This window comes from Cornus florida, unplaced genomic scaffold, assembly GCF_030987335.1.
Source record: "Cornus florida cultivar Cherokee Brave unplaced genomic scaffold, ASM3098733v1 CherokeeBrave_3.0.0_Hap2_Chr04, whole genome shotgun sequence".
Classification (NCBI taxonomy): domain Eukaryota; kingdom Viridiplantae; phylum Streptophyta; class Magnoliopsida; order Cornales; family Cornaceae; genus Cornus; species Cornus florida.
This window is the reverse complement of record NW_026775574.1, coordinates 26,859,433-26,996,546: the sequence shown is the minus strand read 5'-3', so window position 1 is coordinate 26,996,546 and position 137,114 is coordinate 26,859,433. Positions and strand designations below refer to the sequence as shown.

At 36.4% G+C, this 137,114-nt stretch overlaps 1 protein-coding gene, 1 long non-coding RNA gene and 2 pseudogenes across 6 annotated transcripts; all 4 read left to right on the top strand.

Moving 5' to 3' along the window:
• Positions 1 to 48,044: 48,044 nt before the first annotated feature.
• LOC132304861 (uncharacterized) lies at positions 48,045 to 50,404 on the top strand (annotated as a pseudogene).
• Positions 50,405 to 52,290: 1,886 nt separating this feature from the next.
• Positions 52,291 to 92,501, top strand: LOC132303037 (uncharacterized). 5 transcript variants are annotated; one of them, XM_059800065.1, is made up of 13 exons: positions 52,291 to 52,782; positions 53,917 to 53,994; positions 58,379 to 58,536; positions 71,877 to 71,952; positions 73,760 to 73,827; positions 74,060 to 74,315; positions 74,548 to 74,676; positions 74,790 to 74,896; positions 74,977 to 75,030; positions 75,115 to 75,216; positions 78,332 to 78,495; positions 90,761 to 90,907; positions 92,174 to 92,501. In XM_059800065.1, exons 1-12 carry the CDS (start codon positions 52,491 to 52,493, stop codon positions 90,903 to 90,905), a joined length of 1,629 nt encoding a protein of 542 aa, XP_059656048.1. In that variant the 5' UTR covers positions 52,291 to 52,490; the 3' UTR covers positions 90,906 to 90,907; positions 92,174 to 92,501. The 5 variants fall into 5 exon arrangements, with proteins under 5 accessions (XP_059656048.1, XP_059656052.1, XP_059656051.1 ...); XM_059800064.1 differs by having other exon boundaries at positions 52,292 to 52,782; positions 92,171 to 92,501; XM_059800067.1 differs by having other exon boundaries at positions 52,293 to 52,782; positions 75,133 to 75,216; positions 92,171 to 92,501.
• Positions 92,502 to 95,668: 3,167 nt separating this feature from the next.
• Positions 95,669 to 98,624, top strand: LOC132303036 (uncharacterized). The gene is made up of 3 exons (XR_009481053.1): positions 95,669 to 95,884; positions 96,088 to 96,165; positions 96,938 to 98,624. It is a non-coding gene; the product is annotated as an uncharacterized LOC132303036 (long non-coding RNA).
• A 29,831-nt stretch (positions 98,625 to 128,455) lies between these two features.
• On the top strand, positions 128,456 to 128,554 carry LOC132305785 (small nucleolar RNA R71; annotated as a pseudogene).
• The last annotated feature ends 8,560 nt before the right edge of the window (positions 128,555 to 137,114 follow it).

Sequence of the window (137,114 nt, the reverse complement as noted above, 5' to 3'; positions counted from 1 at the left end):
AAATTACCTAATTATTTATTTATTATGAGTTTTTTAATAAAAGAAATCTAATTAGACAAGGATACATTTAAAGAAAATAAAATAATTTTTATAAAACTCTACCACAATTAAATTACCTAGTTCTATAAACTCTACCACAAATTACCTATTTCTATAAAACTCTACCATAAATTAACTATTTTATTTTCTATAAAACTCTATCACATATAACTTGTATTTATCTCTTTATTATTAGTTTTTTTAAAGAAGGAAATCTAATTAGATAAGGATATATTTAAATAAAATATATATCTATATCTATACTATATTATTAAAACGTAAAGAGTTTCAGTATTTTGGTATTTTAATATTTCAGTATTTATTTATTAATATAAAAAAATATTTATTAATTGACATAAGAAGAGTTTTTAAAATAATTTTATATAGTTTTAGTATTTCAATTTTTCAGTATTTATTTATTAATATAAAAAAATATTTATTAATTGATATAAAAAGAGTTTTTAAAATAGTTTCTATAAAAGTCTAACACAAATTACCTAACTATCATTTATTATGAGTCTATACTATTTTTAAAAGTGTAAAGAGTCTCAGTATTTCAATATTTCAGTATTGCAGTATTTATTTATTAATATAAAAAATATTTATTAATTGATATAAAAAGATTTTTTTAAATAGTTGATATAAAACTCTAACACAAATTACCTAATTATCATTTATTATTAGTTTTTTAATTAAAATAAAATATAATTAGACAAGGTTATGTTTAAAGAAAATGAAATAATTTCTACAAAACTCTACCAAATATTACCTATTTCTATAAAATTTTACCACAAATTACTTCTTTTATTTTCTATAAAACTCTATCACATATAATCTGTATTTATCTATTTATTATGAGTTTTTAAAAAATCTATTAACACTTCGCACCCAAAGTCAAGAAAGTAGTTAGAACTATTTAAAAGTATATAGGTTTTGGATATCAAAAAGAATGTTATAAAAGATTAAAGAAAGTAAAATTTAAAATATATGGGTTTTGGATTACATGGTAGAGTATTGAAAAGAGTGTTAAAAAAGTATGTGAAAGACAATTCTTCTCTGATAATAAAATTTTATTATATAAATAATTAAATAATATTTTTGTAGGGTATAAAAATGGTGTGGGTATAAAAATAGTATTAAAAATATTAAAGAAAGTACGTGAAATTGAATAGAATTATGTTATATAGATAATTGTTTTCTAGAGTGAATCAATATAAATGGTAACCAAAAGGCTATATACGTGTTTAAAAATTAAAATATATTAGGTAGAATTATGTTTTTTATTTTTTTGGAATTTGTTACATGTAAGTCATTTTCATTAGAAAAATCGCAAAGAGAAACTTTAAAAGAGATAATACAATTATATGAGGGTAGAGTAGTCATTAAAAAGTTATTTTTTAAATCTAACCACTTACGTGTTCTACGATAAGCAATAAGTAATCTTTACCACACTTAAAATTTTGGCCTCTTTTAAACGGTACTTATCATGTTAAGCAGTGTCCTAAAATTTTATCAAACAAACTTATTTTTAAGAATTACTTACCGTGTTTCCTTAGTTACTTAATAAGTTTTACTTTTACTATTTTATGTTGTTGACCTGATTTGCAATTATGATTAATGATTTAAAATTATGAATTTTAATATTTATCTAAAATTAGTATTTATATCATAATTAATAATTATTTAAATAAAATTTTGCAACTCCTTAAATTTTAATTTTTACTCTTAGAATACTATTTATTCATGATTCATGAATATGCAAAAAATTAATAATACATTTAATTTCATTAATATTTAAAATTATAATTACTCAAATAAATTACTAATTAATTATTTAAAAAATAAAATTTATTTTAATAATTTTTAATTAAAATTAAAAGATAAATTTTGATTTATTCACGTGGTTTTTACTAATATATATATATATATAGAGAGAGAGGGAGAGAGAAAGAATAGATTTGAGGCCAGTTGTTGCGTTTGATTTCGGCACCTGCAGCTTGCTCCAATCACGTGGCGATGCTTTTATATGCATCAAATGCATCATCATACCAATTGCAAAAGTGCACATCAGAAGACCAATCACAATAATTCTCCTTACTTGATGGGTGGTGGACCCCATATTGTGCACCAAGTGTGTTTATTTTATTTTGCAATGAACTCTTTTTGTTTTTTCCCTAAATAGATTGTACATCTGGGCTTCTTAGAGCAAGTGGTGGTGTGGAGATACAAGGTTATCTATTTATTTTTTTAAAAAATAGAGTGTCACAAAAGTTAAAAAGTGATTATGTGGTACTTTATTTTTTTTTTTCTGTATGTTTCATTGTGTGGAACCCAATTATATCATTCTCTATTTATTATTTTATTAATTTAATTGTAGGATCCACAGAAAAAAGCGCACTGTACTTGCTACTGCATACCAACCCCCTCTCTCTCTCTACACTGACACAAAGCCACTCTAAAGTGGGTTGCGCCGCGGATGCTCTTAGGAGTGGGTTAGATCTATTGAGTGTGGGATGGATGTGTGACTATTGGGCTAGTCCTACTTGGGTGGGTAAGGGGCCCAAAATAATAAGCTCCCATCCTCCTCTACCCCCTTTCTATTTATCAGGTTTGCCAACCAGATATACAATACAGTAATCGCGCAAAAGAAAAGGGATGAAGAGAAGAAGCGAAGTCGGAGACTCGGAGGGTTTTATTTCGTGACTTGTAGTGGTACGACACATTCTTCTATACATATATGTATTGATTTTTATTGAACTTTCTACATTACTGTGGATAATTTGAAGCCTATTCTTTTGTACCGTGCTAGGGTTTTCAGAAGAATTGGTTATCAAAGTTTGTTACGTTTTCATTTATCCCCTTGTCTAATTTTGTTTCATTTATGCATGTCTTGCAAAGAGAAGACATGCATACAATGCAGTAAGAATGATTTCATTTGTATAAATAAATTTTTTTTTTTTTTTTTCAGATGTCGGGCATCGTCAAGATGTATGTAAAGGTTTCTAAATTGCTGTTGGCTGCTAAAATGAGTAATTCTCTTTCCACCATAACATATCTTCCCTGTTTTATTTAATTTTGTTTCAATTTTCATTAATAATGTTTTAATACTTTTGTTTTTCTACCTCAGTTTTCTATCCGACGGCTTTTTTTACTACTGCTTTTGGCGGCATTCTAATTGGTCATTCTGCGAATTGGCTCGTAGAAAGGTTTGTCTTCTTCCCTTGAAACTTGAATAATTTTTCCCCTTTCCTCTTCATTACAATTCTACTTTCCTACTCAACATAATGGACATATGTTCATGAGATATATGGTCCCCTTAAACTTGGACGTTTGCTCTTCATCATGCATACTCATTCACGCATCTTTGTGTTTGTTCGATTTGTTGCATTGTGAGGGAGCTTATCGAATTTTTCCCATGCCCTAATTTTGTTTTTTTTAGGTCTTCCCTTCACTTAAACTTCTAGGGTTTTGTTGTTTAGTGAGACTCGGGATACCTTGAGGTCTCCCTTCTTGGTCCTCTTAAACTTTAATGCGTGCTCTTCATAATGTGTTATACATCCCAATACTATAGCTTGCATTACATTGTTTGTTTATTTTTAAATGTGTGGTGCATTAATTCAATATAAGGTTTGGTAGTATGGTCTCTGGTATGTAAGTAGGTTTCTTTGAAGGATCTTCACCATCCCCACACTCATGCTTCAATTGTGGAAAAAAGGATCAAAATTTAACTTCACAATGCCGAAAGCTGGAGTAGTTCCACACCAACAACAATAGGTTCGTCAATGGTGGGAAGATTAGCCATCTGATCTTGCCTCCTAATCTATTTAAACTCAGAATAATCAGCCATCCGATCTTGTTTCTTCCACCCTTCAAGTCTCCTCTCAAAATTATCAATGACTAGATCCTTATAGCAATACTCCTTGATGAATTGCCTCACAGAAGACCTAAGTATGTCAAAGGTAAGACTCCAACTTCACATCCCAGAATGTTAGCAATTGTGTCAACCTCCCCCACATCTCTAGGGCTGTAATCAAGCCGAGCTGAGTATTGGAGTCTTCGGGCTCGGCTTAGCAAAACAATAGATATGCTCAATCTCGGATCAAGCTTGATCTAGCCTAGCCTAACTTGACCGGGCTCGGCTCAAGTGTAATTCAGTGGGTTTGAGCCCAGCTCGATAACATGGGGGTTTGCTGGTCACCGGTTCCGGTGCCTCTCGTTCAACGCAAATTTCAAAAACAGAGAGATAGGAGTAGGTGTGAGAAAATGGAGAGAGATGAGAGTGGGTGAGAAAGAAATGAGAGATAAGACTTGCCCATGTAGTTCCAGACAGTTGCGATTCATAGCTTTGAAATCGTCGGCTTGATTTGCCATAAAATGATGCTAGTGCGTCTCGCTTGCCAGTCCTTGGTTTAGGGCTAGAGTTTCTCATCTTGCATTTACGGCTAGGTTAGTGTGAGAATGGGATGATGGTAGATGTATGTATATATACAAGATGGGCTTGAGTTATGCATTTAATTAGGTTTTGTTTTTTTTGTAAAAAGAACTAAATTATATGTGTTGGGTTGGACTCATAAGAGTTTAATATATATATATTTTCACAATATGTGGGCTGAATATAGGATACAAATTATTTGTGTTGGGCTTGGTATAAGTGTATGAGATTAATATTATAATAATAATAATAATAATAATAATAATAATAATAATAATAAGGATGATGATGATGATGATGATGTGTGGGCTGTATATATATTTTCATTATATATGTAATACAGTTTCACGAGCCTAAAGCGAGCCCTTAAAGGAGCTTTGTTCATGAACGCTTTCACAAACAAATGAGCCGAGCAAGGAGGTCTTTGAGTTTGGCTTGTTTATTAATCGAGCTTGAAAATTATGTTTGAGCTCCATTTATTAAACAAACGAACACGAATCGAGCTCTTAGCAAGCCGAGCTAGAGCTATTTTTCGAAACCTTGGTTCATCGAACAATCACTTTAAGCCTGACATGACTTGAAAAAAACTAGAACACACTGTCAATATTTCACCTGAGGCTTATCCGCCTTGCAGTAAACAACTATATCATCAGTGAAAAGAAGATGGGAAATCCCGTTTTACTTGAGGGATGCATACCCACTCTAAATCCCCTAATATATTTGAATTCCACTTTTAGCCTCATTAGTCTGCCAAAAGTCCTCGTCATAGTTATAAATAATTAGGTAGACATTGGATCTCCTTGCCTCAAATCCCTTGAGTTGCTAGATAATACGGATGGTACCCCGTTGAGCAGGACAGAAAATCTTAAGAAAGATAAGCAAAAATGGATCCACCTACTCCATATCTCATGAAAAGCAATCCTTATAGTGGGACGTCCTAATTCACATGGTCGTTAGTTGACTTGATGTTAGACTTATAGACCACACTCCACTACTTAGTCTAGAATCCACATAGTCACAGGCAGTCAAAACTAAATACAAGATTTGGTTCCCTTTGGTGGAAGAGTTTTTGGCTTCTGAGATAACTTCTTCAATCACTTCCTTCTATCTTACCACTAGAACTTCAACTATTAATTTGTATGTGTCCCTCACCAAGCTTATTGGGTTCCTAATTGATAACGAACCCTAGGAAAGACTGAAAGTGAAAGTGGCATTTAGAAACTAAATGAAACTACCATGCATATAAAATACTTGCATCCTTTACCATTTGACTGACCAACTTCTAAATTTTGTTAGAAGGAAGCCATAGAGATGCCAAACGGTCTTGAAGCCTTATCCCCGTCACAACTCTTCAATGCAAACTACAAAGAACACTATCTCTTTAGTGATTTTTTATTTTTATTTTTATGATAAGTAAAATTGTATTTGAAAGCGTTTAAAAGGGAAATGTGGCCTAAAGAACTACACAAAAACCATAAAGGACACCAAAGGCCCAATCTGCCAACAAGATATATTTTAAGTTCCAAACAGAAGTATCCTCAATGTGAAAAGATCTTCTATTACGCTCACTCCAAATGCACCCCTAGAGGAACAAATTAGCGCCCTCTAAAAAACGTGGGTGCCAGAACCCACATAACACCGTCTCCAAACATCCATCAAGCCTCTCGTAGAACAAGGCATAACTCACTAAATGCCAAATAAACCAAGAAGAAGACTCCAATGGTCACAAGGGACATAACAATGCAAGAGGAGATGATCAGCTGACTCTCATTTCTCTCACATGCAACTCTCGTTTCTCTTGCACATGCAACAACAATTAACAATGTTTTGTCTTCTCCGCCTCAAGTTTTCAAGCGTCAGAATCTGTTCCCAAACCACTGTGCAATTCAAGAAGGCCACCTTGAGAGGGGCCTTAGATTGCCAAACTGTCTTCCAAGGAGAACCATGCCTCGAAAAATTCTAGAAGCATCTAAACAAAGAAGACACATCCCCGAGAAAAGGCAACCAAAAAGTGAGTTCCGGCCCTCCACCATCAACCTCCCGTTGATAAAGAAGTTCTAACAACCTAAGCACATCCTCCAACTCCCAATCCTAAGTGTCTTGAGAATCACACATCTCAAGAAAACCTTCTGCTATCAAATCGACATCCGTCAACTAAAGCATGCCTATCCACTATAATCTTGAAGAGCCTATGGAAAGAAAGACCTAAATGACGATCTCCACACCCCAAAAACGGGTACTTCTGTCATTTTGCACCTTGAATCTTGTACGTTGGGAAAATTCGTTCTAAGCTTTCGAAAACAAATTTTCAGACACCAACATCTCCTCCATAGTTGTTAAAGGCTTAAGGGGCACAAAAGCGCAAAGGCCTCTTGGAGCCTGAGGGGCGCGCCCGACTGAAGCAAGGCGCATGTTGAAAAAAAAAACCAAAAAAAAAAAAAAAAACTCACCCAATAAAGATTCAATAGTATATATAAAGATGCAAAAGTTAACTAAATCAATTACTTAAGTTCAATGTTCAACATAAAGATTCCAAAGCCAAGTAAATCAAGTACTTGAGTTCAACAGTGAATAATCAAACATATTAATATAAAGATGCAAAAGTCAACTAAGGAGAATTATGAGATAAAACTAAAACAAAAGCAGGATTAATAATCCCTCTAATAGGCTAATGAAGTAGTTCAAATTAGTTAGAGGATTAAGTTTAAAACTAATTTTTTGTTTTTTAAACTTTTACTTGGAATCTTATTTGACCAATCAATTAAATTGGGAAAATGAAATGTTGAATAAAAAAAATTGAGATTGAATATTACTCTCACTTTTGATTTTAAACATTGTTTTAAAGTAAAATTAAGTAGTCTACTACTCTACTGTGAAACTTCCTAAACTTTCAAATACACACATTGGATGTGGGACATCCAATGGTTTATGTATAATACCATTCATGTTGGAGGTCATAGAGAGGCAGTATAAAAATGAGATTGATTCTAATAAATTAATAATTAAGCAACCAGTTTCAGAGAAGACAATTTTTTTTTTCCCCCTAAATTAAGAGAAGACAATTTTGGAAAATAAAAAAGTAATTGAAGCCAGTTATTTTTAATTAACATAAAAATAGTGTTTTTAATAAGAAAATCAAGCAAAAGAAAAGGAGGAGTAAAAGAAAAGACCAGTTATAAAAGGGTCTCTAGAATTTTGCTTCTGAAGAGACGTGGCAGTAAAAGAAAAGGCTAAGGGAAATTATGTAACTTATGTCTCTACATGGCAGCAAAAGAAAAGGAGGAGGAAAAGGTTGAAGTTGAAAAAAGAGAGAGAAAAGAAGATTATTTTGCCGAGAGAAGAGAGAGAAGAAGAAGAGAGAGAGAAGAAGAAGAAGAAGAGAGAAAAAAAGAGAGAGGAGAAGATCTGAAGAAGAGAGAAGGAGAGAAGAAGAAGGAGAAGGACTTACCTGGAAATCGCAAGCTTCCTCTGTCAGCAGAATCGCATACGTGCAGAATTTTGCTTCAAAGTTTCTCAGCCCTAGTCCCCCTCCTCTTCGATTCACTTTTACACTTTCCTTTTTGCTTTTGCACTTTCCTTTTTGCTTTTACATTTTCCTTTTTGCTTTTGCTTTTATTTTATTCTTTTTCTTTTTGTAAAGTTACTAAAACAGTAATAATAACTAAATAATAAGTAATAAACAAATAGCAAATAGTAACAAATAAAAGGAGGCGCGCCTTTTCTACGCCTAGGGCCTCGCGCCTCTTATGTAAAGGCGCACACCTGTTCAAAGATCATCGCCTGGGGCCTATACAGGCTCAAGTTATGCGCTTGTAGGCACCTTTTGCCTCAGGCGCTTTTGACAACTATGACCTCCTCGGATCCTGATCGTAATGGAGCACCAACCTCTTACCTCCTCCTCGAACTAACAAGAAACGACCCTCCTCGAAAGCCTTTGGCGCTCAACACCGAATCTCCAAAGCCGCTTCTCCTGGAGAGCCGTGTTGAAAGGCTCCAACCTTCTAATCCCCAATCCACCCTACTAAATCGGTCTACACACCTTTTCCCAGCAAATAAGATGATATTTGAATTCCTCCCCTAGGTCGCCCCAAAGAAAGTACCTCTGAAGTCTTTCAATCCTTCTAGTAACTGAGCAAGGAATCTGAATAAGGGATAGAAAATATGCGAGGAGACTTGATAGAGTAGTAATAAAATGGTCTTTCCGCCCTCCGAAAGATATTATTTTTTTAACTAGTCTGTTTTTTCTCGAAACGCTCAACCACCAGATCCCAAACTCTCACTCTCCTCGATGAAGACACTTTTGGCAAACCTAAATTAGAGACGGTAAAAGGACTAACCCCACGCCCAAGAACAACAAAGCACTCTTCCCAACATTCACTTTCAATCTAGAAACTACTGGAAAGTAAATAAACTCACATCACAAGTATCTCAAACATCAATATCACAAAGCACCAGAGTATCATCTGCCAAGAGCAGATTAGATATCTCAAACTGATGAGTGGGTAGAAATGCCACTCCAAAATGCTTGCTAAAATCCAACTCCATAGCCCTCCCTACCAGTCCACTTTGGCCTCCATGACGATTGTAAAAAGGAAAGGTGAAAGTGGATTACCCTGACAAAGACCCCGTGAACTACTGAAGAAACTGGTTCATAAGAATCGACAATCTCGTAATAGAAATACAAAGACTCAATCCACGTCCTCTCTCTCTCCCCAAAACCCATCCTCTCTAACAAGTAAAGAAGAAAGCTCCAACTAACATGATCATAAGCTTTCTCCATATCAAGCGTACATAGAACCCATGGAACTCCATTGCATAGCCTAGCATATAAGCGCTCATTGGCAATAAGAACTGAATTAAGGATTTTTCATCCACCAATAAAGGTATTCTAGGATTTTAAAATTACTTCATCCGAGACCTCCCTTAATCTCGCGGCTAAGACTTTAGCTATTAGTTTGTAGATACAACCCACCAAACTAATAGGTCTAAAATCCTTAACATCTGAGGCTCCACCCTTCTTGGAAATGAGGGCAATAAAAGATGTCTTCAAGGATTTGTCGAAATGCTCCTAGGAGTGAAAAGCTTGAAAGGTACCCATCACCTCGTACCAGACGATGTTTGAATTCTCCAGTAAAAACCTCATAACTGTTGCACTATGATTTGAACCAGTGACGGTAACATAGTGAAGAACACTGTGAGAAAAAGCCTTACACCATTCTAAAGTAAACCAACTATCAAGATGAACCATGATATTATGACTTTCATTTCTCTTATTTGACCAGGTGAGAGAATCCTTCTTGAACGCCAGCGGGTACTAAGCTTTATTCTCAGATGTTGTAAATAACTCCACTTAGTTACTCCGACAATGTCTTAATTAATATATGTTAGGACAATATAAAAGCATGAATCATGGAAATCCAATGGAATTAAACGAAATAGTCACATGAACAAATCGTTGTCCAGATGAGCCGTGATATTATGACTTCCATTTCTCTTATTTGACCAGGTGAAAGAATCCCCGATGAATGCCAACGAGTACCAAGCTTCATTCTCATATATTGTAAATAACTCTACTGAGTTGCTCCGACAATGTCTTAGTTAATGTATGTTTGAACAACGGAAGTGCAGGATTCATGGAAATCCTTTGGAAGTAAAAAAACAGTCATACAAACAAATGATAAAATGTGGTTTGGCCAAAATTGGCGTGGATGAGAAAGAGATTCCACTATGATTTGTAGAGATATTACAATAGTAAAGTACCAACACTATGTACATGCCTTTTAGCATGTAACACTACACGGGCATGTTGCCTAGCAACTAGTGCCATTTGCCAAAACTTGCAACGTTCTTGTTGCGGCTCATACCCAATAACGACTCGGACACCTCCTCATGGGCACCTGGCATGACACGATCAAGGATTGGGCCCGCTTTGATACCACTAGTAATGCGTCTTGCGGTCTGACCAAAAAGCTTAAGCTAATAGGTGGTGTTAACACCCATCCTTATACGTCCAAGGCCCTCCCATTCGGTTCCAATGTTGGATAGGAATGCATGACATTAAGGGTAATAAGAATAATCTAACTCGAACTTCTAATAAACATGCATGTGCAATAAGTACAACACCAATATTAGTAATCTCCAAAAACATAATGTTGTTATTCCACTGTGATTCATGCTCCTGCTTTTGATCCAGCTCCCACTTCCACTATATGTGACTTGGTGCAGGAGTATGTTGTTGTTATGCGCCATTAGTTATTTGGCACTAGAGGTCGTTTATTTCCCTATTTTCTTACAGAAGTCACTACTCATTTATATTTAGGGCAAACTACAATGACCTCCCCTGAGGTTTGGCCTAATTGCAACTAAACCTGAGGTTTGCCATTTTTTTACACTGTGTCCCCCTGAGGTTTGTCCAATTTTGCAAAGACCTTCCTTCAGTACAAAAAATTGTACTTTTTGTCAAAAAATTTGGTTGAAATGACTAAAATGCCCATCAACTAACTTATAGTGTCATGAAATAACCAAAAAATGTGCAATTTCTATATAAAAGCAATTGTAGAGATGATCTTCTTCTAAAGATGGAAATTGTTACATGCAAAACACAGATTACAAAAAAAATTTAAAAATAGACTTGCATTCAGAAATTTTGCATAAAAATCGGTGAAAAAAATTGAAGGGCTTTTAGAGACCCACAAAGAGCAGCTAATTGGATTTTTTTTGGAAGACGAAGAAGAAGCACCACCACCAACCCCAAAGGACTGGTCTTTCTTTTTCGCTGTCAAAATTGGCATCGAAGACAGAGACGCCGATGACGACGTCAGTCTCTTGGCCACCACCACCGCTTGCTCCGGCGTCCCATACTTTCTGGGTTTCCCTCTCTTCCTCCGGCCGATCTCTAAAGGCGTCGACACTACCGAGGAAACGATGTGAGGGTACACCATGTGAGGGGCCCTGTCAATGTTGGTCAAAATTTCATTAGTGGGGGAAGTGGTGGCGACAGTAGTGGCGGTGAAGGCGGTGGCGGGAATCTGGGGGTGTTGTGTGGTAGCTGTGGAAGGTGGTGGTGTTGGTGGTAGTAAGAGCTCAATCCACTTTCATTCGGTTCCATGAGAGAGAAGTAGAGAGAGAATGTTGGATGGTTGATTTTTTTTTTTTTTTTCTGACTTTTTTTTGAATTGATTTGTTTTTGGATTAAGTTTAGTTTATTTTATTTTATTTTCTCATCCGTTTGATTGAAACGTGAAAATAAGTCTGGTGGAGAGAGATGGTGATGGTAGGAGGTTGAGTGGTGGTGACGATTGGGGTGGGGTAGTGGCTAAAGAGAGAAGAGAGAGGAAAGAGAAGGATGGGAGGACGAAAAAGGAAAAAAAAAAATTGTGGTTATAAGTATTAGGGTAAAATAGTCATTTGATATTTTTAGATATTTTTAATAATATAATAATGAGGGTAAATAAGTAAATTCACAGCAAATTCTGACATAGGGGGTCTTTGCAAAAAAATGGTAAACCTTAGGTTTAGTTGCAATTAGGCCAAACCTTAGGGGAGGTCATTGTAGTTTGCCCTTATATTTATTGGATGATTGAAATTTTATTTTATTTTATTTTTTTTCTTTTCGACTTTGTTTTGAATTGATTTGTTTTTGGATTAAGTTTAGTTTATTTTATTTTATTTTTGAGGTGGTGGTTTCTCATCCGTTTGATTGAAACGTGAAAATAGGTCTGGTGGAGAGAGATGGTGATGGTAGGAGGTTGAGTGGTGGTGGGGATTGGGGTGGGGTAGTGGCTAAAGAAAGAAGAGAGAGGAAAGTGAAGGATGGGAGGACGAAAAAGGAAAAAAAAAAAAAAAAATTGTGGTTATAAGTATAGGGGTAGAATAGTCATTTGATATTTTTAGATATTTTTAATAATATAATAATGAGGGTAAATAAGTAAATTCACAGCAAATTTTGACATAGGGGGTCTTTGCAAAAAAATGGCAAATATCAGGTTTAGTTGCAATTAGGCCAAACCTTAGGGGAGGTCATTGTAGTTTGCCTTATATTTATTGGTAGGATACTAACTTGTCTCCTTATGTTATCATTATTTCGGAAGTAAAATGGCTTTACTCACAATTATCGTACTATAATGATGCGTTTGGTGTGCAAGAATGAAATGAAATGGATGGGAATGGAATAAGAATGAGAATGGAATAGAATAGTCATTCTCATTCTATTGTTTAGTTGCAAATATGAAATGTGTTGGAATTGAATGATAACCATTCTAGTGTTTGGTTGACCAATTTAAAATTTAGAATGAAATGAATTTCAATTTAAAATTTCCAAATACCCCTCTTATTGACAAATAAATTAAATTAATAGAATAACATTCTTTTATAATTTTTTTAAATAGATATGGTGGTGGCGATAGTGGTGATGGTGGAAGGAAGCGGCAGTGGTGGTGGTGGTGGAAGGAGATAGTGGTGTAGGTGGTGGTAGTGGAGGAAGGCAATGGAGGTGACGGTGGTAGTGGTGGAAGGCAATGGAGGTGGAGGTGGAGGTGGTGAAAGTCAGTGTTGGTGGTAAAGGGTTGTGGCGGAAGGCGATGGTATTGGATGGTGGTGGTGGTGGTGGAAGGTGGTGAAACTAGGTGGCGGCGGTGGAAGGTGGGGTAGTGATGGTGGTGGTGGAAGGTAGTGAAGGTGGCGATGGTGGTGGTGGAAGGTAGTGAAGGTGGCGATGGCGGTGGCATGTGGAAGGCGATGACAGTGGTGGAAGGCAGTAATGGTGTAGGTGGTGGTGGCAGTGACAATGGAGGCGGTAATGGTGACAGGGGTGGTTGTAATAACGGTAGTAGTGGTGAAAGGCAGTAGAGGCGGCGATGGTGTGGCGATTGAAGGCGGTAACAATGGTGGTGGTGGCAGTGATGGTGATGGAAGGCAATGGAGGTAGCGGTGTGATAAGCGCCGAATATTATATATTCAAGCGCCCTAAATTGCATTAGTTAAGTCCATCTTTTGATTATTTATGTAGATTATCTACATTTCCATGTTTTTATGCATTTTCAGGTTCATTGGCCAAAAAGAAGCAAGGTTGAAGTTTTGTTGTAATTTTGGATAAGAAAGGCACAATGCTGAAGCTTGGCAACAGCGGAACCTGACTTTTGTCGCCATTTTCGACCTAGCAAACTCAAGAACTGGACTTCCACCATAACATGAAAGATTTATAGCTCTGAATCAGCTTTCCAAATCTTCAAGCGGTTCATCATTCGGAGTTCGGAGCAGTGAGTTATGATCTTCTTATTAGAGGTGCTCAGAACTGCCTGGCAGCAATGAGAGTCTGCCTTGTTCTTCAATTTCGACCAACCAGACTTGAGAATTGGATCTCCACCAAAACATAAAGTTTTTAGATCTCTGAATTAGCGTTCCAAATATTTAAATGGTTCATCATTTGGAGTTTGGAGCACAAAGTTATGGCCGTTTTACCAAAGTAGGTCCGGGCAAAGCAAACCAAGCATAGGGCATTCTGGCCAATTTTCGAGTGCTCGAGGCCTTATTTCGAGTGCTCAAAATTAGGGCAGATTGCTTCACGAGATCAGCCACTTGTGCTCAAAAATTTGCTAACTTTATATGCTCTCTTTATGAGTTGGTTGGGGATGTTTCTTGGAGGAAAGAGAGGGCTTTTTGGGTGGAGTAACATGTCTACAAAAGAGGGGAGCCACACATTACTTAGGATTATCCTTCATTTTGACAAGAGGGAGGAGAGAGAAGAGAGCAAAGGAAAGGTGTGTTCTTCAAGCTCCAAAGAGGGTGCACGAAAATGGAGATGAGGATGATGTTTCTTCCTTCTTCTAGCTCACCAATGGGCAACTAAATCTCATCTAGGGAGGTGATGAAACCCATCCCTTGTAAGCATGTGTTTGTATAGTTTATTTTTGGGGATTACAATGTATTTTTGATAGTCTTTCCATGATCAAGAGCCTCATTTTTGTTGTAATGAATGTTGAATGTTTATAAATGATTATTGTGAGTTATTCATCTTGTCTTGGATGGTTACTTTTCTTAATCATATTGCTTGCACTCCCTTGGTGACAATGGAAGTTAGATCATGGAATGGTTTTAATGGCATGGAGTTGGAGAACCTAGATAGTTCATGGCTTAGGGTTTCCCTTTGATGGTCTATACTTGATTCTTAGCTTTATGTGCATTCACCATTTAAATTAGGGCTTGATAATCCTTGACTTAGTAAGCATGTTCTAAGCTACATTTTAGTTTAGGTAGTTGATCATGTGAACCTTTGATAGTTTATTCTTGCCTCTATTTAAATGAACTTCTTGAGGATATTATAGCAACCTAGTATTGTTATGTATCATGACTATCATATATGTTGTTTTCCCCTTAAATTAATCTTAACCTAGCATGTGTATAAGGATGGAGGTGGATTCATTTCCCTAGCCTTCTTTACTTGTACTTCACTCCCTTGAATTCTTGCAATTTATTGTTTTATGCACTTTTAATTTCCTAGCTTAAGTGACATCCAACAAAACCTCTATAAACCCTTCATCATTCTAAGAATGATTCTAGACATTTAGGTTGTATTAGACTAGCGCAGTCCCAGTGGTTCGACTTACCCGACCAATAGCCCTATTTTACAATGATTCGTGCTATTGCGAAGGTTGATGTATAGTTGATCAACCGATCAATTTTTGGCGCCATTGCCGGGGACTGCAAACGGTTTAGCAACCAAAGTTTAGGGTTAAATTTAGTTTGATTGTGCATATTGTGTTTTGTGCATATTTTTCGTGTGGTTTAACCATTTTCGTGTTGTAAGATTCTAGGGACTCGACTCTCGCCGTGGGAACGCTAGCAAAGTGTAAGTCTAGAGGACCCTAGGTAAGCTTCTTGACCTTTTAGTTTCGCATTGTTATATATTGTGCATGTGTTAAGCTTAGAAGTAGTTAATTTATTTGCAAGCCCTTGTTGAGGCTATATCATTGTTTTAATTTCGTGTTCAAGCATCGGTCCTTGTCGTGGCCATTTATTTTCTGTCTTGATAATTGAGGAGAAAGGGAACATCGTATGTGGAGTTGTGGTTGATGAATTGCTTTGTTGAGTATATGCTTTGTTGTTGATGTTCGGTCGTAGGTCACTTTCCTTACCCACAATCGATTCTCCCATTGATATTAACTCTCTTGAAAGAACTCTTAGACGGAACCCATTGATAAGGGAGGAATCATCTCAAGTGGATGCCATTGCTCATAAATTCTACCAATTGATGGCACCACATCTTCCCCCTTCATTGTCTCAAAATTCGGCAAGTTCGATTTGTGCTTCATGTACTAGTCCATTCCATCTCTCGGAAGATTGCCTCACACTGGAGCAATTTCCCAATCTCAACCAAGAGCAAGCTAATGACATGTTCTCAAGGCCCGGGCATAACCCGTATTCCAATACATATAATCCAGGTTGGAGGGACCATCTGAATTTTTCGTGGAGGCAACAAGCCCCACAAAATTCCCAACTTCAAAATCACAGGCCTCAAAATCAGCCCTCTTCTCAATATCAAGGTAGGCCTTTCCAAGCCTCTTCAAGCTACCAACCTCCATACAATCCAAATGTCTCCACTAAACCTCCTGTGAATCCAATTGATGAGATAGTGGCTGCAAACAAGCAAATGATGGAATCATTAAATGTGCAAATGATGGAATCATTAAACAAGCAAATCTTGGATTCCAACAAGCATCTTTTGACATCCTTGCAACCTACTCTCCAAATGGTTCACTCCCATACTCAATCCATAGCTAGGCTCGAAAATCAAATGGGACAAATAGCTAACTAAGTGAACCAACTTATTCGAAAAGACAAGGGTAAGCTTCCCGCTCAACCATTTGAAAATCCTAGAGGGATACATGCAATTGATGAAACCCCTCTTCCGAGTGGGCCGAGTCTTGAGCATGTTCAAGCTATCACCACCCTTCGGAGTGGTAAAGTGGTTGACAACAAGGTCGATGGAGACAAAAGTGAACAAAATCCTCCTTTGAAAAATCCAAATTCAAGCTCTTCCAATCCAAATCCAAGTTCTTCTTGTCCAAATACCATTCACGGAAATCCCACGCATGTCACCCCAAATGTGGAAACTACTTATGAGCCAAAAGCTCCGTTCCCTCAACGTCTTCAAGAGTCGACACATTTTGGGAATAAGAATTGCAAAATTCAAGACATGTGGGAGGTCTTTAGGCAAGTAAAGATCAATCTTCCTCTCTTGGATGCTATCAAGCAAGTTCCTCTCTATGCAAAATTCCTTAAGGATTTGTGCACTCAAAAGCGCACTTCCAGAAGTCATTTACCAAAGAAAGTGAGGTTAACCAAAAATGTTAGTGCGATCATTCAGCACAGCACTCCTCCGAAGTATAAGGATCCGGGTGCCCCCACAATCTCTTGTGTCATTGGTGACAACAAAATCGAGAGGGCCCTCCTTGACTTAGGAGCTAGTGTGAATTTGATTCCATATTTGGTTTACCTACAACTTGGTTTGGGAGATCTTAAACCAACTCCGATAGTATTGCAACTTACTGATAGATCTATTAAGCAACCACGGGGAATCATTGAAGATGTTATCATAAAGGTGGATAGGTTCTACTTCCCGGTAGACTTCGTGGTTCTTGATACGAAACCAGTCCACGACCCAAGAAAACACATTCCCATAATTCTCGGACGTCCTTTTCTAGCTACAGCTAATGCTTCTATTAACTGTAGAACCGGATTGATAGATATCTCTTTTGGGAATATGAATGTTAAGCTCAATATTTTCAATGCTGTGCATCTTTCTCTGGATGAGAGTGAGTGTTTTGCAATCACTATTGCTGATGAACTCATTGAAAATCCAATTCCACCTCCTTCAACGGAGGATCCCCTACAAGCTTGCTTGGTCAACTCTGATTTTGAGGATTTTGATGAGGAAAAATCCATTCGAAAAGTCAACTCCTTACTTGATATTCCATCACCATTTTCCTCTCCTTTATGGGTAGCACCAAACCCATCTCTATCTTGGGAATGTCCATCTCCTTCCATTTCTTCACCGGAGTTACCTCAACATTTTGAGGGTGAACCACCGGACAAAGGTAAGGAGAATGTTGACAAGTTGCTGGAAATTCTTCCAATCATTCCGGCCCAATCTAGAATCATTGTCCATGATACTCAACCTGTGAACAAACCATTTGAGTACAATGAGGTATATGACTTGGAGATTGCAACTATGAAAGGTCATGATCCTCCCATTGTTAGTCAAGACAATGACATTCAACGAGCCTCCATAATCTCGAACAAGCAACACCTTTGCTTAAATCTGAAAATAAAAGAAGTGAGATTAAAAGCGATGCTCAAGTCCTCTAAAGCCAAACTTGTTTCTTTTTGGAAGGATCAATATCCCTCACCATTCATTGATCCAAGTTTGAGACCATATGAAGGAGGCAAGTTGCATACGGAGCGTTAAGGATCCATCTCTCCAATGGATCCCGATCCTGGTTCGTCTAGCTATCGACATTAAATTTAGCAAAGCAAGGGAAGAAATTCTTTCGATGTTCCAAGCTTCCTTACCTTCTCAAATTGCTCGTGCCTTGAAATTTTCTGGGAAATGATTTAGAAAAGCCAAAAATTTGATTTTTTTTGGAATGCTCTTCAGCTGTGTTCCACAATTTTAGACCGGCTTCTTAGACCTTCTCAGCTCTAATTTTCATTCCCGAAAATTTCCATCGCTTTCTAGCAATTTCATAGGATCTTTGGCATGCAACTCATGTGCACAACCTCTCCTTTTCAATGCATTGTTGGATCATGGTTCCCCAAAATTTTCCATGCATTGGAGATGAAATGCAAAGTTTGACAATTTTTCATCCAGGCCTTAGAAATGTTGAGCAATTTGACATTTTTTTCCAAAAATATTCCAACCATGCATTACATTGGAATGAATTTACAAAGTTTTAAAATTTTTCTCCAGAAATCTCATTCATCCATGCTATGTGTGATGTTGTGCAAGTTGGAAATTTTTCCATGCAATTAAAATTTATGCATGCATCATTAAAGAAAAAAAATTTCCATGAAAAATTTCAATTTTTCCATCCATGCAACATTTCAACTTTCAAGCCAATGCATCCAGGTAAATTGCAAATTGCATCATGTATACACAGTCTATTTATGCATAGGAATTTTGCATGCATACACAATGCATAGGAATAAAAATATTCATGCATGCATCCATTATGAAAAATTTTGCATTCAATGCATAAGAATGGATTCATGCATGCATAAGAATGAAATTTTTTTGGATGCATCCATGCATCCATGTCGGATGAAGAATTCAACTTCCATGATGCTCAAAACCCCTCACCTTTCTGTGCCCATTTCGAGCAATCCAAAGGCCCTTTGGAGTGCTCGCAGCTGCACACCAATATCAGCACATCATCCTGAGGCTACTGTCTCCATTTCGCGCACTCGAAGTCCATTTTCGAGTGCTCGAACACTTCATGCATCACAACCTGAGACACTGCCTTCAATTCGAGTGCTCGCAGGCTCAGTTCGATTACTCGAATCTGCAACCCTCTCCTCTCGACAAGCTCTCCATCCAATCCCTCCCTCACAAACCCAAATCATCCTCAACCATGCACCATGCCGAGTGCATCTCGGCATCTCTCATACCAACCAAACCAACTTCTCACCCCAAACTAACTCACCCCTAAACTCCCTCTCTCTCGGCAACATACACCACCACCCATCAAACCATCCTGCATGCCATCCCTCACATTCTCTCCCTCTCAACTCCAACACCCCAACCCTCCTTACCACCATCTCTCTCTCTTCAACTGAGCTCATCTCTCACCTCAAAACCAACCATCTCTCATCAACCCACAAACCACACCCAACCTAAACCACCACACCTCATCCTCACCCTTCCCTGCAAACCCACTTCCATGCAACCCAACTCACCAATCCCTTCACCCTCACCTCACCACCACCCCCCTACACTCTTGGCCACCACTCAACTTCAACATTACCAACCCAACACAAACCCAACGCCGAGCCCTCTGCCAAAGCTTCGCGCACTCACCGAGCCCATTCGAGTGCTCGAAGCTAACCCATCTCCTTCACCTTCCTCTAGAACCCAAAACCATCTCTGCAACACCCCATGCACGACCAACCTCTCTCTCTCATCAACCCACAACCTTCCAACCATTTCTCCTTCTCGGCACCAGCCAACTACCTTGCATGCCAACCATGCAACCATTCACCACAACCCAAACCAACCAACCCAACTCTCGGCTTCTCCTTCTCCTTCAACCAACATCCCACCTCAAACCAACCTCTCATGCATACTATTTACAAAAAAAAAAAAAAAAAAAAACATAATACTATCTATCTATATATATATATATATAAATAATAATAATAATAATATTCCTATATATATATATAGATATAATACTAATAATAATAATACTACATCAATAAATAAATACATAAATTTTGGGTTTTGTTTAGATTTTTATCTTGCCATATAATTCCTGTGATTGTTTTTATTTCTGTTTTGATTTTTCTTAAAAGCCTATGCTTTTACTTGTGTATAGTAGTTATGTTCTGACAGGTCTTCCTGTCCAAGTTTGGGGGACACCTTTGCGCATTCACATCGATGGATATTTTTGCATTCGTCACTCCACTTGGTAATATTGTTCTTTTACTTTCTTTGCTTTTATTTTGTTTCACTTGTCTTCACACATTGAGGACAATGTGACATTCAAGTTTGGGGGTGCAATAGGACATTTTTGGTTTCACATTTTTGCTAAGCAATGATAGTATGATTTGAACTTGTCGGGGATGAAGCATATGTTTAATACCTTGTGTATAGAAGTTATTGACATTTTTGAAAATAAAGAAAAATTTGAGTTGAAATGATTATGTGGATTCAAATTAGTCTGTATAAATGTCTCAATTAGATTCTCGCTGGATTTGACACTCTTTTAAGCTTCACAATGCACATATGCACATTGGAAACTAAACTGTGAGGCATGCAACTTGATCGACCTTGACCTTGGCCTAGTTAATTTGATTTGATGAACCAGATAAATGAATATCTTTGGCATGATTTAAGTTGTCTAAAAAAAAAACTGAGAAAGAAAGAAAATAATGACCAGTTGACGTTCGTAGCCTTTCCAACCCGAGCTATTAAGCCCTAGGAGTGTCTCTACACTTAGCACCCTAAAGCTGTTTGGTTTGGGAGTTGTTGGCCTAACGCTTGCTATAGGGGTTGGTTAGAAAGCTTAAAGGACTTAAACATTGCACGGTCATTCAAAAAAATTTGTAATAAACATGGTTCGTTGGAGTTCGTAGCCTTTCCAACTTGAGCTATTAAGCCCTTTGGAGTGTCTCTACACTTAACACCCTAAAGCCATCTGGTTTGGGAGTTGTTGGCCTAACGCTTGCTACATAGGTTGGTTAGAAAGCTTAAGGGACTTTAGCATTGCATAACCATCTTATGTTTCACTTCTGAGTTACAATAAATTGTCAACAAGCAACAAAAGTTGTCTTGTAAATAAAATCATGCCTTAGGGACTTCATTTAAAAGGGAATTCAGTGATTTGAAAACTCGTGTCTTGGAATTGGAAAAGAAAGTAAAAGCCGCATGTTGAGAATCCAATCCACTTTCACTGAAGTTAGAGTTGATTTCCATTTAAGAGATAATAATTGAGTTATTTATATAGACTATGATGTTGATACATGCATGTTGAAATGTGTTTAGTATCAATGCTTCATATATGCAAGGTAGTCTTCCCAATGACCCCATCTTCAGCTCTTTTTCTGTTTCAAGTTATTTTTGAGCTATGTATATATCTCATTTTACCATGGATGATATTGTTGTAGTAGCATGCTCATGGTTGTCTTTTCATTAAGTTTTTCATTGTAGTTTTGCTAAGAGACTAGCAAAATATAAGTTTGGGGGTGTGATAAGCGCCGAATATTATATATTCAAGCGCCCTAAATTGCATTAGTTAAGTCCATCTTTTGATTATTTATGTAGATTATCTCCATTTCCATGTTTTTATGCATTTTCAGGTTCATTGGCCAAAAAGAAGCAAGGTTGAAGTTTTGTTATAATTTTGGATAAGAAAGGCACAATGCTGAAGCTTGGCAGCAGTGGAACCTGACTTTTGTCACCATTTTTGACCTAGCAAACTCAAGAACTGGACTTCCATCATAACACGAAAGATTTAGAGCTCTGAATCAGATTTCCAAATCTTCAAGCGGTTCATCATTCGGAGTTCGGAGCAGAGAGTTATAATCTTCTTATTAGAGGTTCTCAGAACTGCCTGACAGCAATGAAAGTCTGCCTTGTTCTTCAATTTCGACCAACCAGACTTGAGAATTGGATCTCCACCAAAACATAAAGTTTTTAGAGCTCTGAATTACCTTTCCAAATCTTCAAACAGTTCATCATTTGGAGTTGGGAGCACAAAGTTATGGCCATTTTACCAAAGTAGGTCTGGGCGGAGCAAACCAAGCATAGGGCATTCTGGCCAATTTTCGAGTGCTCGAGGCCCTATTTCGAGTGCTCAAAATTAGGGCAGATTGCTTCACGAGATCAGCCACTTGTGCTCAGAAATTTGCTAACTTTGTATGCTCTCTTTATGAGTTGGTTGGGGATGTTTCTTGGAGGAAAGAGAGGGCTTTTTGGGTGGAGTAACATGTCTACAAAAGAGGGGAGCCACACATTACTTAGGATTATCCTTCATTTTGACAAGAGGGAGGAGAGAGAAGAGAGCAAAGGAAAGGTGTGTTCTTCAAGCTCCAAAGAGGGTGCACGAAAATGGAGATGAGGATGATGTTTCTTCCTTCTTCTAGCTCACCAATGGGCAACTAAACCTCATCTAGGGAGGTGATGAAACCCCTCCCTTGTAAGCATGTGTTAGTATAGTTTATTTTTGGGGATTACAATGTATTTTTGATAGTCTTTCCATGATCAAGAGCCTCATTTTTGTTGTAATGAATGTTGAATGTTTATAAATAATTATTGTGAGTTATTCATCTTGTCTTGGATGGTTACTTTTCTTAATCATATTGCTTGCTCTTCCATGGTGACAATGGAAGTTAGATCATGGAATGGTTTTAATGGCATGGAGTTGGAGAACCTAGATAGTTCATGGCTTAGGGTTTCTCTTTGATGGTCTATACTTGATTCTTAGCTTTATGTGCATTCACCATTTAAATTAGGGCTTGATAATCCTTGACTTAGTAAGCATGTTCTAAGCTACATTTTAGTTTAGGTAGTTGATCATGTGAACCTTTGATGGTTTATTCTTGCCTTTCTATTTAAATGAACTTCTTGAGGATATTATAGCAACCTAGTATTGTTATGTATCATGACTATCATATATATTGTTTTTCCCTTAAATTAATCTTAACCTAGCATGTGTATAGGGATGGAGGTGGATTCATTTCCCTAGCCTTCTTTACTTGTACTTCACTCCCTTGAATTCTTGCAATTTATTGTTTTATGCACTTTTAATTTCCTAGCTTAAGTGACATCCAACAAAACCTCTATAAACCCTTCATCATTCTAGGAATGATTCTAGACATTTAGGTTGTATTAGACTAGCGCAGTCCCAGTGGTTCGACTTACCCGACCAATAGCCCTATTTTACAATGATTCGTGCTATTGCGAAAATTGATGTATAGTTTATCAACCGATCACGGTGGTGAAATGCGGAGGTGGTTGTGGTGGCGGAAGGCAGCGGTGTTGGTGACGATGGTGGTGGTGGTTTTTGGACTTGGAACACGAGGGTTTTTTTGGGCTATACCATAGGTTTAGTTGTGGAATGGATTTTCATTCCAATTGAATGGCCATTCCCACTTTAAATTGCATACCAAAAAAATGAATGGTTGGAATGGGCATTCCATTCTTGCACACCAATCGCAACATAAGGGTATGAACATGTAGAATAACAATCTAAACAACCGATCTTGGACTTGTGCATCGCGATCTTGTATGCACAGGCTCAAGCATTTGGAGTTCAACTTGTTGGATAATAGGTTGTTGTTGGGGAACCTACATTTAGGGTCTGTTTAGTTGGATAGAAATGAAAGGATTAATGAAAGAAGATGATCTTTCCCAAATATAAGTTAAGATTAATACCATCTTTTTGTTTATTTTTCCTTATTAATCAATTAATCAATCAAACACGACAATGGGTTAACACTGGCCACTTATTTTGTTTTTATTCTTTTCTCTTATAACTATTTTTTTCTTTTCTTTTATCTCATAACTAGTTTTATTTTCTCTCTTAGTTTCCCTCTTACTATACCAAACATAGCCTTAGAGTGTTGGAATTGAAGTGTAGATGGCATTGCTATAGTCCCCAACGATATCACCATATCTACTACCTCCTCACCTCCAACAACGAGAACAACACCATATCAAAACAGAGGTAAAAGGGGGCATTGGGGGAGGGTTTGAAGGCACTGACACCCAATGTGCCAACATTATTGTGAGGAGGGGAAAGACCACAGACTTCAGTCTAAACTCCATGCTTAATAACATGTCTTATCTAATTAGATTTCCATGAAGGGAAAGGAAATAATGAGTAGGTCTTGAAGCTGACAACTCACTGGGGATAGTCTACTCAACTTTACCAAAGGAACCAAAAATGACAATGAATGCGTAGGGCCTGCTTGGTTTGTAACTCTAAGAACAGTTTTCTGTTTTTAGAAAACTGAAAACAGAAAATTGTATAAAAAAAACTCTACTTGGTTCAGTTTTCTGAAAATTCAGTTATAAAAATGCTGGTTTTCAGAGAACTGTCTTTTAATGTTCCATGAAAACTGTTTTTTGTTATTTGAATTCTTGAGTACTGTTTTCAGAGTTACAAACCAAGCAAGCCCGTATATTTTGCTCTCTCCTACCTCCTTTTTCATACTTATGAATATGTAGACCTCTTTTTGGCTTATTAGTAAGACACCTGCCTCCATGGCATTTGAGAGGACCAAGGATGAGGCAAGTCTTTGCTCTTTGAAGGAGCTTGAAATAAGTCCCAGGAAGTATTAGAAGAACAAAGATTCTCTCTCTCTCTCTCTCTCTCTTTACTTTTTCTTATTCTATTCTTTTTTGGTAGGTAAAGTTACACATCCAATACTTATAAAAAAAAAAAGTATGTTAAACATCGAATGTTCTTAGCTCTAAGCTTATTTATTATTTAATGACCATGCTACTCTTACATCTTTCAATTTTGTCCCCTTATATTAAATCATACAAGATTATTCCACTTATAATTTTTTATTGTTTTAAGTTTCCTTACTTAAAACAGAATTTTAAATCATACAAGCCTTTTTTTTTTTTTTCCCTAGTCTTAAATTTCCTTTATATTATTATTATTTAATTCACACATATTCTATTCTTTTGTTGCGCGTACCCTTTAAACAATACATTAAACACTAATAGATTTAAACAATACAACGCTCTTCTATATCTGTTTTTGTTTTATCTCAAATTTCCTTTTCTCTTATGTTGTAATTTTCTAAAAATCTTTTGTATAGGTTGTCTATATGTACAAATTGTATATAGGTACAATCAACCAAAAAGAAAAAAGAAAAAAAAAAAAAAAAAGGAAGATATATATTCAAGGGAGACAAGGCTTTTATTTGGGCACTTAAGTTCTTCATTCTTAGTTCCTTATTCTTTTGGGTTAATGGGTTTTATTGTAAATTTTTTATTGGCGTTTTTGTGGATAGCTTGAGGGTATAGAGTTTTCTTTTTGTGATTTTTGGCTTTTGATTATGAGATGTGCTTCCCACGTGAGTGTGCTCTTCCCGCATGGGTGCGGTTTGAATGAACTTTTCTTTTTTTAAAAAGAAAAAGAAAAAATTCATATTGTGATGACTGTCCATCAAAATTGGTTTGAGAGTTTTGATGAAAAGCAAGAGAGCATAGGGTATAAGTAGGGCTGCAAGTTAGGTTGGCCCAACCCAGCCCAGTCCCAACCCAACCTCAACCCGAATCGGGTTGGGTTGGGCCAACTCGAATTATATTCAACATGGATTATTTTTATAACCCAACCCAAATATTCTTAGACTGGCTGGGTCGGGTTGACGGGTTGAAAACTTTTTTTTTTTTTAATTTTTTTGTTTTTGGAAATATTATATATATATATATATATATATATATATATATATATTTTTATTTAGGGCAAATCATTTTAGCCTTCCCCAATCGCCTTTCTCTGAACTTGCCTCCCCTCTCTCTCTCTGTAACAACTGCAAACTACAAAAACTTCAAAGCTCATATATTTTAGTTTCATCTATCTGCAACAATCAAAAGTTCAAAACCCATATCGGCATATCATTTCGGATCGTTCAAAAAATCAAAAACCAGATCTTTCAGTTTCCATCGCCCGCTGTTCCAGATCGGGTTCGCCGTTCGCCGTCGGCAAAGCTTCAACCGCTATCTCTCAACACTCAACCATTTTAGATCGTTCAAAAAATCAAAACCCAGATCTTTCAGTTTTCATCGCTCGCTGTTCCAGTTCGCCGTTCGCCGTTCGCAAGTTTCAACCGCTGTCTCTCAACTCTCAAGCTTGCCCCCCTCTCTCTTTCTGCAACGGCTACCTTAAATGTATGGGAACCATACACAGAGAAAGAGAAAGAGAAAGAGAAAGAAGAGAGAGAGAGAGAGAGAAGAAGAAGAAGAGAGAGGAGAGAGAACGGAGGAAAAAAAAGAAAAAAAAATTTATTTTTTTTTTATTTTTGGGTTTTGGGTTGGGTTCGGGTTGAACTCGAGCCCAACCCGAATATGTCTAGGTTTTGACAAAACCCAACCCGAATATGAATCCGATTTGTAAACTTAAAGTCCAAATTTCAAATTTTCGGGTTGGGCTGGTTAGTCCGCCCAATTTGTAGCCCTAGGTATAAGTCTGCTAGGTGTATTCCATTATACTTTGAGTTGTGAAATTGACATTATACCTTGACTTAGCCATAAACTTTGATTAACTCATTTTTTCTCCTTGAAAAGCTTTATCCTCCTACCCTACTAAATTTAGATGAGAAATTGAATGTTTTCTAAACTTGACCATGGAGTAGCAACTTTTAGAATTCATCCATATGTGAGCTTTGGTGTGTTCTACTTATTTTGCCACAAGGTGCCACCCTTTAAGTAGGCCGATAGTGCTAGAGGAGATGCAACTAATACCACTTGGAAACATGGGTCGTGTAGTACATCAACATGTAATGTTATGTCAATGAAATTATGTTGTTGTCCATTTTGTAAGAGCTTGTGCACCTTCCGGATTTGGATATTACACCTATTTCATTTAATAGGAAGTCAGAGTTTCTTCTTGTCGTAAACTTTTCGTGCTTCCTTTCCAAACATGTTTCTCTTAGTCCGAATATCACTTAAGGATTTCATGGTTTCTAGGATAAAAGAAAGTACTTTTGGAATTGTTCTTGGGTGCTATAATTTCTTTCTTATATTTTTCTTTTTACCTTGACAAGAAAGTCACACACCCACTTTTGCCCCCAAGTGACCTTCAACCATCGACCTCCTCTTTTGAAAGGTTAGTAAGTACCACTTGGCTACACCCTCTTAGATTATTTGTTTGTTGCATTATCATTTTTAAAAAGATGCATCTCAAACAAAAAGATTTTCTTTGCAATTGTTTTTGTTTCTCTGATTTTACCATTTTTTTTATTGCATTATGTTTGCCTTCTTTAATAGAATTAACACAAAAAAGTATTGTGCTCGTGTTAATGATTTATCCTGTTTTTTGTGGCTGCTGTGTATGAGGTCACTACATATTCTGTTTATATTGCTATTATGGTCATTGGCAAATTGGTCTTAAATACATGGTAGTTAATATTCAATCCTGATGTGATTGGGCAGTAGTTGTTTTTGGACTGGTACTGAAAGCTATCTTTTGAACCAAAAAACATTATATAATATATATATATATCAGGCATCCTGAATTTTGCCGAAAGATATTAGTGCTTGAGGCCGCTCCTGCGAGAACAGAGGCTGCCCTGGCGGCAGCAGCAGCTCGTAAATAGTCTTTTTCTACGGGCATAATTATGAATGACAATGCTAGCAGCTGAAGGTTGACAGCTTATGGTGGACTAGTAGGATAACTTTCTTTATTTGCCACATTTATATATGATGCTAACTCTCATGAGAGAACTTTGGCAAGCATTATCAAGTTTTAAATGAACCAGGAGATCTTTATATTCTTGCCACCACACGATCAAGTTCTACAATATCTGGACCGGCTATGACCGACCATCCACTGTGACTGGTATTTGGAGTACAAATTTCTACGAGTGACTAAATTTAAGATGCTTGAAACTGCTCTAAAGACTTTTTAACCAAAGGGAATTCAGTGGGATTTCATAGAGTACAAGACGCAAAATCCTAGCTCCATGCATGAAGGATTTGGAATTGAAATAAATTTAGGTCAAATTTTCAACTAAACTTACTCAAGTCTCATTTTTAGTGGGTATATATATTATGTATATTTATATTAATTAATGGTTATTAATTCAATTCTGAATTAATAATTTATTTAAACAATAAAATTAAAATTGTAATTCAATTGCACTTTAATTCTGAAGCTTATCCAAACTATAGATTTGCAATTGGATTGATAGGATTTCAATATCATGAAATTAGAATCCTAATGCAATAACAATCTAAATTAGACCCAAAATTCAAGCTCCATGCATGTAGGATTTGGAATTTTAACTTGTTAAATTTTTTAACTAAATTTACTCCAATTTCAAATTTAAATGGCTTATTTGGTGCTCCCTTACTCCAATCTCAAATTTAAATGGCTTATTTGGTGCTCTCAAATATAACGTGAATGTTTTTCAATATTTGGGTAAAAGTATGTATCTCTTTGCCGATGCTCATTGCCTTTATACAAGCACTCACCTAGTGACTGCAACCTCGTCACTAAAGTAAGTGAGCAAATTATTGATGCTCTTAAACTTCTCATCTTTCCCTTTTTCTTTTTATCATTTTATTGGTATTATTCATCTAAAATAAATGTTAACTAAAAGTGCATAGTTCAATATTTTCAAACTAGACTTCTCTTCTTTTCTTGTTTTAATGGAAAAATCAAAAGTAAAAAATAACAGCGTAATCAATTTAGTTTAGATGACATATATTACTTGCTTTAGACTCAAGCCTGTACGATTTTGCTTTTGAGTTTTACTTCAAAATGCTCATGCTATTTATAGATAGAACCACCTAAAAATATAACATTTTTTTCTTTCACATCCAAACAATGTAGGATCGTACACCTGTAGCCTTATCAGCATTGTAGTATGCTAGTGCCTCGCACCTATGCACACCCACCCACAACCCACTTCAACTCTTTAACTCCAAGGTAATTGTTGAAAATGATATTAAGACTTAGTTGTTAGACCTACTTCTCCATTTAAAAATATTATGACCATTGATGGGGTCAACTCACCTAAATCTAAGGTGGGTGGAAGAGCAAGAAGATTAATACATTTCATTTATTGTACTTCTTGATTATCTGCAGTGGTGCAATGTTGACCTCCATTTTGTACTCCTGGTGTAGTTGCAATGTCCATTCATCAGCGAGAATAAAAAAAGTATAGTTTTCTGACTTGTGTTAAAGAAATGCTTATCAGGCTCTCCTAAGTTATAAAAGGGAGGTAAACATAGTATGAGTTGTACATAACATAACTATGTCAATTGCTTGTGGACTGTGTCGATCTCTAAATTATAAAAATTATTTTATCCTGCCATTAATTTATTTATTTATTTATTAAACAAAATTTGATTTATTAGCTAATCACTTTGAACTCTCGAATAGTTTATAAACTCTTAATACAAACTTAATTTGGCTGTGTGTGTTATAGTTGCCATACCATGATAAATTTATCAATTAAGCTGAGTAGTTATGAAAGTTAATTTACATGTAGTACCACAAGATATACCATAATTCAGAAGTGAACAGAACTTTAGTGATTTTCTTCTTCAAGGATTTGTACTTAGTTTGAGCATTAAGGGCCCATTTGGGAAGTCTTGTGTGGTGTAGTGTAATGCTCTAGCCTAGAACAGAACAAGTATTTTGTAATGTAGTGTTCTGAAATGAGAACAACACGTTTGGGATGAAAATTTGGAGTGAGAATTTTGGAATATAAATTATTATTATTATTTTTTTATGATTAAAATAAATTAATTATAGAGCTTGATTAGTTTGCAAAACAAGAATTACAGAGCTTGATTAGTTGATTTACGAAAAAAATTAAAACAAAACCCATACACACAGGTTAGCAGTTGCAGAGAGAGAGAAGGGGCAAGCTTGAGAGTTGAGAGAGCGGCTGAAGCTTGCGAACGGCGAACGGCGAACGGCTAAAGCTTGTAGATTTTATAGTTTGCAGTTGCAGAGAGAGAGAGACTAGGGCAATTGGGAGGCTGAAATGATTTGCCTTAAAAATGGATTTGTAGAGTTGAGAACGAGAATAATGATGGAGGCGTTTGGGAGGCTAAAATGATTTCCCCTAAAAAAAATTAAAACAAAACCCATACATTTGCATTTGCAGTTGCAGAGAGAGAGAACGAGAATAAAGATGGAGGCGTTTGGGAGGCTGAAATGATTTGCCCTAAAAAAAATTAAAACAAAACCTATACATTTGCAGTTGCAGAGAAAGAGAACGAGAATAGAGATGAAGGCGTTTGGGAGGTTGAGATGATTTGCCCTAAAAAAAATTAAAACAAAACCCATACATTTGCAGTTGCAGAAAAAGAGAGAGCAAGAATAGAGATGGAGGCGTTTGGGAGACTGAAATGATTTGCCCTAAGAAAAATTAAAACAAAACCCATACATTTGCAGTTGCAGAGAGAGAGAGCGAGAATAGGGATGGAGGCGCTTGGGAGGCTGAAATGATTTGCCCTAAAAAAAATTAAAACAAAACCCATACATTTGCAGTTGCAGAGAGAGAGAGAGCGAGAATAGCGATGGAGGCGTTTGGGAGACTGAAATGATTTGCCCTAAGAAAAATTAAAACAAAACCCATACATTTATAGTTGCAGAGAGAGAGCGAGAATAGAGATTGAAGCGTTTGGGAGGCTGAAATGATTTGCCCTAAAAAAAATTAAAACAAAACCCATACATTTGCAGTTACAGAGAGAGATCGAGAATAGAGATGGAGGCGTTTGGGAGGCTAAAATGATTTACCCTAAAAAAAATTAAAACAAAACCCATACATTTGCAGTTGCAGAGAGCGAGAGAGCGAGAATAGAGATCGAGGCGTTTGGGAGGCTGAAATGATTTGCCCTAAAAAAAATTAAAAGAAAACCCATACATTTGCAGTTGCAGAGACATAACAAGAATAGAGATGGAGGCGTTTGGGAGGTTGAAATGAACGATGGGATGGATGAACGAGAATAGGGCCTGTTTAGCTACAGTAAATATTGGGCTAGAACAACATAGAACACTAAAATCTTGTTCCAGCTTTTGGGCTAAATAGTGGATTGGTTTTGAAAGTGTTCCGTTACTGTTGAGAACGAAACAATGCGGGCCAAACATGTTTTGGGCTGAAATAGTGCTACTGTAGCACTTTTGGAACAACACAGAACACTACAGAACAAACACCAAATAGGCCCTAAACCAATCTTCTTGTAATAGTTGTTTAACATTATTATTCCAATTTTCGGTAGATAAATATGTACTCTAATCTAACATTTTGTTATTTATTATTTGCTCATTAGAACAGAGAAAGATTTATCTCCAACTCTTGATACTCATAATTGTCTGTCTTGCCCTTGGTATATAAATTGTGTCCTGAGGTGACGTGGATGTTCAACTTGATCAGAATCAATGCATGTTAGAGCTAATGTCAAAATCTGAAGAAAGAGAGACTAAGATGGTTGAAAAACATAATAAGATGGTTGATATTTGGGTAGACTTGAGGTATTTATTATATATATGTCAAGTTATGCTTAAATGGATGCATATAACATAAGCACAAAAATCAGAATATAAATTTGATTTTTTGTCCTTTAGAAAAGAGGAAATTTTGGCTGCTGTTACATTTTTATTTTACAACATTTGACCTTTTAAAAGCATATGATAAAAATGGGCCAACTGAATGTTTTAGGAAATCAAGGTATACGTTAAATTTACTTTCCATGCACTCTATGTTTGGGGCTAATATATATAATTGTTTTGAGAAAGACAAAAAAAGTTGGGCGGACAAAATGAAAATTGTTCTAAATTTAAAATCTGGGGAGTTCTACCTCTCTCCTAGCTATATAAGGCCCTCGTGTGGTTTAAAAACTTCTACTCTCAACTAAGAACTCAAAAGAACAGAAAGAGAAGTTTAGAAGAATGAAAGGAGATGGAAGAGAAAGGAAGAAAGGTCTTTTTTCTTCCTTTTTATTTCTTTGAGTGAAAGAGAGAAATGAATGACAAATTTATTATATCTCAGGATCTTCTTGCAGACTTCAGAATCCTTCACATCTTCACTAAAAGCTTTCATATTGTTGACAATTTCATTGATCCTGAATAGATACTCTGAGATACCTTCCCTTTCTTCCATCTTATAGCTTTCATATTGAACCTTCAGTAGCTGTATCTTGTCTTCCTTAATCACATTGTTTCCTTCATATGCTGCCTTGAGAGAGTCTCACATTTCCTTTGTTGTTTTATAATTCTTGATCCTTGTGAACTCTTGTTGCTCGAGAGCGCATAATAGATAATGCCTTGCTCTTCCATCATTTGCTAGAGCGGCTTTATCATCTACAGATGGGTTGATTGGATTGAGAATTGTTAGACCAAGAGGGGGAGGAGGTGAATTGGTCTAAGCAATTTTTTTTCACTTTTCTTGAGTATCTTTTGTTGGACCAAATTGGGGGGGGGGGTGAATTGGTCAATTTCAAATCCTTCTTCCTCACAGCAAGATCAATGTTGACAAACAAATACAATAAACAAGTATACATGGAAAACCCTCTCAATAGGGAAAAACCTTGATTTTTGGCCTCAGCCAATATAAGCTCCACTAGTTATATGCAAGTAGTTTTACACTCAGCTATCTTACACTCTGCATACACCCGACCTTATACAAGTTGAAACACTAACTTTCACAGCCTCTACACACATACTAGCTCAACACAATGCTCACAAGCATTCCCCCTATCCTAAGCACCCTTGCTTGAACCTGCAAGCCCTCACAGCTCACCAAATACATATAAAAGAATGAATATCAACAAGTTTCAACCATACACAAAAGATAAGATTGGTTGTGCAACTTAAAACAATAATCTATTGCCTTAGGAACACCTTTTGCTATAACTAGGGTTTTGAGGGGTAAAAATGGAAATTCTTGTCCCCAAAATTCTGAGGTCAATCTTGTCACGGCCCGAATTTCAAGAACCTGGAGCGTTAGCGAGTAACCCTAAACCCGACCTGCTATTGAGTCAGAAATGCGGAAACAAAAACAAAGAAGAGGTCACTAAAGGTAAATATCACCTCCAGGAAAACAAGAGAGGCTCATAATAAGTTTCAAGACAAAAGCAGAAACTAAGATCAAAAGGGACAAAATACGAAACTAGGGGTAAAATGGTCATTTTACCTAATAATGGAGAAATTTTACTAAAAAAAGGTTAAATGAAGTATACGTAATCCAATTTAATCAATTCGTAGCATCCCAAGAAGTTCTAAGACCTTTAGTCATGGTTTCCCAAAAGTACCCCCTCCCGGTCAAGTGATTTCCCCACATTGTCCCACTAAAATAAGTATAACTCATAGTAGGAATGAAATCTAAAAATGGAATTCGTACCATTGGAAATCTAACTCCAAATCCTTGAAATTAGACTCAAGAATAACCTAATTTGGATTTGGAATGAGGGAGTTATGACTGTTGCAAGATCGGATGAAAAATTTGTCCAACGCATGAACAATAGTTGCAGATTCTGCCCAAGAATTGAAATTAGGCTGCCGAAAAGGTTTCCCAAGGTCTAAATTGAATATGCGGTGTGCAAATACACCTAAATGAACTGGTCGGTTCGGTTGTGGAAAAAAAATTGATGAATAGTAACCTGACAAAAAAAAAAACCTCAATCTTTGGTCCATTGTTTCCCTTTACCCAAAATAATCCCTAAGGCCTATAAGGTGAATCCCAAGTGAAAGTAAAGCATAGAATGGACAAAAATACCCCTAAATGCATTAAATATCAAAATTAAACATTTAAATGAAAAAATGGAACTTTTAACATACATAGAAAGAAAAGTGGCCTTTGACCTCATTTACATTGTTTTAAAATACTATAAATATCAAGGTTAAAATACCGGCTTACAATTCCAAGAAAGTAAAATACATTATTGAGTGTATAACTCTAATTTATACTGATGCGACTTTGGTGTGTACCACAAAAATGTGTCATATGTAGATATGTTAAATAGGCATCAACTTTTACATTTATAAAAGCCATAAAACACTTATACGTGAGTATATAGTGAGAAGGGATCGTCCACAAAGAGGCTTGGAATCTAACTGAGCACAGTGAGCGTGAGATTGAAAGGATATTTGTTTGGTTGATTAAGCTAATGTTGAACTTGGTGAAATATGCAATTGAAATACAACTAAATTAAATGGGAGTTAAGTGATAGGAAGAGAGACTTAGGCCATGGAATAAACCACTAAGCTCAAGGACTAAACCAATTGCCTTCAATTAATGGGGAAAACTTATTGTAATGAAAATGTGGCTAGAAGCACACATCAATATCAAGATAATAATACAAATTGCAATGAATAAGCATGGACTATCAACTTTAAGCATGAATTGTCTACCTAACTACAATTAATCTAATGGTGTAGTAAAACCCATCAAGACTAAGCATAATCCATCAAACTAATTAGCAATTGTATCCAATAAGAACCATGCATGACCATCACTAATAACAATTATAAAAAGCATTTAGTGTAGAGATTAATCCTCAATTAATTACACATAAGACAATATGTAATCAACATAGAGAATCAATAAGAAGAATTATCAATATAAACCTTGGTACAACTAAGTTTGAGTTCATAAGACCATGTCACTAATTACAATACATAATCCCCAAAATTGAAAGACAAATGTTTAATTACACAAGCTTAGGGCTCATCTAAGCCATAAGTGGAGGACTACCCACTGATGGAGAAGGTGGATATCATCAAGGTGGTCTCATCATCCATCTCTAAGCTTGGGTTTATCTTCTTCTTCTTCCTCATTGGTTGAAACCTTAGAGAGAGAGAGCAGATCTATAATTTCCCTGTAGCTATTGAATTCTTAAATGTCCAACCCTTGTAAAAATGGTTCAATTATGTATTTATAGGTGACCCTTGGAGGTCAAAATCAGTCAGACCTGTACATTCAAGTGAGGTAATCACGCAGACCCTGGTTCTTCAAAATTAGAGCCCAAAATGAGCACTTAATTGGTTCTTCCTGATGCACGATCGATCGTAAATTCCATACGATCAATCGTATTTTTGACAGGATCGATCGTGATCCATGTCATTAATGACTGTGCGTGACATCTTCAAGATCAATCGTGGATTTGTAGGATCGATCGTAGATTCCAGGATCGATCGTGATCCATGTCATTAATGACTATGCATGACATCTTTAAGAGCGATCGTGATTTGCAGGAGAATGTTAAATTGACTTGCTCTTGATGATTTACAGAAAATTATTTCGTTGTGGGACAATCTCCTAGATGAGAAAGACTTGAGCAAAATGCACAAATTTCATGAGTTGAATTGGAATGAGGAGGAGGAGAAGGAAGATGAGATGCCATAAGTTGATAAACCTTATGAGCTATGGTATCTAATTGAGAGGATTCTTCCCTCATGCTTCGTGGTTGACATGGATTTGCACCCTTGCAAGCTTTATGAGAACCATATTGCGTAGAATTTTTGCTTATGTTTTCAAGTAAAGTCCAAGCTTCATCCTCATTTTTGGACATGAAAATGCCACCATAAGATGAGTTAACCAATTGTGTACGGGACTCGATTAAGCCATCATAAAAACCTTACACCAATTGTCATTTTGGAATTTGATGGTGCAGACATTTTCTTAGGAGTTCTTGCAATCTTTCCAATGTTTCGAAAAATTGTTCCCCGTCTATTTAGGAAAAGCTGAGAGTTGAGTGGCGTATTTGGTTAGTTTTTCCAATAGAGTAATATTTCTTTAGAAATTCATATTGCATTTGGTCCCAATAAGTAATAGAATTTGCCGCTAAGGAATTCAACTAATACTTTGCTCTTTCTTTCAGAGAAAATGGGAATAAACGCAAGTGCAAAGCATTTTGAGAAAAATACCGCATCTTGATAGTAAAGCAAATTTCTAAGAATTCATTAAGATGCTTGTAGGGATCTTCATTACAAAATCCGTGAAATGATGGTAACATTTGAATGATGCTAGATTTGATTTCATATTGGTGTGCACCAATGGTGGGCATTTGGATGCACGAAGGAGAAGTGCATGTGGTTGGCATATAATTATCCCTAAGGACCATTGGTATTTCATTCTTATCGGCAACCATGTTGTTGTTTTCAGCTTCTTGTTCTCCGAACAAATCAGAATCCCTAGGGTTCCATCTAAGTTGTCTAAGAGTTCTTTAAAATGAAACAATATCAAGGTTGTCGTCAAGTAAAGGAAGAGATAATGAACGACGACCCAACATACACACAAATTATCTGAGGTCCCAAAAATTTTCGATTGCTTTTTCCAAAATGATGACTTTCGTATCTACATAATGCACTTACAACAACAAAATGTCAAAACCAAATATATATAATTCCTAATCTAAGAACCAAACTAGATTTAATATTTAAACTTAACGACAAAACTATTAATGCAATCCTCAACAACGGTGCCAAAAATTGATGTGTTCTGAAACTTGATATTCTTTTCAATTAAAAACCACTCCCAATAGCATGAGTCCCTATAGAATACAGCTATGTAAAGGGTGTCGAACCACGAGGATTGCGAAGTTCATGGCCGTTGATTTTGCAAGATTAATTCCGGTTTAGTTCAAGAAAGGTTGAATGTTGATTGTTGAATATAACGCAATCCTCAGCAACGGTGCCAAAAATTGATGTGTTCTAAAACTTGATATTCTTTTCAATTAAAAACCACTCACAATAACATGAGTCCTTGTAGGATATGGCTACGTAAAGGGTGTCAAACCACAAAGATTGCAAAGTTTATGGCCACTAATTTTGCAAGATTAATTCCGGTGTAATTCGAGAATGGTTGAATGTTGATTGTTGAATAATCTAAATTACTTATAATTAAATACTAGACTTGAAATTAAATGATTAAGTTTGCAAATGGAGAGAAGGTTAGGAAATTGACTTCACCATCCCTGTTGTAACAATGTCAGATTATGTTTGTCTTAGGGAAAACAATATTAAGCATATCAATAAATTATATGGCTTACGCTCTCAATAAATTCTTCAAAACGATGGATGCACATACAATTTAAGAACTAAGCATAGTTCATCTTTGGTTGGTATAATTTGTCTACCTATCTAAATTAATCTAATGTGTAGCACAAATTGTACCAAAGTTCTTGCCTTGTATGCCATGTCAACATGTGTATAACTTGTTATTTCTATTGTCACTATGAAGATGATCATGGTGCAAACACAACAAAATTTTTCTAAGACAAGAAAAAGGTTTTATCATGAAAGAATATAAACATTGAACTCCATTACAAGATATATAATACTTACAATATCAAAGTTATACAGCAAAGCTATGCATTAACATCATTTTTCCCAAAATACAAACAAATCAAAACATATTTACTTGGAGATGGCTACATCAACTCCCTAGGAAGAGGTTTAGTTACTTATAGTCAATGTGGAGGCCTCCTTGGTGCAAGAAGACATCATCTCCAAGCTAGACTCCATAGATGAGCTTCAAGCTTAAAGAACCAAGCTTTCTCTCTCTAGAACTCTCAATTTCTATAATTGAATATAAGGTCTTCCATGCAAGACTAGCCCCTTATATCACTTGTGTGGTCTGCCAAGAGGTCAAGATTCGAGCTCCAAAAAACTGCCATCAGATCCAAAAAAAAGGAGAAAGTTAGCTACTTTTCAACCACTAAAGTTAACTGTACGACCGGTTGTAGCTTGTCAAGGTGAAGGCCGTGGCTTTTCTGCGCATGCGTGAGGAGCTGTTAAGATGTTGGGGGCCGGCATGCTATGACTGATCGTAGTTTTGCTTCACTGTTGGAAATGAATTGCAATTGGATTTGTAATTAAATTTAGCGATGGCGATCGGTCGTAAAGATCATGCTTTGGAGCTACGACCGGTTGTAGGCCAATGCTTCTTGTTGGGATTGTGTTTTGCTTGGGCCCAACACCTTCCATCTTCGATCAACCTAGAATGGGACATGGTCTTGGGCCAATACTCTTGAGATCTTTGTTGAATCTTAGCCCGAGTAAAAGTATCATTTCAAAGCCCGAATTTCCTGATTTTTATTATTTGAGGACAAAAACCTAAAAGATAAAGAAAATACAAAAACCACATAAATATAAACAATATAAATACATAAAGGACTAAAACATGCAAATAAGGTCGCTTGAATATGTAATATTAGGCACTTATCAGATATCGTGTTCTGTGATTCCAACTCCTCTTTAACTTCTGGATTTGAAAATCTCATAAAGACAATTTCGGACTAGCAGCAGGTAAGGGCGAACCATCGCCCAGCCCATGGGCGACCATCGCCCAGGTGAGGATTCCAGTAACAGGCCCGGGCGACCATCGCCCTGCCATTGGGCGACCATCGCCCGATGAAGACACAGCGGAGGCGCATAACAGCACCGAGCGAATGATTGCCCGGCTAGGCGACGACCATCACCCGGCCAAAGAAATTTCTGACTTCACGACTACGATCGCTCGATAATTTTTTCCGGCGAGAACTTCAAACCATCACCCGGCCAATTTTTCAAGCGGCAGCAACTTTAGTGCTAGGCGATGATTGCCCAGCATATATATATATGTATGTATGTATATATATATATATATGTATGTATGTATATATATATATATATATTTCAGCGATCCCCATAGCAGCATATATGTATATACATATATACATACATAATGGCGTTTCAAGTAGCTCGGAAGAAGAAGAAAGAAGAAAAAAAAAAATATGAAGGTAGTTTTACAGGTTGCGGGCAATATATTTTTCAAGGGGTAGTTTTGGCTTTGTTCAACACTTTCCCCAATTACCTTCTCTCACCCACTGCCCATCATCATCAATTACAGAATTTATTCTTCAATTCCATCATTCCTTGCACAATTCCATCATTCCATCTTATCAAATTCAATAAATTTTTTCTCCATTCATACTCCTTTTCTACACCAATCTATACATAACCCACCATTAATTTACCTCACTTCATTCAATCCTTACATTCCATATTACCACAATCCATCATCCTTATAAAATTTAAAACCAAAACATCAATCTTCATAAATGTAATACCCCTAATTTTAAAAGGATAGTCCTGGTATTTATTTAATTGTTTAATTGAATTTTAATTTATTTAATTGATTATTGGTTTGTTTGTTTGTTTGAATTAGTTGTGAGTTTATTTAATTGGATTTTGTTTTGCTTTAATTGATTAATTGATTTACTTGTACTTGAGAATTAATTGTGTTCAGTGTAGTTAATTATTTTATTGAATTTATTTAATTGAGTTTAGTTAATTATTTAATTGAATTAGATGTTTTCTTCTTAATGTGGTTGTATATAGGGTTGCACACGTATGATTATAAATTAGGTTTACAATTCTTATATGTAGCCGACGATTATATATCATAGGTTAGTTTATGGGCCGGGTAAGTCAGTTAGGGTTTAATGGAACCTAAGATTAGTGGCCTATAAATATACGGGTAAAATTCTATCTAGGGTTTTAGAACCCTATTCATGGCGGTGGAGGCAGATAGGGAAACCAGAGGAGCAAACAGATAGCCACCGGAGAATTGAGAACGACGTCGGAGTAAGGCAAGTTCTAATCCTAACTCTATTCCTAAGGCTTGTGTTCTTTGCATCTCTAACACAATTCTAGGAATCTGTAAAGATTAAAAGTGGATTTGTTTGCATGTCTCTATTGTTTTGTTTAAACTAAACGTAGCATGGGTTGCACTGCTTGTTTATAATCTTTTGTATGTAACTCTTAAATTAATTCACATAACTAGATGTTCAATTCATGTAAACTAATATATCAAGAGTGAAATTAGTTTTTAACACTCAAAGAAGCATTAACATTACACTGGTTCACATGGTTGAGTTTTTCAGAACAGTGTGTGTTCTTGAAGGGAAAATTGCTCGTTCTAACTTCTTGTTGCATAAATCTTGTTCCGATTTTTGCCAAGGAGTGACTAAGGCCTTAAACTATTTTTAGATCACACTGGGATATAATTGTAACCAATAGTAGCCTTAGAATTTAAGACGGATGCACCAAACGTTGCCGGAGAGGACACAATTGGAGAAGATGAGCAGATTGGGAGCAGAGGGTCAAAGAGACGGCTCCCCACAAGGGGGAACCGGCTCCATCAACGGTGGAGGTGGCTCCACATGGTGTGGAGCCGGCTCCACTCAAAGGGGAGGCGGCTCGCCTTGTGGGGAGACGTCTCCTTCTTCCTCTGTTGTGTTTTTGACCCTCTGTGTTGATTCCGGATTGATTTTTGATGCTACGGGTGTGTTTAGGAGCTATAACTAGGAGTTTTGGTTGGGATCTAGGATCAAATTAAGTAGTCAGAGGGCTTGATAATGCATGATAAATCAAGTATGTTTGCTGATAAAACAGTATATGATATTTAAGTAACTTAGTAGACTGTTTGTGGACTGAGGGTTTAAATTGCACAACCTTATGCATAGCAATTTGTCTGGGAATGGAGCTATGGGTTGTTTGTGTTTCTGTAGTAAATTGTAAGCATGTTAGATTACAAGATGATTGTATGCTTATAATGGATAAATAATGAAAACATACATCAGTTGTGTTATCAGTTCCTGAACAATTGTGTAGTAATATAAGGTGAGCATGTAAATCTGTATACTCTGTTATGCTTACTTGGATTTAATTAGAAGTTGCATATATGATGTGTATTTATCAATCATGGAACTGTGTGGAGCAGTGTTAAACATGCTTGCTAAATAACAAAGTGATAACATGCTTAATGTGAAGTAGTTGATGGTTATAATTAAATGATTGACTGTCGATTGTTGGATTTGTTATATAGTTGATAATTACACTTATAAATTGTTTTATCAACTGCTGGTTATTGGATTACATGCATCGGTATAGGACGGTGACATGTCTAGGTTTGGATTAGTTTCAAAATATTACATCCTGCCTACATGGAATAAGGGAATGGATTTCAAAATAAATCCTACTTATGCTTAAGTTAAAGAAGCTGCACAAGCTGAATGACTAACTGGATTACTTGTTATATATGTTAAGTCAAAAAAGCTGCACAAGCTGAATGACTAACTGGATTCTTGATGGATGGTTAGGATCAGACTTTAAATATATTTTTATGGTACCGCGATATGAGCTTGAGTCTCAGAGTTGTCGGTTAGGGAGCGTATATGCAGTAGGATGCGTAGCTGGATATGAGAGGTTAAGGTGTACCCTGTTAGGTCTAGGTACTCATGCCCACCTATGGGTGCGTTTTCGCATGTTGCTTTCTATTCAGGTTGAGACACTCTCTATAGTCCAGTGAGAGTCCTGTAGTGTGAATATACATATGTACGGACTATTAGCTATTGTTGAGTTGGTTAAAATGTATATGTGTATCGAGTCTCTGCTTGGATAGGAGTAGGATAGAACTTGTTTGTGGGCCTGACCCACTTCTATTTTTCAGGTGTTCGACCGTTCCAGTCGTAGGCTTGATCGTGCTGAGCAGAGACCATCACTCACTCTTCCGACGACGTAGGATTTCTCTCCATGGTTTACTATGGATGTTCTTTTAGTAGTTAATTTTCTTTTTAGTTTGGATTATTATTAGGGGTCCACTAAAGATAGATTCCCGAGTTGTATTCATGGAGGTTTCGGAAGCTGGATTTATTTAATTTTTATTAGTTGAGGATTTTATATTAGTATTCATTTCAGCTTTATTATTTTACCTTCTTAAATCTATTTTGTAATCTGTATTCATTTTAAAATATTAATTGTTAGATATTCCCTTGGGTTTGGGCCTGGGCTTGATCAACCCGTATCTCGGATCCGAGGGGTATCACAATAAATTTGTCTACACCACCTTTCCTACCCATATTAAAAATCCTTCACCATACCCACTTCCATTACTATTACTTGATTGCCCATATTGTTTGCATATATTTGGAAAAAAATCAGATATTCAAGGCACATTATCAAGAAATGGGTGAGATGTCCCAACTCAGAGCTAATATTCAAGAAATTCGTCAGGATCAAAGATCAAAGATGGCCACGATGCATGCGCTTATGATTCACTACAGGCTTAATCCCGATACTCCGCCGCCTCCATTTAAGCTATCCTGTCAGGTGCTTTCGTTTTGTGTTATTATTATTATTAGTATTATTATTTTCTTTTATTTATTTATTTATTATTATTTTTTAGTTGTTATTTACTTTTGATTTTTCCCAGTGAGGACACTGTCCAATTCAAGTTTGAGGGCATAGAGTCTACTTTAGTTGTTAAAAAAAAACAATTAAAAAAAATTTAATTCTTTTTCTTTGGCATATTGACTTTAATTTAAGTATTTGAGAATTGTTGGGGGGATTAACATACTTAAGTACTTTTTAAAATTCTTTTCTGAGATCGTCTTGAATCCATAACTTTCGTGTTTTATTTTATGTGGGTTCCACTATCTAGTATGATAGAAATATTAGTAATTATTGGTCCCTTATGGATTTCACATGCACACTAGAATTTTATCTATGGGTATATGTATTGTTGGTTGAATTCTGATGACTATGGATGGATATGAATTGGTGAACTTTAAAGGTTATTACTATGGCAGAAAAAAAAAATATATATATATATATATATATATATATTTTTCATAACCCTTTCATGGAGTAATCGGGGCTCATGTCTCATATGTATAGAGTGTTCGCATGAAGAAGTGGGGATAAGGATGAGAAAAAAAAACAAAACAAAACAAAAAATAAATAAATAATATTTTGCCATAGAAAATAATTTGAGAAGGGATTTGAGGAATTGAAGTTATAGAAGTTGGGTTCAATTGAAAAGACATTACCACATAGGTGATTTGCTAGTTTACAAATTTCACAACATTGGGAATTAATTTTTACTACAATTCTTGTTACACAAGTGTGTGGGAAACATTGGGATTAAATATGAAAATAGGGACTAAGGAGTATAGTCAGATGATAAATTTTAAAGTACTTTTGTGTAGTCTTCCACTTGATTATTGTGATGATATGAGAATAAGTTGATTACAAAATGATTGAATTGTGTTGTATATTTATGGGTATCATCTCTGGAAACCCTTACGAGACTTCACTCGTCTACTAGGGGTAACCTAGGGGTTTAAAAGGCTTGTTGCATACGCTAAATGCAATCGTGATTCCCACGAAAATGGCATATGTTTTCTTTAGTTTTATTGCTATGGGACTAGCAATATGTAAGTTTAGGGGTGTGTTAGGCGCTGAATGTTATACATTTTAGCCCCTCTATTTGCATGTTTTATTCTTCTAATAATAGTTTATTTGTGATTTTACATTGTTTCATTGTTTTTTCTTATTTCAGAGCTTTAATTGTAAAATCAGTCAACACCAGTAATTCTGAGCTTTAAAAGATGACGTTTCATGGGACCGAGTAATGTTAAGATCCAAGTCTAATTATACTTAGAAAATAGTCCAAAAAAAGTCACAAGTTGATGAGAATTGAAAGAAGAAGAAAAGGAAAAATCCTTCTCCAAAAAGGAAACTTTCGCCAAAGTTGGTAACTTGAACTCGTTTCGGTAATCTGGCCGTATCTCTCTCCTCGAGTGTCAAAATAGATAAATTTCCATAACAGCTGTTTACCTTGTCAAAATTGGCCTGAAAGTCTGCACGAATTTTGGAGTTCTTATTTGACAGAATTTCTATGTGTGTCTTCTATATGGAAAAGGGAACTTTAGGGCTGATCTTTTATTATTTAAAGGGAGTCACCAACAGCATTGAATCGTGATACAGAGGAGCTGAAGGCTGAGATCAGAGGAGAAGCATTCAGAAGAAAGAAGTGATCAATCCATGGCGGCGAAGATGTCTTCCTCAACTATGAAGAATTTCAATCCAGTCATGCTTAGCTAAATGCTTTGCTATGGTTGTGATGTAGCCTTAACTTAGCACAGTGGTTTGATTGTATTTAATTATTGGAGAACAATTTTTATCATGCATGATTGTATTTTCTATAGGGTTTTTAATTGAATTTTCAATAAGAATCGATTTTAGAGTTTTAATTCAATTACAAATATTTTTCTATCTTGTCTTAAATATTTTAATCTTGTAATTGAATACAACTCATTCACTTCTTGTGATTGTGAATGAAATGATTACACAATGGTATTTCTCTGAATATGATGTTAGAGATTTGATAGATTATGCCTAGAAAAGATAGACCATGCTACACTCTAGAGTAAAATAGATAGGTAGATGGTTTATGCCAATCGAAGATAGTCTATGCTTAGCTTTATATTATATTATTTTCTAGCTGAATTAATATGCGCTTGTAGCTATGATTAATTCTCTATGCATGTTATATGATATATCTCCAATAAATTGATGCAATTAACTGGTGGTGCAACGTTAGTGGTGAAGTCATACCCTTAGTTCTCTCTCTCTATTTTCTACATCCTTTTTAATTATTGTTCCTTAGTTTATTTTTTGACTTAGTTAATTTATAATTAATCATCACAATTCGATTATCCTACTTTCAAGTTAATTTATCATTTAAGAAATATGTTGACAAATTTATCTTATACAAGTCCCTTGGGTACGACACCCTTACAAGTAAACCTTATCTGCAAAGATTCGTACACTTGCGAGTGGTACATATAAATCTCACAACAACGAGGTTTGAAATGTACATGTTTGGTCTTCTCAGATACTTCCTAGGCCTTCAAATCCACCAATCCTCCACTGGCTTTTTTATTTCTCAAGAGAAGTATGCCACTGAGTTGCTCAATAAGTTCAAAATGGCTGAGAGCAAAGTTGTCTCTACACCCTTGTGCCTTAATACCAAGCTTACATTTGAATGTACTACAAAATCTGTTCCCTCAACCCTCTATAGGTCTATTATTGGAAGTCTGTTGTATCTCACGGCTTCAAGGCCTGACATTATGTATTTAGTTAGTTTAGTGGCTAGTTTTCAAAGCAATCCAAAGCTTCTCACCTTCAAGCAGCCAAAATGATCATTAGATATGTCAAAAGGACTCTCTTATATGGTCTTCACTATCTTTACTCACTCTCCTTGCCTATTACAGCTAATTCAGATGCTAATTGGGGTGGTTCTCTACTTGATGTTGGTTCCAGAGATTGTTTGCCTTTATCATGTCACAAAACATTATTGCAAAAATGCTTTCCACCATCACTAATGATTGCACGTGGTGTACCAAAATGTGAAAAGATATTATCTTTCAAAAACTTAACCACCACATTGTGATCATTAGTCTTACACAGAATGGTTTCAACCCATTTAGACACATAATCGATCGCGACGAGGATGTATAAATTACCAAAAGAGTTAGGAAATGGCCCCATGAAATCAATGCCCCACACATCAAACACCTCAATAATCAAAATTGGATTCAAAGGCATCATATTTCGACGAGAAATACTCACTAATTTTTTACAATATTCACAGGCTGAAGAATAAGAATGGCAATCTTGAAAGATGGAAGACCAATAGAATCTACACTGCAAAATCTTGGCAGCGATCCTTCTCGCACTAAAGTGACCTCACATGTATGATCATTACAAATAGAGATGACACTAGTTTGGTCACAATTAGGAACACATTTCCTAATAATTTGATCCGAACAATACTTGAACAAATATGGATTGTCCCAAAAGAAGTGGCGGACCTTGGCTAAAAATTTTGACTTATTTTGCCTTAACCAATGTGAAGGCATCTGTCTAGTGACAAGATAGTTAACAATGTTGGCGAACCAAGGAAAGTGCAAGACAGTAAAGAGTTGTTCATCAGGGAAAGACTTAATAAAGAATTATTCATCACGTAAAGGGTTTTTCCTGAGGTTTGAGCTTATTACACACAATGGTCAAGATAGGCCTTTATTACAATGACACCCATTATTGATGTTGGAGATTATTTTTCTAATGGAATTACATTGTTACCCTTTAATGTATTGACTCTTTTCCAATGGTAAAAACAATTCTATACTATGACCCCAATTTGTTTTACCCTACATTTTCTTCTTCTTCTTTTTTTGTTTCTTTTTTTATCGACGCTGCCAACCAGTGGCAGACGGAACTAATGCCCAGGGGGGGCACATGCCCCCCCTGACTTTTTTTTTTTTTTTTTTAAATAGTATATGTATATTTTTATAAAAATCCAAAAATGCCCCCCCTGAATTTTTTTTCTTTGCCCTCATATATTAGTAATACTTTAGTATATCAAGCCCATTTAAGTCATTCACCTATATACTACCAAATAAAGTCCTAACACAGTACCAAATATAGCCCAGACAAAACAAAAAGTTAAAAATACTTGTAACCAAATAAAGCCCAAAGACTGAAAGACCCAAACAAAAATTCACTTTCTTTGACTTTTTAGTTTTTTGGTTCAAAACTCAAAAGTGAGATACGAAAAGCTCAAAAGCATAAACTTGGACTCTCACGCCGGTGCCATGCTTATGTTCAGGTTTTAAATCTTCATCGTTTGCGACGGAATTGGAATTGGAAGGAAGGATCAAGGATACCCAATTTGTTTCGCAGTTGATTCACCTTGTTTGATTTGCAGGTAAACCCAAAACCCTAGTTTTTTTTTTTATACATGAATCAGATTCTTTTTCTATACTTTTATAGTTTTACTCAAATCCATGGGATGCAATCAATGATTCAATGTGCTTCTTCTCCTCCTACATAAGATTTTGATGGCAGACTAGCTTTGATTTTCTTTCTTGACTAAATTATAATTTTCTCTTTTTTTTTTTTTTTTTTTTTTTAAAAAAAGATCTCTGACTTTCCTTAGTTCCTTTCTGTAATTTTGTCACATCTTTGATTGGTAAAGTGTTTTGTATGTTTCCCAGTAATTCTCTTTTTTTTTTTTTTTGGAAAAGTGTTTTGTATGTTTCCCAATTCCCAGTAATTCTCTTTTTTATTAAGGTGCTTGTCAGTTGTCATGCTACTACTTTACCTATGATTTTATTTGTATGTTAGCTTCTTGATGGTTATTTTTCTAATTTATTTGAATTGTATTCATTGATATGTTGGAGGCCTATTTTGGCTCACTGATATCCATAGTCTTGTCAGTTTCTTGAGAACTTGGGTTGCTAAGTTGCTTGATCTAGTTTTCTGTTAATAGTGTTCTTTTTTTTTTCACAAAACATAAAAAAAGAAAATTGATTGGTTGATAGCTTTGTAAACTATTCAATGAAAGCTCGGTAAAAAAGAGGTTTTAATTTCATAAAAACAGTTCTTGTAGTTTTCTGAGAATTGTTTGTTATTATCCTGTATTACACAAAATTGTTTTCAGAGAACCGAACCGAATAGTCTTTAGAATGTTTTTCTTTTGTGCCTTATTTTTAATGTTCTAACATTATGGTATGCATTTGGATTATTAATAAGGTTGGACTTGGTAGTCTTGGTGTTTATGGAAATATTTTGGTTGTGTTATTAGCAGGTGTTTAGCCTTTTGGAATGACTAATGAGTAAAAATGTCACTATGCTTTTCAGAAATTTAGAGAACAGATGAAACTGTAGTAACAACATTTTTTTTGGCTGATGGTTTTGGGATAGCAGTGTGGAGTGCACCCCTTGAAATAGAGCAGAAATGTTGATGTTTTAGCGAATTTTATAAAAATAAAATAGAATGAGTGGATGGCTTCAAATTATTTATGGAGGAGATAATATATTGTTAAGTGTTCCAATAGTTGCTTGGTCAGTCGAAATTTTAATATAAATTTTTGTATTCTAATTGAGCTTTATTGCTGGTTATGGCTTAAAGGTATCAAGTTAATACTCAAGCTTTGTTGTTATTTGGTTTGAGTTACGTAATTTGTTAAATTTGCAGAAGATTGTTATAGTGGTTGGGAGTTTTTTATTTTTTATTTATTATGTTTTTTGGATTTTTTTAAATGTTCTAATTTTGATCATGATATTAAAGTTGGGTTAAATCATTGTCACTTAAATTAGGCATTTTTTTCTAAATTTTTATTGTGTAGTTACTAGTTAGCACTTACTTTCCAATCTTTCCTAATGCATTCTAAATGAAAAGATTGAGTAGTTTAAATAAAATTAATAAGATTGAAATGTTTGTCTTAATTATTATATGTAAATAAGCATTTTTTTTTTAATTTTAAACAGTTATGGAGAAATATTATAAAAGAAAATCAGGGTTGGCACCTCAGCCACCTCCAATAGAGAGAGATGATGATCGAACATTGAAGCAAAGTCATTCCGACATCAACTTGGAAAATCTTCCAGCGGATCTAGGATTATGAACTCGAATCTTGGATTACCATCCTAATATTCGAGATGACATTCGTAGAGCATATTATCTTAAGGGTCCTTGTCAACCCAAGACTCATCGTTTTCCCTATGCGAGTTTTAGGAAAGCAACACGCCGTTTTAATCCTGCTTGGTTTAGTGAATATTCTAATTGGCTAGAATATAGTATAACCAAAGATGCAGCGTTTTGCCTATGTTGTTATCTTTTTAAGCCAGATATTGGAGAACAAGCAGGAGGTGAATCTTTTGTGGGTGAGGGGTTTTCAAATTGGAAGAAGAAAGAAAAATTTCAAACTCATGTTGGAGGTCCCAATAGTGCCCACAACCAAGCTTGGAGATTATGTGAAGCTTTGGTGAACCAAAAACAACACATTCAAACAGTTTTATGCAAGCAGTCGCACCAATCTAGAAATGAATATTGGACTCGTTTGACTGCATCAATTGAATGTATCCGATATCTTTTACACCAAGGACTTGCCTTTCGTGGCCACGATGAATCTGAAGATTCAAGCAATCAAGGAAACTTCCTCACACTTTTGAAATTTCATGCTCGTCACAATGAGGATGTTAGAGCCGCTTGTATTGGAAAATGCTCTTGAAAATCTGAAGTTAACATCACCTGAGATTCAAAAAGAGATTGTAAATGCCATTGCAACAAAGGTTGTCAATTTTATTATTAGAGATATCGGAGATGGATTTTTTTCTATTTTAATTGATGAGTCTCGTGATGTATCGATAAAGGAGCAAATGGCTATTGTGTTACGTTATGTGAAGAATGGAAGTGTCATTGAACGTTTTATTGGTATGGTACATGTTACCGATATAACTGCTCTCTCACTCAAGATGGCAATTGATAATGTATTTTCTACACATGGATTGAGCATTTCTAGATTGCGTGGGCAAGGTTATGATGGGGCTAGCAATATGCAATGTGAGTTCAACGGTCTCAAAACACTAATTCTAAAAGAGAATGAATTTGCTTTTTATGTTCATTGTTTTGCTCACCAACTTCAGTTGGCTCTTGTTGCTGTGGCAAAGAATCATGGCCAGATTTCCACTTTTTTTGTATTTGTTGCTAATGTGGTGAATGTAGTTGGAGCTTTGTGTAAACGTCGTGATATGCTTCGCGAGAAACAAATTGCTGAAGTTATTGATGGACTTAACAAAGGCGAGCTCACAAGTGGGCAAGGCCTAAATCAGAGTACTTCTCTTGTACGTGCAGGAGACACTCGTTGGGGCCACATTATGGTACTTTAATTAGCTTGATTACATTGTTCTCATCTGTAATTGCTGTTCTTGAGTTTATCGAAAAGGATGGATTGAAATCTAATCAAAGAGGCGAAGCATCTATTCTACTTGGGTCAATACAATCCTTTAATTTTGTATTCAATCTCCATTTGATGAAGACATTGTTGGGCATGACAAATGAATTATCCAAAGCACTACAAAGAAAAGATTAAGATATCGTGAATGCCATGGACCTTGTCAAAGTATGTAAGCAACGACTACAAATGATGAGGGATGATGGATGGGATTCTTTGCTTGATGAAGTTTCTTCCTTTTGTGAGAGACATGAGATTGATGTTCCCAACATGGATGATATGTTCATTACTCAAGGACGACGACGACGAAATGTGCAAGAAATGACAAACTTGCATTACTATCGTGTTAAGTTGTTTATTCTGTCATAGATATGCAACTTCAAAAGCTAAATAATCGTTTCAATGAGGCCAATACTGAGTTACTTCTTTGTGTGGCATGTCTATGTCCAAATGAGGCATTCTCTGCTTTTGACAAGCAAAAGATCACTCGCTTTGCTGAATACTATCCAAAAGAATTTTCTGTATCTAAGCTCGTAGAACTTGGTAGTCAACTTGAAACTTATATTCTTGATGTGCGCTCTAATATCAAGTTTGAAGGATTGAAAGGGATTTCCGCTCTTGCAAAGAAAATGGTTGAAACAAAAAAAGACAAGGTGTATCCATTGGTGTATCTACTTGTGACATTGGCATTAATCTTACCAGTCGCGACTGTCACGGTGGAGAGGGCATTTTCTGCTATGAATATTGTAAAGAATGAATTGCGTAATCGGATGGGAGATCAATTTATGAATGATAGCTTGGTTGTGTATATTGAAAAAGAAATATTTAGGGGCATAGATAATGAGGCTATCATTCAACGCTTTCAAAAGATGAAAAGCCGTCGAGGGCAATTATAATTGTATTCAATGAAATATTATCAACTAATATTTTGGATCTTATATGTGTCAAGTATTATATTTTAGTTCTTTTTATTTAAATATCATATCAACTTGTTACCTGTTTAGTTCTTTAGATAAACAAATAAATTCTTTTATGGGTATTTTCAATTCACATTATTGAAGAACATTTAGTTTCCATCTTAGTTTAAGATAAAAATAATAAAATACAATCTTGTTTGCTTTGGTTATCAAGATTCACTATGCGTTTGGAGGCTCAGAGAGTGGGTATAATTGCTTTGGAATGGCTCCTGCAGTCCTGGTTCATCCAGTATTTCACCTTGCCAGATAATTCTTTTTTTTGTCTTTTGAAAATGGTGACTTTACTCTGTTTTTTTTAAATACTAAATTAGATACTAATTTTATATTTTCTTTTGAAAATAGTGACTTTGCTCTGTATTCTTCTTCTTCTTCTTCTTTTTCTTTTTCTTTTTCTTTTTTTTTTTTTTTTTTTTTGTCATGTTTACCTTTTGATGTGAAAATTCTATTTTTGTAGTTGATTTTTTTTTTCTCCTATCAAATATACTATGCCCCTGGAATGAAATCCTGGTTTCGCCCCTGCTGCCAACGCCACCCCCTTTTCTCTCTCCACCATCCACCTCCACGGTCGTTACCCTTTCTCTCACCTTCTCACTCTCTGTATCTGCCAGTACTGCCCCTCTCTTGCCGCTGGCGAAGTTCAAGCCAAATTTTCAAACTTTATTTCTTCATCATTTTTCTACAGAAATTGTATATAAATTTTGAGTCTTGATTTGTGAATTTAATTAAGAGCAAGCATGTGAGTCTGTGTGTATAATAATTTGTATGGGTTGCGGGATCGGGTGATGAAAGGGTACCGCAAACCACCACTTCGCCGCCATTAAAGTAGGAACCAACTCCTTCAAACTCCTTATTGTTTGAACCGACCCACCACCAGCGAATTCCTTGCCATTGGTCCCTCAAGGAGCCAGTCATTTTCGGCCACGACATCCCTACCTCTACCTTAATCTTTGCCACCTCCCAACTCTGAGCCATAAATGCCCTCTCCAAACTCTAACAAATCATTCGCTCCCACCTCATATCAACTCAAACTAGCCTCATCGCCACCTCCGTGAACGAAGCCACCTCCGTGAATTTAGAGAATTTGAAGCTATTCTCCTGTACCGTGCTGGGTTTTCAGAAGAATTGGTTGTCAAAGTTTATTAATTTTAGGAATCAGTGGTTGATGTAGAATCCCTTTTGATTTAATAAAATAACCCATACTTTTGTTTTAGCAAATAATTTGTTTTTTTTGTTTTTGTTTTTGTATTTTTTGTATTTTGATGATAAAAGTCTCTTATTATTTCATTTGTATAAATAAAATGTTTTTATCAGATGTACACAAGATTTGTAAACAGGTTCTGGATTATAAAATGAGTAGTTCGAATGCTTTTGAATCCTACCACAGCTATCTATCCGGCGGCACCTGTTGTTGCTACTACTGCTTGTTATCTGCCCAGTTGGGTATGTTTCACCCTCTTATTCAAATCTCAACAATTTAATACATTGAATTTAAATTTTACTTCAATAATGATATAATAAGTGATATATAGGGTTGTAAATATTTTTTAAAAAATATATATATTTTTATTTTTTTAATATTTAATCAGCATAAAATATTTATAAAGAAAAAAATATTAAAATTTAATAAAATTAATTAATTAATTAATTTTACATGCTTTATTTCATAAATTCGATCTCAATTTTGAGTAATATTTTGTGTAATTCTTTGTTAAATATGTAAAAATAAAAAAATATTTTACCTAAAAAAAAAAAATAATATTTTATTTCCAAACAAACCGAGCATAAATTCCTTTTTCTTTTAGTCGCTATCTTTCGTGAAGCTGTGAAAGCCGACTCCAGAAGATGAAATTTATACGATCCTCCCTTAACCATTGAACTCTTTCCAGTTGAAGAGGCTGACGAGTGACGAAGTTGTAGTGATCTCCACCAACCGATATGAGAAAATAGATTTCGCAAAATTCCAAGTCACAACAAAGCAAAAGAGAAAAGGGGAAGGTGAAAGTCAATGCCTCCTCGAGGATTTTCCTTCTTTGGAGGAGGAGGGGGTGGTGATTCGAAGAGAGAGAAAGTGAAGGGTCCTCCGTCATTGCTGAAATTACAGACGGATAAAGATGTGTATAGACCTGGTGATCCAGTCCTCATCACCATTGAGATTCAAAACCCACCCAAGGATGATAATGCTGTTTGTTCTTCGCTTTTGGTTGAAAGGCTTACCTTCGAAATCAAAGGAATCCAGAAGTTGGATACTCAATGGTTCACCACCCAGAAGCCATTATCCGATTCCAAACGCAGGAGAGGTTTGTATTTTCTATTTTTCAGATCATTCATTTTCCGATTAATTTGCCATTTTATTACTTGAGATCCGTACTGTTTTGAACATATAATGTATACATTATTATTATTATTTTTGTATCTTTTGTAGTTTAATCTTTGTACATGTATTAATTTGCTACTTTAATTACACGTAAATACATGCATCTATGTATGTATATCCATCTCTCTGTTTTTTTTCCCTTGACTAATGATTCGACTTGCTTGAGATCCATGCTTGCTGTTGTTTGCGTGTGTACACAACACCAAAACAATTAAAATGACTGTAAGTTATGTTTGGAATTTGAACTTAATTTTCTCCATTTCCAATTCTAAGGCACCAATTCCGGTGTTCCCAAACCCAACAATACTGTTTTCTGTCTTTTGTAATTGAATTTATACATGTATATTATATATCACGAGGGATCTCTTTTGGAAGTAGGGATCAAAATAGGGAGTCCACTGCAAAGGAACCATTTCCTATGTGATTTATTTATTTATATTTTGTTTTTCTTTTCGGAGGGTGCGAGTTTGTTTAATCACCCACTTTACATTTTCAGTTAAAGCTTACTGAAAAGCATTGTTAATTTGCAGTCACAGGAGGAATTGCCAATTTATTTATTGACTTATTATTTAATCTTTAGTAAGAAACACGTATATACCATATATGGAAAAATAAATTACCTGCTCAAGTGGTGGGAGGATGGATATTCCTTTTATTAAGAACAAGGGAATGAGAATAAGCAAAAACATTAAGGACTTCTGAGATGTTTTGATTGATAGTTTTCCCAAGTCTGTTGTCTACGCCTCACTTCATATAACTAAGACCTTAAAACTAAGAACTTCTTTAGATAAACTAAACCAAACAGTTCTGTAACAACTTGCTAAACAACCGCTACAAGCCCAGAACTCCTGTCCCTTAATGGTGGGGGTAGATATAACCCAACTGGGCATGGTGGAAGCTATGTGGCCTATGATAAAATGATTGACTATATTGATAGCATAAGGCTTTTATTTTGGCATTAGAAGTTGCTGCATGAATTCAATTTGAAAAATTATTATCTGATATCCTTATATATTTATTTATATAATTTATTTTGTGTAGTATAACCCTTTTTCAGGTGAATATGTTTTTATGGACTGCCCAACGACATCAATAGTTTCAAATCAGATTATTTCTATTGGGGACACTAAAACATGTAAGCTCACTCGTCATTTTTCACATGTTCTTAAATTACTTGAAGAACCTGGATGGTGTTTTTTTATCCAAATATCTTCATTTAATATGGTATATACTTGATTTCCACAGGAAATAAGCAAACTTCTGCTTCTATAGTTGATGTTATTGGTTCATGGTCCTTTTGAAGTATAACAATATAGCTTAACATTTATCTCCTCGAGTTTATAAATGTCATGCCTGCTTCTTGTCTATTGAATGGAATTTGATTGCTCCAGCCATAATGAGGGGTTCTTGTATGCTCCTTCTGATCTGCTCCTCTGAATATTTGTCATTCTTTTCTCACAATAAACTAGGAAAAAAAAAAAAGGAACCTCCATCTTATATCATCTTACTACATGACAAAACATATAACATAAATACTTTTTATTTTTTTGGTAAATAACATAAATACGTGTTCCATGTACACCGGATAAACATTTATATTTTCATCAAACATCTCATTAACAAAACTACTGACAAGAACAAAGAATTTTTTTTTTTCCGTTTCGCATTACCATCTTGTTAAAGTACAACACAAGACGTACATAAACACCAAAGTTCATGACTATGATATTAAACAAAGAAACAAATCATATGGTTGCCAAAATTCAACATTAATAAATTATATCATCAATAGCAACAAAATAAAATCATTAAGAAAAATAAGACATACATTAGATTAACCAAAACATAATTTGTCCTCCGAAATATGGTCAGTATAATCATCTCTTAATTGCAACCACAGTGGCACCAGATGGGGACATTGAACAAGTACCTACAAAGTATAAACAAACAAAAGAAATTATTTATGAGATAATTTTTATGTCACAAACTACTCAAGTAGTGTAAACTATTTGCCCCATTCTTACAAGCTGTTTTGAGTTTTGAATTACTAAGTGGTGCAAGTAGCATAATCTGTACTATCTAGTTTTGCCTTCTTGAAGTATTCCAAACAACTACAACGGATGTCAATTTTCCTTTCCTAGGTGGAACATGAGTTGGATTAATTGCAAATAATGTGTGTAATTCACTTAGCCTATTAATGAGACTAGCCACTCTTTATATACATGTAGATGGAGTACATGAAACCTTAAATTAGGGAGTACATCAAGCCTTAATTTAATGAGTAAAGCAAGCCTTAAATTAAGGAGGAAAGCAAGCCTTAATTTAAGGAGTAAAGAAAACGTTAAATTAAGGAGAAAAGTAAGATAAAATAAAGAAAAAAAATAAAGACTAAATTATTTCCAGCAACCCCCCTCAAGCTGGAGCAAATATGTTGACCAAGCCCTATGGAAGACTGAAGAAGAGAAGGCACAAAAATAGGACTAACAATACTTGACCGAACCTTTTCTCGAATGAAGTGAATGTCTAACACGGAGTCGGAAGCAAGCATAATGGCTGATTTATTGTCACAAAACAGCCTTAAGGAATCTTTCTCTACAAAACCCAACTCCCACAGAATTGATTGAAGCCAAAGGAGCTCACAAATACCTTGAGCCATAGGTCGGTACTCAGCTTTAGTAGAGGATCTGGAGACAACAACTTGCTTCTTACTCTTCCATGATATGAGATGATTACTATAGAAAGCACAGAAGCCAGAGGTAGACTGTCTATCTGTCTTACACCCAGCATAGTTTGCATCAATAAAGCATGAGAGTCCTGCCTAATTTCCAGAGGCATAGAATAGACCAAGGCTAGGGCATGAGTTAAGATACCTCAAAATATGATAGATTGCACCCACATGAGCTGAGCGCGGGGCATGCATGAATTAACTAACCATACTAACAGCAAAGGTCAAATCAGGCCTTATGTTAGTCAAGTAGATAAGACGACCTACTGGACGTTGATACACACTGACTTAACATGTAGTTTGAGATTGGGGTCCATATGAGTAGAAGCGGGTCGACATCCAAGCATGCCAGTATCTTGAAGAAGATCCAAAGGATACAAAAATAATAATAATAAATAATAATAATAATACATGTACAAAGATTAAACTACAAAAAGATACAAAAAAAATAAAAAATAATAATGTATACATTATATGTTCAAAATAGTACGGATCTCAAATAATAAAGCGGCAAATTAATTGGAAAATGAATGATCTGAAAAATAGAAAAAGCAAACCTCTCCCGCGTTTGGAATCAGATAATGGCTTCTGGGTGGTGAACCATTGAGTTTCCAACTTCTGGATTCCTTTGATTTCGAAGGTAAGCCTTTCAACCAAAAGCGAAGAACATACATTATTATCATCATCAGCAGCAGCAGCAGCATTGGGTGGGTTTTGAATCTCAATGGTGATGAGGACTGGATCACCAGGTCTATACACATCTTTATCTGTCTGTAATTTCAGCAATGACGGAGGACCCTTCACTTTTCTCTCTCTTCGAATCACCACCTCCACCAACGGACCAGTGGCCTAGTGGTATCAGCCTTTTACTTTCCAGAAAGGAGGTCAGGGGTTCAAGTCTCAGAAGAGACGTGTGTGTGAGTACCAACTAGGAAAAAAAAAAAAAAAATCACCACCTCCTCCTCCTCCAAAGAAGGAAAATCCTCGAGGAGGCATTGACTTTCACCTTCCCCTTTTCTCTTTTGCTTTGTTGTGACTTGGAATTTTGCGAGTTTGATTTAGAATTTTGGGTGTTTGATTGATGGATGATTGGACCCTAATAAGTCATCGTTGTTTGGTAAATCTATTTTCCGATATCGGTTGGTGGAGATCACTACAACTTTGTCACTCGTCAGCCTCTTCAACTGGAAAGAGTTCAATGTCCTAATAGAGCTCGGTTAGGGGATGATAGATCGTATAAATTTCATCTTTTGGAGTCGGCTTTCACAGCTTTACGAAAGATAGCGACTGAAAGAAAAAGGTATTTATATATATCACTTGTTAGGGCGTGAATCCTCTGAAATGAATTTTCCTGCTGTCCCCTGAAAGTAATAAGGATTGTGTATCAAGAGCTAGCTGAATTCGTACTTCATTTTGGTTATTCAATGAATCAATGCATTTAAAGAGCTTTGATAAGTGGTTGAGTAACTTATCAAAAAAAAAAAAAAAAATAGGTGGTTGAGTAATAACCGAGGTCAATTAAGCATAGAAATTTACCAACTAATCCAATTGCTTTAGCAGGGATGCTAATAGACAAGATCACGGGAGAATTTCTTATTAACCATCAGAATTTAATATGCAAATTCCTTGGATATCAGGAAACCAGATTATAACATTGGCTAGATAAGAAATAATATGTATGCATATATATGTATATATAAGTGCTGCTATACAGAACAGAATTGCATATAATGAGAGAGATATAATACATACCTTATAAGCAGGAGGCTGATGGAGTTATTTCTTTTAACCTTCAATTTTTTTTTTTTTTTTTACCATGTTTTGCGAAGCTGGCCAGTGGCCTATATACTTGTCCATTCATGTTATAACTGCAAGATATACTCTTACCCACATTCATAACCCTTCATTCTGTAAACCAACAATTTCTTTTATACAAATTTGAAAGAGAACTGTTATTTAGATTTTAGAGCACTATATGGATGGGACTCCTTTTGATCAACAAGAATTAGCAATATGACGTGCGTGAAAAGCAAGTAATCTGACAAATGGTTGGATGAAATGTGAACCATTGGTCATGTAAGAAGTTATTGATTAGTTTAGGAATATTAAAAGTTGATGTGGCAATACATGGTGCCATAGAAATTAGAAGGAATGCAGTTTTAGCCTTTTAGGACAAGTGTTTTTTTTCCCTCTTCTTAAGTGTGTTAGTTTTCCGGATTAAAATTTTTTCTTCTTTTCTTTTCCCTTTGTCAAAATTAAAAGGATTATTATTATGGCTTATTATGATAAAATAACGAGTTTTGGAGTGTTACCCATTTACTCCTTTGCGGGCTTAATATCAAAGTCATGAGAATGGGGTTTACCGTCTGCGGAGCTTATGAGATGACCTTTCATTCTTATCCCTTCTTTTTCTTAAATGAATTTCTCTGTTCTAAAATATCATCACAATCTGACATCTCAAAACTGATGGAGGGGCCTTAGAATAAGAGATGGCCAATTAAACCTGAGTGCATAATTTAAGAAAGATGCTGACTTTGCTGATGCAAAAGAATTTTTTGGTTTTCTGTAAGCTTGTTTCTTTTAGATTATTATTATAATAAATATTTGGTGCTCTCATCTTCGTATTATTTTGCACTTGGCATTTTGGTGTTAAATTTATTTAACTACTGCATATCTGTTTTTGTAGTGAGTCTTTACCCTTTGGTGAACAATATTATGTCACTCTTATCAGATTTCCTATTCTGCAAATGCTGACCAAGAAAATGTTTTCATCAAAGCATTCTTGTATCTGCAGATTTGGTGCGGATTTTTCTGCCAAGTGTTATACCACCATCATTCAGGGGTGTTACCATTCGTTATGTCTATTATGTTAGAAGTACATTAAATGGACATTATCTGATATTGGGGAATGGGCAAACTCACCAAGAGTCTATAAGAGATCTCGCTGAGCTGGTTCGTTTCCTTATATTGCTTAGTTGCTGTTATGATTTCTGAAATGATTTTTTTTTTTCTTTCCCCTGTAACTTTAATTATTGTCGCTGAGCTACACAGATGACTATTTGTAGATAGATTCTTTTATTTTTGATAAATAAAATGTATTAGAAAGCGTTCAAGAGGGGAAAACGCATCCCAAGATAAAAACACAAGACCAAATAAAAATACAAGCAAGTCAAATAAAGAGCCCTACGGACCCAGAGCACCCAAAAGGTCCACTATCTCATCTAGAGATATACAATTTCTTCCCATTACCCAACAAAAAAGGGAACTAATAATAGAAAATTTCAGCGTCCCAATAGGGGTTTCCTCCCCCTCAAAGGATCTTTTGTTGCGCTTTTTCCAAATGCTCCACCAAACACAAAGGGGAATCACCTTCCAACAATCCCGAGCATGAGCCCCAACCCTTTGGCCCCTCCAACTATCAATCAACTCCCTTGAAGACTGAGGCATAACCCAATGAATACCAAACAAACCAAAATAAGGCTCCAACCATCATAAGCCATAGGACAATGCAAAAGAAGGTGATCCATAGAATCTTGTGGAAGAGCTACCATCCTTAAAACTTTGATTTCTATTTTCCCATTTTATAAATTGTTCTCAGGAATGGATGTTTTCGGTGTTATTGCCTACTTTTTAAATTTTTTTTGAATGATCTGTAGGTGTGAGAAATAATGACTGTAGCTGCCATGTAAGACTCCTATTGAGCATTATTTGCCCAGTTATGAAGATTAATAGGCTTAAAGGGATGCATGTTAACCTAGAATTCTCAGTCAATCTTACTTATCGAGATAAAAAAAAAAAAGAAAAAAAATCTCAGTCGACTTATCGAGGGGAAAAAACAAATCTCAACCGATCTTTTGGAAGAAGTTATTAATGTATCTTTTGAAGTTATTGTTAGGAGAAGATTGATGGACGTTTTAATGAAAGTTTACTCATTTAATGGGAATATTGCATTTCATTTTTAATTTTGATAAAACCGTAAAAGCATTCCATAGGTTAGTATGCTCATTATTGTGCAGGATCGATACCCTAGGATTTCATACGCCTGCGTTCGCCTTAGATGAGAATTCAAACTTAACAGAACCCAAGATAAAAATCCTTGGGTAGCTCAAGTGAGGGGGAGCAGCAACTACAGCAGCCACAACAACAACAACAACAACTGTAACCATGGGCAGACTAAAGAACTAAAGGTTTATACAAGAAAGAACAAGGATAAGGAGGCGGGGACATTGCCTTGGCACTGCCCAATCCCTGAACCAGCTGCTGTCACTTCAGATTCCAATGAGATCTTGGAGAGGCCAGGTGAGTCCCCTAATGAGAGTTCTAATGATTCCCAATCTGATCTGGACATGCCTATTGCCCTTAGAAAAGGGAAAAGATCTTGTACTAAATATCCACTCTCCAACTATATTTCATACAAAAATCTTAACCCTTCCTTCAAAGCATTTTCTGCTAATGTTTGTCAAGAAAAGATTCCCAAGTCCATTCAGGAAGCAATGATGGATTCAAAGTGGAGAAAAGCTATGATGGAAGAAATGAGGGCACTCAACAAGAACAACACTTGGGACTAGCTGATTTGCCCTATGGAAAGAAGGCCGTGGGGTGTAAATGGGTGTTTACTGTCAAATTCAAGGCAGATGGCTCGGTTGATCGATACAAGGCGAGATTGGTCGCAAAAGGTTTCACACAAACCTATGGGTTAGACTACAAAGAAACCTTTGCACCCGTGGCAAAGATAAATACAGTTCGGGTTTTACTGTCCATAGCTGCAAACTGAGACTGGCCGACACACCAACAGGCCAGTGGCCTAGCGGTACCAAACCCCTACTTCTCAAAGAGAGGTCAGGGGTTCGAGCCTCAATGGAGGCATGTGTGTGTGAGTACCAACTAGGAAAAAAAGGAGATCACACGATGTGTTACAAACACAAAGGAGGAGAGAAGGTAATTGTACTAATTGTGTATGTCGATGACATCATTGTGACTGGTAATGATGACACCAAGGTGGATGACCTAAAGAAGTCTCTTGCAAAAGAATTTGAGACTAAGGAGATGGGAAATCTGAGGTATTTCTTGGGAATAGAAGTTGCAAGGTCAAAAAAAGGAATATTTCTGTCACAATGGAAATATATCCTCGATTTGCTTAAGGAAATCGGTCTATTGGGATGCAAACCAGAAGATGCTCCTATTGACTTCAAACACAAACTTGATGGTATAAGCACAAACCCAATGGTGGAAAAGGAGAGGTACCAACGATTAGTTGGAAAGCTCATTTACTTATCCCATGCTAAGCCTAATATTGCATATGCCATGGGAATTGTCAGCAGGTTCATGCACGCTCCTAATTAAGACCATTTGAACGCTGCATTAAGGATCCTAAGCTATCTCAAGGGCACTCCAGGAAAAAGGAATTTTATTCTCCAAAAATGGGAATATGGAGATTGAAGCCTACACCAATGCAGACTGGGGAGGATCACTCAGACGCTCTACTTCAGGGTATTGTACTTTGTAGGAGGTAATTTGGTGACATGGAGGAGTAAGAAGCAAACTGTTGTGGCTAGATCAAGTGCTGAAGCTGAGTTCTGTGCAATGGCTTTGAGAATTTGTGAGTTACTTTGGCAGAAGTTTATTTTAAAAGAACTGAAGTTGGAAAGCAGTAATCCTATGAAACTCTACTGTGACAACAAAACAACCATTAGTATAGCACACAATCCAGTACAACATGACAGAACAAAACATGTTGAAATCGACAGACTTTATCAAGGAGAAAATTGAAGGAGGCCTAGTTTGTATTCCCTACATCCGATCGAAAGAACAACTACCTTGACTAAAGGTTTGGCTAAAGGACAGTTTCTGGAGTTAATTGGCAAGCTGGGCATGACTGATATCTACACGCTGGCTTGAAGGGGAGTGTGGAAAAACAGATCACGAGAAAATATGGGATTCTAGGCGCGGTTGACCCCAGGATTCAGATCCAATTTATTCAGAATTATTCCTTGAATAAATTGGAATGATTCCTTCCCATTTTAGTCTCTGATTCCAGCAGTTTGAAAAAACACGTGTGGGACCAAAAAGAAGGCCACACGTGAGGGGTCGTGTTGAAGTATTTATATATTTAAGTTGCACCCTCTTTAACAGCTTAAGCTTTTGGTGTAGATGGTTGTTAACAAGTATGTATAATGTTAAAGGCTGTGCAAGATAAGTAGTCTTGTTTAAGCATATCGAAACCAAGAACTTGAACAGCCATGGAGGCAAGAATATGAACAACTCGGCTAAGTGCATCAATTGCCTTATTCTCAACACCAGCTTTATGTTTGATGACGAATGAGTACTCTTGCAAGAATGAAACCCACTTCCCATGTCGGTGGCTTAGCTTCTTTTGAGAGTTAATATATTTGAGGGCCTTGTTGTCGGAATACAACACGAACTCCTTAAAAAGATGGTAATGACGCCAGTAGCGAAGTGCTTGAATCACAGCATAAAATTCTCTGTCATAAGTAGAATACCTTTGTTTTGCTTCATTAAGTTTCTCACTAAAATATGCAACTAGATGTCCTCCTTGACTGAGCATGCCTCCAATTCCAACCTATGAAGCATCACAGGCAACTTCAAACACTTTTGAGAAGTCCGTAAGGCGCAAAATAGGAGCTGCAGTCATTTTTTTCTTCACTTCTTCGAAAGCCTGTGCTGCTGCCTTTATCCAAACAAACTGGTTGTTTTACATACAATTGGTGATAGGGGCCATTATTGTGCTGAAATTTCTATTAAATCACCGATAGAATGAAGCTAGCCCATGAAAACTCTGTGTTTCCTGCAATGTGCTGGGAATTGGCCAATCTAGAATCGCTTTCTCTTTATCAGGATCAGCTTCTACCCCTTTGGAAGAAACAACGAAGCCCAAAAACACCACACTCGGCAACGTGAACACTTCTTCATGTAAAGCTTCTCTTGGCGAAGAACTCTCATAACTTGTTGAAGGTGGGAAATATGTTCCTCCCTCGTTCTGCTGTAGATTAAAATATCATCCAAGTAAACAGCCAGAAATCGACCAATAAAGGGCTGCAATACCTGAGTCATGAAGCGTATAAATGTACTTGGGGCATTGGTGGCATAACAAGCCACTCGTAGAGTCCATCTTTTGTCTTGGAAGCTGTCTTCCATTCATCCCCGGGCCTTATGCGAATTTGATGGTAGCCACTTTTGAGATCTGCCTTTGAAAATATACAAGAACCAGCCACCGTGTCTATCAAATCATCGATTCATGGAATAGGAAACCGATACTTGATTGTAATTTTGTTGATGGCGCGACTGTCAACACACATGCGCCAACTACCATCCTTCTTTGGCGTGAGCAAAGCTGGGACAGCACAAGGACTTAAGCTTTCATAGATAAATCCTTTGGACAATAGCTCATTAACTTGCCTCTTAAGCTTGCCATGCTCAATTGGATTCAAACGAGAAGCTGGAAGGTTAGGCAATGGAGACCCCGGTACAAAGTCGATCACATACTGGATATTAAGTAGAGGAGGGAGTTCATTAGGGAGATCCTTGGGAGACAAATCTGAGAAATCTGACAGCCAGTTGGCGATGTCTGATGGCATCGAAGAATCATGAACAATAGCAGTTTCTTTGATTTTCCTTGCTACAGCAGCATATATAACACCCGTCTCTTTACTTTCCCAATTGAAACCTCTTCTTGGAAAGGAGATTGAGGGATTTTTTTCTTGCTTTTCGCATCATCTACAACCTGTCCACCTTTATATTTCTCCATTTCAGCTGAAGACATAGGCTTCAAAATAATTTGCTTGTTGTTAAACAAGAAAGTGTATGTATTCTCCTTCCCACAATGATACACATCTCAATCATAAATCCAAGGCCGCCCAAGGAGAATATGTGTCATTTTCATGGGAATTACATCACAACAAACAGAATCATTATAAGCTCCACAAGAGAAAGAAACGAGACAACATTGAGTTACCGGAATAGAAGTACTATCTATCCATGCCACTCTGAATGGTTGTGGATGTGGTTAGACTAAAAGCTTGAGGCGCTCAGCCGTGGTTGCAGACACAACATTCATGCAACTTCCGCCATCAATAATGACCTTCGAGCTTGATTTCCACAATGAACTAGCATTTGAAAAATAGATGTGCGTCGCCAATCTTCATCTTCAACTTTAGGGGCTGCAAGGATGTGCCTCACAACGGAGATTGATGGAACATCTTCATCCTCTTCTAGATCATCAGGGTTGTAGATCCCATAGTCAAACATGTTCTCATTGTCCTATTACCCTTGTTCTTCTGGCTTTTCTTTGGACATTGGTATGCCATGTGACCTGTTTCTCCACATTTGAAGCACTTGTTATCCCTTCCACTACCTTTGCTGGCCACCATACTCTTCCCTTTAGGATCAGCCATCTTAGAAAAGGGCAGTTTTGATCCAGCATTTCCACCATTCGTTCGGCTGCGCTGCTACTGATCGTGTGCTGCGATTTCCATCACAAGACTTCTTGGGTGCTGCCTCCCAGGTTTGATATCCAGATCTTCGAGCCGTTTGATAACTCAAGGTCTCCTCCATGTCCAATGCCACCTGAAAAGCATGTTCAACACCATATAATGACTGGCGAAGCAATTCCCTTTTGATATCAGACCTCAGACCAACCTTGAATCTTGCAAGTGTTTGCCGTGGGTCTTCCTCAACTTGACTTCTAGTCTTTAACTCATCAAATCTTTGCATATATTCCGCTACTGACATGCTGCCTTGCTTTAGATTGATAGGTTGATCACACAGTTTGTCATGGTAATTGGCTGGCATGTATTTCTCTCAAAGCTTTGCCTTCATTTCTTGCCATGTGCTGATTGGTGGTTGTCCCAGCCTCCTAATATCCCCTTCAAAACCAGTCCACCATATTTTTGCTAGGCCCACAAGGTTCATTCTAGCATATCTCACTCTACGATCATCACTCATATCATACGAATCAAAATATTCTTCAATCGAAGCAAGCCAATCTGAAAATAAAGTAGGATGAACTTTACCTTAAAAATCTGGCACCTCCATTTTAATTTTCTTTGTGATATCCCCAGCTTTATCATGTGGCACATAATAATTCATTCCCAGCAGATTTCTCAGTAACTTGAACATTGGGTGTGGTGGTGGATCAGCCCTCACATTCTGCCTTTGTTGCACATTTAAAGGATGTTGTTGCTCTCGACCACTGCCATCATTTGTACTGAATGCAGTTGCTTGTTCAACTGGAGCAAAATTGTTAATAGGTTGACACTTCGAGCTTCTTACTCATTGAATCGGACATTCAACCCATTAAGCTGCTCCACAAGCTTAGATATCAGCTCATCTTGCTGATTATTACCTGATCTTTCATTTCCTGATTTTGTTGACATGATGTCAAATCAAGCTCTGATACCAAAAACTGATGTAGGACAAAGAACAGGCTCAAATAGAAGAAAGCAAATAAGAGTTGTGGGCTGGAAATTCAGAAAAGAAAGCTAAGATTCAAGGGTGGTTAGTGGAGAAGAAGAATTGAAAATAACAAAGAAAAGTATATTGGAATCACTCCATCAGGGCCTAGGTATCACACCTAGAGAAGGCCTCACACCCTCAGAATTTGTGAATCACTCACAAGAAATCTCAAAAGATATTTAGTTATTCATTCATTGGCTGCCTAATCAGAATTACACAATATCCTTTTTATAATAAAGGATGACCCTTGGATTACCCTACAATGGAGGTAATCAAAAGTTGACTCTAGCTTAATAAAGTAACAAATAACTTAATTGATGCAAGTTACCAAAACAATGAAATTTCACCATAATTAATGCAATTACCAAAATAACGCAATTTGACCAAACCCCCTAATCATTCAAGACTCCAAGTGGACCACACCCCCACCCACCCCACCCACACATCATCTAGCATGTGCCAGATTAAGGTTTGAGCCTTAGAACCCTCCTTGCCATGCCTTTTATATACTTTAAAAAGCTGCTGCCACTGTTCTCTACCACTAAATCTTTTTTTTTTTTTTATTCTCTACCACTAAATCTTGTATTGTCAACTTTGTCATTCCTCTCACATCAGAGGAAGTATAAGGTAGCTGTAAAAAGCATCCTAATTAATTTATTTCTGCAGCTCTTTGAGGCAAACTTATGCGAGAGGTCCTGTGCCAAGTCAAGAATAGAAGCACATCTCTAAAGAGTCCATTTGAATATATCAGAAATATTAGACCAAACCTGCCAAGCATAGTCAGAGCAACAAAACAGATGATCAAAAGTCTACACATGGTTCTTACACATAAAACACACAGAGGCTAGGGATATCCCTCTCCTCTGCAAACAAGAGCTAGCAAGAACTGCATTTTGCCACGCTAGGACAGTATGAACAGACCATCTTGGTCTTCCACCATTCCAGCATAAGGAATACCAAAACACCTTTGGTCTTTTCACTCAATTGAATCAGCTTGTTCCTAGAGAGGTCTCTCAGAAGTCCAGGCTGGAATTTTTCTGTCATGAACTGGCCGTCAAACCATGGATCTAAGAACATTTGCACATTCTGACCATTGCCAATTCTATATCTACAATTCAATTGCGCAATATCTCTGATAGCCACTATACTCTTCCAGATACATGAGTAAGAATCCCTTGGCACAACATGCCAAAAAGAAGACCTCTTCAAGTAACATTTCTTAAACCAAGCAACCCAGATCCTATCTTTAGATAACCGAAAATCCCAGGCCAGAACACACTTGGAGGCTTTGTCCACATCAGCAATTCTTCTCACACCAAAACCTCCTCCTACTTTAGGAGCAGCAAGCTGTTTCCAATTCAGCCCATGGAGCTTATAAGTGTTCTCATCATGTCCCCAAATGAAATTTCTCATTCTTTTCTCAATGAAGCTAATTACAGATGCAGGGATAGAATAAACTGAAGTCCAGTAGTGGACAAGAGAAATAATCACAGCCCTCACCATCTCTACCCTTCCAGACATTGAGATATTCAAACCTCTCCATCTAGTAGTAGTAGTCACCACCTTATCCATAAGATTCATACAATCTGCCTTTTTCAAACCCTTATCAGAAATAGGCAATCCCAGGTAAATGAAAGGAAGTTTTCTCAACTTGCACCCCAAAGTTTTAAAAAGTTGGATTCTCTCTTGACTAACCTAGACAAATATATTTCAGACTTTTCCTTGCTAACAGAAAGTCCAGAAACAGATTCAAAGTGCTTCATGATCTTCTTGAGAGTAAAAACAGAAGCCAAATTAGCTCTCACCACCACTAGCAGGTCATCAGTAAAAAACTGATGTGAAATAGGAATCCCAGCTTTCCTTGCAGCTTCTGAAATCACCAAATTCCCTTTATTGATATCAGCTTCAAGTACACCTGAATGATACTCAGTCACTAGGGTAAAGAGAAGAAGAAATAATGGACATCCCTGTCTGAGACCTTTGGAAGACTGGAAATACCCACAGGGACTACTATTAATCAGGATAGAAAACCAAACAGAGGAGATACATTCTTTTACCCAACCAATCCAGCTAGTGCCAAACCCAAATAAAATGTAGCTACTGAAGCAAAAAGGCCCATCGAACATAGTCATAAGCCTTTCTTAAATCCACTTTCCAGGCAATGGTAGGCTTAGCATTCTTAGCACCAAAACCCCTCAGCAATTCATGAGCTAAGATGATATTATCTTGGATTTTACTGCCCTTGATGAAAGCATTTTGTTCCTTCCTCACTAATTTGTCAAGAACCAGAGCCAATCTATTTGCTAAAATCTTGGAGATGACCATATACACCACATTACACGGATATAGGTCTAAAGTCACCAACCTTCACAGACTCTTTCTTCTTAGGAATTAGAGTAATAAAAGAGCTATTCAAACCTTTTCCCATCACTGGATGACTGACCAGTAAGATCACTCCCCACTATACTCTAATATTATTGAAAGAATCTTGATGTAAAACCTTCTGGTCCAAGGCTCTGTCAGCACCCATACTGAACAAAGTTGATTTTATATCATCCCTGCTAACAGTGGCCTTTAATTGAGCTACATCCTCTGGCCCAAGGACTCTCTAATATACTCAGCCTTAAAGTGTTCTCTAACAGCAGATCCATGAGAGAATTAATGTTGAACAAACATATCCTGAATGCCTACAGGATCGGTGACCAACACACCATCTGCATTCTCTAAAACAGTGACATTATTCCCAGACATGTGTTCCTTGATCTTCTGATAAAAGAATTTAGAACATCTATCTTGATCTTTAATCCAAGTTATCCCTGCCTTCTGAGATAAAATAATTTCCTCATTAGAAGTAGCATCCTCAAACTGCCTTCTAGCATGCTTCTCTCCACTAATAGCATCAGCATTCATAGGATCAATAGCAAGGGCATTTTGACATTCTTCAAGAGCCTTTCTTCATGAAATAACTTTTTCATGAACTGAACTAAACTTATCCCTTTTCCATAATTTTACTGTACTCTTGGTGAGTTTAAGTTTCTGAATAAGCCTTTGAATAGGATCTCCTGTCACCACAGAATTCCACACATCTTAAATGACCTCAACAGGTTGTTTATTCCACACTAAAAGGAATCTGAAAGGTTTGGGACCACTAGCAATATGCATTGGAAACTGCACACACAAACCCCAATGGTCAGAAATCATTGGGGCAGTGGGTAAAATTTTAGAGTTAGGAAAGGCATAAGACCAGCCTTCATTCATCAGCCCTCTATCCAGCTTAGCATAGATCCTCCTGTGAGCAAACCTCTTATTACACCAAGTATACAACCCATTAATAGTAGGGATTTCAGCAAGACACAACTGATCAATGATACTATCGAAGTCATGTAAAATTCTGGGAGAAAGATTCAAACCACCCTTCTTCTCATTATTGTATCCAATTATATTCCAATCCCAAAGTAGAAGCCCAGCACCATTCACTTTAGAAGCACAATCCAATAGATCCCTCCATAAAAGCCTCCTCTCATTAACAGTGTTCTCAAGATAGACAAAGGAAATAAAAAAGGTAGTACCAGTACCTCTAATCCCAACCTGCATAAGCATAACTTGAGCCTTGACATCTAAGATGGTGATGTCAAGCCTGAGAGGATCCCACCCACACCAGATTCGACCCCCAGAATCAACAGCATAATTGTGAGACCAGTGCCAAACCCTTTAATCCGAGCCTTTATTACTCTGAACTCTAGTTTCAACAAGACAAACTAAAGCTAAAGAAAAGATACTCAACCAGGAAGAATCTTCTGCCTGCATTCTCCTCCTGTTGAGTCCTCTAACATTCCATAAACCAATCATCAATCATTTAATTGTGGTTTCTCCTTCTTAGATGCCAAGGAAGGACTATCATTCACAATCACTGGGGACATTCCCTCTGTAACATCATCAGCCCTCGAAATCTCATCAGCATTCATAACAGTAGGCTCAGACTCAAGTGGAGTTGACTCAAAAACCTCCAAATCCGTTCTCAGGCAATTCATCAAGTACCGCAGAGGCATTAGGAGTAATAATTTGATTTGGAATCTCTACACCATTCCCTTTATCTCTGGACTTTGACTTCTGCATGATTAACCCATCTGAATCAGCCATAGCCACTCCAACCATTCCAACCTTTGGACTGGACTCTTGGATTACCAGCAACTGTGAACCAGAAGAGTCAGCAGCACCATGATCAACCTGAATCCCACTCTGTGGATTATCATCCAAGGCAACCATTTTTCCTTTTGATTTCACCACCCATTGTTCTTTGGATTTAGGTTTAGAAGCTTGCTTACTAACCTTCAATGTGCATTTATCCTCAATGTGGTCGATTCAATTGCAGACCTTACACAAGTGAGGCCTCCAATCATATTCAACCTTAGCAACACAGTTACAACCACGTAGATGAGTAGTAATGATATCTGGAAACTCACCCTGGACATCCATTTTAGCCAGGACTCGCACGAACAGCCCTCTTTCACGGGTATGTTTCATATCATCCATGTACAACGGCTTAGCAATATTGGAAACAATCTTTGATAGTTCTTTCGGGCTTCAAGCATGAGTGTATAGATCATATAGCGTAAGCCAAATAGGAATGGTTAATAAGAGTTCACGTTCCAGTTTAATATTCTTGTTCCATTTCTTCAAGATCTCTGGACGGCCCTCAAACGTATGAAACCGAGATAGAACACCCATAACATCTGCTTTGCATGGAAATCGAAGCTGGAAAAAACCCTCCTTTAGGGACACCACTACTGCATCAGCACACCACCGATTCTGGACGTAAGACGAAGTGTGGGAAGTACGGCTTGTTTCCTAAGACAGCAGATAATTGAGTTTTGCCAGTACTCCGTCTCCTCAGTATTATCCGTTTCATCAATCTCATCTACCTCCACACCTTTGCTATCATCATAATACTCCAAGTCTGTGAAACCACTCTGAGAATTATCTTTCAAGAGAGAACTCCAAGATGGACGTTGAGGGGAAGAAGTAGTGTGGGGAGACACCCTCCCTGTGATTGGGGAGGAGGGAAGAACCTCCTCCATGCTGGCCGGGCTTCTTCAACCCCAAACCTAGCAAACTCTAATTTGCCAGTGAAACCCTAGAATCGCCTTTTTCTCTTAGTGACAATAGTCTTTTCGATTATTGATTATTTGATTTGGATTTCAGTATTTTATTTTTATTTTCACAATGTAAGTAATTGCTCATTATTTCTTCATTAAGTCTGAGTGGACCTCTTTGAACCCTTAATAAGTGACTTGAATAAGTTATGTCCGATCTTCATTATTGCTTAGAACTTCTTAAGGGTGCATGTCCTGTGATGAAAAAAATAGGGCTGAGAACAATGACAACAATATGTCAGAGATCTATTTTTTTAAAGCTTTTGTTGAAACGCCTTTTTCGACACATTAGGTTGAATAAACTCATATTCCATTCCACCCTCTTTTTTTTTGATTGGGTCTGGAATTTTTGTTTTTCCTCCCCTGTAAAATTTTGAGGAAATCTGTTGAATGTTGAGCACAAGTTGAAATGAGGTGTTCGAGACATGTTTCGATATGCACTCGTTTTTCTTATAATTCAAATTTTAAGGTTTCGTTTGGATAAGCAGGAGGGAAAAGAAAGAAAGGATAATATCATGTGAGAAAAGAAAAGAAAAGATGAGATTTTTTTTTTTGATAATTCATGTTTGGATAAATTATTAAGGACAAGAAAGGAAAGGATAGCTTTTTTGTTTGGAAAAGGTAAAGGAGAGAAAAGAAAAGAAATTAATTACCAATTTACTATCATACCCTTTTGTATTTATATTACAAAATAGAACACATAGGGTGGCTTAAATGCTGTAATTAGGCTTATTCGCCTGCCTTTCAATCAAGAAAGTATGTTTATGAGGGTGCGCCATCAGTTTGACTGGAAGTGCCTTGCCCCGGTCAGTTTTCTATTAAGAACTTTGGGACGATCAGGTCTGTCAGTTGGGACTCTCTAACAAAGACCCAATTCAAGCAATCGGCCGGTTCCTGTTCCTGTGTTGGCACTTCTCCATGGAAAAGTTAGAAGTGTCTAAAGTTGTGAAAGAATTAATGGGAATAAAATCTAACCCATATTGATCTTATTGTATTGTAAAAAGCTATGTTGATGTTACTATTATTTTTCCAATAAAAATTGTCAATAAGGGAGTATTTTGAGTCCAGATTATATAATTAGGTGTTTATTTGGGGAAAACAATAGTACAGGGGCAGTACGAAAAGTGTGAACTTGCGACTAATAATATGCTGAAATTGGAACCTCACGAGTGATGGTGACTTTCAATCCCTCTCTATGTCTAAATGCACAATATGTCTGAAATACAGTTTTCACACTTTTAGTATTACAGTGCCCCTCTTCTAATTCTCTCTCTCTCTCTCTCTCTCGTCTCTCCATATATATATATAACTACATAGATACATATATGTAGATGGGACTCAAATGTCTTTTAAATTTCCATCACAAAATGATCAAATGCCATAATGTTAAGATGGTATTCAAATGTCTTAAATTTCTTCATTAAAATGTTAAGGTTATTTTCGGTATTATGAAAGTTTCACTTAAGTTGTTATGCTCTCTCTCCAAATCTTCCCACTTTTGGAAGGATATCATAGGAGAGATTTGGAGGGTTAAGCAATTCCTCAAGTCTCTCTCCTTATCCTTTCTTTTCTGTCCTCTGAAAATCACCCTCTCTCCCTTTCTTTTCTTTTACTTTCAATTCCATCAATCCAAACAAAGCCCAAGTTTAATGAACTTCAATTTTGCAGGAAGTGCGAATCCCTTTGCAAATATGGGTCACTCAGAATAGCAATGGTTTGCTAATTGAACAAGATAGAATTGATGGTGAGTTTTTACTTGCTTCAAATGGTAAATTGTTATATTGTGCTATTGCATTTGACATAAAACTTTAACTCTGCAGTTTGGCTTGAAAGTTCCATTATCTGCAGATGGATTCTAATCACTTCTTTTCTAGAAATTAAGAAGAAACCATTGAAACAGTGAAGTATATTGCAGTTAAAATGCTCTTTACTTTGGTGAGGCTTTTCTTATAATGTGGTTGTTGTCTAAGGTTGCTTCTTGATTGCATGTGTAAACTGATAACCAGTAGTGTAAGTTTCTAGACTTGCTAATTGTGTGGATCAAGGTTCATGGCCGACCTCTCTCCTGTCATCAATTGTTCTGATACAAGCTTGGCAAATTGATCCGTGAAGCTTTGCCTATAAGGTTGGGCTTTCAAGAGTAAAGCCCAAAAATGGAAAATCCTTGATCTATTATTTTCTTTTTGGTTGAAGTAATCAGTGTATTGCAACTGTATTGGTTTTATTTATTGTTTTTTTAGCTTTAGGATTGATGCTAGCTTTTCAAGTTGGTATTGTAGCTACTTTTTTTCTAGTTTGCTCTCCTCAATGACAAAATAAATAATATAAGTAAAAGAATTATAAATCTGAGGGTGGCTTTTATGTTCCTTTTGGTGATGGAAGCTCTTAGCAGAATGATGACAAGGGCTGTGGAATTGGTTTTTTTTTTTTAAAGAATTCAGGGTGGGTAGGGATGTTGCCCGTCAGATGGAGATTTCTCATTTGATGTTTGTGGATGACACATTGGTTTTTTGTGATGTGGATGCGTTGTAGATGAGACTGTTGATGTTCTGATTTGGTTTCAAGTTGTCTCTAGCTTGAAGGTGAATGTGGGCAAGAGTGTTCTGGTTCCGGTTGGGGAGGTTCCTGACATTTCCACTTCAGCTCAGATTTTGGGATGCAGCACTATCTCTTCTTCCATTTCTTATCTGGGGCTGCCTCTTGGGATTCTGTCTAAGTGGGTGGGACCTATAGTTGAGAGATATGAAAAAGGCTGGGGAAAGACCATACCTTTGAAAATTTCTTGCTCAAAGTGGCTGCTCTCAGAATCAAATAAGCAATGGCCCCTAATTTAATTAACTTACCTTGCTTATAGAAAAACTTAATGTCAAGAATGATTTCTTGAATGGGCAGCATGTAACTGGAACCTGAAGTTTTTGTAACTTATAGATGCTAAGCTTGGCTGATTTTGAGTTGACTGTGAATTGTTCCCGGACCGCTGAAATCTCTTGCTTGGCATGGTTTTGAGTTCTCTTGCCATGTGATAGGGCCATCACAGCTAATTGACTCTCAAGGTCAATAAATTTCAGTGTCCTAATAAAAGTGAGAGAGACATAAAAAGTTATGGTGCTATTTCTCTTTATTTCCACAATTTGTTGTCCTGAATATAAAAAACTAACACTTATTTTGATCAAAGTGATGACTTATAGGTTTTATTCTAGCTGTCTGATTTTCCTTTATTATCTGGCTGGATAAAGATTTTGCATTCTTACCTTTTTGCCATTCACAAATAATTCCTAACGTTCTTAAATGAAAAAACCACTAACAATTGTCTGAAGCATTATTTCTCTCCATTCATATAATAGTTAATGTGAAAGCATTGGTACTATGATTTTTTGAAACTTGTCCTTGTGATAATTCTGCCTTAAAGGTTATATCAGATTTAAGGTTGCCTTGGTCTAATATACTGCAAATTACAAAAAGTTTACCTCGGACTAATGGAATTTGTTCCCCATATATATCTACGCATTAAATGAGCAGCATGATTAGCATGTTTTTACCAATGTTTGCAGGTATTGTTCCTACTTCAACCATCCTTTTGGATGTCTACTGGAAAGAGGTGGATGGAGACTCTGATTGGGTAAGCTCTCAAATCTAGCAGTTATTTTCATTCCATATATCCTTCTCCTTTAATATTTCTTCTTCTTTTTTATTTGTTTATTTTTTTAAGATTTATATATTGATTTTTGGGTGCATGAACAACAGACTAAAGATATATTTGAGCAAATTAATTATCAATAATAATTCAAATATAGATGAGAACTCATTTACTTGATTAATGAGGTATTAAAAGTATTGGTACTGCTTTTCAGGCTAGAGCTAATGAAACATATGATGGAGTTGAGGAAGGCTATGAGAGCTCAAGGGATGAAATCTCATCCGTTTCTTCCTACAATCCCACCAAGGAAAATATACACAGAGCCTTTGGAAGTTCATTATCCTTGCAATCATCTGTTGCAAAGTCATCACATAGAGATGCTCCATTTCTCGAAGGACGCAGTAGCATATCTTCATATATGCCACTTCCTCATCTATCCGTGTCTGAGGTTTTATATGATTCTGGTGAGGGTGAGTAAGCTATTCTAGGGAAGTTGCAAATTTCTCTGAACTATTGCCTTTTTTATTCATTTTTCTCCAGTTCAAAAATTGTTACAGTGATTGCTTCTTTCATGACGTTAGATTACTGGGATAGTCATTGTTGAGATTTCTTCAGCATGTTCCATATACGCCACTTTATTGTGTTTTTCGTTTCCAATATACATAATTCCATTTTTGAATGATTATTTATCTCTGCAAACAGATGTTTTATCACCCCAAAAGTCTTCAGCTATTGTCTCTCCTAGCCAACAACTTAAACATAGAGAATCCCTTCCCACAGATGATGATTCAGGAGTGCCAACTGTTCCAGGAACTGTCGAACCTGTAGCATGTAAGTTATTGTGCCATCTCTAATTAACACTTGGCTATGTATGATATATGAATTGACTCATAGTAACTCTATTAATTTTGGAAAATCAATTTGCTGTCAACAATTTTTTGCAGCAGAAGGCTTTATTCGAGGAAGATCTTACAATATCAGGCTGGATGACCAAGTTCTGCTCCGATTTTCACCAAAGAACTCTGATTCAACTTACTACTTCAGTGACATGGTAATTATTCTAAGCCTTCTGCGTTTAATCTCTTTTTTATTTGTTCAATGTCAAATTCTTTGTTATATTTTTGGCAACAGATAGGTGGCACTCTTACTTTCTTTCATGAAGAAGGAGCTCGGAGATGCCTCGAGGTAATTGCATTTTCGAACAATAAATAAAACACTAATAGTCATCAACATATTGTTTCTGTAGTTGATTTTTATGAAATTGTCTAGAATTATTGTGGTTTCCAGCTTTCAGTAACCCTGGAGATGTCAGAGGCTATAAGTCGTCGGTTCATCCACCCTTCTCGGAAACATTCTCCTACAATTACTAAGGTATATTCTCTAATTCTAAGCTGTTATGCTTGCCATATCATTGTAAACTTTATATGGAATTGTACAATCACATTTTCGAGTAACAAAATTAAGCAATTTTTTTTGTGTCCAGTCATGCAAATTCTGTTATCACGACATCATTGTTGAAGACTTGTAAACTTAATAAATCTTGAAACTAAAGTTCATTCTTGTTAGAATAGTTATATTGGGGCATATATGTTATTAATATACCCTAATGGGTATTGTAGTATTTTCATTGTTCCTTTATTCTTGTGTGTGTGTATATATACGAGATTTGGGTGAGAGAGATGGTTAGATTTTTCTCTCACACCATTTCTCCAATTCGCTCTCCCTCATTATCTCTCCTTCTTAATCTGTGATCTAACCCTAGCTCTATAGCCATAAATTCTACAATTCTTTATATATATATTGTATAACATGAATTTTGCAAATTTTTTGTATACATTATATAGACCTTGTGTTTGCCTCATCTTATTGTCATTTTAAATATTTTGGGTAAATGGGCGGGATTGTATGTCAGTGGATGGTCTTTTGGATTTTGTTGATAGCTTAAAGCTATAGTGTCGTCATGGAAAGCGGTTGTCTGTTTTGGGAGCGTTCTTCTTTTGAGCGTTTTAATGAAATCTTTCTTATCTATCAAAAAAAAAAAAAAAAAAAAGCTTAAAGTCATTTAATACTGAACCAGTGGTCAGGGACTTGCTTTTTGAAAGTATAATTCTTTTACTGTAATTTGTGAAGTTCTAATTCCGCTTGGATTATGTTGGAGCAGCTTTTTTAATTAATTTTTCTTCTTCTTCATGCGTGCCATCCCTCTAGTGACTCTTATAGTTATATAACCTAGAAGAAAGATTACTTTGCTATGTGGAATAGGATTTGTTACATGCGTGCCATCCCTCTAGTGACTCTTATAGTTATATGGCCTCGGAGAGAGATTACTTTGCTATGTGGGATAGGATTTCTTACATGTTGGTAGGCTCTTTATGTAAAGTAGAATGTGAATATATCACAGCTCAGCCCCATATTGGCATTGTAGATGCAGAAGATTCATTAAATTTTTAAGTTGAAATCGGTAACGTAGGATGTTGGGAAATTACATAGGCAATCTTGATATATTCTGTATGCATACAATGAAAGGTAATCTTAAAGGGAGGAAAAGAAGGATATGACTGTAAATACGATGAGAGGAATGCATTGTAGGGTACTTAATTGTGCAATGTACAGGAATAAAGGGGATATACAAAATTGTGGAAATTATAGATGTTTAGATCGAGAGGGAAGAGAGATCTGGTTTGGGGGTATTCTCTAACACAGATAACCGTAAAACAATCTGATATATGTTGTCAGGGGCTTATTTGTTATTACTTATATAATGTTGGGTGCTTATGTGTAATTTTTGAAACTTGTTAGTGTAAATAGAATGCGGTGGAAGGATGAAAGTATTCTTTCATTCTTTCCCTCTTTCCTCATCTCTCTCTCTCTCTCTCTCTCCTCTTTCTTCTCTTCTACTTTACTCTTGTTTTGATTCTCTCTTAAAGTTAACATGGTATCATAGCATGGTTTGTAAAGCTCTAAGTGTGTAGTTGAAACCCTAGGGCAAGTTTGTGTAAACCCTGAAAGAAAAATATTACTTGTTTACAACATGACCCCCAACTATATCATTAATTACACTATCACCCAACACTCCCCTCAAGTTGGAGCATAGATATCTATCATGCCCAGCTTGTTACATAATTCTGAAAATTGTGATTTTCCCGATGCCTTAGGAAATACATCTCCCAATTGATCTTTGGATCTCACAGAAGTAGTACGTATCCTCTTAAGTCATTATGAAGTGTCTCACAAACTGACAATTTACTTCGATATGTTGTTGTCACATGAAACACCAGATTGCTAACAATGTACGTAGCAGCCTGATTTTTGCAAATCATTCTCATAAGCCTGTTGTTGGAAAAACCCTTCTCTTGTAAACCCACATCATTTTACAAGCTTTATGAGCTATTGCTCTATACTTTGCCTCTGCACTTGATCTTGCCACAACATTTTGCTTTTTACTTTTCCATGTTACCAAATTACCTCCCAGAAATGTAGAAAGAAGACCGTGGAAGCGTTGTAACAACTTTGAAAATGTCAAAATGAGTCGAACTACAGTGACGATCAGTAGCCTGACACGATTAAAATTGATGATATTCACCATTGCCTTGGGTAATCCCTGGGGGATTGTGGCTGAAATTGGGGATCTCTGGCGACATTAAAGTGATGAAAATATTAATTAATCAAATGACATGAGGTAGCAATAACCTGGGTTTTTCCTCTTCCTTCTTTGTCCTTTTATTCTGGATTTTCATACAAACAGTATGAAGGAAGAGAGAGCAGTTACCCAGCATTTTGCTTGCGAGTGGAGTTCATAGAGATTTGAGAGTGGGCAGATTTACAGCAGATTTGGGTCTATGGGACATCCAGTACATATACATGAATTGCCACTGGGATATCAGAGAAAAGTCAACACGTGTGACCTATGGACTCAGCGTCTGCTTTTATACTCTCTCTGCCTTCTTTCTAATTAACACCATCCCCGTCTCTCTAAATTTGAAAACCTTAGAGAGTCACAAACTCTACTGGTCACCATTGTCCACCTTTACCAGACACCATCAGTGTCAATCACTCAATCCCCTTGTCAGCTGATGATCTGTGTGTTGATGACGTCCTTTGGTTTTTGGTATAACCTGATAAAGAAAAAGACAAAACTGTCATTTGATTTGTCATTTAGTACCTCAACTGACTTCATGAAACTCATTTCTAAATCGTACTCTCACAAGCTATGGATGAAATCACTTTGAAGCATGGAACTTCTCTTAAAAGTCTATTTCTGTCGTTTGCCAAACGCCTATATTTTCTTGAAAATGATATTTATGGCTTGGAGGTCCTTTTAGAGCCTCTCAAATGCTGCCCAAACACTACCTTTGTTTTTTTAGGAAGACATTCTTGATTCTGTTTAACTCTCAAATTTCACTACACACTGATATTCTTTAACGCTTGGAAACATTTTAATAAGTGATTTTGTGTCATGTTTTCTGGTTCATATCGATTTATGTAGGTTCAGAGCGATCATCATGAAGTTGTTGCAGATTTGGTCCAGACAAGCTTTCTCTTTTCCATTCCCATGGATGGGCCTATGTCTTTTTCCACTCAGCATGTCACTGTGCAATGGGCTCTTCGTTTTGAATTCTACACCACTCCAAAGAATGTGGACTGGACTAGGTATGACCATCTGATGTGACAGCAAAAGCATACTATTTTGTTCCAATGTTTCTTATTATTTGACTAATTTAAATAAATGTCAAAATATTGTGGCTGTGTAAGGATTAGGATTTATCTTTTGGCAATTAGTTATTGTAATGAGAGAGACATTGAGAGAGAGGAAAGGGGGGTGGCGTTGATGATTATTGAGGTACTCGAAGCTACAGTAATGATAGAAAAATTGTCATGTTTGTAATTGCCATTGTAGCACAATGGTAAAATTTTGGCATGGCATCTAAAGGGAGGGTAGGGGTTAGTGACTCGATTCTTACCATCATGGACTAAAAAAAAAGCAGTATGAATGCATATATTCATATAATGAATGTTCTCTGGTTACTTCTAGCCGTTAAGAAAGCTTTTCCTTTTTAAGCTGATGCGGTTAATAACAATTTTTTTTTGACATGATATACTATAAACTTCAAGTTTTGTTGTAAATAAAAAAATACATATATATTTTTTGATAGATAAGAAAGACTTCATAAAAACGCTTAAGAGGGGAGCGCTCCCAAAACAGACAACCGCCGTCCATGTTGACACTTTAGCTTTAAGCTATCAGCAAAATCCAAAAGACAATCCACTGGCATACAATCCCCGCCCATTTACCCAAAAGAAGAAAGTATACTATACTTAATAGCCCAAATAGGAGACTCCACACCGTCAAAGTATCTCCTATCTCTCTCTCGCCACAAACCCCACCATATACACAGGGGAGTAGCCCTCCAAGCATCTCTGACTCAGCTCTCCACTGTACACCCTCTCCAAATCTCAAGCAAGTCGACCGTAGATTCTGAGAACACCCATGGAATACCAAACACAACCAAAAACAAAGACCAGACAGTCCTTGTCACCGAGCAATGAATAAGAAGATAGTTGACAGATTTCCCCGCTTCTTACACATGTAACACCAGTTAACCACAACTTGACTTCTTCTTCTAAGACTATCAATAGTGAGGATGCTTCCCAAAGTAGGAGAAAAAAAACACCTTTAGTGGTGTTTTCGTCCTCCAAAAAGCTTTCCAAGTAAAACGGGGCCAGGAATCTACACCATACTAAAATAGAAGGACTTGGACCTCGACCGCCCCTCTCAAGGAACCCGCCCACACCATCTCATCCATGCCCACCCCGACCACCACCTGGCTATAGATGCAAGCCAGAAGATCTTTAAATTTCAATAGTTCCCAATCATGGAACTGTCTACGGAACCGCATATCCCAAGTCACCCTTCCATTATCAAGGCGATAATAATCAACAACTGTAGCATCTGTATTCACAGCAATCCGGTAAATTTGAGGGAACCTATGGGCGGGCCAAAGCTGAATCCCCACACCATATGTTTTCCCAAAACCTGACATTGCTTCCACTTTGAACCTTGAACTGAATCCTTTTAGAAAATTCATCCCAACCTCTATGGATAAGTTTCCAAAAGCCCATACCCGCTGGGAATATAACCTCCCTAGACTGCCACCCTCTATCACCCTCCACGTAACGACAAGCGACGACACGCCTCCAAAGCTTGGTCCTCTCTCTCCCAAATCTCCACAATCACTTGCCCAACAACGCCTTATTAAACACATCCAGCCTTTGAATGCCCAAACCCCCCATTTTAATAGGGGAACACACTTTATTCCAGTCAACCAAATGATACTTGAACTCATCTCCTAAACTGCCCCACAAGAACTTTCTTTTGAATAACATCAGTCTTCTAACAACTGACTTAGGCATTGGAAAAGTGACAAAAAATAGGTCGGGAGGCTTGAGAGTGTGCTTTTCATAAGAGTAGCCCTCCCCCCTTTTGACAAGCATTGTTTCTTCCAACCTGCAAGTCTCATCTCAAATCTCTCAACAATCGGATCCCAAACAGAAATTGTCCTCGACGAGGCTCACAAAGGGAGTCCCAAGTAGGAGATCGGAAAAGAGCCAACACCACATCCCAGCATATCAGCCAAAGAGCTGTTGAAATGCAGAAAGAAATCCACGCCCTCCACTTTTGACCAAAGCCCATTCTCTCTTATACATCAAAAAATCCTAACATATATGATCTTTAGCCTTTTCAATATCCAATTTGCACACAACCCTCGGAATTCCATTTTTCGCCCTAGCCTTAATACACTCACTAGCAATCAACACTGAATCCAAAATTTGACGCCCTCCAACAAAAGCATTAAGCACTCTCCTTAATCGAATGGTTAGCAATTTTGTAATAATCTTATACACAGCCCCAACAAGGCTAATGGGTATGAAATCCTATGCCTCAATCGCCCCACCCTTTTTTAGGACAAGAGTAATAAAGGAAGCATTGAGACTCTTCTCAAACGATCCATGCAGGAAAAAGGAGCCAATTGCCCCCATCACCTTAACCTTCACCACCTCCCAATTATGCTAAAAGAAAGCTAAAGAAAAACCATCCGGTCCAGGAGCTTTATCCCCATCACAGCTCCTCAAAGCCACCAACACCTCCTCCTCCCCAAACGGCATTTCAAGCCAGTCTCTATCACCATCTGAGATAACTGCAAACTCAAGCCCATCAAGCAAAGGACTCCAAGAAGCAATCTCCTCAAAGAGCTGCTTGAAAAAAGACAAGAACCCATTCCGAATATCATCTTCCATAGTAACTGTAAACCCATTAAATCGAATCCCCCAATGTGGTTACCCCTTCTATGAGCATTAGCCATTTGATGAAAAAATTTCGTGTTTTGATCACCTTTCTTGAGCCAGAGGGCTATAGACTTCCGTCTCCAAGAGATCTCCTCCATCTCGACAATCTCTCCAAACTCAACCTTACACTCCTCCCTTCTGCTCACATCCTTGCTACTAAGATCTTCTTCATTCTCTTTCCTATACAAAACTGAGATTTCCTGGAGGATTCTGTTCTTTCGCCATACAAGGTTACCAAACACTTCTTTGTTCCAAGTCTTAACATCACTCTTCAATGACCTCAATTTGGATGCCAACTGAAAACTCGGACTACCCCTAACCTCATAGCCCGTCCACCAAATCCAACCCTATCTTTGAAGTCATCAGCCTAGAGCCACATATTTTCAAACCGGAAAGGTGATCTCCCTCTCCTCACCCCTCCACAGTCAAGAAGAATAGGACTATGGTCCGAAATTGCACGGGCTAAAGCCACCTGAGACACATCGGGGAACTTCTCCTCCAAATCCCCCGAAACCAAGAATCTGTCCAGCCGTGACAAGGTTGGTGATTCCAGTCCACTAGACCACGGGAAATGGCCTCCTTCCATCGGAAGATCAATAAGATGGTGGGTGTCAATGAAATCAGAAAAATCAGTCATGACTCGAGACCAAAGACCTCCTGTGATCTCTCACTAGGCGTACAGACAACATTAAAATCTCCCTCAATGCACCACGGGACTGTCACCTTGACATTTATGGTTAACAGGCTGGGGGTCAATAATGTCAATACTGTTTGCTCACACAAGACAACTGTAGATTTGTGGATTCATGATGATGCTGATAAGATGTTTTCCACACTTCTACTGCAGGTTATGTTTTAGCATAAAGGTTATCTTTTTCCCACTTGTTCATCTTTCTTCTTCCTCCAAGGATTCCTGTGAAAGTATACTCCAAACATATGCCCTCCTCTTAGTGAGAAAAAAGTCCACTTCTGAATTTAATTACTTGCAATCTGTAGACAATGCAAGATGTTACCACCAAGGGCTTAGCCCAAGCAGTACCTCCTCCTTCCAAATGGAAGGTTTGAGAGCGTCTCCAATGGAATAAATGGGTGCCTTCGTGAGTTTCCTACCAAGAAAAGACAATGCAAGGTATCTTTGTGAGTGGTGCGAGCAATGTAAAAGGGTCTCCTTTGCTTCATTGATCGAGTTCTGACATCCAACAATCTTATTTATTTACTTAATTTTTTATGAGGGGTCTTTAATAAGTTAAAGTAAGGATAAGGCATTCTTATAACTACACAAGAGGCAAAAAGAATGAAAATGGTACAAGTGTTAAATTTTGGATGCAGAAATAAGAAATGCAAATAGGAAAAGGGACGAGAGAGAGATGGAGAACACAGGCATAACATGGTTCGGCACTAAGGCCTACATCCATGGACAAAGAGCCACTAAGGGTTGCATTTTTATTATTCAGATATTTTTTGCTTGAGTACAAAGAGCCTATATATAGGCACGGTAAAGATAAGAAAATATAGAAGATGTACGATAGTCAAAGGAGACACCATGATTGGTAGAGGATTTTGGTCCACCATTATATATAAATATTTATAATTAGAAGGGAATTGACCGAATCACCATGATTGGTGGAAGATTTTGTTCGACAATTATATAGAAATATTTATATACTTCAACACTCCCGCTCAAGTTGGAGCATGGATATCATGAATGCCCAGCTTGCTAAAGAAATGCCTTGAAAGATGATGAGAAGGTGTCCAGAACAAAACCAGGAAATTCACTAGATCTTGCTGGGGAAAATGACCAGATCTTGTCGGGAAAAATAAACTGGAACTTGCCGGGGAAAATGGCTGGAACTAAGCCGGGAAAAGGCCAGAACTAAGCCTGGAAATGGTCGGAACTAAGCCAGGAAAAGCCGGAACAACATCGGGAAATGGCTGGAACTAAGTCGGGAAATGGCCAGAACAACGCCGGGAGGTTGGAACAACATCGGCGAATGCCGAGGTGATGAACCATCCGAAAAATGGACCGGAAGGGAAAGGAATGTGAAGACTTGGAGAATATGCTCTATAAGGATAATACCAATACTCCCCCTCAAATTCTAGATGAGACTACAAGAATATCTAGGCTCTAATGCCATGTTAAATTTTGGATGCGGAAATAAAAAATGCAAATAGACAAAGGGAAGAGAGAAAGATGGAGAACATAGGCATATACATGGTTCGGCACTAAGGCCTACATCCATGGACAAAGAGTTACTAAGGATTACATTTTTATTATTCAGATATTTTTTGCTTGAGTACAAAGAGCCTATATATAGGCACAGTAAAAGATAATATAGAAGGTGTACAACAGTCAAAGGAGGCACCGTGATTGGTGGAGGATTTTGCTCCACCGTTATAGTAGAAATATATAAAAAGAAGAGAAAAGAGAGAATTGCGTAAAGGCTTGAATGAGATGAATTACTCATTCACAGCTCTAGTATTTATAGATAAAATGAGCACATACTCGTATTACAAGAAAGAAAACTAAATCAAATCATTGCATATTCTTTGCCTAGACATATGCGTAAATAAAGTCAAATACATGATTTGTGGCTATTATATCTCACAGATAATATGGTAAATCACATCTCATGATTTGGGCCTATCATATCTCGGCTATTATGGTAAGTTATACCATAAATCATGGTATCATAACTGCTAACACTTCCCCTCAAGTTGGTGCATGAATATCTGAAACGCCCAACTTGGACAATGCATTCTCAAACACAATCTTGTTGACGCCCTTTGTAAGAATGTCTGCAAGCTGCTGAGAGCTTGTGACAAATTGAGTGCAAATTTGACCAGAGATGATCTTCTCTCGAATGAAGTGACGGTCCACCTCTATATGCTTAGTCCTTTCATGCTGAACGGGATTTGCTGCTATGCTAATGGCAGACTTGTTGTCGCAGTAGAGCGAGAATGGAAGCGACACTGGAAGGCATATGTCTGTCATCAAGATTTTCAGCCAAAGCAACTCACCTACCCCAAGAGCCATAGTCCTATACTCTGCCTCTGCACTAGATCGAGAGACAACATCCTACTTCTTACTGCGCCAAGTAACCAAGTTACCACCAATAGTGGTACAATAACCTGAAGTAGACCTCCTATCTGAAATTGATCTTGCATAATCAGCATCTGTCCAAGCCTCAACACGTAAGTGACCATGATTAGCAAACAAAATACCACAGCCTGGACACCCTTTTAAGTAGCGAAGAATCTGAATAGCTGCATCAAGGTGTGGGGCACGAGGAGAGTGCATGAATTGACTCACGACACTCACGGCATAAGCAATGTCAAGTCAAGTCATGGATAAATAGATGAGCTTCCCCACAAGTCGTTGATACTGACCAATATCTGATAACAACTCCCCCTCAGAATCAGCCAACCGATGATTCTGCTCAATCGGAGTATCAGCAGGACGAGCGCCAAGCTGACCAGAAGCAGAAAGCAAGTCAAGAACATACTTGCGTTGAGAGATGAAAATGCCAGTCTTGGAGCGAGCCACTTCAATGCCCAAGAAGTATCGTAGGGGACCAAGATCCTTAATCTCAAACTGACGGCCAAGATAGCTCTTAACCTTATTAGTTCCGGTAGTATCATCGCCGGTAAGAATAATATCATCGACATACACAATGAGAGCAACTGTCTTACCGCTTGAATGACGTAAAAATAAGGTATGATCAACTGCACTTTAATGGAAACCAAACTTGAGCATAGCAGTGCCAAAGCGATCAGACCAAGCTCGAGGAGATTGCTTGAGGCCATATAGAGAACGACGAAGACGACATACCATACCAGAATGAGCAGGAGAACGAAAGCCCGGAGGAGGAACCATGTACACCTCCTCCTGCAAATCACCATTAAGAAAGGCATTCTTGACATCTAACTGAAATAGAGGCCAAGATCGAATTGCAGCAACGGAAAATAATACACGGATGGTATTCATCTTGGCAACAGGGGCAAAAGTCTCTTGATAATCTATGCCATAAGTCTGAGCATAACCCTTGGCAACCAATCGGGCCTTGTAACGAGCAACTGACCCATCTGGATTATGCTTGACTGTAAACACCCAACGACAACCCACAGCCTTTCGTCTAATAGGAAGCGGAACCATGTCCCAAGTCTGATTTTTCTGAAGTGCTTGTAGTTCTTCTGTCATAGCATCACGCCATTGAGGTTGTGCTAGCGCATCTGCAACACTGGAAGGAACAGTAACCGAGGCAACAGAAACAAGAAAACTCCGATAGGAGGGTGAGAGAGCATAATCAGAAACAAAATTAGAAATAGGGTAAGTACAAGAACGTTTATCCTTTCGAAGAGCAATGGGGCGATCATCAAGCGAAACAATAGCTTGAGAAGGCGGAGCTGGTGCCGAAGGAACAGGGCAGTCGATCGTGGGAGTAGAAGCTTATACCTGTTGTCTCCGATTATAAACCTGTGAAAAAGGAACAATTCCCCCTGCTGGAAGGGTATCACGAGGAGGAATTATAGAAGAAGAAACAGGTAATGGTAGAGGAGTTGAAGACGGAAGAAGGTGATCATCCATTATATTCAATCGGAACCATTCACTCTGAGAACCAACTGAACCACTATAGTATGGTGTATACTCAAAGAAAAAAACATCCATGGATATAAATCGCCGACGACTAGGAGGATGGTAACACCTATAACCTTTTTGAGAGAGAATAACCCAAAAACACACACTTTAAAGCCTTGGGGTCAAGCTTTGTACGAGTTTGCCCCAACTATTGAACAAAGCACACACACCCGAAGACTCGTGGAGGAATCAAAAATAGAGATGAATTGGGATGTAAGATTGAGAGTGGGGCTGCAAAATTAAGAATCCTAGGAGTCCTATTAATGATGTAAACAGCGGTAAGAACTGCATCTCCCCAAAATGATTGGGGAACATTCATGCCAATGCAGATTGCTCTGGCTAAGTCAAGGATGTGGCGATTCTTTCTCTCAGAACGACCATTCTGTTGAGGAGTTTTAACATTAGCCAGCTGATGGCAATCCCAAATTCTGTACATAACCGTTGTACCTCCCCATAAGTGTACTCTGTACCCTGGTCAGATCGGAATTTTTTAATGGTACGACCAAATTGAGTCTGAACCATTGTCATAAAATTTTTAAAAATGGTGTATACCTCATTTTTGGTTTTCATAAGATAAACCCAAGTAACACGACTATGATCATCAATGAACAACACGAAATATCGAAATCCAAGACTAGAAGTAACTAGGCAAGGACCCCACACATCTGAATGAACAAGATCAAAAGGTGTTAAAGCAGTTATATTACTACTAGCAGGATAATTGGAACGAACATGTTTAGCCATATGACATGTTTCACAGGATAAATCTGACACTGCCACGTTACAAAATAAGGAAGGAAATAAATGTTTCAAATAACCAAAAGAAATATGTCCTAAACGCATGTGCCAACGCATAAGCTGGGCTTTATTAGATGAAACAATATTAGAAAATGAAGCTGAATGTGCTTGCGGTGACAAAGGAGCATCCAACAGGTATAAACCGTCCACTTCACGCCCACTGCCAATCGTCCGTTTCGACACCACCAGATCTTGAAATATACAATGAGAGGGAAAGAACGTTACACTACAATTTAATTGTTTGGTAACGCTACTAACAGAAATAAGATTTGTAGTCAACTTTGGAACATGAAGTGTATTTGACGAAGTTAATGAAGGAGTAACTGATATGTGACCCTTCCCAGCAATGGAAGATGGAGAGCCATCTGCAAGGCGGACCTTGCATTGGCTAGAGTAGATAGTATAAGATTGGAAGAGTGAGGACATACTAGTCATATTGTTTGAAGCACCAGAATCAATGATCCATGGTGTTGAAGATGTAGATACGCTATATGTAGATGCAATCGTACCTGAGTGGGCATAAGTGGAGGTTGGCTGAGATGATGCCTCCATTTGGTTGAAGAATTGCTTGAACTTGTCCAAATCAGCTTGAGTCAAGGTAACTGTGGCAGAAGATGTAGAGGCAGGGTTGTCAAGAGTTGACAACGAGACTGGTTGTCTAACAGAATGTGCAGAGGATCGAGGCTGTTGTTTCTGTCGCGGTGGACGTCCATGTAGAGCATAACAACGAGATTTGATGTGACCAATTTTTCCGCAATGGTCACACAATCCACGTTGTCGTCCCAGAGGAGGATCGGTGGTAGTGCTCTGAACTGACTGGGATGGTGAAGTTCCTGAAAGGTTGGGAATCCGAACTGCCATAGCAGAACGATCAACAGAAGCAACACCTAATGGATAAGTCCGGCGGCTCTCATCTGACAACACATAGGAATATGCATCCTCAAGAGTAGGGAATGAAGATAAGCCTAATAAATGAACACGAGCATACTCAAACTCGTCGTTCAACCCGGTAAGCAATTGAAACACTCGATTCTTCTCCACAATTCCTGTAAATAAAACTGCATCATCTGGATCCTTCCAAGAGTGGAAGGAATCATAATATGACATCTTCTCCCAAATAGCACGAAGCTTGGCGATGTAACCTGAAACAGTCACCCTGAGAAATCCTGGTGATATCTCGCCCCAGCTGGAAAATTTGTGCATTATTCTGCCTCTGAGAATAAGTGCGTTGAACTGAATCCCAAATCTGTTTAGCAGTCTTCATAAACATATAGCAAACAGCTATGTTTGGTTGCATCGAATTGACTAGCCAAGACATAATCATAGCGTTATCTGCAAACCACTGTGGATATGCCTTCTCTGACTCAGCTGGCTCTTTCTCAGAACCAGTAATATAGTCAATCTTGCCTTTGCCACCAATGAACATCTTGGCAGACTGTGCCCAAATCAAATAGTTGGAACCATCCAACTTCACTATGGTGATTTGAAGTCCTGGATTTTCTTATGAGTTTGGTGGGAAAAATGGCACCACCACCTACAGAACGTGAGCCAAGAGAATTAACAGTCGAGGACCCTGAATCTGCCATAATTTGTCACATGACAATAAAAAGAACTCCAAAAACACCACAAATTCTGTTAATAAATCAAAGGGTCTCCTCAGACCATAAACAATGTCTCCTCAGACCATTCCCGAAAAATCCAAATACATACCTTTTTTTTAAGGAGCGCTGCCCGCTTACATATAGCCAAACAGCCTCCTTCTTAATATTCGGAACCTCTTTGTAAACTAATTTTTTTTTAGCCAAGCCCTTATAGGTGTTGGAAACCAACTATCCCAATTTACCCAACCCTAGAAGAGCGAAAAAGAAATTGTAAAACTTAAAAATACCTGTTTTCGATCACAAAATAGCAACACAGAAAAACATGTGTAGGCAACGTCACACGATGTCACAAACAGCCTAAGGTAGCTGTCGTACAAGTAGCAAGGTTGCTGAAAGGTGTGGAAATTCGCAGCTCTAGTATTTATAGATAAAATGAGCACATGCTCATATTACAAGAAAGGAAACTAAATCAAATCATTGCATATTCTATGCCTAGACATATGCGTAAATAAAGTCAAATACATGATTTGTGGCTATCATATCTCACAGATAATATGGTAAATCAAATCCCATGATTTGGGCCTATCATATCTCGGCTATTATGGTAAGTTATACCATAAATCGTGGTATCATAAATGCTAACAGTTATATAGTAAAATTTATAATTGGAAGGAAATTGACCGGCACCGGATCACCAATCATGGTGGAGGATTTTGCTCCACAATTATATAGAAATATGTATATATTTCAACTATATGCACATCCAATATACCTCTGCTCAGTGGATGGTGATATCTTTTTTTGTAACATTTGGGTGGGTGGTTGATCTGATAATGGTTGAAAACTTGCTGACGAAGTGATGGTGAACTGGGTTAGAATCAGAAGACCGGCTTTCTCCACATCCCCATGCCTATTCAGATGTTTGATTTTGCATGGTTTCCCTAGTGTTAGAGCTCTCCTGTGGACAGTTTCCCTCATGGAAGTTAGCATGCATTCCCTAGTGCATATCTGATCTACGGCATGATTGTCTATCAGTTTTTTGTCAGCCTAAGATCTGAGTCATCCATCGAGAGCATCATATCTTTGCTTCATTGCACTTTGTAGGATGGTGGTAAAAGAGTCGAGAGCGAAGTAATTTCCTAGAATAGCCATATCATCCAAGTAATCACACAAGCATAACATCTTTCTTTATTGATACTTTCTAGGAAATAGTGGTAAAATAGTTGGCATCATAGAATTCTGCCATTTTGGCAGCAATTTTGGTGAGGCAGAACAATTTTTTGGATTGTTAAAGACACGTAAAATTTAGTGAAGACTGATATGCTTTGAAGTCTCTATGTAGCTTGTTTCAAAGACATTTTTCTCCTAGACAATCGGAATTAGTTGAGGTGTCTTGGTCTGTTTCATTTATACACAACTGAAAAAATCAGTCTTCTGGGATAATGGACAGTTGCTTGTTTTTCTTTTTGAACTTTGAGGTTGGGGGGGAGAGATGAATCCAGTTTTAATCTTGTTCACCCCCGGTCCCTACTGTCCCTTTTCTCCATATCATCAACATTTATCCACAAATAAGCCTCTATGTATGACATCCTTTCACTCTTTCTGTTCCCTTCACTGGTTGATTGACAAGCCCACTGGCCTCTGGAGCAATACTGTAACTTCAAGGCATGCCACTAGCCCAGGTGCTCGCTATGAAGGCTATGAGCCTTACAACTGGCTAAACGAACTTTTTTTATAGCTTGAAAACTTTCTTGACCTCAGACTTGAACTGCACTAAACTAGCAGTCTGATCAGATATGGCAGACGTATAAAGCACAAATCATATTAGTATAATTATTCCAATATCAATTAAAAAAAAAAAAAATCACAATATTCACATGTAAAATACATATAAGTCGACAACTGAGTAAATATTAAAACTAATTAAACCTCAATGACTTAAGACTGATTGAACTCTTCAAAACTCACTCAGTTTGTGGATCTATTTTAGGCAATGGCTATTAGGCGACTTTATCAGACCTCTTACATTATGTGTTTCCAACATTATCTCCTTGGGTCACCCTGGCACAACCTCATCAACGGACTGTTCCTTATTTTTAGTGTTAGTCAATGTAAATAAAATTTAAGTTATTTTTAGTGTTGGTCAATGTAAGTTACTTTTAGTGTTAGATGCTGATCCTTCAATCCTGCGCCTAGTTGATATTTAGAAACCATTCCACAGTGAGTCATTTATCCCCATCCATATTTTAATCTTGTTTCTGGGTTGATATAAATGGCCCTTTCAACACTAGTAGGTATTTTGATATAGTGATATATCACAATGTTACCTTCATTTCATAACGAGATTGAAATTATGCATGAATAAGAATTTATTAAAACACCGATACAGCTGTGGAGTGAAGCAGATGACTCTATGAATTTCATTGAAATTTGAATTCTTGTATTGCAACCACGATGTGGTTGTGACTGCTATTTGCTTCAGCTGTTGCTGAATTTCTGTCATCTTTCTCAGCTATTATGAATTCTTTCATGTCAGATTTGAGCATCCTCTTTTGATAGAGGGAAGAGACAAAAGCGAGTGGGTTCTTCCTATAACCGTGCATGCACCTCCACCGGGGACTCAAGCGCACATCCGAAATGAGAAGAATCTCTCTTTTGAACCATTGTGGGCTCATAATTGAAAGTAAAGAAACCCTCCCCTGCTTTTTTTTCCCTACTTTTCATATCTAAATATTCTTGCATCTCTCTCTATACACACGCACACCCAGAGCCATATATTCTTTGTTTAATATATTTTATTAAGAGAATTCTTATTGGCATGAAATCTAAACATAATAAGATGGTATTATTCATCAGATAATTGAACCCACCCCACCCCACCCCACCCCAAGTCAAGTCATTTTTATTTTTAATTTTTTTCCTCAGTACAATCCAAGAATGCGTATAATTCATTCTTTCGTCATCATGTTGTCCTGTGAATAGGAGAAACCAATTCACTTTGTTGGACAACATATCTATCATTAGATTTAAACACAAACTAAGCGGATTCTATCTATTTTCATGGTACAAGAAAGTGACTCCCCTCTCTCTGCTGACATCTTGCAAAACCACAAAAAAGAGACATAACTATGCGAGGAATGCAATTACAATCCCCCTTCCTCCTTTCTTATTGTTGTTTTCCCCCCATATTGGCAGGGTGGAATAACACAGTGGAGCTTAATGAATGCGTTTGTGCATCAAGATCTCATTGGAATTGTCTTTGTGTTTCACCACTTGTGAGTCACGGTTCCCCAAACATGACACTTTTTATGGGACGGAGGGAGTAGTCCAAATAATTTGATCATCTGTCTCAGCAGAGAAGTCGGGTTCTTCAGGTTTCTGTAATTTTGGCAGCCCCACACCTTTAACCTTCTGAGCTCCTTTCCTAGTGTTTGCAGCAAATCTTGAAGCCAATATTGTGACTCCAAGTTTTGGTTTTGTCTCACTGGAACTCACAAGATCATGGTCCTGTTCCTTTAGCCCAGATCCACTAGCCACATTATCATCCAAAACAAAGGACTCCATTGTAGTGAGATCTTTTGACATCCTTCTCCTCTTGTACCGTCTCCAAGCAGCCTGTATAAAGCCCACAATGGTTCTCATCCAAACAAAGAACATTAGGAAATTTTTGTAGGCATCTCTCTCTATACACGCGCACACCCGGATGCATATATATCTATATATATATATATATTTCCTAGTTGGTACTCACACACACTTGTCTCTTTTGAGACTTAAACCCCTAATCTCCCTTTGAAAAGTAAGAGGCTGATACCGTTAGGTCACTGGATTGTTGGTAACCGGATGCATCTATATCTGTCAGCTATAGTACTCAGTGTCTGTTTTGGTTGCATATCTCCGAGAAGTCGCCTAAAATTGCTGATTTGCCTTCACTGTATTGTTTCAGCAGGTGATATGTTCTCTGAAGAGATTTTGTGGAATGGGAAATCAAAATGTTGCAGTGCTTTGAAGAGGTGACAAGATGGACTTTTGCTGCTGCTACCTTGTTATGTGTGATCCTAGAATATAATCTCTAGCCAAGCGGATTCTCTTTTTTAATTTATTTATTTATTTTGGGTTAATGAATGTAAAGGTTGAAATGGATTTTTTTAAAATTTTTGAATTTCTTTATGATCTTTCTCTCATTTTGTGATGATAAATATCCTATTGTCAATGATTCCAGTTCATTTCAGCTTCTCGAAATTATAGAAATAATGAATTAACATCCTTTGAACTCTTGGATTTAAATGGTGCATATTGCGATTTGACCTCCTAAATACAGATTCAAATTTGAAAAGAGAAATGAGCGGGTGTTTGGTTAATTTCAAATTAGGAATTCATTTGTAATCAATATTCTATTCCAATATCAACAGGCCAGTGGCCTAGCGGTACTAAGCCACTACTTTGAAAAGAGAGGTCAGGGGTTCGAGCCTTAGTGGAGGCATGTGTGTGTGAGTACCCAATTTAGAAAAAAAAAAAAAAAAAAAAAAAATTCTTTTCCATTTTTGGATTCACCGTGGATCAATTTTTAAATATTCATTTGTAACTGGTAAACAATTCCTATTCTCTTATTTGGAATAAACCATTCATTTAATCATGAAATAAAAAACAACTGTGTTTGTCATATAAGTGGATCATTACACAAAAAATATCTGTGTATAAATAAATATAGGGTAAAATGCAAGAAACCCCCCAGACTATGGGGAAATCTATAATTAACTTCCTGAACTTTCAAAAATGCAAGAAACTTCCTGAATTATGCAAAATTGTTGCAGATCACTCCATTCGTTCAACGTCCGGTGATATATGGCCGTTAAAATTAGTTTATTAAATTTAAATGACCATACTGCCCATAGAAGCATGAAAGGACAATAATACCCTTAATTTTAGAACACCGACCAAACAATCCTTTATCAAAATTTCCCAAAATCCACTACTCTGATTCTCTGAATCGTCCCTGTAACACGCGAAGTCTTAAAGGCGTTCTCAATTTCCTAGTTTGGGGGATCGTATGGTTTTATGGCAAAGATGAGTTCATTAAAATCTAGTAAGACAAGATCATCGATTCACCGCATGTCAAACTGTAACACAGGGGATGGAATGGTCCGATGACTATACAAAGGACGGAATGGCGAGAAGCAAGAACTGCCAGTGAACAGGACGTCATGATGCGACAGTATTTCAAGCATCCCATAAATTTTCAAATTGATCAAGAAGGAGACAAAATATTGCAGCCAATCGCCGCCGATCTGTCCGTGCGACCCTCTGCCTTGCCGTCGCCGCACCAGTAGTAAGCCTCGTCGCCAGCGACTGTTCCTCTCTCTCCGGGTCTCTTCTCAGTTCACGACCCGCCGATCTCTTAAACTATCGCCAGAAAAGTATGCATAAATTCCAGCTTCGGAGGTCCAAGCTGCATCCAATTTCTTCACCGCCGTTGAGAGTAATGGTCCGGCAACCCGTTTTATGCTTTTTAACAATTTCGGCGACTTGTTCAACCAGCTGCCATCGCTATCATCACCAGTCGTTCTTGCTCAGCTGCAGCCAATCGCTGCCGATCCGTCCGTGCCACCCTCTGCCTTGCCGTCGCCGCACCAGTAAGCCCCGTCACCGGCGACCTGTTCCTCTCTCTCCGGGTCTCTTCTCAGTTCACAACCAGCCGATCTCTTAAACTATCGTCAGAAAAGTATGCATAAATTCCAGCCTCGGAGGTCCAAGTTACATCCAATTTTTTCACCGCCATCAAGGACAACGCCGACCTCATCTGGCCACCGACGCCGACAAGTCTCTGGTCTAGACTCTAGACACAATGCGTCCGCCTTTTCTGGTCTCTTCTCTGCCAAAGCTCACATCACGAACTCTGCAAATCCATGACCGATGGCGACTCATGTTTTCTCTCTAGGAATTCGCTTCCGCAGTTTCAGTAGCCACCGGCGAATGAGAATTCCAATTGAAGGTGGTTACGTTGAAATTTCACCACTTGTCTTTGGTGTGCTGTCAATATCCCATTGGCTGTTGAGATTTTTTTTGCCACGTCAACAAATTAATATGACAATGCTTCAAACGGTGTAGTTTCATAATAAGAGCAAAAATGTCATTTACCTTTTTTAGTGACCTGATGGGGTAATATGCAACAAAATCAAAGTCCAAGAGATATTTTATAGTCCAGAAGGGATAGTTGCAAAATCCCCCACAGTCCAGGGGTTTCTCGCATTTTACCCATAAATATATGAGGGCAGGCCTTGGCACTAAGGTCACATTTGGAGGTCACACGTTATATTGGGATAACCCTTTATTTATATACAAATACATTAAAATTAATATATGAACATTTAAAGAAACATGTACAAAGCCAAATGTAAACATATATGTACGCACGTTTTGCTAGGTTGATGGGACTGCAAATTTCGTAAATAAAAATTGGTCAAATGTATCTTTGTTTTATTTTTAATTAGATAAGTATGTTATAGTTGCGAGACCAGCGTAAATTACATTTGAAAAGAGCAGACTTAAAAAATATATATATACATTTGAGAAAAACACGCTTAAAAATAAAAATAAAAGAGGGGGTGTTAAAATTAACGCTGCATGCATGCTCATCAATTGGTTCATGCATTGCACAGACATGGTATCTTAATTTCAAAGTTCTATAATCTTATTTTGATTCTTAAATATGCTTATTATTGTATGATTTGAACATTAAAATATGTTCTTGCAAATTTTTTTTTCTCGATTTGTAATTTTTTTTAATAAACTCATCATCTAATTTTTTATCAAAGAACTTCACTCAATTTGTAATTATTTTTAATAAATTTCTTTTATCTAATTTTTTACTAAAAAATTACTCTAAATGGTTTAAAAAGATGATCATTTAAAGAGAGTAAAAGAATTAATATTTACATCAAAATAACCTTTTATTTGAATCTTAATTTACTTGAAAGGAGAATCTTTTGTGAAATTATTTCCCAACTAGACGAAGTGATCTCCAAAATTTCAACGCTACTTCAGCAATCTCTTGGGGAGGGTCAATTACGGATGAATGAGATGATGGGCTATAGAATTTGAGAACCATTTTGTTTGTTACTTTGTTTTACAACATCATCGGTTCATGTTTTTGTACCATGTGTATTTGGTTGAGGTGATAGGGGGGTGGATGTAGTATTTTCCGGGATATATGGGTTAGTGTTTTGGTCTGGTTCAGCATTTAATGCAGTGGTTTGGAAAAGTTGGATGTTTGGCTGTGTGTAACGTGGTTTGGACAGATGCCTGCAGGGGACCTGTTGTCTGCCCTGGTGATGTAACTAAAGCAGTGTTTGTCATGATGGCTTTGATCGTCTCTATTCTCTCTCACTTTATATCTTTCACACATCAGTCTCATCTTCTCTCTCTCTCTCTCTCTCTCTCTCTCTCTCTCATCTCACGGTTATAAAGCCTGTATAAACCAAATTGCATAAATATTTGGAGTCCGGACCTGCCAAAGCCTCTATAAATCGGCAGAAGCGTGATTCCTTAATCCTTACCAAGTTCTCTCTCTCTCTACAATAGACGGAGATTTCGCTGGAAAACTCTCCCTTCTCCGGCTATTATTTGACATTTTCAGGCGATTACTGGTAGGAATCATCAGGTACTACTCCAGAGATCAACTACTGTGTGTAGTTTTTCTCTCTTCAAACATATATATATATATATATATATATGTATACATACATAATCGGTTCGTTTCTGTTCTTCTTCTTCTTCTTCTCCATTTTCTCTTTTTATATGATGTAATGATAATTCTCTGTTTTTTTTCCTCTTCCTCTCTCTGTATCTCTCGCCATTCACCAGCAAGCCACAGAAAGCAGTGAGGTTCCGTTAAGAAGATGGTCCGGATTTGGAGTGAAATCGGACCATGCGACGACAAAGGTATACCTCCTCCTCCTTCTTCATAGTTGTCTTTCATTTTTGAAAGCCATGAAGTGAGGGTTTTTTTTTTTTTTTTTTTTTTTTTTTTTTTTTTTTTCAGAGCTACATTTCTTGGTACTCTTGAAGCTGTAGTTTGATATCTTGAAAGTTGAAACTCTATAAGCTGTAGCTAGGGTTTTATTTGTACTTGATATGTTATGATTTCTTGAAACATTTTTATTTTTCTTTTATCAAGCACACTTTACTCATGACCCAAAGTTAAAGCCTTTCCTAAAATAATCTCACCGGCATAAACAATATAATTAGAAAACTAAGAAAAGGATGTGTATAAAACAATATAATTAGAAAACTAAGAAAAGGATGTGTATAAATATAAATGGAGATATGGGAAATGCAGAGAGCAGGGTTCCCTAATCTGTCCGGATTTTTCATTCCAACCATCTCTATGCATGTCGGTTTTATTTTTTATTTTTTGTTACAAATCTATTCATCTCTCTCTCTCTTTCTTCCTCACACTCTCTCCCTTCTCCATCACTTCACGGACTGTCCTCTCTCACTCTCATCTTCTCCATTTCTCAGACACTTGCACATTTTTTTTTACTTCTTTTTCTTTCTATTAAATCTTTATTCATATATTATTTTATTCATGTTTTGCATTCTTTTTTTTTGTTCCCCCTTCTGCTTTTTGTTAAGATGTGAATCAAAATGCTTCTAATTAAATATTTAAGTCTATGTTTTTAAATTTTGTTTAAGTTTTGTTCTCGTAATATAGGTTTTATTCTTGCAAAGAAGAAACAATTTGGATTGAGTAGAGCCGGAAAAAAGAGTAAGTTATTTTGTATTTATTATTTATTCTATTTTATTTATTTTTAGTTAAGCAAGGTTATTGTCGATTTGATAAATTTATGTAGCTGGTAAGGGAGACATTTCCCAAATGGATTTACTGCAACTTTTTGATAGTTTTAGAGAAGGATTGCAAAAGTTTAATTAATATTATAAAATTTTAAATTAGTATTATTGTCTAGTTCTATTAAAATTTTGTAAGTCTCTAAAACTGTCAATAGTTACAATCAATCCTATTAGACTTGGGAAAAGAAAACATAGAATAACCCAAAAAAAAATGAAAATAAAAAGTTCAAAGAATATTCAATATTAATTTAGTGGATAAATCAAATGAACAAATTGTCTCTTAATTTTGTTAATAAATTTTGACATATTTATTAGCTTATTTATTATATATTAAACAAAAAGAAAAATTGTAATTAAGAAAAATTGAGTTTTTGAAAACATAAAATTATTTTCACATTTACAAATCCTGTAGGCAAGGAAGAAGTGAATAGATTATCTGATACATCTTGTGCAGGTTACTTTGTCATCGGATTCTCGAAGATGAATTTAAATTTTATTTTTGGTGGTGGCTGTAAAGACATGCAGTATCTCACATCAAATTTGAATTGAAGAAGCAGCCAGGAGAATCTTTCACGCAGGGGTTATATTTTTCGAGCACGCATGGACTATATCTTTCATTCAGAGGAAAGAATCTTTAAAGCAGCTGAAAAGGATGGTAGACACTCTTGGCAGAATTGAGTCCCTATTAACAACTATATATAGTCCATTTTAGAACAATAACACTCAGTTTGATGGAGTTAACAAAGGCATTTCAATCCCTTTGACACGAGATAAATTGACTCTATTGCTTTTTGACTTATAAATGAACCCTATTTCACTCAGGAAGTTACTATTTTAACCACCTTTTAATCTCTTTACCAAACTCACCGACCACTGAAGAAGAATAGCAGTGTGAAAGCCATACAAGGAGATAAATAAATAAATATATATATTTACACAACGTGAGTTAAAAATTACACAGCGACGGATAAAAAATTTGCCGTATATTTTGTAATGTATCATTGAAAAAATTGTTTGTAATGTATCATTGAAAAAATTGTTTCCACCGACGGCAATCTTAGTTCCCTCACTAGCATAATCAGTGGCCCACTAATGCTCACGAGATTACAATCACTGCTGATTTCTGAGTTACGAGAGCCCCTACAGCGTAAGTGGGCGGTCAACAACAACCTCTGCCGCCACGATGATGTCATCTTCCTCAATGCGCGTGCCACGAGCATCCTCTACAACGTAAGCGGGCGGTCAACAACTACATCTGCCTTCACGATGATGTCATCTTCCTCGATGCGCGTGCCACGAGCATCCTTTGCAGCGTTGTTTGGGGTTCTTTGTTTTTTCATTTTAATTGTATATATATATATATATATACACACTCACATGTAACCACACACAATAAAATATTGAAGCTCTGTTTTTTCCTAGTTTTTTGTCTATATATTATCTTGGTCTTGCAGTGTTATAAATTTCCACAGTCCACTTTGTAATCAACTTACGAGAACGCTTAGTCAGTTCTTTTTGGAAAAAAAAAAAAAATTAATTGCATTTATTCATATATATGTGTGTGTGTGAGAGAGAGATAGAGAGCAAAGAATCAGTCCCATAGTCCACTTGTAATCAACTTACGAGTCCGCTTAGTCGATTTTTGGAAGAAATAAAAAATTGTATTTACATATATACATATATATATATATATATAGTACTAATTGAAGCTCTCTTTTTTCAATTAATTGCATACACAAACATATATATGTATATGTATATATGTATGTATGTATGAGCTACTAAGCAAAGAATCAGTCACCAACCAAGGACACTGGCTCTTAATATTTAATTTCCTAAAGAGGAAGCCAAATGACCGCGTTTAAATGATCAACAGAGAAAAGAAAAGGGGTGAACTAGCTTCTTACTGCTCACTTCATTGATAAAGATAATTAACCCGTAAATAAGTATCACAACATCTTCTTGTATAATTAACTCCAAACCCAATTATAATTAATAACCATGTCGACAGTTTTTTTTTTATTTTTTTATTTTTTATTTTATTATTATCAATCAGCTTTATTCTTTCTGTCTTACCAGCTATCTGTTCTCTCTCTCTTTATCTGTCTTTGGGTTTTATTTAATGGTCTATCTAAAAATTAAAAAGATAGTAATAATAATTCTCTTTCATTAGCCATTAACATAATATCAAGAAAATATTAAAAATATAAATGATTAATGTAAAATGTGTATAGAACCCAGGTAAAATGGAGGTTATTGGACCACTGTGAAGCACTAGTAAAAAATTTGAAAGATTGTAAAACCCTTCCTCGAACCAAAGAGTAATTTTACATTCCCACCCACTCGCACTTTACTTATCTTAGCAAAAATTGCTACTTATGCACCAAACCTTTTAATTAGTTTTTTTTTTTTTTTTAAAAATAAAATTAAAATAGGAAGAAATTAGAATAAAACGAAACAAGTAAATTAAAAGGAAATAAGATTTGAATGGAGTAGTTAAGGTTGAAAGTCAGATTTGGATTATTTTAAAGTTGAACATTACATATATCGGGTTAAGTTCGAACTGCACCTCTACTCTCTAGTGTCTCGTCAAGAATACAACATAAACAAGTTGTGCATGTCAAAGTTGTGATTCAGAAAGCATAAGGTGAAAATAAATACTAAAATAAACGATATAGACATGCATATAGTATATTGATATAGAGTTGCAGTAAACGAGTCCAATTGATGTAAAGATACAAATTTTTTATCTCATTCATCTTCAGTCCTATTGCCACAAACACAATAATAATTATTATAAAACACTAGTCCTCCGTTTGGTTGTAGGATAGAAAACGAATGGAGGGGGGAGGGAGATGGATGTATGAGCCAACCTTAGGGAAGGAGAGTTTCCCTTCACTTTCTGTTTTTGTTTGATTGGATAAAAAGTTTGGATGGGGAGACACCTTCTTTTTTTTTTTTTTTTTTGTCAATATACCCTTGTTATATAAACTAATAAAAATTAAATATTAATTTCAAATTACCCAAAAAAAACTTTTGAAAGGTTAAAATTGAAAATTATATATTAATTGGTTATCATCCTTTTCTCTCTCTCTTATCTTCCATCCAATTTTGGGTCAATAGAAAAATACAAAAAACAACGAGGGATGCTTCCCTCCAAGACTCCAACCAAACATGAAAAAGTTATTTTATCTATTCATCCTCAATTCTTCCCAAACATTCCATAAAGATTAAGGAACTTGTGTGTTCACTCATATCTATTAGAGGGAGTTATATCCTCCGCAATTATTAATCAGACGATCAAAATTTTAGAAACTAATTACAATTTATAGGTTTAGGGGTGCAATATGTCCCATTAGTTAATACTAGGTAAATTTAAATCCAATTGATTTACAACAACTAATTACAATTTATTTCAATATAAAAGCAATATAGAATACATTAAAGAATATGTTTAATAGACAAGGTTACCCAGATAGTATTCAAAAACAAACTCAACCTTCCACTCATCAAAGCCTCCTGAGAAGTAATTAATAAATGTATGAATATTATGCCCACAGTAAATCACAAAAATACATTGACTGTATTACCCTTTATTCCCTTGAAACCATTGGTGTCCTCTAAATGTGAAGGAATGGATATGTCTGCATTTAAAAAGTTTCTATTAATTTATAGAACTATGATTACACTTATGTAATAATTGTTGGAAACGGGAGCATTAAAAATATAAACTTTGGATGAGATTTTGAATAAGATTCCGCTAAAAATTGTTTGCGAATTTATAGACAAGCGCATTCCTCTCTGTAAGGAGATAAACGTGGTATTTTTACTTTCTCAAATCCGTTTTTGGGTGAATGAGAAATTAGCTCCAAAGTAAGGTATTTGATAAGCCTAAACGGGTTTACAAAATGTGGTAAATGTTTGTCCCATATCGGAAAAATATTAAAACCTAAAGGCACCATGAGACTTATATAAACCCTCCCCTAGGTTCATTCCAAACTACTCCAATTCAAAATCAGTTTCTCTAATTCTGAATTCTCTCATTCCTCTTCTTCTATAAGTGTCTATGGGTATGAACCCTTGTCTTTGGGTTCGAGCCTTAGTCAGTCACTCCTAGTCCAAGTTTAGTTGGTCATTTCGAGTTCGAGCCAGAGAGTACTACACCGAGCCGGTTCACCTATTCCTTTGGTTTGCAGTGCTACTGCTGAAGGAAGTAAAAATTGTTGTATTTTGGGAGATAGACGCCACTGAGTCCGTTAACACTATATCAGAGCGAATCTGTCTTAAGGATATAGAATAAAAATTGTTGTATCTTGGGAGATAAACGCCACTGAGTCCGTTAACACCATATCAGACCGAATCTGTCTTAAGGATATAGAATCAAATTCTAGCCTCGACTTATTTTCAGGTTCTTTTATATTGTTTTATTTTATTTTATAAGATATTATATATATATATATATATATATATATATATATATATAGATTATTATTTTATAATAATAATTATATATACACACACATTATATTTATGTATAATATTTAAATAGTAATACTATAGTGTATGACTGTGGTCTGTATATTTAATATATATCAGACGAATGACAAGTACAAGTACTACTATGCCTAATGTTACTGTCAGTCATGGGGAGAAGCTCGAAAAATTTAATGGGGCAGAGTTTAAAAGGTGGCAATAGAAAATAATGTTCTACCTTACAACTCTAAATCTGAGAAAGTACCAAGCTGAAACTGCCCCAGTGCTAGAATAGGGAGAAACTGACATTACAAAGCTAGGAGTTGTTGATGCATGGAAGCATGGAGACTTCCTATGCAAGAGCTACATCCTCAATGGATTGGACATCACTCTATATAATGTGTGCAGTCCAATGAACAGTGCTATAGAGCGAAGTACTGAACCTCTAGCATTAATTCACAGTGATATCTGTGACTTTAAATATGTGCCAACCAAAGGTGGGAAAAAGTATTTCATTACTTTTATTGATGGTTGCACAAGATACTGTTATGTATACTTGTTAAGAAGCAAAGATGAAGCCTTGAAATGTTTAAACATTACAAGAATGAGGTTGAGAATCAACTTGGCAAGAATATAAAGGTGTTTAGAAGTGATAGAGGTGATGAATACGAAATACCATTCGCTGACATTTGCTCAGAACATGGTATTATTCATCAAACTATCGCTCCTTATTCACTTCAACAAAACGGCGTTGCTGAACGCAAAAACTGTACCTTAAAAGAAATAATGAATGCTATGTTGATAAGTTCTGATTTAACTCAGAATTTGTGGGGGGAAGCTTTGCTTTCTGCTAATTATATTCTCAACACAATACCTCAAAAGAAAACAAATGTGACACCTTATGAATTATAGAAAGGTCAAAAACCTTCCTATAAATTCTTAAAAGTGTGGGGGTGTCTAGCTAAGGTTGTGGTTCCTACTCCTAAGAAAGTTAAGATAGGACCAAAAACCTTTGATGGTATTTTCATAGGCTATGCACAGAATAGTAGTGCATATTGTTTCCTTGTGCATAAATCAGACATTCTTGACATTCATGTCAATACAATTATTGAGTCAAAGGAATGCTTATTTCTTTGAGAATATATTTCCTTGTAAAAATCCTCTTAAAAGAAATAATGATATTGCTAATAGCAATATACAAGAGAATATAGACCAAGAGTCTATTGATGATGAAAATAAGGAAGAACCTAGACGTAGCAAAAGAGTTAGAACATCTAAGTCATTTGGTCCTGTTTTTCTGACATATATATTGGAGAATGAGCCACAAACCTATAAGTAAGCCATGTCTTCTCCTGAAGCTCCTTTATGGAAAGAAGCCATATATAGTGAAGTTGAATCCATCATTCAAAATCATACTTGGGAGTTGGTGGATCTTCCTCCTGGTACTAAACCTTTAGGGTATAAGTGGATTTTCAAGAGGAAGATGAAGCCTGATGGTTCAATAGATAAATATAAAGTTAGGCTTGTTGCTAAGGGATACAGACAAAAAGAAGGTTTGGATTATTTTGATACATATTCACCAGTCATAAGAATAACATCCATTAGATTGTTACTAGCTATTGCAGCATTGCAAAATCTAAAAATACATCAAATGGATATTAAGATTGCATTCTTGAATGGTGAATTAGATGAGGAAATCTATATAGAACAAACTGAAGGTTTTATTATACCAGGAAAAGAAAAGAAGGTGTGCAAACTTGTAAAATCCTTATATGGATTAAAACAAGCACCTAAACAATGGCATGAAAAATTTGACAAAGTGATGTTGTCAAATGGTTTTAGAATTAATGAGTGTGATAAATGTGTTTATATGAAAAACACTCAAAATGGATATGTCTTTGTGTACCTATATGTAGATGATATGCTAATAATGGGTAGTAATGATGTTATAATCAAAACTACTAAAAAGATGTTGACCAAAAATTTTGATATGAAAGATTTAGGCATAGCTTATGTCATACTAGGAATCAAGATTTTTAGAACATCAGATGGTCTAGTATTATCTCAATCTCACTATATTGAGAAAATATTAGAAAAAATTAATAAAGAAGATAGTAGTCTTATAAAGACTCCTGTTGATGTAAATCTTCATTTATCGAAAAATACTGGTCCTAACATATCACAACTTGAGTATTATCGCATTATAGGAAGCTTAATGTATTTGATAAATTGCACACGACCAGACATAGCATAACCAATTAATAAATTGAGTAAATATACAAGTAATCCAGGAAAGAACCATTGGACTGCAATAATCAGGGTTCTAAGGTATTTAAGATATACCATAAGTTATGGATTACATTATTCTAGATATCCAGCAGTAATTGAAGGTTACAATGATGTTAATTGGATATCAGATACGAAAGATTCTAAATCCACCAGTGGCTATGTCTTTACTATTAGAGGAGGTGTCATATCTTGGAAATCTTCAAAGCAGACTTGTATTGCCAGATCTACTATGGAATCTGAATTTATTGCTTTGGATAAAGCTGGTGAAGAAGTTGAGTGGCTTCATAATTTCTTAGAAGATATTCCAAATTGGCATAAACATGTGCTCGCTATATATATACATTGCGATAGTCAATCAGCAATTGGAAAGGCACAAAGTAATATGTATAACGGTAAGTCTCGACATATACGTCGAAGACATAATACCGTTAGACAATTGCTCTCAAGTGGGATAATCTTAATAGATTATATCAGGTCAAAAGATAATTTAGTGGATCCGTTTACAAAAGGTTTGACAAGAGAGCAAGTGTATATTTCATCAAGGGGAATGTGATTAAAGCCGAAAGCTAATGAGTCATCTTAATGGAAACCCGACCTAGTCAACCGGAGATCTCAAGATCTAGATTCAAAGGGACAACAAAAATTATGAATAACTCACCAGAAGCACTGGAAAGATTTAATCTTTAACCCATTTCTATGATGAGACAGTACTACTTATAGCGATGATTGGGATAAGCTATGCTTTTAATGACTCTTATACCTTGAAAATTCAAGTGGGGTATAGTAGGATACTCTTAATAAGAAGTCACCTATATGAGTGTGAAGTGGGGTCGCTTCTATGAGAACTTCTAAGGCTAAGTTTTCTAGAGCACTCATGAAATACCAAGAGTTGTTCAGGGCCATATGAACACAACTATGAGAACCGACTTTGTGCGAGAAGGAACTGTGTGTTTGTTATTGTCTTGGTTTACATCGAAGGTTGAACAGTTCAAGACATCATGTTCACTGGTTAGCTAGTAAATTCGATAGTAATACACTAAGGAAGGTTAAATCCAAAAGCTACCTATCTCAATGCAGTTACTTTCCAATAGTACTCTCTCTAGTGTCTGTATCTTCTTCATTTACAATTTATGCAAATTTTCATTCATGTGGGGGATTGTTAGAAACGAAGGCATTAAAAATATAAACTTTGGATGAGATTTTGAATAAGATTCTGCTAAGAATTGTTTGCAGATCTATAGACGAGCGCGTTCCTCTCCGCAAGGAGATAAACGTGGTATATTTACTTTCTCAAATCCGTTTTTGGGTGAATAAGAAATTAGTTCCCAAGTAAGGTGTTTGATAAGCCTAAATTTGCAAAATATGGGAAATGTTTGTTCCATATCGGAAAAATATTAAAACCTAAAGGCACCATGAGGCCTATATAAACCCCCTATTGGGTTCATTCCAAAATACTCCAATTCAGAATTTTTTTCTCTAATTCTGAATTCTATCACTTCTCTTCTTCTATAAGTGTCTGTGGGTACGAACCCTTGTCTTTGGGTTCGAGCCTTAGTCAGTCGCTCCTAGTCTAAGTTTAGTCGGTCACTCCAAGTTCGAGTTCAAGTCAGAGAGTACTATACCGAGCTGGTTCGCCTATTCCTTTGGTTTGTAATGCTATTACCGAAGAAAGTAAAAGTTGTTGTATCCTGGGAGATAGACGCCACTGAGTCCGTTAGCGCCATAGCGGGACGAATCTGTCTTAAGGAAATAGAACCAAATTCTAGCATCGACTTATTTCCAGGTTCTTTTATGTTGTTTTATTTTATTTTATATGATATTATATATATATATATATATATATATATATATTATAATAATAATTATATACACACACACATTATATTTATGCATAATATTTAAATAGTAATACTACAGTGTATGGTATACTTAGACCATATTTTGGACAACAATAATAAATGTACAGAGTGAGTAAGGGTTTTGCGGTTTGCTCTCTTGGAGTCAACTGAATCTTTATAGGATAAGTGAGGAGACTACCTGGATCAACTTGTCCAGTCGTTTATGAAGAATGCAAGTCCTCTAGTATGGAGTCAACCAAATTTCCGGGGGAAGTTTTGTTGCATTAAACAATTATTTACAAGTTTAGGACCTTATTGGTTTGTAACTTTGAATACAGTTCTTAAGAATTCAGAGAACAAAAAAACTATTTTCAAATAATTATAAAAGACAATCTCTCAAAACATGCCTTTTTATAAATAAGTTTTCAGAAAACAGTATTTAAAAAACTGAACTAATCAGAATTTTTTATATAGTTTTCTGTTTTCAAATTTATAAAAATAGAAAATTGTTCTCAGAATTACAAACCAAACAGGCTAAAAAACTGTGTAAAAACAATGCATGGGAGAAGTGAAGAGACTACCTGACATCTTATGCAGGTTTCTCTTTGTCATCGGATCCTGGTTCATTCTTCTTTGAGGAATCCTTTTCATTTTTCAGTGGTTCATCACTAATCCATAAAAAATGCACATACAGAATCAATAGCATTGAATCCTTAGGTGGAATGGGATGCAAAGGATTCCATTTGCCCAGAAATGGTGTTGTGGTATGGAAGGAAGAAATGAGAGAATGGGAAGATCTCAACATGGAGGAGGGAATGGGTAGGTTTCGGAATCTACACACAGACAATATGGCTCTCATCGCCATTGTTGGTTTCTCTTGAATCTCAGAGATGGAATTCCTGATGACCTATAATGATAGGTTTTTGATAATAGCCATTGAATCATATTATATTTGATCCAATAACTACCAATCTAGGTATAGAATATTTTATTCACATTTTACTTAAGCCAAGTAAAAAAAGTGTTTCCTTTCTCGTTTTCCATTTCGAGACTAGGAGCAGTAAATAATATATAAAAAAATTAGGAGTAACATTACATTGCATTAGACCAGCTTTTACCTCGAAATGATGTGTTTCCAAAGTTTCTACAGGGAACGACTAATGTGACTAGACTAAAACATTATATTTCTGCCTTGAGAGCAAGAGCCTTGATCTTGGCTTGCAGTATTAGACCCATGTTTGGTAATTTAGTTATATTATACATTAGTTATGATATATATTAAAAATATAAATTTTTATAAAACCTTAAAATGAACTGTGGTAAACAATTTGAGGTAAAATTAGTATAAATCAAGGAGTATGAACCTAAACCAGTTGAGGTGGTTTATTGAGCTATATATATAAATGGGCTGTCTAAAAATTAAAAAGATAATAATAATAATTCTCTTTCATTAGCCATTGACATAATATCAAGAAAATATTAAAAAAAAAACAAATGATAAATGTAAAATGTGTAAACAAACCAGGTGAAAAGGGGGTTACTATCCAATGTCGAGCATTAGTAAATTTTTTTAAAAGATTCCTCGAACTAAAGAGTAATTTTACATCCCCACTTGCATTTTATTTATATTGGCAAAAATTGCTACTTATGCACCAAGCCTTATGGTTAGTTTTAAAAGCAAAATAATTATGCACCAAACCTTATGATTGGTCTTAAAAGGAAAATAAGTATAAATTAGAATAAAACGAAACAAGTAAATTAAAAGGATGGATAAGATTTGGATTAAGTAGTTAGGGTTGAAGGTAGGGTTAGGATTATATTAAGGTTGAACATTACATATATCGGGTTGGGTTCGAGCTATACCTCTACTCCACTCGAGTTGCAGCCTTAATATGCTATACTCTACTCTCTAGTGCCTCCTCCAAAATTGCAACAAAAACAAGTTGTGCGATGCGACCAAGCATGTGCACAAAATAATGCACATCACTTTGAGTTTAGAAATAATGTCAAGTGGGCATCATATTTTATAATTTATAAAACCACTAAACACTTATATTATGGAGTATGAAGCGAGTAGGGATTGTCCCAAGAAATCTAAAATATATTGATTTTTGGAATTGAATTCTACTTTAGTACTTATGTGATTGCTAAGAAAAGGCTTGTTTTGTGATTAGAACTAATATTAATCTAAATAATTGCAATAAAAGATTAGAGTTTAAAAGATTGGGAAGAGACAGTCAGGAAAAAGATTAGGAAGAGACTTAGGGTTTAGGATTCACCACTAAGCACATTTCCTAACTCACTTACTTTCAACTAATTGGGGAATAATACTGTGTAGTTCTAATGTAGCTAACACTTGTAAAGAAAAGTATGAGTCATCAATTTCAAACTTGAATTGCCTAATTAATGACAATTAAACTAAGTAAAGTACAATTCAAAGAATGACTCATCAATTCAAGTTACAATTTTAACATACATCAATCAAGAGAGTAATGCAATTGTGGCAATAAGCATGAATTTCAAACACTAGTATGGATTGTCTACTTACCTAATTATTAAAGTGTAATTAAACTAATTATGTTTTAATTAAACTAACTAAGCATGAAATTAAACTAATTAGATAAGAAATTAACCTAATTGTGTAGTGCAATCCATCTAATAGAAGCAATATCCATCAAATTTAACCACAAATACAACTACTTAACATTATACATAGCCATCACAAGAATCAATTAACAAAGATTTTAAGTGTAGAACTTGATTACCAATCAAACACATATAAGACAACATGATATTGACATAGATAATCAAATGAAAGAATTAAATCATATTATTCCAGACTATACATCAATTACACAAATAAATCCCCAAAAAGTAAGTAAGAAAGAGAGATTAGGTTACATACTTAGGGTATCTGACTCTAAGTTGAAGAATTAGCCACTCATGGTTGATGGATTCGAAGACAAAACAATCCTCATCATATTCTTCATCATCTTTGCGCTTCTTCTTCTTCTCTGTACTTTTTCTCAAAACCCTAGCTTTTTTTCTTTTTCGTGTTTTCTAGAGAGAGCATGATACAACGATTATAGAAAAATAAAAACTTCATAAAAAATAAAAAAAATCTCCCAAACTAATGGGTCCTTCTTTCCCTTAAGTAATAAACCTTATTAGAGCAAATAGATTACAAAAATAAGCCCAAAAGACAAAATCCCGTAACCATCAAAATAGGTCAAACCAGTAACTTAAATTGTTGTTAGTAAGCATGGCGTCTGGACCCAGCTTTTGGCATCTGGACGCCATGAATTGAAGACTTGCGTCCGGATGCATGATGTTGGCATCCGGATGTAATACATTCTTGTTGCATCCCTACTTCCTTCTGAATTTTGTCCCGATGCTCTGGCTTGACTCCAAAAGGCCAAAAGGCCCTGAAATACACATAAACATAAACTATGACTAAAACATGAAAATAAAATAGATGTAAGGACTAAAATACCCTAACTTAGGTGCTGAAATGTGCAACACTTAAGCACTTATCATGCCCTCAAACTTAGATATTGCTAGTACCTAGTAATTAACTACAGTATGAAAATGAAACAAACATATATACAACTATGAACTTATAAAGTAAATAAAGATAACACCACTTTTGTAGGGATTATGGTTGCATTTAGCATATGCAACAAGCCTTTTAAACCCCTAGTGGACGAGTGAAGTCTCTTAAGGGCTTCCAGAAATGGTACCCACAAACATCAACAGCTCTTTCTTACTTGGGAAGTAACGACACATATCAAACAAGTATTAAAAGTAGACTACTTCAAGTATGCAAATTTCTGCCATTTCTAAGCTATTCTCAACATTTCAACATCATGTAAGTAAAAATGGTCCTTCATACATCAAGCAAGTTAATTATGCAAATTGAATCAATTCTATCATTCTTTTTGAGTGAATCGGCATCAAAATATGTTGTTATCCTAACAAATCAAAATCATGGCATAGCCTTACCCTCAAATTAGCATACAGGTATAGTATCAATTCTCAAGACATTGAATGAACCTCGTTATTCAATCACACATTAATTTTTTTCAATTTTTTTAATTGATTTTTTTTTCTTTTTATTTATTTATTTATTTTCTTCTTTTCTCACCTTTGGTGAGTGCTTTTGCTTCTTTTCTTTGCAAGGTCATTTTATTAAGAATGAAAGCTTTCAAAGCATACCAGCTCAATTGGGATAAACCAAGACAATAATCAACTAAACATGTACCCCACAAATTAAATGCTAGTGTGCACAAGTGCAAGTGTAGAATTCTAGAATCAACTCTCAAAGTAATTTCAACCAACAAGATGATGTGTACCACAAGAGCAAACATGATATCAAAAACTAAAATTTACCCCTAAATGGCATCCTAGAGCATACAGGAAGTATTAGACTCTAACAACTTGCTTTTCAAAGGCACTGTGCTTCAAAAGTTTGAAATTATTGCCAAATATATCTCAAATCTCCATCATGCATTTAAAATTCAACTTAAAGTAAAATGTACAAAACTACCTTACCCCCAAACTTAAACTGCACATTGTCCTCAATGTACAGAGAGAACAATGAAAAGTGATAGAAAGAGTATACCGTGATGACAGAAGTCGACAAAGCCTGGCAATGATCCATTATGAAAGCGGTCGCCCTCAAACTTGGATTCAAAAACCTACCGAAAAGCCACACTAGCAACTCACATTAAATATCAAATGGGATAAGAATCATACATTCCAAAAACCAACATATTTTAGATCTCTTTGGACGATCCCTACTCGCTTCTTACTTAATAATATAAGTGTTTAGTGGTTTTATAAATTATAAAATATGATGCCCACTTGACATTATTTCTAAACTCAAAGTGATGTGCATTATTTTGTGCACACGCTCGGTCGCATCATAGTTTTGCGCCATTTCCGGGGATCTAACGGTTTAAAGAATTAAATTAGACATTAGTTCTTTATTGATTGTTTACTTTAAATTCATTTTATTTTTATTTTCTCACTTGATATTTGTCAATTAGGTACTTAAAACAAAGAGGAGTAAAACGTTGGACCTTGAAGCAATAAAAAAAATAATAATAATAAAATAAATTGAAGTTGTTTAAGGACCATTAGTGAATTTTTCTTTGAATTCTTGAATTTAATTGTCTATTATATTGCATGCTTTGGATAGTCCAAGTGGAGGCTTATTGAATTGTTTTATTTTAAGTTCAAGCATACCTTCTTGTAGAAAGCAACGGCGCCAAAACTATGATGCGACCGAGCGTGTCCATAAAATAATGCATATCACTTTGAGTTTAGATATAATGTCAAGTGGGCATCATATTTTATAATTTATAAAACCACTAAACACTTATACTATGGAGTATGAAGCAAGTAGGGATCGTCCCAAGAGATCTAAAATATGTTGATTTTTGGAATTGAATTCTACTTTAGTACTTATGTGATTGCTAATAAAAGGTTTGTTTTGTGATTAGAACTAATTTTAATAATTACAATAAAATATTAGAGTTTAAAAGATTGGGAAGAGACTTAGGGTTTAGGATTCACCACTAAGCACATTTCCTAACTCACTAACTTTTAACTAATTGGGGAAATAAGACTGTGTAATTCTAATGTAACTAACACTTGCAAAGAAAAGTATAAATCATCAATTTCAAGCTTGAATTGCCTACTTAATGACAATTAAACTAAGTGTAGTGCAATTCACTAATTCAAAGAATGACTCATTAATTCAAGTTACAATTTTAACATGCATCAATCAAGAGAGTAATACAATTGTGGCAATAAGCATGAATTTCAAACAGTAGTATAAATTGTCTACTTAACTAATAATTAAAGTGCAATTAAACTAATTAAGTTTTAATTAAACTAACTAAGCATGAAATTAAACTAACTAGACAAGAAATTAACCTAATTGTGTAGTGTAATCCATATAATAGAAGCAATATCCATCAAATTTAACCACAAATACAACTAATTAACATCATGCATAGCCATCACAAGAATCAATTAACAAAGAATTCAAGTGTAGAACTTGATTACCAATCAAATACACATAAGACAACATGATATTGACATAGATAATCAAATGAAAGAATTAAATCATATTATTCAAGACTATATATCAATTACACAAATAAATCCCCAAAAAGTAAGAAAGAAAGAAAGATTAGGTTACATGCTTAGGGTTCATCCAACCCTAAGTTGAAGAATCAGCCATTCATGGTTGATGGATTCGAAGACAGAACAATCTCCAGCAATTTTTTCATCATCTTTGCGCTTCTTCTTCTTCTCTATACTTTTTCTCAAAACCCTAGGTTTTTTTCTTTTTCGCGTTTCCCGGAGAGAACGTGATATAACGATTACAAAAAAATAAAACTTCATAAAAAGTAATAAAAATCTCCCAAACTAATGGGTCTTTCTTTCCCTTAAGTAACAAACCCTATTAGAGCAAATATGTTACAAAAATAAGCCCAAAAGACAAAATCCCATAACCATCAAAACAGGTCAAACCTGTAACTTAAATTGCTGCCAACAAGCATGGCGTCCAGACGCAGCTTTTGGCGTCCGGACGCAATGTATTCTTGCTGCATCCTTGCTTCCTTCTGAATTTTGTCTTGATGCTCTAGCTTAACTCAAAAAGGCCATAATGGATTGTTCTTAGCTCATTTTAACTTTCTTGCCCTGAAATATACATAAACATAAATTAGGATTAAAACATGAAAATAAGATAGATGTAAGGACTGAAATACCATAACTTAGGTGCTGAAATGTGCAACATTTAAGCACTTATCATGCTCCCAAATTTAGATATTGCTAGTCCCTAGCAATGAACTACAGTATGAAAATGAAGCAAACATATATACAACTATAAACTAATGAAGCAAATAAAGATAACACCACTTTCGTAGGGATTACGGTTACATTTAGCATATGCAATAAGCCTTTTAAACCCCTAGTGGACGAGTGAAGTCTCGTGCGGGTTTCCAGAAATAGTACCCACAAACATCAACAGCTCTTTCTTACTTGAGAAGTAACGACACATATCAAACAAGTGTTGAAAGTATACTACTTCAAGTATGCAAATTTCAACCATTTCTAAGCTATTCTCAACATTTCAACATCATGTAATAAAAAATGGTCCTCCATACATCAAGCAAGTTAATTATGCAAATTGAATCAATTCTATCATCCTTTTTGAGTGAACTGACATCAAAATGTGTTGACATTGAATGAACCTTGTTATTCAATCACACATTATTTTATTTTTATTTTTAATTGATTTTTCTTTATTTATTTATTTTCTTTTCTCACTTTTGGTGAGTGCTTTTGCTTCTTTTCTTTGCATGGTCATTTTATCAAGAATGAAAGCTTTCAAAGCATACTAGCTTAATTGGGATAAATCAAAACAATAATCAACTAAGCATGTACCCCACAAATTGAATGCTAGTGTGCACAAGCAAGTGTAGAATTCTATAATCAACTATTAAAACAATTTTAACCAACAAGATGATGTGTACCATTATAGTAAACATGATATCAAAAATTAAAATTTACCCCTAAATGGCATTCTAAAGCATACAGGAAGTATTAGACTCTAACAACTTGCTTTTCAAAGGCGCTATGCTTCAAAAGTTTGAAATCATTGCCAAATATATCTCAAATATCTATCATGCATTTAAAGCTCAACTTAAAGTAAAATGTACAAGGCTACCTTACTCCAAACTTAAACTGTACATTGTCCTCAATGTACAAAGAGAACAATGAAAAATGATGGAAAAAGTATACCGTGATGGCAGAAGTCGACGAAACCCGGCAATGATCCATTATGAAAGAGGTCGCCCCCAAACTTGGATTTAAAAACCTACTGAAAAGCCACACTAGCAACTTACATCAAATATCAAATGGGATAAGAATCATACATTCTAAAAACCAACATATTTTAGATCTATTGGGACAATCCCTACTCGCTTCATACTCCATAGTATATGTATTTAGTGGTTTTATAAATTATAAAATATGATGTCCACTTGACATTATTTCTAAACTCAAAGTGATGTGCATTATTTTGTGCACACGCTCGGTTGCATCATAATTTTGGCGCTATTGCCGGCGTCCTTACCCAAACCCGAGGTCGTCTAAAGGCACCAAGATCCTATTCAATGTTAATACGAGATTTAAATACCATCCCAAGGTTCATAGTACTACAAATCACAAACATCCCAAAAGGGTCACAAGTGCAGATGGGTAAAGTAGTGTCGGCCAGCTGACAACTTTATGTCGGTCAGTTGAAACTACAGGGTCGGTCGGTTGACTGAGTTAGTCAACCGGCCAAAATGATGGTTCTAAGAACCCAACTTTCTGCCTGGCCTTGAGATATACTGTCGGTCGGCTTGCAAGCCTTGCTAGCCAGCTGATAGGCCTTGGAAACTACATTTTCTGCAGAACCTGGTCGTAGGGGTCTTGCACCCAACGGGCTCACTTATGAGCCAAAACTTGATGTAAAACCTATCCCAACTCACGGAAAATAAGATGAAATGTCCTATAATCATCATCATCCATATTCATACTAAAAGAGTCTCATTCATCCCATTCATCCAAGAATAATAAGATAGTTCATTTACATACTTTAAGGGTCATTACATTAGATTACATCAAAATGCTACAAAAATGAATATAGTTACAATTAAAAGGCCGTGAGTTTAATTTAGGGTTATATATATCATACTGAGGCTTAACAAAATGGAACTTTGGTTACAAATGCTAACAAAATAATCTTCTAATCCTATCTAAGCCTGTGGTGGAACATCATCCACCACTTCCTTCCCGTGATCTGAAAATATTAATGAAGGAGTGAGCACAATGGCTCAATAGGAGGTGCCTAAGATACACCTCTTAATGACCTCGTGAATCCAAATGAAGCATAGAATAGAGAATTACGGGATCATGCTATTTTTTTGAAAGTACAACAATAATAAGATCAACTAAACCACAATAAAGTCATGCCACGCCAATGATATGCCAATGTCGCTCCCCATTGCCAAAACTTTTTTGTTTTTCCATTCCAAATCGTTACTGCAACCCGGATCATTGCAACTCAATGACGCCACGAAAGAAGGGTTGGCTAACTATCCCTAGCCACAAAGCAACTCTAGGGCGTCATTTGGTGCCTAGGTAGCTCAACTGCTCTAGGGTCCCTCCCTAATTCTCTCTAGATCACATTAATGCCATGGACCACTAGGCAGTTCCTAGGCGCCCGGGTTTTCGCAAACCACTTTTCAAAACTTTTTCTCAAATCAAATTTCTTTTCTTTTCAAGATCATTTCCCCATTCATGCCCAATGCCATGCATAAATGCTTCATGTTTTTTTAATGCCATCACAATATTAAAATTTCATACATTTAACCGCAATTACATTTGCATGCTTTGAGGTAATTGATACAATAACTCCACATAAAACAAATTCATCATTTATGGAAATTAGAACATATAAAGCATGCTATAATTCAAATCAACATACGTCTTCACTTCAACTCAAGTAGACATGTATTTTAACCAAATAATCACATAAACCATAACTATCACATAAACCCTCACTACCATAGACAAGATATTCAAATTAGTCATTTTTTTTTATCAAATTAAAAAGGAATAATTCACCAAAATCAAAGAAATATGGCTTAGAAAATCCCTACCTCAGCAATTGAAGAAAAGCCCCAAAATTTTTCAAAATTTGAAAATTCAAGGGTGCTCCAAACGGGAGTTTGCTGCGATCAAATAGAATCTCTTGTCGTACTCCTTAACTTTGCCTTCAGTGGCAAAGTCAAATTCTAAACGAAAGATGAGAGATCTAAGCTTAATTTGGTGAAAGAAAAAAAGGAAAAAGAAAGTTACAAAGGAAATGAGAAGAAATAATGGTCAAGCATATGACCACTTGGTCATTTGTAATGACTAAAATCAAAGGTGGGTCTTACGAGCTCAAAAAATCTTTTTTTTTTGTCTTTATTATATATATACATACATTAAATATATCACAACCACACATCTAAGCATATAGCCACATAAATATGCATCAAATAAATACGTATGAAATGAAATGTCCCCAAAAAATAATCCCTGTGCACGACAAAATTGGTTGCGGGTCTCGCTCGGACCTCCCGGCCCGAAAAACTAGAAAAATGCCAAAATAGCTAACAATGCATTTCTAAGAGTCCGAAATCGAAGAAATGCCTCAACCAACTCTCGGAACTCACCCGGCACACCCCACTGTGCTCGGCACGTAAAATGAGGAAATAAATAAATTCTAAAGAACAAAAAAATTCCCGAAAAAATGGAAATTAGAAAAAATGAGAATTATTACAAAACACCTTACTTTGGAGCTAATTTCTCATTCACCTGGAAACGGATTTAAGAAAGTAAATATAGCACGTTCATCTCCTTGCAGAGAGGAATGTGTTTTTCTATAGAATCACAAGAAATTCTTAGTGGGACCTACTCAAAATTTTACCCAAAGTTTATGTTTTGTATGTTTCATTTCCAACAATCCCTTACATGAATGGATATTAGCATCAATTGCAAATGATGAAAATGCAGACGCTAGCGTATAGTACTATTAGAAAGTTATTGCATCAGGATAGGTAGTTTTTGGCCTTGAACCTTCCCTAGTGTATTACTATTAGATTTACTGGTTAACCAGTGAACATGATGTCTTCAATTGTTCATCCGTTGATATAAATCAAGACAATAACAAACACACAGTTCCCTTCCGTACAATGTCGGTTTTCACGATTGTGTTCATATGGCCCTGAACAACTCCTGATATTTCATAAGTGCTCTAATATACTTAGCCTTTGAAGTTCTTATAGAAGCTGCCCCACTTCACACTCATATAGGTGACTTTTTATTAAGAGTATTCTATAATACCCCTTTTGAATTTTCAAGATATAAGAGTCATTAAAAGTGTAGCTTATCCTAATTCTTGTTGTAGGTAGCACCGTCTCATCATAGAAATGGGTAGAAGATTAAATCTTCCCAGTGCTTTTGGTGAGTCATTTAGAATTTCTGTTATCCCTTTGAACCTAGATCTTGGAATCTCCAGTCAACTAGGTTGGGTTTCCATTAAGATAACTGATTTACTTTTGGCTTTAATCACATTCCCCTCGATGAACTATACACTTGCTCTCTTGTCAAACCTTTTGTAAACGGATCCGCTAAATTATCTTTAGACTTGATATAATCTATTAAGATTATCCCACTTGAGAGCAACTGTTTAACAATATTATGTATTCGACGTATATATTGAGACGTACTGGTATATCGAGACTTACCGATGTTATTTATATTTCTAATGAATATGTATCAAAATAATCTAAGCCTTCTTTTTGCTTGTATCCCTTAGTAACAAGTTTGGGTTTATATTTAGCAATTGAATCATCAGGCTTCATTTTCCTCTTGAAAATCCACTTATACTCTAAAGGTTGAGTACCAAAAGGAAGATCCTCCAGCTCCCAAGTATGATTTTGCATAATGGATTCAATTTCTCTGATGCGACCTTAGTGTGTACCACAAAAATGTGTTATATTTAGAATGTTAAATGGGCATCAACTTTTACATTTATAAAAGCCATTTAACATGTATACATTAAGTATAATGAGAAGGGATCATCCTCAGGGATTAAACACGTAATTGGAATCTAACTTGACTTAGTGAATCACAAGATTGAAAGGAAGTTTGGTTTGGTGATTAAACTAGAGTTCAATTAATAACATGCAATGAAATTGAATGCTAAAACGAAATAGAGTTTAAAAGATAGGAGAGGAGTCTTAGGGTATATGAATCATTACTAAGCTCATGCATTAAGCCATTTGCCTTCAACTATTTAGGGAAATATATATATTGTAATTAAAATGTGTGTAATGACCCGGTCATTTTCATTCCCTTTTTTTTTTGTTCAAATTTTGCGGATAAATTTTTTCCGTTGTCTTTTCTCTTCTGTATTTGGTTTCCCATTACTTAGTGTCATATCGAGTACTCGAAAATAGTTTCTGAGACTCTTTTCTTGATATTGATAAATTCCTTTGAGGACCGAGTCATTTTCACATTTTCACTTTTATGACACTATTAACATTTCGTCTTTTTCCCGTTTATTGTTTTTCTTTGCACAACCTCACTTTTTGTACTCGGATTTGATTTCGGCTTTGCATGCACCCATAGTATTTAGCATAATATCTATATTCTCACTTTTGTAGAAAAGTATGCTAAGTGTTTACTATTCTTGTAAAGGGTATAAATGCATAATTTTTTTTTAATATTCTTAACTTGTAGGGTTTTAGTGTAATTAACTAAAGTAATTATTTTTCGTCTTGGGGACCATTTTGCAATTTAATTTAGAAGATATTTTGGAAAGGACCTTTTTGCAATTTTTGAAAAGTATGACAAGTGTCACACTCTCATTGGTCCACTTGTTGACATTTGTGTGGGGACATTTTGATGCCTTGGATCATGACATGTGGAGGGTAGAGATTGAACCACTTGTTGACCTAGGATAGGTGCACTTGTTGGCTTAGATGGTTGACAAGTGTAGACTTAGGATTAAGCCTACAATGGATGCTTGGATGAGTGACAAGTGTATGCTCCAAATTAAGTCTTGCAATTAATTTTGGGCCACTTTGGGATTATAATTTTTAAAGAGGGGTTTTTGTGCAATTGACCAAGACTTGTGTGTGTTGACCTTGGTGTAAGACCACATAGTGAGTGGAGAATTTCTATTTCCTCCACTTACATTCTATCACACTTAATTTCTATCTCCTCCCTCTCTTGTAAAGAAAACCTTAGCCTCCATGGATGAAACTTGAAGCCTTAAGCTTTGACCTTGATTTTGAGGGCCTTCCATTGATTTCCAAGCTTGACCTTGGGAATACTTTTTGTTCCCCTCATCTTCCACTTCATAACCCCAGAAGGGTTTACCATTTTGTGCTTGCTAGCCTTGGATTCAAGAGGAACAATCCTCTTGTGAGGTAGGGGTGTTATAATTTATTTTTCTAAGTGGCTTTACTTGCTTTTGTATGAGATATAAGTTGTATGCATATCTTTTGTAAATTTAAGAAATTAATGATGTATTATAGCTTGCATATAACTCATTTTAGACTTGGTATATGGCATTGCCATGACTTGATCTTTGATATATATTAAATTGAGATGATTTAAATGAGTTTTCAAATCTAGAGATTAAATGGATTTAATTTGATTTAAATTCTAGTAAATTGTGTTTTACTTGTATTCCATTTTAGACCTGATATATGGTATGACCATGACTTAGTGTTTGATATATATTAATTTGGGATCATTTGAACAACATTTGAAAATTAGAGATTTAATTAATTTAAATTATTTAAATTATATATGATGATATCTTGCTCATTTTGCTCTTTTGAATTGATTTATGTAATGAGCATGCTATGTTGTTTAACATATATTAATTTGAGATTATTTGAAATTGATTTGAAATCTAGAGAATTTAATTATTTTTGTTTAATTAAATTCTATCTAATAGCTCCATGGAATTCTATTTAATTATTTTTTAGAAATTGTTTGTATGTTTAAATCATGGATTTGGACTTGTTGTATATTCACTTGGTTATGTTTTAAGCATAGGATAACATTGTTGTTATATTTATATTTGGTAGTGCGTTATTCGTCGTCGCTACACCACAAGCTTAGAGAGTGTGCATTAAGGCGAGTGCCAAGTTTTACATTTATAAAAGCCACTACTACTTTCACTAAAAATATAGTCAGGGTGAGTAGGGATCGTCCTAAGGGAATGGAGTCGAATTTGGTTGTGGAATCACTATTAGGGTTAGTAGGTCGAGTGATCAAACAAATAATTGGTTGGTTGATTAAACTAGAGAGCAAATTAAACTAAATAATTGAATGCAATAAAGAGTAAGTAAGAGAGAGAGATCTTGGGGTTTAGAGGTCACCACCAAACAATACTTTTCTACACCCTTAACAAGTGACTAATGAGGGAAATGTGTGTTGCAATATTGATATGTGTGTGTGTGTTTCATTGATTCAACTAGCAAGGATGACCAATTAAGTATATATTGTCTAAGCAACATGTGAAAAGCACAATATATCTAACAATTAAGTATATATTGTCTAAATAGCATGTGAAAAGCATAATATATCTAGCAAGTCATTAATCATTTCATTAAGCTCATAAGCCAAATACACCACAAGGTTAGAGATATATGCTACTTGCATTCAAAAGTATGGAACATCAAACAACAAGTATGGATTGTCCTCCCATCTAACAACTATGCTACCACTACACTACAATTAAACTAATGACATGGAATTAAACTAATTAAGCTAAGGGAGAGGCACAATCCATCAAGAAATGAGCATGAACCATTAAGAAAATTACAAGAGCATTCCATTAAGAACAATGTTTTGACAGTCTCTAGATCTATGCCATTAATACACATAGACATGTATCAATAACACAAGAAATAGAGACAAACACATGAACATCTATTCTAGCATACAAAGACATATGAATAGAATTAAATGATCAATTGGAAGCATTAAACCACATGAACCATTGAATAAACAAGATTTGTATATATATAAGTGCCAAAACATGTATTATAACACTAATCCCTCAATAATACACAAAATCAAGATGTAGAAAGCATGCTTGGGGCTAACTCTAGCCCCAAGAGAATGTCTAGCCACTCATGGTAGTGCTTCTCCAACCCTCAAGGGCAAACTCCATGGAAGTAATCTACTCCTTGGTTGATGAAGAGCTCCCAAGCTTGTGTCTCTAGCCTTCTCCTCCTTTCTTCCTCCCTAAGAATAGCCTCTATTGTGATAAATCAATCTAAGTGTCTTCTAGCATCCCCTCCTTAAAAAGTGTATCATATTCTATATATAGGTAGGTCAAGTGACACACAAAATGAGCTGGGGTCGTGCACAAAATATTCCCCAATGATTGGATAAGGACAGCTTTCAATGAGCTGGAAATTTAACTTTTTCGCACTGGAAGAAGTTCGATCAATCAAACCTTAGACTTGGATCGATTGAACATGGCTGAGATCGATCGAACATGGCTAAGATCTATCGAACTGAAGTTGGATCGATCCTCAATGGCGGCGTTTTTTGGAAAAAAACAAATCTGAGATAGTTCGAAGATATTTTTAGGAAAAGGACAAAAGTGGTTGGTAGGGTGGTACAACTAGATAAGATCAATCATTTGGATAAGGATAAGGTAGTTCGATCGATCGAAGAATGATGTTGGATTGAACGAACTTTTGAGATCTCTGAAAATGTTATCATGGCTCTGATCCATCTTGAAGTGTTGAGATCGATCATATTAGATCGATTGAACCTTGATCTGAGATCGATCGAAGATGTTGAATTCCACATTTTTCTTCCTTTTGTTTCCACTTGGCTCCTTTCTTTGATTCATCCCAAAATTGCTTCATTTTTGCTCTTATTTGGCTGAGTTAGCTTATTTTCGGGATAAGTGCCTGAAAATGGAAATAACACGAAATCAATCTAAGACGGTAAAGTAAGATAGATAAGGGTACTAGAATGCCTAAGTTTAAGGGGTTTAAATTCGCATTTTTCAGTGCCCATCACACCCCCAAACTTAAATATTGCTAGTCGCTAGCAATGAACTAGAAAGTAAAGGAATAAAATGAATAACTAAACAACTATGAACTAGAAAGCAATGAATGGATAATGCCACTTTCGTAGGGAACACGATTGCACTTAGCGTATGCAACAAGCCTTTTAAACCCCTAGGTTACTCCTAGTGGACGAGTGAAGTCTTTTGAGGGTTTCCAGAAATGATACCTACAAACATTAAGCTTATTATTTCAAAAGAGACACCAATATTGCAAAGCAAGCATTGGGAGAAAACTACCTCAAGTATGCAATTTTTTAAACATTTCTAAGCAATCTCCCAAAATCTCAACATCAAGCAAGCAAATATGGTCCTCCACACATTAAGAAAATGATCATGCAAATCAAAATAACTCTAGAATCCTTTTTGAGTGGACCGACATCAAATGTGTTGCTATCTTAGCCAACTAAATAAATGATCACATCCTTACCCTCAAACTAGCACACAAATCTAGTACCGATCATCAAGACAAAAAGTGGACCTTTTTATTAAAGCTTTATTGTTCTAGGTGCGCTTATTCTTTTCACTAGTGATCCATGAGATCGAGCGTTAGATCAATGACTTCCAAACCAGACGGTTTTAGGGTATTAGGCGTTCAAACTCCCCTACGGACTTACAAGCTCAAATCAACTAGGCTACAAATCAAGACAACCTCCATCTAATCATTTCCCACTTCTTACCTTTTGGGAGAAGTCATCACTTTTTTATTACTTTTTTTTTTTTTCAATAAACAAGTTCAATTATTAACCTAGAGTTTGGGCGCTCCACCTTTCAGCACGAGAAGTTCAGTGCTTGATGAGGCTAGAATCCCAGCTACTTAGTGAAAAAGGGTTGTTATCCACATTTATCAAGAATGAAAGCTTTCAATGCACTACTAGCTTAATTGGGATATAACCAATTCAATAATCAACAAAGCATGTACCCCACAAATGAATGCTAGTGTGCGCCGGTGCTAGTGTAGAATCCTAGAATGAATCTCAAAACAAGCACAAAATCAAGATGATGTAGACCACAAGTGCAAGCAAGATATCAATCTTTCGAAAAATTTACTCATAAATGGCATCCACAAGGCATACAAGGAGTATTGGATTCTCAAGTCAAGCAATTTTTAAATTCTAAGCAATATAGTCCTCAAAAGATCAAAATCATCGCTAATATGGACTAATCATAGAAAATCTCTCAAATACACAAGTTATGCTCAAAATTTTTAATTTAAAAATAAACACTGTAACATACACCATTACCCCCAAACTTAAACGCCACAATGTCCTCAATGTGCAAAGAGAACAAAAGGAAAGAGTATACCGGTGCAATTAAGGCAAAGAATGGCTGGGACTGAAGTATCCAAAGTGGGTGGCATGGCCCCCCCAAACTTGGGATTAACTGTGGTCTTGAAATTTGGCACTCGGATAAACTCGTCAGATAACAAAAAGGGATAATCAGTGCACAGTGGACATGCAAGTATAAATGAAATAAAACAGTGAGAGAGGTGTAAGGGTGGTCCTGAAAATTATGTAGCATTCTCTCTCACTGTAGTCACTATGATGCACCTGATGGAGTTAAACAGATAGATATGAGAACATAATAGATGTCATCCATAGTAAAAACATATATAAAGAAAATAAAGTATAGAGTGCAGCAAAAGAGCAAAGCCGACATATCCGGCTGCAAATAATATACAGTGACAAAAATGAAGTGTAGATCATAGAGGTGTAGTATTAAAAGATAGAAGAAACCGGGAATCTCAGGTGGACGAGGCAGGACGGGCAGGGCGAGCTCCGCGGATATCGTGAGATAAGTCTCGGAGTACAGTCATGACATCTGTACGGAATGTAGTAAAATCAGCTTAGTAGGCTACAGCATCAGCTCGAATGGCAGCAGTATCAGCTCTGATAGCAACCACTGGGAGTCTCAGGTACGGATAAATCAGAAGAAAGATCCTGAGTCTGCTCTTCCTCGTGTACTGGCGACCCAGCTGGAGAGTGATGCTCTGCGTCATCTACAGGTCTCTCTAAATCAATGTCTATGTGCTCGGCAGCTGGACTTACTTGTACATCGTCCGCTACAGGGTTTGCTGTTACTGCCTCTGCCTCTTCAGCCTCGAGCTCCTCTGCAGCCAATATTGCGTGGTCCTGCAGTCTGGTGATAATAACATTGTAGCTCTTATCTTAGTCCTTCTTCAAGAAGTGACAGGAACCTCTCTTAGGGTGCTCCTAAGGATGGAAAGGATAGCGCTGATCAATCAGTATCTAGGTGATGAGGTGGCCAAATGGGAGAGACTTAGCCCTTCTGGGCTTCTCCTTGCTGATATACTCATCGAAGAGCTTCCTCATCACGCTCCAGATGAGCGCGGGGATAGATACCCAGTGGCCTGTATAAAATTCGTAGAGGGCTGTCAGATAGTCTCCTCGCCGCTGAATCTTGTGCCCGGCCATATATATGTTCCGAAAGAGAACTGAATCAAAGAACCATAGGTTATCTGGAAAACAAGTGCGGGTGGCGAAAGTCTCGCCATTAGCATGGTGACCTGTCAGAAATACTACCATGTCGGCATAAAAAGGCTTGTATAGCCTAGGCTAAAGCTCTTGTAGCTCCGGAGGGCATCGGTGTGAACAATGACATGATTTGGCTAGTGTGTCCACAGTAATAGAAATCTGATGGCCATCTATGGTAGTGACCAGCTCTGCCATGGTACGCGGGGACTGTCGGAGGTTCTGGAAGAACATCCGTACTAGCCGCAGGTAGACTGGCTCAGTAACTGGGGCAAGAATAGCTGCAAGGCCCCTCTGGATAATATCATCATAAGCTGAACGGGTCAGCACCGATCTGGAGAAGAAATCTGTGTCGAAAACTAACTCATGGTCCACTGTCATATGTGCATATCTAGGCGCGGGCCTGTCACGCTCTCGAGCTGGCTGGTGTGGTGGAGATGGTAATGGTGAATGCTCAGCCTTAGCCTGTGATGGAGATGGAGATGGTGTAAACGCAGGCTGAGCCTCAGAAGTAGATGGAATATGATCAGCCTCAGCCTCATGAGAAGGTGACTGAGGTGGAGTAGGCTCTAATGGCTCCTCCTGTATATGAGAGGGCTCTGCTGGCTCCTCTATCCTAAGTCTGATACGTCTCTGAGGCCCATGTTGCCTCTTGGCAACAGTCTTGCACTTAGTCATGGCCTGAAAAATAATTTAAAACTTGCAAGGGGAGTCAGTGCCAGAATAAAGAATTGAAAGCACAAAATAGAAACAAGCATGTCAAAAAAGATAGACAAAACATATATGACATGAATCTATACAAGTGACAGGAGGTGAACATGCTCAACAATATGAGTATGAAATGCATCCAATGTGGAATATCACAGGCATTAGACATGAATGAGATAGCATGGACACAAGATAAGATGCATGGAATGTATGTATGAAATATGTGAATTCAATCGATCACAAATAATATGAGATCGATCTCAAAACTTCAATCGATTTGAGAAACTGAAAAAGATGAGTTCGATCGATCTCTCAAGATTGATCTGAGATAGAAGTTCAATCGATCGAACTGTGCAAAGATGAAAATCGAAAGGTCACAGATCTGTGACGTGGATGGCACGGGGCCTTCATAAACAGTGTTGTGGGCCCATCAACACAACAATTCCTCGATCCTACTCACTTTACAAAGCCCATACTCCCATAAAACAACTTAAAACTCAAATATATACAAACACATATATGCACATATATACACAATGTTTCAAGCTTTATCAATGGTGGATTTCATCATCAAAATATCATGGATCTAGCATGTAAAGTACAAATACATAAAATAGAAGCTTAAATCACAAAGTGGATCTCGGATCTCACCTAAAATATAAGAGAAGTGGATGAGATGCAAAGGGGGTGATGGAATCTGAGAGAAGAGAGAAGTCAACGCTCACCGGATTTCGCCGGAGATTCACCGGAGAAGATGATGAAGATGGGTGCAAGTGCTGACGGGAATGAGGGACAAGGGATTGAAGGGTTGGATCGATCTAATGAATCGATCTTGAGACCCTCAGTTCTATTTTTAAAAAATTTTCCCGTTCAGTTCGATCGATCGAACTGAGATTTTAGATCGATCGAACTATGATGATCTCTCTTCAAAGTATTTTTGGAATTTTTGAAATTTTTGAAAAATTAAAAAATTAAAATTAAAATTGAAATATAGAAGATATTTTTGGATTTTTGAAAAATAAGGGTAAAAATAATAAAAAAAAATCTTTTTGGATTTTTGAAATAAATAAAGTAAAATCCTCTTCTTTTTTTTTTTTTTAAAAAAAAAGAATAAAATAAAATCCTTTTGGGATTTTTGAAACGGAAAATAAAATAAAAATATTTTTGGATTTTTAAAATTAAAAAGTCAAACAAAGTCAAAGATAGTGAGATGAAGAACTGAGATCGATCTGAACAAAATGTTCGATCGATCAGATAGAGAGCAAAAATATGCAGGTTTTTGGTTCAAGAATTTGGTTAAGTGTTGGCACTCAAGATCGATCGAACTTTGAAGTTGGATTGATCTAAGGTCTTCTGATCGATTTAAGAATAAGTTCAATTGATGAGACAAATAGGTGATTTAGATGCAGATGGATGCAGGTCAAAAATTTTTCTAAGTGTTGGATGCAGGTGGAAGTTCGATCGATCGAACTCTCATTTGAGATCGATCGAACTTATGCAAAATGCTCAATCATAACATAAAAGTTCATGCAATCCTAATCACAGTTCCTAGCAATGCATATGAACCAAAAACAAGTGTCTAGACTTCGCAAGAAATGAAATTTAAGATAGACATGAGGGAGGAATAGGGTTTTGACACCCTACGAAATGTCGTGCTAGTCTTTAACGTCTCTAGCAAGACATTGGGCTCTTTTAGCCCGGATCAAAGATCTTGTAATGCATCCCCTCCTTGTTGGGGTGATAGATGCTTTGAACTCCACCCAACAAATGGTTCTTTGAAGAACTTGTTGGATTAAGCTCAAAAGAAACTTTTGATCCCTTGTCAATGCAATCACAATCTTTGGGCCTCCATGCCCTTTCAAGGCAAGAATTTGAAATAAGACTTTGAAAATGCAAGGTTGAAGATGAGTCCTTTGAAGTTTTGGTCTTACACAAAAGCTCATTTCCTTGACATTGAAGATCATAGCATTTATCTACAACATTAATCTCCCCTTCATATTTGTCAAATGAGTTGGGTGTGGGATTGAAGATATTCAACTTCACTTTCATGTGGCCAAATAAGATCTTCATTATCCCCGTCCTACAATTGATGTTGGCATTAGCGGTTGCCAAAAAAGGATGGCCAAGGATAACGGGAATTTGGCTTTTAGGATTGGGGACCGGTTCTGTGTCAATGACAACAAAATCAACGAGGAAGAAAAATTTGTCAATCTTTATCAAAACATCCTCAATTATACCCCTAGGCTTCTTAATGGATCGGTCGTTAAGTTGTAAAACTACCGACGTCGGTTTCAATTCACCTAGGCCCAATTGGACATAAACTGAGTATGGAAGAAGGTTAACACTTGCTCCCAAGTCAAGAAGCGGCCGATTAATGATATGATCACCAATAATGAATGAAGTAGTAGGTGAACCGGGGTCCTTAAACTTTGGTAAAGTGTTATGTTGCAAAATTGAGTTCACTTGCTCGGTTAAAACCACTTTTCTTGGTGCTTGGCTCTTGTTCTTCCGCTTTTGGGTGCACAAGTCTTTTAAGAATTTGGCATAAGCTGGAATTTGCTTGATTGCATCTAAAAGTGGAAGATTAACTTTCACTTGCCTAAACATTTCCATGATTTCATTGGTTTTTGCCTTTTGCTTGTCTTTTGAATGGATCATTTTAAGGCATCCGGAAATGGAGCTTTTGGCTCAAACACTTTTTCTGCATTTTCTTTTGAAAACTCTTTAACACAAGAATTTTTCAAATCACTTTGTTTCAAATCATTTTTCAACAAAACCTTTTCAAATTCATTTTTCAGCAAATCTTTATTCGAATCATTTTCAAAATCATTCTTCAAATCATATTTTAAAGCTTTCTCATTCACAAGATCATGTATATGCAATGAAGGAGGAATATGATGTGAAACGGGACGGGTGATAACTTGAGGTTGCACCGGTTCACTCTCTTCATTGAACTTTTCGACTGGCCTTCTGATGAGGAATGGGTTTCCACAACACATTGTTACTTAGGTGGGGCATTCATAGGCATCTTTCCCTTCTCTCTTGCATTAAAAGTGTTTGTTATTTGCCCTAATTGGGTTTCTAGCTTCGCAATAGATTGAGAGTGGGAATGAAGCAATTGTGTGTTTGCCTCAAGAGTGCCCAAAGTATTCAAAACTTTTTCTTTAAATGTGGGACTTCTAGCATTTCCTTGGGAATAAGATTGGTTGGGAAAATAAGAGTTAACAAATTGATTCCTTTGTGATTGATAAGGTCTATAACCTTGAGATCCTTGGTTTTGAAGTGGAGGTGGAATGTACTTCCCTTGAAAATCGCCTTGGAAAGGGTTTGAGCCCTCTCCTTGGTTTTTCAAAGAGAAATTCGGATGATTTCTCCAACTTGGATTATAATGAGTACCATAAGGATTGTTCCCTTGGTTCACAAAAGCTGCATTGACTTGTTCATTAGGTTCATTATGCATTTGTCCGTGAGGACAATGAGGAGTAGAATGAAGAACACTAGAACAAGTTATACATGTTTCATTTGATGCACGATGAGAATGGTTAGGGAAGGAAGATACTTGGTTAGCTTAGTTTTGGTTAATTAAAAATTGATCAAACCTTTGAGATAAAGACTTCATTTCGGCGGCTATTTCATTTGAATGGTCGACTTAATATAAGCCAACACTCTTCTTACCTTATGAATTTCTACTATTCTTGGATGATAATGTTCTATGCAAAGAATTTTCATTCATGCTCTCATAAAGACGCCACACGTCATCCTCATGCCTATCAATGTATGAGCCACCCATGGAAGCATTAACCATGCCTTTGTAATTGTCCGATAAGCTCTCAAAGAAATATTGAACTAATTGCCATTTGGGCATGTCATGATGTGGACACTTCCTAAGCAATTCATTAAAGCGTTCCCATGCCTCATGAAACGTTTCTCCATCCCCATGTGAAAATTCCCGAATTGAGGTTCTCATGGCATTGGTCTTAGAAACCGGATAGTACTTCTTCGAGAACTCTTGTTACATTTCTGCCCAAGAAGTGATTGAAAAAAGCCTAAGATTGTTAAACCAATACTTTGCCTTGTCTTTTAAGGTGAATGGAAAAAGTTTGAGTCTTAAGACCTCTTCCGGCATGTCCGTATATTTTACGGTGGAACATACTTCTAGAAACTCATCAAAATGCTTATAAGGTTCTTCACTTGGAAGTCCATGATAGTTAGGAAGCATTTGAATGGTTTGTGGCTTAATTTCATATTGATGTGCTCTAAATGGTGGCAATTGAATGCATGTGGGTGCATTGTATTCATTAGGCACATAGTGATCTCTTAAAGCAAATGGAGGATTAGTAATTTGAAATGCAACATGGGCACTTTGATTTTGATTTCCTTGAATGATGGGAGGTTATGGAGCATACATTGGCCTTGGCATTCCAAATGGAACTTGGCCTTGTTGTTGTTGTGGTTGGTGAATGAATGGCCTAGGCATGTCTAATGGTGTTTGAATGTTCTCATGATGCACATTTAGATGGAGGATACCTTGTTGGTCTATGTGACCAAGGTCCTCTACATGCTCTTCATTATGGCCTTCCATTGATGTAACGGATTGGGTAGAACTAGAACTTCCTCTTCCCCTAGGATTTCTAACTACGGATTCAAGATGCAAATCAAGAGGGACAAGAGTTGGTCTTAGTGATCTACGACCATGCATGTACAATGTAAAAACACACAAACATAATGAATGAACAAACACTTCGACTTCACAACAATTCAATGAATCTTCCTCCACAAACACTTAACCTATACTCCTATGCTTTAACAACAATGATGCAAAGAACAATTAAGAATGCCTCCACGCGGGCCGACGATTTAACTAAGGGATTGAGTAAAGAAAGTCTCATAAAGGTCCTTTAGCACTTCAACTCCAAATTTATAGCTTAGCTTAGCAATTTTTTTAAAATTTTTAGCATTTTTCCTTGCTTGCTTAGCTCCTTTGCTTGAATGCTCCTTTGCTTACTTCTTAGCTCAATGCTCCTTATCAAAGATGAACAAACACAATAAGTAATCAAAAGAAAAATAAAAACAAAGTAAAGACATGATCAAAAGAGTACTAATTCCTAATTGATTCCACAAATACGACGTTGCCTAATCCCCGGCAACGGCGCCAAAAACTTGGTGGTGCGTTATTCGTCGTCGCTGCACCACAAGCTTAGAGAGTGTGCATTAAGGCGAGGGACAAGTTTTACATTTTTAAAAGCCACTACAACCTTCACTAAAAATATAGTTAGGGTGAGTAGGGATCGTCCCAAGGGATTGGAGTCAAATTTGGTTGTGGAATCACTATTAGGGTTAGTAGGTCGAGTGATCAAACAAATAGTTGGTTGGTTGATTAAACTAGAGAGCAAATTAAACTAAATAATTGAATGCAATAAAGAGTAAGTAAGAGAGAGAGATCTTGGGGTTTAGAGGTCACCACCAAACAATACTTTTCGACACCCTTAACAAGTGACTAATGAGGGAAATGTGTGTTGAAATATTGATGTGTGTGTGTGTTTGGTTGATTCAACTAGCAAGGATGACCAATTAAGTATATATTGTCTAAGCAACATGTGGAAAGCACAATATATCTAACAATTAAGTATATATTGTCTAAATAGCATGTGAAAAGAACAATATATCTAGCAAGTCATTAATCCTTTCATTAAGCTCACAAGCCAAATACACCACAAGGTTAGAGACATATGTTACTTGCATTCAAAAGTATGGAATATCAAACAACAAGCATGGATTGTCCTCCCATCTAACAACTATGCTACCACTACACTACAATTAAGCTAATGACATGAAATTAAACTAATTAAGCTAAGGGAGAAGCACAATCCATCCAAAAATGAGCATGAACCATCAAGAAAATTATAAGAGCATTCCATTAAGCACAATGTTTTGACAATCTCTAGATCTATGCCATTTAATACACATAGACATGCATCAATAATACAAAAAATAGAGACAAACACATGAACATCTATTCTAGCATACATAGACATATGGATATAATGAAATGATCAATTGGAAGCATTAAACCACATTGTTAGTCACTAATTGACTCTAGAGGGGGGTGAATAGAGTCAATGGCCAATTTTTACAATTTATAAAATATTAAATCTAACAAACTGTTAAGCACAGAGGAATTGAAACATTCAAGCAGTATATGGCACAAGTATAAAAGAGATAGAGATGAGAGATTGCAAACTATGACTCGGCGATTTAGCGAGGTTCAGAAACTCCTACTCCTCGGCTCAAGGTCCCTCTTGAGACTTCCCAAATTCACTAGAGCTTCTCCTTAATGGTGGAGAGCAACCTTCAATTAAAGCAAGACCCTGCTTCTCTTCCTTGCTAGGAGAACACCCTTCTCCTAGGGTTCCTTTTGGGTCACACCAACCCTTTTACAATAACTTGGAATAGAAATGAATTGAACAATAAATCTCTCAAAGATAGAAGTACACAGTTCTGCTCATGACTATAGTAAAGATGAATATATATGAAGCTCAGAATTGCTACAGTAGAATGAAATCTAAGAGAGAAAATGAAAACTGAGGAAATGAAAGCTCAACGAATGCTTCTTTAATGCTTTTCAAGAATGGTAGAATGCTCTCTGTAATGGTGTTTATTATGATGCAGACCAACCTCTGTATTTATAGATAAACAATGGTCAATACAGCTGTTGCAGGTGGTTAGAAAATAATAAATGAAAAAGTTTCCGTTGTAGATCAAAACCCTAGAAGGAGCCGGCTCTTATAAATAAGAGGAGGCGGCTCCTTAGCCTTTTGAGTCGGCTCTCCATTTTGGGAGCCTGCTCTTTGGATGGAAACTTCATTTTTCATTGAAAAAATAGCTTATAGGAGTGTTGAGAGCCGTCTCTATTTTTGTGGAGCTTTCTCTATTTGAAATAGAGCCTGCTCTAATTTTCTGAGCCTTCTCTACTTTTGTAGAGCCTTCTTTATTTTCCTGAGCCTTCTCTAATTTTTGTAGAGCCTTCTTTACTTTCAGTAGGAGACTTAAAATGAATTCCAGTATGATGTGAGGCTCATGTGTGAATGTGTTCAAAAACCTAATGAGTTAATTTTATGTTCTTTGAAAGATGAAATGAGAATAATATGCATGAATTGTAATTTTGAGCTTCAAAATATAGTCAACTAAACTTTGACATTTAAACCTTAAACTCTCACCATCCTATCTTCCATTTTCTTCATTTCTTGACCATGATCGTTTAGGCTTGATGAAGATTTACTGAAAAGCTTGAATGATCTTTGAAGTCCGAGTTCTTCTTTAATTTCTTGCACTTTGATGCGACCCTGAATTCATTGCTTGAGTGTTTGGAATGCTTGAAATGAAACTTCTAGCTCATCATTGAGGATTGAATGATTGATCAACTATACATCACTCAATGAAAATATTAGTACATAAACATCATTAATGGTTTGTAATCATCAAAACATAAGATTGACCTTTAGATAAAATCCTTACGCCAACAATCTCCCCCTTTTTGATGATGACAAAACATTGATGTGTTTATTGTCAAAATGGAGTTGCATTTTGAAAGAATGTTCCCCCTATTAATAAGCATATCTTGAAAAGAATATCATGCTTGATCTTACAACAATTATTTTTAGAAGTCTCCCTCTATCAATATGCATCTCTTAAAATATATAATTTAAAAAGCCAAGACACATAAGCATAAGAACACATCTTTCTCCCCCTTTGTCATCTCAAAAAGGCGGGGGGAATAAAAAAAAGTTACTTGCCATCGCATGAAATAACAGAGAAAAAATAAATTAAAGAGCAAATGAAGAGCAAATATTACATTTTATAACATAGCAGAATTCAATACATAAGCATAGTTGGTAAAACACAGCTAAAAAGATGCTTCTCAAAAGCAGATCAGGCAAATAAGGCACAAAAATAGGTTTGTAACGGAGGGATACTGTTCTAAGGAGAGGAAGGTCCATATTGGTTTTGAAATTTTGCAAAATCCTTATTAAGATGAGCGATTGCCATGTCCATTTTGTCAAGTTGAGTTTGTTGTTTTTCAAGAGTGGCTTGGTTTTGACGAGTGCCTTTGAGAATTTCTAACAAGAGGGCATGATTGGTACGATTTTCAACTAGAACTTCCTCATTTTCATCATCGTCATCACTTTCATGTTCGTTTTCATCCCCATCATCAACATCCTCAACCTCTTCTCTTCTGCCTCTAGCCTCTTCGAACCTTCATTGCCTAGGATAAAACCACACTCCATTAGAATCCCTTTTTAGCCCTATTGACGCAAGATTTGAGGCAGTGAGAATGTGTCTTGGCCCTGGTTTGACTGCTTCACCACTATCAAGCAAAACCTTCTTAGCCATAAATATGTGAGTGAGAAGCATGGCATAATATAGAGAGACCTTTTTCTTTCTTTTGCATGTAAGAAGGTGATAAAATATGATGTATACAAGATCAAAGTGCTTGCTATTTAAGACATACCAAATAAGAAAGACGTCCATGTGGGAAACTTTGGATCGACTGCCGGATTTGGGAAGAATAGAGTACATGATGATCTTGTGAATCAACCGGGCTTCATTAGTTAATTGCTTGGTGTTGACCTCTTTGGTATTGGTTACATTGGAATCATAACTCATTTGTCGAATAGTCATGAGTTTGTCAAAACCTTGTCCTTTAAACCAGTTGAAATGAGAATAGAATTGAATTCCATCCATAGGGGGAAGGTAAAGGATTCGAGCAATGCTGTTTGTATCAAGGTGAAAATATATTCCAGCCACATAGCAGTTAAGTTTTTCTTCTCCAGGCATTTCTTCAAGATGAGTGTAGAATAACTTTATTAATTTTGGATAGTATCCTTCATTCATTCCAACAAATGATCCAAGGCCAATTGCATCAAACAATCTATAGGTGTTGAGATGAAGATCATTGCAAATTGTGTCAGACAACACCATTGTTGTGGCCACTTTTCAATGTTGAAAGAATTTGTCATATATGCTTTTGTATGTGGGGTTTTTATATAGCATGGTGGCTGAGATTTGAAGTGGATGAGGATTTGGTTCACTAGGGATTGATTCATCATTATATTGAGTAGACCGTTTTTGTCCACGAGAAGGATTCTTTCTACGTGAGGATGAAGCAGTGGACATTTCTAGAAATTAAATTGAAATTACAGAAGGAATTCTCTGAATAAAAATCCAATTTAAAAGACAATGAAAATTTCAAGTCTCAAATTAGTTTAGACTGAACATTAATATAAGAATTAATAAAACAAATTGAACCAATGAAAAGGCCTAGTTAAAATTGCACATTCAGTCAGAATATTGAGTGCAAGGACAAATTTATGCTTGAAAAACTCCCAATATTATTTTTGAGCAAAAGACTAGAATTTTGAGATGATAAAATCACTTCTAGAAATACATTCATAGTAAACTGACAATTTAAAGCATAGATTCACAGAGCAAACCCAAAATGTGTTCAAATTACTACATGACATTTCTAGGGTTTTGAGGGTTTGCAAAGATGAGTTGGATAAAGAGGCAAAGAGATAATTATGCTCAAATAATATCGACTAGGAACATCAAAAGGCATGAATAAAAGAGGATAAATTCATAATTCTTATCTTAAGGGATGAACTTATCATTCGTAAGAGAGAGAGAGAGATTAGATAAATTTAGTGAATGAATGATATATTAGAGGGAATGAAAATAGAAATTAAAGACTGAAGATTCAGTTAAAAGGCATGAACACAGTAAATTTAGAGTTGATTTGATGAGGGACACTTACTTGTGAAAAAGCCCAAGTAGGATGAAGGGAGGCCTCTTGCTGAGATGCTCTCTGGAGAGTTTATGAAATGATGCAATCTTAAGAACAGAGAGGAAATGCCGAGACAAAGCAATTTCTAGTATTAGAGATGGAGCCGACTCATAAGTGTATAGAGCTGGCTCGAGTATGCTGCTGAAGAGATGTCGAGAGTAGGGGAATGACAGCAATTTGAGAGCCGGCTCACATGTTTATAGAGCCGGCTCAATGAAATTTTATGGAGTCGGCTCTTAGAAATTTAAAGCCGGATCTTTGCCAATGTTTGATGACAGCCGGCTCTTGTTTTATTTTGGAGACGGCTCTTAAGCATTTTTAGAAACGGCTCAAGTATTTTTGGAGCCGGCTCTTTTGGGCTTTTGAGAGATACCGAGAGTGGATTGTTTGGAAGCATTTTAGGAGCTGGCTCTTCCTTTTTGCTGAGCAGGCTCAATTGTCTGCAGAGGAGATCCCGAGAGTTGGAAGAAAAAAGCACTGAATGAGCCGGTTCTACCTTTTTCTAGAGACGGCTCTTCCTGTTCCAATTTTGTATGCAGGTTGGGGAGCCGGCTCTTATTTTTATAGAGTAGGCTCTTTCTTAAAAATTTTAAGATCCCGAGAGCAAGCAATTTGATATCATCTGTGGAGACTGCTCTGCCTTGTGTAGAGACGGCTCTTTTTCTTCAAAGAGACGACTCTTTTTCTAAATGGAGCTGACTCTGCTGCTGCTTTGCTTTACTGTTATAATTCTTCTTCTGAGCACATTCCAATTTCCCTTCTAAGCAAACAAAATCTATCTTCTTGGAGTGGTTTTGTAAAAATATCGGCTAATTGTTTTTCTGTATTGACAAACATAAGTTCAATGTCGCCCTTAGAGACATGATCCCTAAGAAAGTGGTACCTAATTTCTATATACTTTGTCCTAGAATGCTGAATCAGATTTTTTGAAATACAAATTGCACTTGTATTATCACACATTATAGGAACATGATCAAAATGAATTCCAAAGTCCTCAAGTTGTTGCTTAATGTAAAGCGTTTGAGCACAACAACTACCGGCTGCAATATACTCGGCTTCCGTCGTTGATAGAGCTATAGAGTTTTGTTTCTTAAAGGACCAAGATACCAGTGATTGTCCAATGAAGTGACAAGTCCCACTAATGCTTCTTCTATCAACTTTGCATCCTCTAAAGTCAGCATCCGAGTAACCAACAAGTTCAAATGATGTATGTCTAGGATACCAAAGACCTAAGAATGTAGTATAGCTTAAATATCGAAAGATGCGTTTAACGGCACATAGATGAGATTCTTTAGGGCAAGATTGAAAACGAGCACATAAGCATACACTAAACATGGTGTCCGGTCTACTTGCGGTTAAATATAAGAGACTACCAATCATACCACTATATTTTTTAATATCCACATTAATGCCCTTTTCATGTTTGTTAAGTTTCAAAGATGAGCTCATTGGAGTATTGGCATGTTTGACTTCCTCCAAGCCAAATTTCTTTAGCAAATCCTTAACATACTTAGATTGGCAAACAAAAATACCATCAAGTGTTTGTTTGATTTGCAACCCTAAGAAGAAGGTTAGTTCATCCATCATGCTCATTTCAAATTCATTTTGCATACTAGAGGCAAACTTTTCACATAGTACACTATTGGTTGATCCAAAGATAATATCATCAACGTAAATTTGAATGACCAACAAGTTGCAATCAATGGTTTTAGTGAAAAGAGTATTGTCAATTTTTCCTCGAATGAGCCCTTTAGCAAGTAGAAAACCACTAAGTCTTTCATAGCAAGCTCTTAGAGCTTGTTTCAAACCATACAATGCTTTTATCAATTTGAAAACATGGTTTGGACAATTATAGCTTTCAAAGCCAGGTGGTTGTTCAACATAGACTTCTTCTTCAATGAAGCCATTTAAGAAAGCACTATTTACATCCATTTGATATAACTTAAAGTTTTTACGAGATGCAAATGCAAGGAGCATTCTTATAGCTTCAAGTCGAGCTACGGGGGCAAAGGTTTCCTCATAATCAATTCCTTCTTCTTGATTATAACCTTGAGCAACAAGTCTTGCCTTATTTCTCACAATTGTTCCCGATTCATCCTTTTTATTTCTAAACACCCACTTTGTGCCAATGACAGTTTTATCTTTAGGTCTTGGAACCAAATGGCAAACTTCATTTCTTTCAAATCGATTAAGTTCTTCTTGCATGGCCAAGAGCCAAGATTCATCATTTTCGGCTTCAAGAATATTTTTTGGTTCAAGTTGGGAAACAAAAGATACATAGTTGCAAACATTACTTATTTGAGATCTAGTGCTTACTCTTTTAGATGGATCGCCAATAATTGGATTTATTGGATGATTAGACACTTGCTTCCAAGCCTTAGGAAGAGTATCTTCATGAGAGTGACTATCTTTTGGAACATCTTTGGAGTGATCTTCAATAGACGAACCATTTAAATCAAGATTTCAATGTTCTTTTCAATCTCAATCACATCTTCATTATCATCCAATGAGCACCTAAGAGGGGGTAATAGTGATTCATCAAATACAACGTGTATAGATTCCACAGCCACTAGTGTTCTTTTGTTGAACACTCTAAATGCTTTGCTACGAGATGAATATCCTAGAAAAATACCTTCATCCGATTTAGGTTCAAATTTTCCTAGACTATCTTTGTCATTCAA

Excerpts from the sequence above, each read along its gene's own strand:
- LOC132303037 (XM_059800065.1), top strand. The coding sequence starts at position 52,491 with ATGCCTCCTCGAGGATTTTCCTTCTTTGGAGGAGGAGGGGGTGGTGAT. Across the intron at positions 74,677-74,789 it reads AACTGTCGAACCTGTAGCAT|CAGAAGGCTTTATTCGAGGA; the intron begins GTAAGTTATTGT and ends AATTTTTTGCAG. Across the intron at positions 74,897-74,976 it reads CTTACTACTTCAGTGACATG|ATAGGTGGCACTCTTACTTT; the intron begins GTAATTATTCTA and ends TTTTGGCAACAG.